The sequence below is a fragment of the Scleropages formosus genome, chromosome 4 (genome assembly GCF_900964775.1).
Source record: "Scleropages formosus chromosome 4, fSclFor1.1, whole genome shotgun sequence".
NCBI classification, from domain to species: Eukaryota; Metazoa; Chordata; class Actinopteri; order Osteoglossiformes; family Osteoglossidae; genus Scleropages; species Scleropages formosus.
In genome coordinates this window covers 9,739,290-9,883,468 of record NC_041809.1, presented here as the reverse complement: position 1 = coordinate 9,883,468, position 144,179 = coordinate 9,739,290, and the positions used below count along the sequence as shown (strand labels likewise).

The 144,179-nt window shown below is 42.6% G+C and overlaps 4 protein-coding genes across 23 annotated transcripts in view; 2 read left to right on the top strand and 2 right to left on the bottom strand.

The window, feature by feature from the left end:
• LOC108932824 (transcription factor COE3) overlaps positions 1-2,164 on the bottom strand; it is an 83,271-nt gene extending 81,107 nt beyond the window's left edge. For 11 of the 18 annotated variants that reach the window (XM_018749415.2, XM_018749430.2, XM_018749418.2 and 8 more), the window contains exons 1-3: positions 1,229-2,164; positions 737-893; positions 192-255 (exon numbers count right to left, since the gene is read on the bottom strand). In XM_018749415.2, coding sequence (XP_018604931.2) covers positions 192-255; positions 737-893; positions 1,229-1,362 — 355 coding nt within the window. In that variant the 5' untranslated portion in view covers positions 1,363-2,164. The remainder of the gene's footprint in view (positions 1-191; positions 256-736; positions 894-1,228) is intronic. The other 7 variants (XM_018749424.2, XM_018749425.2, XM_018749426.2 and 4 more) reach the window with 1 other exon arrangement.
• A 28,029-nt stretch (positions 2,165-30,193) lies between these two features.
• LOC108932698 (delta-1-pyrroline-5-carboxylate synthase-like) lies at positions 30,194-41,062 on the top strand. Of its 3 annotated transcripts, none has more exons than XM_018749256.2 (18): positions 30,194-30,263; positions 31,991-32,110; positions 32,224-32,375; positions 32,555-32,704; positions 33,065-33,169; positions 33,523-33,681; positions 34,427-34,517; positions 34,830-34,954; positions 35,520-35,664; positions 35,781-35,854; positions 36,026-36,125; positions 36,274-36,494; positions 36,935-37,072; positions 37,401-37,596; positions 37,818-37,939; positions 39,254-39,440; positions 39,814-39,909; positions 40,271-41,062. In XM_018749256.2, exons 2-18 carry the CDS (start codon positions 32,008-32,010, stop codon positions 40,474-40,476), a joined length of 2,370 nt encoding a protein of 789 aa, XP_018604772.1. In that variant the 5' UTR covers positions 30,194-30,263; positions 31,991-32,007; the 3' UTR covers positions 40,477-41,062. The 3 variants fall into 3 exon arrangements, with proteins under 3 accessions (XP_018604772.1, XP_018604773.1, XP_018604771.1); XM_018749257.2 differs by lacking the exon at positions 30,194-30,263 and adding an exon at positions 30,466-30,562; XM_018749255.2 differs by lacking the exon at positions 30,194-30,263 and adding an exon at positions 30,569-30,681.
• A 10,803-nt stretch (positions 41,063-51,865) lies between these two features.
• On the bottom strand, positions 51,866-61,585 carry LOC108932732 (transcription factor 7-like 2). The gene is made up of 11 exons (XM_018749299.2): positions 61,262-61,585; positions 61,048-61,078; positions 60,802-60,890; positions 59,384-59,476; positions 57,503-57,659; positions 57,300-57,405; positions 56,778-56,864; positions 54,053-54,181; positions 53,031-53,187; positions 52,624-52,731; positions 51,866-51,922 (listed from the first exon to the last, which is right to left on the bottom strand). The coding sequence occupies exons 1-11, from the start codon at positions 61,451-61,453 to the stop codon at positions 51,866-51,868; spliced, it is 1,206 nt and encodes a 401-aa protein (XP_018604815.2). The 5' UTR covers positions 61,454-61,585.
• A 27,992-nt stretch (positions 61,586-89,577) lies between these two features.
• sorbs1 (sorbin and SH3 domain containing 1) lies at positions 89,578-143,236 on the top strand. Its single transcript, XM_029251478.1, has 29 exons — positions 89,578-89,613; positions 94,524-94,566; positions 95,961-96,056; positions 97,082-97,210; positions 98,734-98,763; positions 98,866-98,975; positions 100,035-100,179; positions 101,969-101,998; positions 107,530-107,684; positions 110,253-110,313; positions 110,436-110,510; positions 111,866-111,901; positions 112,321-112,441; positions 115,982-116,096; positions 118,894-118,977; positions 124,205-124,254; positions 128,210-128,385; positions 130,770-132,158; positions 134,420-134,505; positions 134,706-134,873; positions 136,369-136,415; positions 136,636-136,750; positions 137,115-137,240; positions 138,084-138,278; positions 138,656-139,180; positions 140,159-140,257; positions 141,030-141,214; positions 141,415-141,521; positions 142,896-143,236. The coding sequence occupies exons 3-29, from the start codon at positions 96,023-96,025 to the stop codon at positions 142,961-142,963; spliced, it is 4,461 nt and encodes a 1,486-aa protein (XP_029107311.1). The 5' UTR covers positions 89,578-89,613; positions 94,524-94,566; positions 95,961-96,022; the 3' UTR covers positions 142,964-143,236.
• Positions 143,237-144,179: the final 943 nt, after the last annotated feature.

The following is a 144,179-nucleotide window of genomic DNA, read 5'->3' as shown; positions in this document are numbered from 1 at the left end:
CTCTGTTATTAACTTGATGTTTTTCTCTTTTCAAAATTATTCCTCTTGCTGCTGTTTCTTCTTCAATCACACCAGGGCTTCTGGTAGAAATTAATTTTGCGCAATTATTGACTTAACTTAACTACAGAATCCCCCCCCCCCCCCCAAAAAAAAAAAAAAATGTGAGATCTCTGTCGGTAAAGAGTACTTACCATTGCTGTACAATAACTGTAGTTTGTAATGAATCCCATTGTTAGTTTTTTCACCGTTTGGTTCCTGTAAATGATCAGAAAGGGCACATTGAGACCTTGTTCTTTTTCTCTTCACATCAAATCGTGCAAATCAAGTGCAGCCTGTCCATGTAATATAAATGACAGAATTATCAACTGAGAAGCACGTGACAAATTCTCTCTACTCATGTATATATGGAGGCAAATCCGTAATATCTGTGCGCCACAATGAAAGCTCTAATACGTAATGACCTGTGAAAATGTTAAAACCCTTAACGAATAAATGAAAATGTGAAATATTAACCACGTTTTCCTGTCCTCTGATCAGTGACGTTTGAACTCAAAATTTGCACGTGGCTTCAGCATCATAAAATCCCTGTGAATAAACTGCGTGCGTGTCTTTATTATTATTATTATTATTATTATTATTATTATTATTATTATTACTGTGATTTGAAAAGTGGGGAAAAAAATGTAATTGCTTTTCTGGACGGTTCATCCAAACTAAGTGACTCCCTCTCTCTTACTTTCTCCTTCTCCACAAAGTCCACAAAAGCGGTGCGCTCGATCTCCACGGGCTGCCCCTGCCTGTCGTACAGGGCCAGGACGAAGTGGAAAAAATTGGACTTTCTCAGGTTCGAGGGCGGCTGCTTCTCGTAGTGCGCGCGAGCCAAGCCCACGCCGCTGCGGGGGGGAAGAGGGAAGGAGAGAGACCACCTCGGCTTAAGTACCGCGTGCACACTGGAGATCAACAGACATGATGATGAAAAAACACGCACAGGCACACACACGCACACACACACACACACACACACACTCACTGGAGATGGGGATGGGGATGCACGTTTGGGAGATTTCTTGATTTGTCACTATAACAGTAATATGATGCAATGTTGAGGAGCGTGGGGAGTCTGTAATTGATACGGAGTATTGGGTGGGATCTGGGGGTCGATATGAGAAATGCACTGAAAAAAAAAAAAGAAAGAAATCAAAATGAGATGATTTGGCATGATGCATACCTTTGGGCGGCCGTGTTTGCATCCACCACGCCAGCTGTGTGCATCCACGACCGGACCGGGTTCATCCCACTGCCCAGGGGTTCCTCCTTCATGGTCGTCCCTCCTCGCGGTATACTGTCCTGGATCCCAAACATTAAAACAGTTTTTTTTGTGCGCAAAAACACCAGATCCTGCCCAACGGGGTGATGCTCGGGGACGCGGCCGGGCTGCTTTTTCTCCCTCTTCGGCGACGACGCAAGTGCAAGAGCCTGGACTTGTGAGCGATCAGCAAGACCAGCTCCTCAAGTGTTGCCTCCTTCTTGGGTTTGTCCCGTGTTGGCACGACATAAACACTTCACACACACACACACACGCGCGCGCCCGCGCGCGCGCACACACACATGCACACACACACACACGCGCACGCACACGCACACGCGCGCGCGCCGCACTTAGAAGGAGGTCCTTTCGCGGGAGAAGTAGTTCAGCTCGCGATGTGTCCTTATTCCTGTCCTTTTCCTCTTTTTTGTTTTCTCTTCTTGGTGTTGTTGTTAAAAACGCAAACGTCGCCCGGCGTGCTCAGGTGATGCTCTCAGTGTGGTGTCATCCTTCTTGTTCTTCTTCTTCTTTTTCAAGAGCAGCATCAAAATAACAATAATAATAATAATAATATTAATAATAATGGTAATAAATAATGAACCTCGAGGACACTGCTGAATGGACCACTTCTGGAAAAAAAGGCGGCTCTTCTGCATCAAAAAGACAAATAAACGAAAGAAATGATAATATTAAAAAGTATATATCGCCGCGGAGGTGTTCCTGGACACGAGAGAGCTTCTCGCGGAATGGACGGAGGCGTTCGAACCTGAGCCGTCTATCCCCGAGGACTGGAGCCTTTCCCGGGAGCCAAAAAAACTCCGAACCCGCGGGAGCGGCGCTGTCAGAACGTGACGCTAGTCGGAGGGGGCGTGGCTTTTACCATATATGGAACGTTGACAAATCCAGGGCCGGGGGACGCGGCTTGAGCCTCACGGACGCGGACCAATGGCGGCGACCTGCTCGCGCTGCCTACACTTTTCCTCCCCAACGTGGTGAGTTCACCGTTTTTTTTTCTTCAAATGAACTTCCAGTGAAGTTATTATTTCTCAACACAAAATCCATAAAGAAAAAAAAAAAAAAAAAACACTTGACCTATGAAACTATCCCTCTGCACAATAAGACACTGAAGTTTTGCGATATCACGTGTTTCTCTCGTGTTTTTATCGGATAAATGAATAATGTATTATATTCTTCATTTCGTGTTAATCAATCAGCAATCAAATTGCGATTACTGTACATAAAATGCATGTTCTGTTGAAAGATGGTAGTTTCGTTACGTGAACGATATTCATTTTGCAGGGTGTGGACGGATCATGCATGTTATAATTTACTTTATGAAACATCATCGTTTCGGGTAATTTTCATATTTAATTTTGAATGCACAGAGTTTAGGTAAACTACCACAGTACAAAATATAGGATTAAAACTGAAAAGTTTCCATTAGAAGATAAGAAAATAAAAAATGCAATGTGATACATTTTCAGAGAGTTGTCTTATTTATAGAGAAAAAAAAAATGATCGTACACGTTTTTCCTATAAAGAATTGAACGTTCGCTGTGCTTTCACATTTTCTCATCTCATCCTGGCTATTGCAGCGCATCATACTCATTGTCCTCGTTATTTTCAATGGGTTTCATAGCTAATATTTTATTTTAGGCTATAGAGATGCTCATCGTGTATGCACCTTTCACCCCCAGGGCTGTCCTTTAATAATTGAAAAAACTCTAGGATAGTCTTAACTCTTTATTATTATTATTATTATTATTATTATTATTATTATTATTATTATTATTACACTTGTCTTGGCAGGGTACACATTTAATTAATCCGCAAATTGAAATCCTGTTTGTCTTATTACTGACCTCCCCCCCGCACGGGGGGTGGACTGATGGCGCAGAAAGAAAGAGTGATGTGGTGGAGAGACTCATCTTTTTTGCTGCTGTTGTGGTTTCATGGCTATTGCCAATGATAAGTGAATTATCAAAAGCTGTTGCTCTTGCCTCCTCTCAGAAACGCCCCAACATTTACCTGATCGCCTAAACAAATCCGTGAGTATAATAGATCACATTTTTTAACATTTTTTTGCTGATTCTTTTTTTTTTCTGAAGAAAACGTCCTTATTATTGTATTTTACTAAAAACGCTGTTCTGTTAATAAATAATATCCTCTTCAAAACAAATATCACACTTGTATGCGTAGATTAGGAATCTTGTTGTTTTTGTAGAACAAATCTGATTGACCAGAGATAAATGTTAAAAAGCAATGCGTTTTAAATAAAAGCACCTCAGCATCAATTTACATGTATTTTTGTGGTTTTTGCAGCATTTTCTTTGAAGGCGCACCATCTCGATATGAATTAATTGATTAAAAACAATAAAAATGTTTGCATCTCTGTCGCATTAATTAAACTGGACTGGAACTGATTCTGCCCCTTCTCATTTTTAAGTTATTCCTCTAAGTCATTAAGTGTATCTTTAATTCAGATTCAATCTGATTATCATATCAGGGGGTTTTAAGACAAATCTCTTTAAAGCTGATGCTGTTGTTGACTCGAGAGATGGGGAAAGTTCGAACAAAAAAAAATCACATCACGTAGGTAACGACCCAGTGCTTGGAGAAAAAGGACTTTTAAACCTTATTTGACAACAAATGCAGCTGTCCCAGTATTTTGGAAGATATTTGGCGAAAATAAATGCAAATCTGTGTTCAGAAGCCATCTGGCCAGAAACAGAGGAGTCAGCTGCTCTTCACAACGGGCGCTGATCCTCCATCTATTCTACTCATTTTCTAAGATCATCTGGTCCAGGATCCAAAGCGTGGATAATGCGCCGTTATTTTATTCATCAACTTTTACCTTCAATGTACACCAAAAAAAGATCATGATTGCTCTCTATGATTTCATCATTTCCTACCTACTTGTACGCTTTAATTTTTTTCTAGTTTCACAGTTCCATACTGATTACCGAATAATGGAATATGATCGTGGTTTATAAATTAAAAAAAAAGTCAAAAACAATGAATTTGGCTTTGAATTGTCATTAAAGTCCTAAATCCTGGAGATTTTTTGTTGTTGCTGTTTGTTTCCTTCTTATTTAATCCGTCCCATTGAAACCGCGTGAAAGTGCGGCATAAAACTGCAAGACTTATTCTCGTGGCATAATAAGAGTACAAAACGTATATATTTGAAAGAATAACGTTTGAAGGAAATGCAGCAAACGGATTTGCGCGCAGCAGAAGTGGAGCGTTTTGCGCGCACGCAGCGCGCAGCCCGAGGTGCCGACATGTGGATCGCATTGTTGGCCACATTAGATCTCTTTTTGACAAGTGCGCTAATACTGGACGCGGGACAAAAGGGAAAGTTAGTCATGCAGAAGATGCGTGGGTTTCAATAAGATTGGCTCGGCACTGCCAGGACCTCCCGAAGAAACGACCCTCCTCCTTATTGTGTGTGAAGTGTTCCTTTTGTGTGAATTTACGGGGTGAGGCTCCAGTGATCCCCCCCACCCCACCCCCCCACACACACACACACCCCCATCGCAAATTTGCATTTAAATAGCGACATCAACCCCACTCGCGTGCCACACACCGGTGGGTTTCCCAGATGTCAGGGGGAAGTGAGTCAGATGGCCGCAGAGCAGCTGTCCGTGGATCATACCAGAGCATGGACAGAGCATGCACAGAGAATGCATAGATCACGCACAGGGCACGAGCACTCTTCGGACAGACTGGGCATACAACGAGCATGGAGAAGTCACAAGCAAAGAATGCGCAGATTACGCACAGATATTGGAGAGATGATGTAAAAAAAAAAAAACACGTGCAGGTTATCCACAGAGCATGGATGGAACATGGACACGGTACGGACGTGTACAGACCATATCCGCGCCATGGACATGATGATATTGACAGGAGTACAGACAGGGCTCAAGACGGACTCTCATTTCTTCAGTGTCCAGAGGTTCAGATATGATATGTAGAGTATTACACGGTACAGTACACCACTCTGAGAGAACGGGTTGGTCAACAGGGTTCAGGAACGATTTCACTTCTAGGGTACTTGACATGGGTGCTGGATGGGGGCTAGATGGGGGCGGTCCGTCCTTGCATCCCAATGTCAGGGTGCGAATTCTGAGCTCACTTTGCGCACAGGGGCTGGAAAGTGAGGCTACACCACTCCGCTGCTGCGGCACACATTTCCACACGCAGCCCCATTCGAAAGTATCACAATGTATTAAAAACGTTTAAAAGATACTGTTAAATATACCGTCGTGGTGTTGCGTTCTCCCATAAGCCCACGATTATTTAAAGTGAAGTTTACGCGCAAACAAACCGACGCAAATCCGTTTATCGCACTGAAAATAAGGCGTAAGAAAATGAGCGCTGGTGTCTGATGCTCTTCCCCTACGTCCTTCAACTAAAATAAAAACTGAAAAAAAAAGCCAGTTTATTATGAGTCAAACGTTTCATATCAGAAAAAAATTGCCCTCTGTATAAAAGTACACTGGGGTAACAAAAATTACGTTTCTCTGAAAATAAACAATATACCTCAAATGTTCATTATATTTTAGATATTACTCATGCAAATAAGTTTGTGCCGTCAATATGGACACAACGGCCCGGGTCAGGGTACACAAATAAAAATAAAACACCAAGTCATAATATTTTTTTTGGTTCCACAAAAGTCGTTCTTGGTTGTTAAGTCATTTTGAGTTTCTGTTTCAAAAGGTCAATATCTTTTAATAAATACTGAGCCGAGATCTGAGTCCCTGTAAAACCCAAACTGTCAATCAAATGAAATTTCAAGTTCAAATGTTCAAAACCAAACCATTAATGTCATTTTATTTGTCCTAAATCTTGTTTTAAAAGCTTCGATATACACATTATCACTTTACCAGAACAGATTTCGGAGGAAAAAAAAATGTAAATATTATTTTATTATATATTCTTGGCGCTGAACTGCGAGTTTTGTTCCGTTTTCGGGCAGAACAACAGCGCGGCTTCACCGCTCACGTGTTCAGAAATTGGTTAATTTAAAAAAATAATTAAAAAAAAAAAAAAAAAACCCACTCAGGATATTGTTTAAAGGCACATCGCGTTAGATGCGCGCTCTTACAGCACAAATGACACGTTTTGATATTTTCATTCCGATGTTAATTGACTCTCGCGGGTAAATGCCGTTACACCCGACGCGAACGCGAACGCGACACGTACTGGTGCGAACCCCGGGGCTGCGAACTGAATTCGGTGCGTCTGTCAGGCTGCGACTCTCTAAATAAACTATTTCATATGAATAAGTTCCATAAATATGCCCTTTTACACTCCTCAGCATTGGTTTGAAAAGACGGAGTAAAAGGAAATTAGAACTATGTTCAAGCGCCCGCCTCCAATAAATAAGTAAGTAAATAAATAATAAAAAACAACAACAGCACTTCCTCAGGACAGCGTTTCAAACTTCGCTCTTCATGTTTGGTCAACAGCGCCACCTTTTGACAGCTTTAATGCGCAATATTGAAATACTTATTTTTAAACTCTCATTGACTGTATATTTGATTCGATGCGAAGATTTTTTTTATTATGTCATTTTGAATATCTGGTCTAAATCACGCATCAAACTGTGATGTTTCCCAGTAATTACGATCGGTGGCTTTTTTTCAGCAAATGTGAGAAACGTTTAGCCTTATTTTAATGTTTCATAAATAACTGAGTCCAAAAAAAGTACAAAATATCTGCACATTTTTTGTCCAGTGTGCACCGAGCTGTTACTGCTGAACACAAAAGAGCAAAAACGATGTTATCATTATTATGTAAATATGTTTGTTTTATTATACACCATGCCGCTAATTATAGAGACGGGGATTAAAAATAAGAGTGAAGGCGCTGAAACCCAAATATAGTCTCCATCAGATTTTCAGATGAGCACGTGGTTTTTATTGTGATTTAAATTCTTTACTTGTGTTAAAATTTCCCCAGAGCTTTCCGATCCTTGTGTCGGTTAAGAAAAAAAAAATGCGGTGAAAAATGCCTTCATACAGTGTAATATGGCATCGATGAGCTCATTTACCACATTACAATTGGCTTTAATGCCTCGTGCTCCGTTCAAATTAATTCCCAAATTCCAGTAAGCACTGGGACGGTGGTGTCAGCATTTGTTTTATGAATATTGCTATTCCACGTGTCCTGCTACAATTCTGTTGCATATTAAACTTGCATTTTTGCTGTGACCACAAATACTGTAGCAATAAATTATTTATATATATACAAAATATACAAGCTAACCTGAATGTTAAAGATATTATATTAATTCAAAAGGGTTTTCTTGGCTAATTGCGATGAATTATGATAATTTTTACTTCTCCTTGACAGTTACTTTTATGGAAATAGTTCATCTCAGCAACAATTATTCGAATCCCAAACTATTGATGGAATAATTTAATGTTAGGGCGGTCGCTTTTAAGTGACATTGTAACGTTTCACATTTTTATTAAAACGATCCTCCAGTTATTCATAAGTCAGAAAGTGTGAGGAAAGACGAAATATATGTTGAGCAAAAATTTTTCTCTGGTATTTTGAAAGCTGCAGAAAAATAAACTCAGATAACAATGAAATTAAATAAGATCCTCTGAGTGTTTTTGTTTTTTTTTTTTTTTTTTTTTAATACATTTCAAGATATTTCGAAAGAATTGAATTTTGATATCAGTGTGAAGTCAAAAGGACCTGTTGCGAAGGCAGGTGGTGGTGGTTCCACACACACACACACACACACACACACACACACACACACACACGTAGCCCCTATTCTGCGGTCTTGCGCCCCATCTGCTGGAATGACGGCGACCGAGTGTCTAAAACACCCTAATAACACGGTAAACTGCACCCTTTACCATTTAATTGTAACTGATATTAATCAATAACTCTGATTTTATCTAAAAAATATTATAAAGAACCTACTTTCTTCTTCCTGCCAAAGGTCAAGTTTGCCACATTTTCGCTCATCTTTACATCATTCAGGTGTCTCCCTTTTCTCCTAAACCACTCACAGTTTCTGATCCATTTATACAACAGGGTAAGTATACTCTAGTAGTTCAAGGTAAGTTCCTTCATCAAGGGTACTGCAAAAGTAGTGTTCCTTCACCACTATCCACACAACACTGAAGATCATACTATTGCATCATATCATACTATATTCCACTGTTTAATATATCCTATAGAATTAAATATTTTATGAATACATTATTATTATTATTATTATTATTATTATTATTATTATTATTATTATTATTATTATGTACTTTCTGCTCCTGATGAATTATTTGTCCTTAAACATCCAGCTGAAAGGAACAAATTACTGTTTTACTTGTTTTAAACTTGTTCTAATGCTGTTTTTTAACTGACGGCTGCCTCGCATTTCAGGTTTGTGAAGGAGGCCTATCCAAGAAAGCTTCATGAAGGAAAGCTAAGGCAATACCAGGTTCGACTTCTTGGTAAAGTGTTTTTCCCAGACCTTTGCAGTATCTGCAGCCAGAAATTAGAAAGAAATATATATATTTGATTAAAAAGTTGTGAGTAGATTAATACCAGTCTTCTCTAGAAGAAGCCAGCTATTGACAGGTCCTATATATAGGTCATGTGCTCATGCTTCAGTCTCGCAGCAACCTTTCAATATAGGTCTTGCGTTCCAAAATAATTGTCATAAATTATTATCTTCAATTTTCTGTTAAAAAATGCCATCAATAAGAGAGAACATGAGCTACAGAATGGTAAATGAAATTGTGACCTAGTTCCACAGTCTCTTTGTGCTGCAACATTGACTTCCTCAGCTCTCATTGCTGCAAATCAGGCTACAAGGTGACAGTTAAGTACGGGGTGCCACCTTATCTTGGGCTAAGAGCAACTTTTTCTCATTAAGAACCAAGAAAATTAATTGCACACGCTCCCGTTATCATCTTATGCGTTGGCGATTTGACGTCCGCATTGTTATGCCGTTGCCCATTTAGTTTGTGGTACTTTGAGTAGAATGCTTTTTTAAAGCCAGCATGAGAAGTTTTTAAACAAGGCTGGCTAGTAATAAGACCACCCCTCGGGTCACATTTGTCCCATTAAATGTTGGACATCTGCCCGGCCTCTGCTGCGGGTCAGGGGCATCCAGAGCCAGTTCCCCAGCGGACAGGCCATGAACAAACTCCACCCGCTGTTTGGTGGGAACTGCTAAAAAGGGATGCTGGGATGTGACCCACACATGGAGCGTGAGCGCTGCCCGCTGGTCAACTTTGCTCAGAGGATGCTTATATACTGAGTGATCCAGCACTCTTATCTACAGTACTAAGCGTGAAGACTCACGTTAGGACTCAGAGGTACAGTTCATGAGCCTGTCCCCTCTTTTTCGATACATGGCATTGCTGCTAAAAATACTAAGTAATAGATGAACAGCAACAGCAACATGTTGGGCTATGAAGCATTTCTGGAGAAGTGTATCATCCATTGCGAAGATCATACCTAGAGTGTGCCAATAATAGACAGTAGTAAAATATCTATTTTACTTATTAGGACTTTGCTATATAGTATGATCAAAATTTCTGTACTTTACCGAATGAACTCTAATAATTTCTTCTATGAACTACAGAGGCTCGTTGTAATGATACACATGAGCAAGAAAACAAAGGAATCTTACAGATGGCTGCACAGAACTCCAGGTAAGTTGGTTAAAGGTACGTTTCAGCGTAAAAGACACCAAAAAATTTGTACTTAAAATCGAACTTCTATGATCTGTGTGCTGCTGATAAACAGAATGACACTGAGTGACTTACAATGTTAAAGTACCAGCAATTATTTTCTCATTTTTACAGGTTAGTAATTTTACCGGACCAATTTAAGGTAAGTACCTTCCTCAAGGGTACTACAGCAGTAGGTGAGATTTGAATCGGCAACCTTCAGTTTCGAAAGGAGCAGCTCGAACCACTACACTACCAGCAGTCCTCGCTAGAAACGTAAATCCCCTTCGTGCAGAAGCTCTGGACTTCGAGAGCACAGAAAGGGGCTGAAGGTTTGACTTCGATGCCCCCAGATACAGAGTCGGGGGGTTTCACAAGACTCGGACAGCACAGAGAGGAGTTTCCACAGATAAAAATATAAACTCAGGAGCCGTTAACAGAGAGAATACTGTACTTGGGCTAACAGTGTCATAATGAGCTGGATACTATTGCTGGTGCATATCCGGCCAAGTGAAACCATTATAAAGAAAATAAACTTCATAAATTAAGTAGAATAGCAAAAGTGAAGAAAACAATTTAGCCACATAAAGTAAAGAGTCAAATAACAATGAGGAGAGTGACAAATTCATTCCACTATCCAGATGCTCAGAGAAGTGTTCCAATAATAATAATAATAATAATAATAATAATAATAATAAATAATTTGTTTTTAGCTGACACCTTTGTCTAAGGCCACTGTACAGTGCTAGATGTACTGTACTAAGCATGTTACAGGTATCTTCAGTCTACATAACAGCTTGAGGAAGCCCACACGAACAGCAGGAGAACACAAACTAAACTTGGCTCAAACCCACGTCCAAACCCATTACCCCCTGTCCCGCATTAAAGAAAACTATTTTAGTAAAATATCAATGGTTTAAATGGAAAGATGTTTTATTTATTGTCTGATAGGTAATGCCATGAGGTTCCTCCATCTCATTCTTGAATAGCCTGTGCAACAAATTCTGGTGTATGGTATATATAATATATCTGTTAGTACATTCATAATGTCATAATATGGGTCATAATAGACTTAAAGAGCAAAGTGCGCCACGAACAAAACTGATTTCAGATGTGCGACTACCCTGTTTTCACATTAATTCTGCCAAACTGCTTGCAAACGTAAGTTAAACACAAAGTAATCATAATAGTCCTTCATTTGAATAATGCTTATTGGCAAGGGATGAGTTCTGGCAACAAAGCAGTTTAAAGAAGAAACGTGAAATTATACGGCAAGCGGTTCTTCATCATAGTTGTACAGTTTTGCTGTTATTTACTGCCTCTCCCATTTCCCCATGTTGGGCTGCGTACAGAGTGCATAATGCTGGACTGGGTTTATTAGTCGGGTTGCACATAAATAGCCATTCAAAGATCACAAAGTAGACCGCTAAACTGATTATCATTAATGAAAGACCCAGGAGTCGATTTGTCCTACTTTCCACAGCACCAATGGGTGGTGGGATGGAAAACAAGCTCGTGAGCATTTTGTAAGCATCACAAGGCAACGCAACTACACTCACTGTATAGTAGGGGCCACAAATGTATATTTTGCGTTAATCATGCCCTCCGAGGAAGCTTATGTAAAAGAACTTTAGTTGTCAGATCTTGGGATCACACACCCTTTGCACTCATTGCAGTGGCACTGGTGTAATATTGGCAATAAAATTTGTGGTCAGCTGAAGAGTGGATGCTTACTTTATTCGTCGGATGTTTCGTGTTCCGTGTTCCTTTTAAATAAAATAAATAAAATTAGACACTGAACAAAGCAAAGGTGTGATTCATTCTTGTGCTTCTGCATCCTTGTGATGGACTGGATCCTGACTACTACAGGCACTGAACTTACCATCTGTGCATCTATTTCTGAACATTGTTAAGAAAGACCATAATTAAACGTGGCATTGTTGTGAGGACTGAAGAAATTAAATTAAAACTAATATCAGGACATATTTAGTGATTTCTAAGTATAATTTGTACTTATTGGAATATAATTAGACACATATATGCATATGTATTCTGCAATAAAATTAATGATATATCCCAAAGCCATTTACATATTGTACAATAAAATTAATTACATATAGAAGGAAAAACTGGAAATATACAGGGAAAATGACATGACGAAGGAGTTTAACTTTGGAGTGATTAAACCGCTATTGGAAACACACTTGCAAAGGTGAGTCATAATGCTAATTAGTAGTGTGTGTCAGCTTTTGAAAAGGTCTGACAATGAGTACTTTTTGTATGTGGGTTTTCGGAGCAACCGGAATCAAGTCAAGTTCCAGGGGCAAAATATTCCAAATTGTAGGTGCTTCAGCCACAAGGACTGCACAATTATTTAATGTGTCGAATGGAACAGCGTCAAAAATAATGACAGCATATGACAAACATGGAAAAACTGCATCGGGAAAAGAGGAAGGGAGGTCACAAGTCGAAGGTCACCACTGGGATAGATGGACAGTTGCTAAATGCCACAAAAGTACAGCCTCAAAAATGACCACAGAACTGAACCAGTACCTCTGCGACCCAGTGTCAGACAAAACCGTACATCATGAGCTTCACAAAGCTGGAACGTACGGCAGCACTGCCATTCGGAAATCGTCTGTATCCAAGGCCGAAGGCACAAACACGCATAACGTAGTGTACGCAACAAATATGGACCTCTGAAACATGGAAAAAGTAATATGGCCTGATGAGTGATCTTTCGGGGGTATGGTGGCGCAGCGGGTTTGACTGGGTCCTGCTCTGGTGGGTCTGGGGTTCGAGTCCCATTTGGGGTGCCTTGTGACAGACTGGTGTCCCGTCCTGGGTGTGTCCCCTCCCCCTCTGGCCTTGTGCCCCGGGTTGGGTTCCGGCCCCCCATGATCCCACTTGGAACAAGTGGTTTCAGAAAGTAATCTTTCACCTTATTTTCTACATCCTGACAAGTTTACATTCGGAAAAAGCCAAAGAATACCTTTAACTGATGATGTCTGTTGCCAGCTGTTAAACATGGTACAGGCAGCTATTTCATGTGACCTGTGAGTCGTTAGGTCATTGTCCTGCACGGTCATACAACAGCTAAGGAACGTGAGACCATTTTACATTTATCTCACCACTTTTCTATAAACCAGCTTAAAACTATTTAACTGTTTATACAGCTGGGGAATTCTACTGGATTAATTTAGGGTAAGTACCTTGTTCAAAGGTACTACAGCTGGAAATCAAACCTGTAACCCTTGGGTCCAAAGGCTGCAGTTCTAACCACTACGCTACCAGCTGCTGTTTTTTGTTTGTATCCTGTGGTTCAAATACTGCCCCCTCATGATGTCCCCTTATTCTGGAATGATAGTGACCCTATGAATACCGCGATGAAACGAAACACCTTCCAAGGACTCCCCAGTTGCTATATCTAAACATCACCGAACCTTTATGAGAAGTTATTTTGTACAGAGTGCATAGTAGATTTCCACCTCTTTCATTCTTGAATGAACTGAAGGCTTTTCTACTTGATGAATGGTGATATATCCCTCTGCACACAGTTCAGCACTTGTATGACAGCATTCCAAGAAGGGTGACCCTGTGAAGTCCGTGATGTTCATACACTGCTGTGTTTTTGTTATTTTCTCCAAACCCATACATTGTTTCATGTCCACACAATTTTGAGATGAAGTAGGTAGTATCGTGGTTTGAGATGTTCTCTTTATAGCCAAAAGTCATATAACCCCAATTCCAAAAACCTTGAAGGCTCTTTATTACATCTGGAAGCATGTTGGCATAGCGAGTAGTGCTGTTGTCATACAGTGTCTGGGTGGTATCACAGGATGTGGGGTCGATACCCGCTCAGTCTGTGTTGAGTTTGGATGGTCTCCCAGTGTCTGCATGGGTTTCCTCTGGGTGCTCTGGTTTCCTCCCACAGTCCAAAGATATGCTGTTCACCCATAGTGTGTGAGTGACAGAGAGAGTGTGTTCCACTGATGTATGGATGTGTGACTCATTGTAAGTAGTGTATCTAGCAGTGTAAGTCACCTTGGTGAATAAGGTGTGTGACCTCATAACACTACATAGAGTTCATTGGGAGTCACTTTGGAGAAAAGCATCTGCTAAATGAATAAATGTACTGTAACACAACTAAACCATTTGTATTCATTCTGTTTCGGCTTTTGTTGACGCAAGTGAAAAGGAATTTCTAAAAAAATTTTAAGAGAGACACAAAAAAAGGTTGCAAGAATAGAATACCTTGGAGTTTCTAAGCCATTAAGATGCAATTAATGTAATTTAAAGAACAGAGAATGTTTCGTTTATATTAAGGCCAATCAAATGAACGTCTGCTTACAGTAAAATCTCTGTCACTTTTCAAACTGAGACTCCACCTTTAAATGGTAAGGACGAGATCCCCTAAACTGATTATTAATTTGTTTTCCAAGACCCAGTTTACTCAGACGGGCTATTTTACTGTAGCAATTCAGGTTATGCATGTATTTTTAGGGTACAACAGAAGGTCCCCATCAGGGACTTGAACTGGAAACCTTCAGGTTACAAATCTGTGCCTTTAGCTACTGTGTTACATACTGAACATATGACATATGGTTTGTGTCACACATCCAAAATGTCTCTAAACATCATTTTCAACACTCAGGAATTACATTCCTCACACCTGAACCTACCTGCACTTTTTTATTGCTCTTCTTGGAGATTTGTCAAATGGGTCATTTTTTATTTTGCTGCCAAGTTGAGTAACTCTCATGTCCAAATGTTGATACTGACAATAGCCAAGGACCTGTTGCCCTAATTTTAAGCGAATGCCCATGACAGCTAACCTGTTAACAGAAAAAGTAGTCACTGCAAACTGACAAGTTTCAGTCACGTCCTTGCAAAACTATGCCTCTAAAGTGAGATGTTTAGCATCAATAAATACTTGCAAAATAAAAAGAAATCAGAAATGTTCTGTAAAAGAGGTGGAAACTGCATTCACATTTTCAGAAAAGAAAAAAAGGCTCCCTTGGGAAAAAAAGTTTCAATCAGTAATAAAAGTTTCACCTTGCAGTCTATGGATATGACTTTCACACTGTTAAATTAAGGGGAAATACTGTAAGTGTATTCAAGTTCAGTAAAAGGAGTATTCATAAATGGTAAAGAGTAACAGACACACTGGCTGAAACCGCTTGTGCTAAGTGGGGGTCGCGGGGAGCCAGAGCCTAACCCGGCAACACAGGCTATAAGGCTGGAAGGGGAGGGGACACACCCAGGATGGGACGCCAGTCCATCACAAGGCACCCCAAGCAGGACTCAAACCCCAGACCAACCAGAGAGCAGGACCCGGCCAAACCAGCTGTGCCACCGCACCCCCTGGCAAAGAGTAATATTAACAAAATGTAGCAAAAGAAAGAAAGAAAAAGGCAAATTGTTTTAAATATCAGTTTTTAATATTCAACTCTTCAGTACTAAATGTCAGTGTGATAAGTGGTATTGGAAATAAATGCATTTAGTTTCTGTGCTCACATGCATTGTATTTAATGTTACAAATAAAATAGTTCTGTCAGATTTTTTTTTTTTTTTGGTTGGGTACAGGTTAAAGAGTTTCATTTTGTTTTATTAAAACACACCGTTTTATGTTACACGTGTCTCTGAAGTCACGAATAAACCTATACATTAAAAGCGTAACTGGCATTGTTTTCACTTTAGATCTTTCCAGGGTCCATTCTAATTTACCTGACAACAATATATCAGATTATTATCGTACTTGTTGCTGATATTCTGGCCTTCGTGGGTCATCTGTGGCCATTTATGTGAACAGTGGATTTCATTTGTCAGAACGTTTGTCCATGTATTCAAAGTCAAATCCTACTGGATAAGATAATTATGAAAAGCAAAGGGGAAAGTCAACATATGTAGGTCTTACTGTCATATACATAAAGCCCGAAGGAAATGAACGGAGGGCACATTAATACCTCGATCACCGGCAGACAGTTGTCAGGTTCAGTCAGAGCGAAAGTCCGACGTCTCCTTCGCGACCTGCCTCCTCGCTGTCATCTTTATGAAAAGTTCCCTTCAGAGACCTTCATCTCCAAATACACGCCTCTTTCCTTTTATTAGTTGCTAAGCTTTTTATACTTGTACCATATTGCGCCAGGTTACAAGCATGATCTCTGTTGTCTTACATTATTGAAAATCTAGATTCCCGCAGTCATTTCCCTGAGGTCAAGCGTTGCCCAGGTATAGGTTCTCATATCTCCATGTATTGAGGGCTATATTAAGAAGCGACACCAGACAGTCAGCTGCTAATACAATTACATTTATCTCACTTGACTTCCCACAGACTTCATCCTTTCCCAGTTGCCACTTTCTGCTGCCACCGATGCTTCTATAATTCAAAATGTGGCACCCATGACATGCATGATTAAAGGTGGTACCAAAGGCTTGGTGCACCTGCGATGTTACCGCGTTGTCTGTGAGCCAGCTTGATGGCTGTGGTTTCAGAATTAAGGCACGTGCGTTCGAATGAATCCGTCCAAATTTGGGTGCAGCGCCCGTGTCACCTGAGCTCATTTTAATGAAACATTGCGCTTTTGTGATCTCAGATGAACGGCCATAACACGCACTGTATATTAAATGTTGAAGTGCTTCCAGTGAAGCAATATTTACATGTATTCATTTAGCAGACGCTTTTCTCCAAAGCAACATACATCTCATAGAAAATACAATTTGTTTATTACATTAGCAGAAAGAGACATAGTTCTAGATTCTTAAGTGCAATTTCTTTCCACCATATGAACCAATGTTCAGACAAGTAGTTGCATAAAAATTTATCAGAACATCCACGATTTCTGATCACCTTCCTAGAAATTTTATTTTTTTGGCAACATTTACATTTATTTTTTAGCAGATGCTTTTCTCCAAAGCAACTTCCAATGAACTCTACGTTGTGTTATCAGCCCACATACCTTATTCACCAAAGTGACATACACCGCTAGATACACAACTTACACTGGGTCACTCATCCATATATCAGTGGAACACACTCTCGCTGTCACTCACACACTATGGATGAACCTGAACAGCATGTCTTTGGGAAGAAACCCATACAGACATAGGGAGACCATGCAAACTCCAAACCCACATCATCTTGCACCACCCAGGCACTGTGAGACACCAGCACCACTTGCTGTGCTACTGTGCCACTGATATACATAAAAAAAAACATTTACGTTACATTACTGAAGTAGCTGTGTAAAGGATTTATCCAGGCATTATCTTAATTCATGGATGTTTTGTGACACAACTAATCACAAATATATATGTTGTGATTAGTTGTGTCACACATCATCTATATATTAGAACAAGAGTAAAGAGAAGAAAACACAATACCAGAGAATAGGATCAAGACAAAAGAGGAGGGTCTCTGCCCCATGTCCTACCCTATTTTTAATATGTTCCTATCAATGAGTCGCCACATTCGTCTAGGGTGCCGTAAAACTTCACGTCTTTTACAGCACTAAAATTTTACCGAAACAATTCCGTTAAAGGCAGAGAAATACAGCTGGCATGGTGGCACAGTGAGTAGTGCTGCTGTCTTGCAGCAGCTGGGTGGTGTGAAAGGTTGTGGGTTCAATCCCTCCTTAGTCTGTGTAGAATTTGCATGTTCTCCCTGTGTCTGTGTGGGTTTCCTCCCACAGTCTAAAGATAGGCTGTTCAGTTTCCCCCATAGTGTGTGTGTGTGTGTGTGTGTGTGTGTGTGTGTGTGTGTGTGTGTGTGTGTGTGTGTGTGTTCCACTAATATATGGATGAGTGACCCATTGTAAGTAGTGTATCTAGCAGTGTAAGTCACCCTGGTGAATAAGGTATGTGGGCTGATAACACTACATAGAGTTCATTCTAAGCTGCTTTGGTAAAAAGCATCTGATAAATTAATGTGAATATGTGTAGTGTTCTCCTGGGATGTGGGACCAGACATGGGTTTGAATCCAGCTTTTCATGTTTCAAGCAAATTAGAAACTTTGAATTGCCTGCAGTGTGTGTGTGTATAGACAAGTGAATGAGTGTGTGTGAGTGCGTTGTTATGTACCGCTGTCCCATTCAGGGTATTCCCTGCCGCACACCCTATGCCTCGAGGATTGGCCCCGGACCACCAAGACCTTGAAACGTACGAGTGGTTTCTGATAATGAATAAACAAACAATCGATTTGTCTTGCCCGAATATCCAATAGCAAGGCCAAGTCTTTTGATATCATGGTCTTTATCATAGCTTTTTCATTGCACTTTGCAATATGTCAATCAAACTATGCCCATAACTTTAAAATAATAGTCACTCATGTCGCTCACGCTGTTCATTGTAGTGATCTGAACAGACTTTCAATGAATAAAACTTAGCTGTAGGCAGTGCAGTGGTTAAGGAGTGTAGTGCTGCAGGGGCCCTGCCATTGTGCGCTGCTTCACCCGACTTGCTCCAGTACATCCAGCTGTATTCGGCAGCCACGCGCAGCAGTAATAACAGGTTAGCACTGGCAGAAGAAGCGAAGGAGCATCTCAGGGCTGCCTGTTTGGAGTGAAAGCCCACCTGGTGTTAGAATCAAACACATAATTTGAGGTTTTACTCAGCTGTCTCAGGCAATTTAGCGTCAACCCCAGTCGAACAACTGGAGAGCCCTTTAGGTCTTGTTTTCCTCTCCGCTTGCAAAATAACGAACAGTCGGAATGGAGAGCGAGGCAACACAATGCCTGCTGAATAATTGATCGTGTTGTTTCTGCCATCGTCCTTGGAGCCGGCGCGACGGCTGACAGGCGGGATGGAGCGGTTTCCCTGGAGCAGACTGACAAGGTCCAAACCGCTCAGCTGTCCACGGTGCAATTGGGGGGGGGGCACCCCCGACCCTACCCCCCCGATCCTACCTCACCCTACCACCAGCGCCCAGAGGCCCAAAGGGGGAACATTAATGACCGCCTGAGAGGCTGCTCACCACCATCCTGTGCCTCCCTTGACCAGAGGGCCCCAGAAGAGCCGAGCTGCCGTAAACGTCCGGGGGGCAGCGGGGATGGGGATTCGGGGGGCTGTTAGGTGAAAGAAAGGAGGAATGGTGGAGCAGCGGGTTCCGGCCCCGGCACGTCCCAGCACACCAGGGTGCTAATGGCGCTCGCACACCAGTCCAGAGATGCCCGAAGCTAAACAGCCAAGGTATCAATTCTTATCAAACTTTTTGGTGTGAGAAAATCTGTTCAGCCATCAAGGATTAAATGAAGCTTCAGTATGTATTCTGATTGCGACAGTCCTGTTTTATTCTGGTAGCACAGTGGATCCAAAGGTTGCTGGATCAAATCTTTCCTACTGCTGTAATACCCTTGAGCAAGGTACTTTCCCACAATTACTCCAGTACAATTACCCAGCTGTTTAAATGGGTAGATTAATATTGTAGAAAAGCATCAGCTAAATGAATAAATGTAGATGCCATTTACACAGCTTCTTTTGAGGAATACACCACTACAGAGGGTTTTCCTTTGGTTACATTACATTTAGATTTTATACAGTATGATATTATTACAGATTGGTTGGCTTCTTTTTTTTTCTTGTAGGCAGCACCGAAACATTTATAAAGCATTTGGTACTGAAAGGAATAGTTATCCAACCTCAAAGATGTGAGGCAGTCTTTGTGCTGCGAAAAAAAATTTCAAATTTTACTTCTGTGCTTAGTACAGTGGAGTTAATTGTTTTATAATAGCAGTTATAGCATATAACATGACCGATGAACTTGCACCTTGCCCAGGGAGTACCCTGCATCACCTCCTGCACTGCCGGATTAGGGTCTGATCCATGAGATCATCTGTTTGACAAAAATGTATAATGTTATTGATAATAGATGGATATATAACAAGCATATAAAACCAGTCGAACGTTTCTAAAACATATAATGATAAATACAGGAGTAGGACCAAAGGGCAGGTCTGTCTCACACCTTCTGGAAAGTGAGCTTTACCCTAATTGCATCCGAACACCCCAGCGCTGGATTCTGTTGAGCGAAGCTTTGCAGCCACAGTGAAAACCGAGCCTGAAAAAAGGCCTTCGATGATTGCGAAGGGAGCCTTGCATCTCAGAAGGTAGGAAAGATCCATTAAGTTTTAATCGCACGATATAGCAACGGTTTTATTTTGGAATGTTTCTATAATGATATCTTTCCTTGGGAAATAAGCGGGGAGAGAAATTAGATTAGCGTTGCTTATCCTTAAGCGCAATGACTGCAGAATACGTTTCTGACCCTAAAAAAAAAAAGAAAAAAAAAACTCCCTCCAATCAATCTTTCTTGTCTTCTCAAAGTTGCCCAAAGCCAGAGAAAGCAGCTGGACTGCGTGTTTGCCTGGTATAATAGAAACAAGTTAATATATTGGCAACTGAATAACCATCAGCCAGCAGCCTCTAGCTGTTTTATAATGAATTCCCTGATGAATGGGGAACTATCAGAATCTGTATTTCACTGCAGGCTCTACATGAAGTTAACACTTCACCTTACTTTACAGAACTAAGCAAAAAAAAAAAGCGCATACACACATTTGGGAGCTACAGAACAGATATATAAATAAAACACATTTTACAGCAGAGAAGAAGAGGAGGCCGTGTAGGGGTTTATTTAACAATGAAACCCCAAAGCAAGCTTGTTTACCCCACGGACTCCAACGTACCGCTTAAGGTCCAGAGTAGGGAAGATCAAAGTTGAGTTCTTTTTCAGAATTTGCTTTAACATGAAAGCTGAGGTGCAGGGACACTGGCTGAGGGGGATATCTGGAGGACAAAGCACATCACGTATTTAAAAAGTCTTAATAAGAGCTTGTCGCTACTTGGCCAGAGACATAGTCCTTGATACGCAAAACAGAGCATAAACATCACAATATTACATAATTAGCGTTTCAGTCGTTTGTTTTCAATTTTCGAACATTTCTTGAAAGATAACACATACAGTGCAGCTTGAAAGCATGTGATCCCCTTATGTCTGTAAGTTTTATGACAAAATTGTTATTTTATCGGAACCAACCTTTCTCATCTGGCGTAATAGGTGTATAAACAGCTACGAAAATAGGTGACCCGCGAGTTGCACTGATTACACCAAGTAGGTAAGGACATCCAGGTGTAAATCATAATTGTTTATTAATTTTATAAGTTTATTTTGAGATATAAGATCTTGATTTTAGAAGTTTATTTTAATATTTTATACAAGAATAATGACTATCCCTATAGGGTTCACACACTTTCAAGCAGTAGCACTGTATATACTGCATGTCACTGTCAAAATAATTCATTTTTAAATTAAATAATCACTCTACACTTTTTATCATGTTCATTAGGTAATAGTACTATAGCCCTTTTATGCAAAAAAATAAAGAATTTATTTTGAAATGAGTACAGTTCTTTCTGGTTTGGTAAATCTGGTTAACTGAAAAAATATAGGCAAATATTTTAGATTGCATTGTTAATATAGCTTTCTTATTAACAGAGAGGCATTGATGAAAGCAACAGTTTAATATGTTACTCTTGCTGTTGCTTATTTTACTGATGGAGAGTTGTATTTAGAGCGTCTGATATCATTCTTCAACAGCTGACTCCCTGAAGTATGGAAAACTTGTATGTAAAATAACAAACTCAATAGTTTATAGAAGAGATGTTGAAAGGAGCAGATCTGATGTTACTGAACAAAGCAGCGCTGGATACAGAATGCATCAAATAATCTTTTGTTGTTATGAGTCCGATAATATGGTGCCGTCAGAAACAGAATGTGCGTGTGATGCCTACAGCCAGAATCGGACTTCAGTAAATTAGTTGTTCAAGGAAAAGTTGTGAAGAGCGTATGTTTTCTATGTAGAACATAACAATTGTGAACTATGAACAAGTTTATACTTTTAGTAACATTTTACTTATATTCTTAAATAATTACCAGATGCCCAGAAATAGCCCAGATACCAGACATAGCAGGATTCAGACTGGGACTAAGAACCTCACGCTTTCCGGTCACTTCCACTGGAATGCCAACTGCCGTTACAGAATGATGTGATGAGTTATTGATTATAATACTCTTGAATTCTAAAATCTTTCTTGGTCTCACAATCACAGCTCTCACAAATAGGCAGTAGGTGGTGTAATGGTGAACAAAGTGTGAAAAAGACCCAAAAGGCTTCAGGTTCACCTTCAAGAGGAATCCTCACTGGTGCAGGTGTTGAGGGAGATACTTCAGCTAACACAGTTACTTTAGAAATGTAATATCAAACATAGAATTACGTCATCATTAAGAACAACAATAATAAAAATAGTAATAATATCATAAATACACACTCTCACATTAAAGATAATTTATCACAAACTGTTCTTGAGTTGTATTTTAATTAGATAAAAATGTTGATGTTTTTTAGTTCATCATGAGAATACAACATCTACCAAAATGAGCTGTATTTTAGCAATGATTAGACCTCCCAGTAGTGCAATTATCTTTTAGTGGAACAGCCCAGCAAAATGAGAAAGAAGGATTTTTCATCTTGATGGTTTCATTAAAGAGAGCTCTTCAGAACCATCCTGAAGGGAAGCTGTTTCAGAAGCCTTGAGCCATCATATGTTGGCTGTCTCCGTTGGAACCCAACCAGCACACTTGTGGTGCTTTCCTCCACCTGTCTGCTTTCACACAACGGAGAGGGACCCCCTGTTGCAAAGAGGACGTGAGCCACTGAGCGAATATCAATCGCCCTGTCATTTGCACACCTTACATGAAAAAAAACATAAGATCAGCACTGCTGTTTTGATATAACCTCATTATTTGTTGGGGTATGAAGTCAGGGGTCTTTCTTCTGGGGTTTTCTTTGAGAACATATCATGAACCTTCAATGACATTTACTCATAGTACCATGTACCCAAAATGCTGTTTGTTATAGGTCAAATAAATAAGAAAACATGCACAATCTGACATCTGTCCATAACGAGGGCTTGTATTCCATGTGGTTAATTGATTCCTTGGCTAAAATATGGGAAGTACAATAGAGTTGAAGTCGACCGTTGACGATCACTGGTTTTCCATTGCCTTCTTCTGCACGACTTAGGACTGTTGAAGGAAACCAGTGTAAACATGTGGAGAACATGCCTACTTCACACAGAATGAGCAGCTTTCAAATCCAGATGTGAAACCAAAACTCAGAACCTCTGGTACCAGCATTACCTAGTGCACCACCATGTCATCCAAAAATTATTCTCAGCATAAATCAAGTGCCTTGGTGTTGACTGTTACACCACCTTACACTCAACACCAGGAAAATAAGGTCTCTAATAAGTTCACCCTGGGCATAATTCTTTTGGACCTATTCCTTAAAGTGCAAGTAACAGGCAGCCTCTTAAAGATACTGATTTTTCCATAGAATGAATTCTCATACTAACAATATAGCCTTAAAGCATGAAACAAAGCTGTACTGTCTTAATCAGTTTTTGGTTTAAGCTCCAACCATCCTCAGAGGAGTGGATTATACTCCCGATTGATGGCTTTGGATGTGTATGATGAGCCTTCAGAAAGAAGAGATGCTGGTCTATATTTCCAATGGCATGTTACCCCCATCAGGAATAAATGAGGTGTCAAACCTTGTCTACTCTTTCTACATTTGGTGTAACGTTTCAGAAAATGTGCAAGTCAAAGGAACCTAGGCTAACCAAGGCTACATAGAACTGGCACAAAAACTTTGGAGAAGTTATTTTCTTGTGATGCATACTTGCAGTGAATCTTATCTGAGTTATCTGAGATATTAAGGTATTGCAGGTATCAAGACTGACATTTTACAACATATAAACACAACAGAGTCCAAAAGTCTGGTTATAAGTCGTTTTCGTCATAATTCCAAAGTCACTTTATCTACTACTTCACAATAAGTAAAAGCTTAATAAAACAGATATTGCTTGAGTTACTTGTGTAACAGGTTCATTAAAGATCCAATATGGCTATAATAAAAATCCTCTTGACAACTTTTTTATTTCAATATTTTATCAACTTTGAATTGCATTATAAAGCTCTTTTAAAAACTCATAAAATAAAAACAAACATGCTCTACAAACTCCTACTGAAGGCCAGTTGTTTAACAATTCATCCCATAAACTTCTATAACATTTATCATTTTGTTATTTATCAGCCGCACTCAGAAAGACAAGGTGCAAACACTGAGGAGGTGAGTTGAGTTATGCCAGCACAACATTTCTCTTCTGTTTGGGATGTGCTTTTCTGAAATCTGTCACTTTCCCTGGAATACGGATAGAAATTTTTGAAAAAACAGATGAAAAAGCTATTAAAAATAGTGGGAAAAGCTGTTATCTTTGTAAATTGGTCACTCAGCTGTTTATAAGACAAGGAGTTAATGAACAAATTTTTTTCACTTTCTTTGTTACTCTCTCTCTCTCTTTCTCTTTCTTTCTGTCTCTCTCATTCACTCATTTACATTTACATTTACTTATTTAGCAGACACTTTTCACCAAAGCGACGTGCATCTCAGAGAACTCACTCACTTACTTTTCCAAACCATTTGCAGTGGTCAGGGTCCCAGTAGGCCAGAGTCTATCCTGGAAGCACTGCGCATAAGGCTGGTGGGGGTGAGGCATACACCCTGGACATGACACCAGTCCATTGCAGTCTTTGTAGCTATTTTTAGCTTAAATATCAAACTAGAGGCCTAACTCTAATGTAACAGGTTATGGGAAATCACAAAGACAGGGCCCCGAACGATGCAAACCCTTAAGGATACACCAACTTAGCAAAGATGTGCAACACTTTACAGTAAAGAAAAATCCCATTACTGTGTCACCGGTCAAATGATATACAAGCTTAAGATGAGCCCATTATAGCTCTTCATTAAATGCATTGTAATGTACAGTAAGATTCATGAAAAATGGATTACTCTTTTATTGGTTAACTGCAAGTCAAATAGAATGAATCAAATAAAAGTAAGATAATATGCAAATGACGACAGGTCTGCTGCTATTAATTTATATAATACAGGCGCTGCTTATCTGTTCCACAAGATATGGGATAAGTTGGTGTTATTTCTTTATTATAGAGTAGAAAGACATGCTGGCTTCCCTTTTTCTATTGATTTTTACTCCGTACAGATGAAAGAAATTTTAGCAGAAGTTTAAAGCTGTACCCATGTGTATTCTCCCTCCCAGTTCTTTTTTTATATATATGAATTTCTTAAACTGTCTTTCAAGCAATGGTTGGCTAAGGTGAATAACTAGTGTCTTTGATGGCAATAGGAAATGTAAGGTGTGACATAAAAGCTTGGTTCTGTGGTTTTCCAAGGGTCTCAAAACCCGCTGCTATTCTCTGTACGACTTCTGAACACCGTCAGCTGTGAACAGTGTTCTCACACTCCGAACGATGTGTGTTTGTCGTTCTTCGGCAGCGACGACTTTATTGCGAGGACAGGAAAATCCTCGCTGTAATTCTGCTATAAAGTCATTCTTCTGAAGTCTGCTTTGAAGGTGCACGTTTATCTTTTCTCAAAGTCGAGTTTTCTGTAATACTGCTTTAAGGAAATACTTAAATTATTTATGACCCTAAATTCATGGTTTACAGGTTTTGTGAATACTGAAAATGTATTACAACTTGCCAGTATCTCTGTAAGGGGGATTTAAAGATACTCGCTGAGTAAACTGTAACAGTAAAGGCAGCAGGTGGTGTGGTGGTTAGAGCTGCAGGCTTATGCTCAGATTACATAGGTTCAAAACCTACCTCCTGCTGTAGTACACCTGGGCAACTTACTTACCCTAAAGTAACATGTTAAAACCGCTTACCTCTGTAAATTATTGTATGTTGCTTTAGAAACCATCAGCCAAATTAAAAAGGTAAAAAGTTCCAACGCAATATTTAGAGTTGTGAGAAAAAGTTTGAGAACCTTTAGGAATTATCTCGATTTCTGCCTGAATAGTCAAAATCTGTGGTCTGATATTTATCTGTCGTAATATTGCTGGGAAAAAAAAAAAAGGATTTCTTATTTATCAAAGAACACACAATTTACATTTTAAAATCTTTTTGAGCAATTGGTTAAAAGTCATTGATAGAAAAAGTATGTGAACCCTAGTGGAACCTTCTCTATTAATACAATAACTTCTGCCAAATACTTTCTTTAGCTGCTCATTCAATCTCTGCAGTGGTTTGGAGGTATTTCGGCTCATTACTCCATATGAAACAGTTTTAGTAAAACTGTTTTCTCCCAAACTGGATTGTCTTGCTTCAACAGTATGCTGCAGTAGAACCCATAGGCCTTCAAGTACCCTTGAGTCAAACACTTACCTAAAAGCCTTCCAGTAAAAATTACCCAGTTGCCTAAACGGGTGTATTATTTTAAGCAGTTCAACATTACGAATTTCTTGAGTTAAACATATAAATGTAAGTAGATTTGTATAAAAGTAAAGTAGTTTGTTTCTTCAACATCATCAGAGATCAGTCTGCAGATCTTCATTATATGTCTGTCTCCTTCTGACCTTCCAGTGCTCCCCCCCGATACCACCCATTTTGCACTATACACTTATTTTTAAAAGAAGTCTTGATGAACTATCCATGTTCCACAGCCTGAGCCTTCGTCCGACTGTACTTCTCAGTGACTGTCTCTTGTAGCTGTCTTCCTTCTGTGTGGAGGGTCATCCAGATATCATACCACTGCAGAGCTCAGTTTTTACATTAATTCATTTAGCTGACACTTTTTTTATAAAACAACATGCAATGTTAAGCTACTCAAAATTATTTACCCATTTCTACAGCTGTTTTTTTTTTTTTTTTTTTCCACTGGAGCAATCCAGGGTAAGGACCTTACTCAAGGGTCCTACAGCTGGAGGTGGGACTTAAACCTGTAACATTTGGGTCCAATGGCAGCAGCTCTACTTCCACTGTACTCTTTCTGACAGGAGTGAAGAAGACATCTACGCTCTGTATGAAACACTGAGTGATTACAGGCAGTCTTGTCGCCAAGATATTCTTTTTCCTTCATACCAAGCGAACAGTAAGAGGTCACACCCTTCTAAAATGAGACACCTTTTTTTTGTTGTTGTAAGCCCTCTAGCCTGTAACTTTGAACCGTAGCTCAGGTGAGTGTTTGTACGCATTGAAAGTGGAATACTGAACCGTTCATGGAATGAAATGCTCGCAAAACAAACAACAGAAAAAAAAATCCCACAAAAATGTTCTTTGAATTAGTGTGATGTAGAGTATGCATGTTCGAGTTTGAAAGGGCCTATGGTTGGGACTGCTGGTAGCGCAGTGATTAGAGCTATTTCCTTCGGATCCAAAGGTCACAGGCGTGATTTTCACCTTTGGCTATTGTACCCCTGAGCAAGGTAACCTTCCGGGGGTGCGGTCAGTGGTGCAGTGGGTTGGACCGGGTCCTGCTCTCCAGTGGGTCTGGGGTTCGAGTCCTGCTTGGGGTGCCTTGTGACAGACTGGCATCCCGTCCTGGGTGTGTCCCCTCCTCCTCTGGCCTTATGCCCTGTGTTGCCGGGTTAGGCTCCAGCTTGCTGTGACCCCACTCAGGACAAGCAGCTTCAGTGTGTGTGAATTATACCCTTAATGTTGTAAGTTGCTTTTGAGAAAAGTCTCGGTTAAATGAATAAATGTAAATGAGATGTAGAAGGGGTCCCTGACGCAGTGAGCCCTTTACAAGCGATAGTGTGTAACGCCATATGCAGAGCTCCACTCATGGCTGCTTCAGAAAACAGAGTCCACACCCGTCAGAGTGCATTCTGCCACGTGCTTTCTCTCTAAAGGGCCTCCGTCGCCCCCACCCCTTTCGACAAATAAAGATGACCGAAGGGAAGGATGCTGAAGAAGAACCTTTTAGACTCAACAGGGACAATGCTGCTTATCCCCACAGCTGACTTCAAAACCCAGGTTCCCTCCAAAACTGAAGTTTGAAATGTTTTCAGCATCAAAAACTAGGATAAGAGCGACACCCAGTGGCTACTACTGGAGTCTCAAACAGGAGTTATTAGATTACAATGGATTATTTTGTTCAAATTTTTTGTTTTATAGTTTTCAACTGGATATTTAACTAAAGGATCCATCGATCCATTTGGTTTCAATAACTGCTTGCCCTGAGCAGGAATGCAGTGATTTGGAGCCTATCCCAAGGCTGAGGGGGGTACACTGTGGATGGGACACTAGTCCATCGCAGGGTAGCCACACTCACACACACACACTCACACTATGAGCAATTTAGAGTCTTAAAAGGTATAACCACAGTGCCCAGATGTGAACCTGCAACCTTTTGCTTGTAAGTATAGATTCCTACCCAGTTTGCAGCTTTCTTCAGCAAAATTCTGTGTTTCAGCTTGCACCTCAAAGCACTTTTCTTTAACCTTCAGGAAGGTGCATGCGTCACATCTGGCATGCAGTCCCCCTGTAGACAAACCACATGGTGACTACATGGTACTATGGGTAGCACACAGCACAGCAGGTCATGCTGATGTCTTATATTACCTGGACTGTGCCTCTAGACGTGGTTTATAATTCAGCTCAGTCTGTGTAAAGTTTGCATGTCCTCCATCCAATTGCTATGGTTTCTACCTACACTCTATGTGTTTCAGACGAACTGATGGCTCCAAAATTGCCTATAGTGTGTGTTTGTGTGTTTTACATTGCTGTGATGTATGGAAGGGTGAATGCTTGTAAAGACTTTAGTGTAGTTTACCTTCCATTGTAAGTCACCTTGAGTATAGGTGCCAGCTAATCATTATACTTTCTCTTGGAGAAAAGCTGCTCAATGAATAAACATAGGAGTCAGTGATTGAGCAGAGAAGGCACATACTGACCCTGTTCTCCTGTCAGGAGAGGTTTGGCTCCTCATGGTTCTCTTTGTACCTGAAGGAGGAGAGGTTCCATGTCACTTGAGTCATATGAGCTTCCAAAAGGAACCCTTTTTCTAGGACAGCTGGGTATGGGTCAGGCAGAGCAAGGTGTCGTAGGTGAGGATGATTGCCACTGGTTGTAGGACAGGAGACTGTCCTTTCTTGTATGGCCTATGTGAGGCTTGACTGAAGAGCTCCCATAGCTACCCCTAAGGTCTGACCATGACATCCATCATGAGGCTCAAACTAAGACACTGAGGGCAGAAGAAGGTGTCCTTCTCCGAGATCTCCACGTCCCACGTGGTGCTAACGCAGATCAACTATGAGTAGTGCTCACAGAGAACGGTTTCAAAATACATCCCATTGACACCCATCTTTCTCCAGATCTCTTAGAAGTTCCATAAATTTGTACCCCACTGCCTGTCACAATCACCTTTGTATTTCTTATCAGACTCAATTCTCCAGGCAGCTTCTTATATGCTGTGCCCAAGTAAAAGCAATGGTATTGGACTCACTGACTTCGCTTTGATAATCGTGCCTCAACATCTAGAGATGCGGTATTTGCCTGTTGTGAATGACTGACAGAATGACTGCGTAAAGTCCAAGCAAATTGGATGTTTCAGCATGTACACTGGACCCTGCTCTCCCTCCTCAGCTGTTGTACTTTTTACCGTGCAGGATGAATATTTCACTGTCCCTTTACAGCTCAGCGGGCAGTAAGTATGTCAACAAGGTCCGGTTGGCGATGTCATGTGAGCACATACAGTGATTCACACCTCTCCGACTATTAGGCCGTTACAGTGTTCCTTTTGCTAACATCAGCCACATCCCTGTTTCTTCACATCCATGAGACTGTAATAAACATTTGTTTTATGCTAGGCATGTGAGATAAAGTGTATGTACATTATAAAAAAAACCATAGAATTTCTATGTAACTGGTGTGGGTTCATAACCTGTTTATTTTTGTGCACTTGTGTGTAAGTCACTTTAAAAGTATTAGTAATACAGAAAAATGCAAATAAACTATTTTATTAAATTATTTAAAGTCCTTCCCATTTGAAAGGAAATATTGCCTATTGATCAAATAATTTCAAATGTATCTACCCAAAAATGTCCCACATACTGTATGGAGAAATAACTGATGAAAAAATACATGTATCCCATGCAATATAATCCACATTGCACTGTATCACAGAACATATGTCAATTTTGTGGGGGGATTTACACAAATTTCAGTTATATTTATCTTGCGAACGGCTCTACTTTGAGGTTAAACGCCACATCTCCAGAGCCACGTCGCTCAGTACTTCCGGCAAGCCGGTCGCGCGACTTCCGTTGAGCTTGCCAGCGAGTTGATGCAATGTAGTGCCGCCTGTACACGTAAGAGCAAGCAAAAAAGGTTTGTTTTATTTCACGCAATGGCGTGTATTAATTTCCGTGCTGCTCGCGTGCGATATTTGTTAAACGCATATCCTCAGCGCTGCCTACGGCGAAAGTATGCGCGTCATCGGAACGATAAATACGGCAAATGCGCAGCTCTATTCGCGCAAGCATTGCTGCACTTTTGGCGTACGCAGGAAGCGTATGTTACGTGAGTGTCGGAACGCGCGGTTGTTGAGCTGTGTAGCGGCGATTGAGGAATTCGCGTAGAAAGAGCTGTTGAATGAGGAAGCGGACCGGCGAGGCGCCCTGCGGAAAGTGCGTACGCGTCTAGTCGGCGGTGTACATGTGGCACGTTGCGCGCTGTTTGTTGCTGTTCAGCGCTTTCGGACTGGCCCGTGTCGAAGAGCCCGATTATTTCAGCCACTGACTGACTCGTGAGTCTAGAATTGCCGCAAAACTGCCACAATTATATTTTCTGGGTTTGTCCAGTGAACGCCAAGGAGGAAGTCGTGAGCTAGTTCACACTTAGTTCTGAGGAGGATTTATTTATTTTTATTATGAACGAAGTCTTTCGATTTAACTAGTAGTCTACTGTGTCCGATCAGGTGCTGGAATCAATGATGAATGAACGCGTGAGGTGAAGGCTGATTTCCCAGCATGCTTTTTGGTGGGACATTACATTTTGTGTTTTTGTGGTCCGATTAGTTGTGTGGTGTTTAAACCCAGCGGGTTTGCATGTTAGTTACTTTTCCTAAGTACTGTCGTCCTGATGTAATATACTGTACCTGTGCTGAGGTGGTAACCGTCATGGGGAAGTCTAGGTTAAATGACATTAATGTATGTGATATGGAAGTCCGTAATTTGATGTGTGTGTTATGTAATAGTGCTGGCTGGTGTTTTCTTCAGATAGAGATTTACAGACCGCTGGAAAAATGTTGACTTTTTGTATTGTTGGTATCTTTATTATTGTTTGTTAAATGATGGTTACACCATTACTTTTAATTACCTTGGCATTTTATAAAATACTGTAATACAATGTACCCTTTTACTCAAGGATGTAGCACTATAAGCTGTACTCCGTATGGTGACCCTTTGTTTGCGTGTGCTTGTTCAAGTTGTTTTTATTGTCATTCCTCTAGCTTGTATACAGTGGAACAAAATGTCGTTTCTCTGGAGAACAGGAGTGCAGAACAATAAATACACAGGACAAAACAAAAAAAAAAGCGCTGTACTGAAGGCAGTTTGTAGTGTATGGAGTCATGCTGGGTTAGCTGTTTGACTGTGCCAGGTGAGCATTGGGAGGCAGCAGGGTGTTGAGTAATCTGACTGCCTCAGGGAAGAAACTGTTGCAGAATCTGCTGGTGGTGGCACGGATGCTCCTGTACTTTCTGCCAGATGGCAAAAGGATGAAAAGTCCATGAGAGGGGTCGTACACAATGCTGGTGGCTTTGCAGATGCAGCGGTTGTTGTATGAGGTGTCGATGGTGGGTAGATGGACTCCAGTGATCTTTTCAGCTGTTCTCATAATTTGCTGTAATGTCTTGCGGTCAGAGCTGTGCTTATCAGTGCTTGTCCTTAACCGTTGTAGTATGCTCTATGTTTGCCCTTCTTTTAGTCAGCGTTGTTGTCTTTCCAAAATTGGACTTCTGTCTATAGTTGAAATAGATGGAATACTCAGAGGCTGATGCAATTGTTTGAAGGTGTTCAATTAAACATAATGTTGAACATCCATGTGTTCAACAGGCTCCACGCACTCTGCCATGCTGCAACGACTCCCTTTGTGCTCCCGCCTCTGGGGGGTGCCCTGGAGCTCTGGGGCCAAGATGCACCCACGCTTCACCAGAGCCGTGTCACAGGCCAAGTGTAAGTGTTTGCCCTGCGAGTCCCTTGCCTAGCTGTGGCAGTTTGGGATGACACCTGAGATTTTGTTGTGTGTTGAACTTGTGACTGAAATAGCTTCATCTCCTGTCCTGCAGTCCCTGTCACACGCTCACCAGGGAAGTCCTTCGCACACCGCAGCGAGCTGAGGCACGCCAAGCGCATCGTCGTCAAGCTGGGCAGCGCTGTAGTAACGCGTGGGGATGAGTGTGGCCTGGCGCTTGGGCGACTCGCATCCATCGTTGAACAGGTGGGCCTTACAGTTGTGCTTTAATCAGAAGGATTCCTGGGAATAGTCGCAAGTAGCTCTGACTTCTAGCACTCTGTCTGGAACTTTAGTTTCTTTGTGCTTTATTTTTTGGACGTTTCTGGGTGTAATGTAATTACAGTTACACGGAGAATGTTTTTTTTCCTGTATTTACATGTCAGGTGGCGATGCTGCAGAATCAGGGCAGGGAAATGCTGATTGTAACCAGCGGTGCAGTGGCGTTCGGGAAGCAGAGGCTAAGGCACGAGATCCTGCTCTCTCAAAGTGTGCGGCAGGCACTGCACTCCGGGCAGAACCAGCTGAAGGAGATGGTGAGCTCAGAGTGGGAGGATCCAGCTCTGCTGATGCTCGATAGAAATAAGTGGCTTTTAAAGATTCCTTCCCTGCTGCCACATTAACACCTTTTATTTTAGCTGATTCTTCAGTGTTTAAAAGTAAAATTACTGTAGCTCTGTTGTTCCTTCTCTCTCCTTTATTATTGCAACATGTTTTCAGTCTAGCAATTTGGAGTAGGTGCAATGATTAAAGGTCAGGGACTTGAACCAGTAGGTGTAGCATATTTGGCACTGAATGCATCTTTCAAAAAAGTTGTCAGGTAAATTCAAATGAATAAAAACACCCTTTCTGAGAAAGGAGTGTATGACTGCTTTGCCATCTGTTGCCCCTTGCAGTCGGTCCCTGTGTTGGAGGCGAGAGCCTGTGCAGCTGCAGGCCAGAGTGGTCTAATGGCTCTGTATGAGGCCATGTTCACCCAGTACAGCACCTGCACAGCCCAGGTAAAAACATGCAACACACAGCAGCCCTGCAGAGAAATCATTCAACTGCTTTGCCTTGTTGAATCATCCCCAGTGACTATAGCAGTGCTCACCTACCTTTGGCCTACCAGCCATACAAAGGGTATGTGGCCCTCGTTGGGTATTAAGTGGGACTTTCTCAGCATAATGACAGCGTAGTGCTTTTCACTTGTAACCGGCAGTGCTCGAGTTTTGTACTTTCACCTTTTGAATAAATCGATCGCCTTAATAATGTGCCATTGATTTCTTGCTGCGCTCTGCAACAAAAAGGTGCTCACCCATTCATTTTACCGTTCCGCTTCCCACTCAGCCGCTCATTCAACTCCCACTTACAGATCTTGGTTACAAACCTGGATTTCCACGATGAGCAGAAGCGGCGGAACTTGAGCAGCACGCTGCTCGAGCTGCTGCGCATGAACATTGTGCCCATCATCAACACCAATGACGCTGTGGTGCCCCCACCAGTGCCCAACAGCGACCTGCAGGGCGTCAATGTGAGTACAGGAGACGGAGCACCAGGGAGGACGTGCTTTGAAGGAGCACATTAGGGGTTCATATGTATCATTTGCACTGTTTTTTGTGTTTGCATACGTATGCAACACACATCTTTTTGCTTTCACATGGAGATTTTTGTCAGTCTTGTCTGATATTATGCACAGACTGCTGGTCAGATGCAATATGAAGGAGCTAGACTTAAAATCGATTTACGAAAAATATCTAGGGGCTAATGTACTGGATGCTTGTTCTGGTTTAAATGGAAAACCACTTTTTAGTCTGGTAAAAATGCCTGTGTCATATTTCTCTTTGATAAAGGATTTTTCCAAATGCAGTGCATCTCCTTACAGTGTGCAGTTAGCACCTGCGTGGCTGAATGTTTTATGAAACGAAGCCATTATCCAACGGGGTACATACCAATTTGTGTGGTCCGGGTACAAGCAGTGTGGTCCTTGTTTTGTGAACAGGCTACATTTAAAGTAGGCCATCCTAGAATAGTGTTCATCCACATGTGTATAGTACATGATATGGGAGACCCCAACACTGATTTGGTCTTGTTTAGGCAAATGAAATATGTTAAAATTTTTACACACACACGAGTACACATTTTAACACTGTTGTACCACTGATTAAGAAATACTTTTATTTGGAAGTATTGGGGGAATATCAGTGGTGCTTTTTCACTGGCACAGTAAAGCAGTGTGTAATGTTGCAAGAGGCATGATGTTTGTTGTCCCACCATAGGTGATCAGCATCAAGGACAATGACAGCTTGGCAGCACGTCTTGCTGTGGAGATGAAGGCGGACCTTCTGATCGCACTCTCCGACGTCCAGGGTACGACGGTTTGTGATTTGTGAAAGAGCTTGTGCGGTCTCGTAAGGCACGTGCTGAAGAGAACACCGCTGGTTGTTGTGTCGCCATGGAGACACATGGGGCAAGGGAATTTGAGAAGAGCTCTTTTCCTATCAGGGGTGCGGTGGGTTTGGCCAGTGCCTGCTGTGTGATGGGTCGGGGGTTTGAACCCTGCTTGGGGTGCCTTGCGATGGCCTTGCACCCTGTGTTGCTGGGTAGGCTCCGACTTGCCACGACTCCACTCGGGACAAGTAATTGTATACATTGGTTGGTTGGTCTTTTCCTATCATTCAGGCCTGTATGACAGCCCCCCGGGGACGGATGATGCCAAGCTTATCGATATTTTCTACCCTGGAGACCAGCAGTCCATCACCTTCGGAAGCAAGTCAAGGGTTGGAATCGGAGGCATGGAGGCAAAGGTTAGTTTAACATGGTATTTAGTAGGCTTGCCTTAGCATACTTACTTAATTCAGGAAGCTAAACACCTGATCACAGGTACAGTTCTAAGTAAAAAGTGCAGTGTGGTCAACCATGTGAAGCCGTCTGGATCAGAAAGGAAAGATCCAGCTATGGTCCTATGTTAAAAAGACTTTTTGCCTGTAGTGCTGCCAGTAGAGGGGACGCAGTGGCACAGCGGGTTTGGCCTGTGCCTGCTCTGGTGGGTCTGGGGTTCGAGTCCCGCTTGGGGTGCCCTGCGACGGACTGGCGTCCCGTCCTGGGTGTGTCCCCTTCCCCCTCCGGCCTTATGCCCTGTGTTACCGGGTTGGGCTCTGGCTCGTCGCGACCCTGCTTGGGACAAGTGGCTTCAGACTGTGTGTGTGTGTGTGTGTGTGTGTGTGTGCTGCCAGTATTTAACAGGAAAGGAATGTTGGTGCTGCTGTTCACGTGTTTGAATATTGTATTAATAATGTTGTAATGTAGTTTAGTTTATAGACTTCAGAAGGCAGATGGATGTCATGTGACCCCTTTGTCTTGTCCACCAAGGTGAAGGCCGCACTGTGGGCACTGCAGGGTGGCACGTCCGTCGTCATTGCTAACGGGACAGACCCCAAGGTCACAGGACATGTCATTACTGACATCGTTGATGGGAAGAAGGTGGGAACTTTCTTCTCAGAGGTTAAGCCTGCCGGTGAGTTCACGGTTTCAGAAACGGTGAAGGAGGATGAATTAGCGATGATATTTGGAGAGGAATATCCTAGTAAGAGGAATAATGTGGTTTTCTGTCTGTGTGCTGCTTGAATCCAGGACCCACTGTGGAGCAGCAGGCTGAAATGGCCAGACAAGGTGGCCGGACCTTGGCCTCTTTACTCCCAGAACAGGTCAGCCCCCACCGCACTCGGGATCCACTTTCATTGGTGGTTCATTCCTTACATTTATGATGTATGCCAGGTGAAATTTTCACATTTAGCTGTTGAACATCTGAATAAGAAAGGTGCCAACTTCTCAGTTCCTCTCGGTTGTAATAAAGATGATCTTTTCTGAGACCACAGAGGGCTGAAATTATTTGCCACCTGGCCGATCTTCTTACGGAGAAGAAGGACGACATCCTGGCTGCCAACAAGAAGGACATGGACCTGGCAGAGAGTTCAGGTAATGGGAAGGGTCCACAGAAACGATCTGGATCAGATAAACTGGGTAACATGCAAGCAGCTTGTCTTAAACTGATCAACGAAAATACCTGATTTGATCATCTTGACCTTTTGTTACCAAATTTCGATTTCTTTCCATCTGCTTTCAGGGCGTCTCTCCCAGCCCCTTTTGAAGAGACTCAGCCTGTCTTCAGCCAAACTCAACAGCCTGGCCATCGGGCTGCGGCAGATCAGTTCGTCGTCGCGCGACAGCGTGGGCCGAGTGCTGCGGCGAACTCGTGTGGCCAACAACCTGGAGCTGGAGCAGATCACGGTGCCCATCGGAGTACTGCTCGTCATCTTCGAGTCCCGCCCCGATTGCCTGCCTCAGGTGAGTAGCGGGAGCAAAGCAGTGAGCCCTGTGGGGGCAAATTAGCGAAGCCGATGCAGCTGGGTGAGCTCTGGCTTCATATCATATTACAACAGGTTCCAAACATTCGTGTTATGCTGGATTTCTGAATAAGAAGGTTGACTTATAACCAGATTCTCTTGATTAAAGTCCCAGGAGGAGCCCTGTATATAACACACATCGGGGCCTTGCGTGACTTTTTCCATTGCATGTCTACAACTATAAATTAGTAAAACTCTAAGCTGTGTTTTTGTGTACTTTGCAGATGCTTTAAATCAAAGTTTTAAAAAAAAAAAAAAAAAAATGCAATCGTTAACCTGTTAATATTTGCCTTACCAGAGACTGTGTGATTGCTCCTCCTCTATTAGCTTGGGCCAAGGCCATTTGACAGACATCGCATCTCTCTCCCCCTCCGGGCATAGGTCTCAGCCCTGGCCATTGCCAGTGGGAACGCACTGCTCTTAAAGGGGGGTAAGGAGGCAGCCAACACTAACCACATCCTTCACCAGTTGACCCAGGAAGCGTTGTCCATCCACGGGGTGAGGGACGCTGTGCAGCTGGTAAGTGGCAGAGGAGGTGCAAGACATTCTCCTTGTTACACATACATCTAGCAGTTAATGGCACATGCTTGGGATGAGAAATCACATCCCAGATTCTGCTGTACTACCCTAGACTGAGGTACTTTACCTAAATGGCACTGCTGACAGATTTAGCTAGTTAAGATTATATTCCTTTGGTTAACTGTTGACTAAGGAACAGCAAATAATGTGCTTACGGTGTTTGCTTAAGGGTGGAGATATGAAACTGTGTATGACCATGGTTGTGTGCGTGGGTGTATGAAGGAGTGAATAGACAAACATCCCGTATGTGTCTTACAATGTTCTGCAGGTGAGCACACGGGAGGAGGTGGAGGACCTGTGCAGGCTGGACAAGATGATAGACCTGATCATCCCCCGTGGCTCGTCCCAGTTGGTGAGGGACATCCAGCGAGCGGCCAAGGGGATCCCCGTGCTGGGCCACAGCGAGGGGATCTGTCACGTCTACATCGATGTAGATGCCAGCATCGACAAGGCCATCAACATCAGTGGGTGCACCGCAGCACGTGAACATGCTTGCCAGAATAAACCAGGCATCGTGTCAGAAATGCACATAATCTACCATAGCTGCGTTCCGAAATGGCCAGTGTTCGCACACACACTGTTTGATACTCTAATGCACATGCCAGAAGGAAGCACCAGTGTCAGTACAGTGACAGCTTGCACTGCTGATTGACGGCTGCATGTATGTGTGTGTGTGTGCTTTCAGTCCGGGACTCGAAATGCGATTACCCAGCAGCCTGCAATGCCATGGAGACCCTGCTGGTGCACAGAGACCTGCTGAGGACGCCGCTTTTCGACCAGATCATTGATATGCTGCGGGTGGAGAAGGTGAACGAAGTCTTTCTCAAAACCACCGAACTGTTTAAATAGCGTAATAATTATTTACAGCTGACAAAGGTTGTGCAATCGCTCTTTAGCTTAAAAACGTAGTTGGTGCTGACAGTTTGTTTCTCAGCGTTTGTAAGCCGAATGTGACGCAGAGGATGCGATGGGCTCTACATGCAGCAGCTTGTGTAAAGCGCGCCGGTTAAAACGGGTATCGGACTAAGTGACTGCACTCAGAATCGTGCGTCTGTATTTCCTCTTGAGTTGTACATTGCTTTGGAGTAACTCATCTGCTAAATGAGTAAAGGTAATGTAAATGTCAGCAACCTGACAGCAGCTGTGAGGGGTGGGATATCCCAGCACTGGGAGCTGTATTGGAGTGCTGCACCTGAGACCGTGTCCCTCATTAACCAAGCAGATACAGTCTGGAGGGAGGCAACAGCGGGGCTTTTCGGACGTGAACAAGATCGCCCCGCCTTCTTTTGAGCCAGGAAGGCTCGTGCACGTACCTGGATCAGCCAGAATGCAACATTGGGTGTGTTAGGGATGGAGTCACACTTTTTGTTTTTCACCATTCTGACTCCCCTGGCAGGAGGATTTCTAGCACAGTGCAATGTAGAAAGCCTGGTAAAGAACCTTCGACCAAGATTTGGTGCTCACCTGTGGCTCCATAGTCCCACGCAGCACACAAAATTCACTAATGTGCAATACAAGCATAAAATAAGAAGTAAAAGTATAATTGTAACAACTTAAACAGTGTAAGTTATTTACCTTGACGTGCAGGAAACAACAGTTTGAGCTCAGAGCTGAAGATATTACGTGAAGGTGGAGGGTAGCGGAGAGACGCCACTTCACTGATGAGCTGGTAGATGGAGGCAGAGGATCATCCACAATTTGTTCACCTTCCCTTTGCTTCTTCTGTCAAGTGGTGTTTGGATAACTGACCTTTTCTTCATAAAATCTTTTTTTTTTTTTTGTTTCCAACAAATACTTCTCAAAGCTCAAGTCGGTGAAAAGTTCATCGTTCAAACGTTCTTAAGTTGCAGAGCGACCATCCACCAAGTGAATTATTTTGCCTGTTGTTGAACATCTGCATTATCAGTTTGACTTTTTCCCTTTTTCGACCATTTATTTCTGCTTCTTTTTTCTTTGGCCATCCAGATTAATACATCCACCTATTATTAATAACCACTTGTTGGAAAAAGGCGTGAGGCAAACCTACACCATGGATGGGTCTCCAGTCCATCAGAGCAGAGCAATAAATCTGTTGGTTGATTAAATATCCGCAACAGCTGTTTTTCTACCCTTGTTCCACAGGTGAAGATCCATGCAGGTCCTAAGTTTGCTTCGTATCTGACCTTCAGCCCGTCCGAGGTCAAGTCCCTGCGCACGGAGTACGGCGACCTCGAGTGCTGCATGGAGGTGGTGGACGGCATGCAGGAGGCTGTGGACCACATCCACAAGTACGGCAGCGCGCACACCGACGTCATCGTCACGGAGAACGGTGAGTCGCTCCTTCGTCCGTCTCCGTGTGCACCGTCGGTCCTCCATACTCTCCGAATGCCTGAACTGCAACGTATTCCTCTCCCATCCACTAGACTACAGGAAGCCAGCTGACCTTCTCTACATTTCCTCTCTGACACTGACTGACAGAAGGCACTTGAGAGGAAATGACCTGTTTGTTTGTTTTTTTTTTTTTTTTTTTGGTCTTCAGTAATTACTGCCGGTTCTTGGAGGGTGCAAAGGACAGGTTCTTTTAGTTGGACACTGCATCCATTTGTTGCCATGTCTTAAGAGCCACTCGCATCAAATGCACTGAGTGATGACCTTGTAATAATGGTGTGGGTATTTTTTTTTTTTTTTTTATTTTTGTTCAGAGGAGACAGCTGAACAGTTCCTGCAGCAGCTGGACAGTGCCTGTGTGTTCTGGAACGCCAGCTCCCGATTCTCAGATGGATACCGCTTTGGTCTCGGTATGGCTCCGCTAGGTCAAGATGTCACTAGCGTGTTCTTCTGCAGCAAGGGGTGTTCAAACACTAACACTGCTGGCCTGTCACTGACCCTCTGCTAAGCCTTCACAGTTTTTCATGCTGCTGCCTTAATTGTGACTTGACGCTGCTCCCCCTGCCCTGACTGTGCACTGTCATCCGACACATAGCCTAGTGGTTAAGGAGCTGCAGCTGTGACTAGTTCTACAAGATGTTGTCCCTGGAGTAGGGCTGTATTACTACAAAAAAAGTTAAATTGAAAACCAAAGTAATCAAAGATGTTTATGGTGATTCAGATGAAGCCATGTACTAAATGAATATCAAATTGTGGACTTTACTACTCCAGGTGCGGAAGTGGGCATCAGCACGGCCAGGATCCACGCCCGGGGCCCAGTGGGTCTGGAGGGCCTGCTTACCACTAAGTGGGTGTTGCGTGGCGACGGGCAGACGGTGGCGGACTTCTCGGAACAGGGCAGCATGAAGTACCTCCATGAAAACATCCCTATTGCACAGAAACTCTTCAGCTCTCCTAGTTACAGCGCCTCCAGCTAAACATCTCCTTGGCAGAGAACTGTTCGTGAACCGCAACCTGCACCCAGACACCATTGCCTACAAGTCCTGCTATAGATGTCCTCTGGCTAAAGATCGAGTATTTAAACATCCGACTAGATCCCATCGTTGGGTAGAATGAGCCATGATGTCTCTGGTCCCTTTAGGTGGATGATTTTCCTTAAGGCTAAAGCCCAAGGATGCAAACATCATGTATGTGGATGTTTACAATCAGAATTACATCTCACTAGTGGTCAACAAGAGATACGCTAAATGTTACTGCCTGGTGTGAAAGTACGGTTCTTTTTTATGTTTCTGTACTTTTTCACCCCTCTGTTAGATTTTATGGCTCCTTTGAAAGATAGGTTCTGGTAGAGGTGTTGATTTACCATGTGTTCTTAAGCAGTGTTGGAGGGGAGGTCTGCGTTCTTCAGCTTTGCAGCAGATTCTCCCAATAAAGGAACTAACATTCCAGAAACGGGCTGCCTTCTGTCAGTCACGGCAGCTGGATCGCGATGCAGATATATATTTTTTGGTTTTATTGTTAAATAAAAATTCGGCTGAATGGTCCTGCCTTTGTAGCGCGTCTTTGTCGGAAATGAATAAAGGTGTGAAAGAAGCGTTCAGGGTTGCGAGTAGAAGAGAGCAGAAGAAGCACCGAGACCAGTTTCTTCCTGCTTTCCTTCTCTTTGCACGGAGTCATAATTCCAGCTGCAGGACACGCGGTCTTTTACTTGCTGGTTACTCGCAGACATAATCCACAACCCTGAAGAACTAATTGTTTTATACAGGTCGAAGCTAACGTGAAGTGCGAACTCTATGAACAAACCAGAAGTTTGCATGAAGATTCCAGGTTGGAATTATGGTCCTGAACTGATGCAGTAAGAATATCTAGTTGTACAAATGGCTAATTAATAGTTCCATAGCTAACCTTGTATGGTGTCTTTAACCAAGAACAATAATTTACAGTACCTTGCCCTGGTCAGGGCTGCAGTGGTCTGGAGCCTATGCTGGAATTACTAGGGGTTACACCTGGGATGGGATACCTGTCCATTGCAGGATAGTCGCACACAAGGGCCAGTTGAGAGTCTGCCATTCGCCAGGGGTCAGCAGGTGGTATAGTGGGTAGAACTGCCACCCTTGCGCTCAGCAGCTGCAGGTTTGAATCCCACCTCTTTCTGTAGTACCCCTGAGCAAGGTATTTACCCTAATTTGCTCCAGTATGTACACAGCTATTTAAATGGGTAAATAATTACACATAGCTTAACATTGTAAGTCACTGAGAAAAACATGAGCTAAATTAATAATAAAGTTAGACAAAGGTATCCAATAAATAAAGGTTAATAAAAATAATGATAATTCTGAGCAGCAGGTCAAGGCTCTTGCATTTCTTAGCACTGGAAGGGGATAATATGCTGTACTTGACTTACTTGTTCTTGAACACTGGGGGGTGCCCTAGTGTTGTGGTTGGCTGTACTCCTAGCTCACCCTCATTTAGCCCTAAAACTGGACAAAAAGACACCAAAGATTGAGTTCCAAAATTTCCATGCCAAAGCTGATCCAAGTGTTGTGTCCTGTCCGCCCCGTCGGCTCATCTACGCCTCTGAGAAAAAGTTACAGAAAAGCACCTGCAAGCGCTATTTATCCTGCTTTTCCGCATTTTCCTAAATTCCTAAAAACACTTTTCATCACAATAATCCCACATAATTAATTCCACTGCCTCATTTCATTCCTGAGAAAGGGGAAGTTTTTTATTATACCAATTATAAAGAAATCCCTCAGTAACACTGGTATTTCCCAGATATTTATTTTTTTCAGATAAGCCCCTAACCTGTTTGTTCACTGCACTGTTGACTGATACCATTTCTGTGGGCACCAGGGAGCATGCAGACTACTAATTTATTAATTTTTACAAATAATCAAACAATCAGATGGGCTAATTGTGCCTCCAAGGCTGTTGGGAATTACCAGCTGTGGTGCTGATTGAAACGAATGTAGGACCATATGAAGACATACTCACAATGCATTGTCTACCACTTGTTTAACCAAAAATGCTTTCATTAAGGTGCATCATATTCTAAATGATTTGAACCTTTCTGAATATTCACAAAGCAAGCTTGTCCGTCAGGAGAACTGGTAAGTTTGGGTGTTTTTGTGGTAAGCATATGCACAGTGAAAATGTTACAGCTGGATTTTACATCCTTGACCTGTTAAATCAGTGCTTGTTAAATGTCGTCCTGTCCCAACGAACATTGGAAAAGCGCTGGGCTAGTCTGCCAAACTGTGAAGTACAAGTTTCACACACAGACACGCACTGGTTGAAACAGCTTGTCAGCAAACTGGAGCCTCACTTGGCAACAGGGGTGCAGGGCTGGAGGGAGAGGAGACACGTGACTCTGTCGCAAGGCATCCTGACTGGGATTTGAACCCCTGGCCCAACCCACTGTGCCACTGCACCCTGAGGTATAAGTTTCACACACTGTCTGAAACCACTTGTCTCAAGTGGGGTTTGCAGCAAGCTAGAGCCTAACCTGGCAACACACAGGGTGCAGGACTGGAGGGGGAGGGGACACACCCAGGAAGGGACGCCAGTCCATTGCAAGGCACCCCAAGCGGGACTTGAACCCCAACCTCACCAGAGAGCAGGACCCTGTCAAACCCACTGTGCCACCTCACCCCCTGCTATAAGTTACCCACATTGAAAATATTTTTATTATTCTCCAATGCAGAATCAAGTGGCGAGCAAAGAGCATCTCCTGGGAGGTCAAGGGATTATCTGTCAAAGAGCTAGGGGCTTGAGTAAACTTAAGGTTATCATAACTCATTAAATCAACAAGTTTTTTTATTTATTTATTTATTTTTAAACTTTTATAAAGTAGTCCACACAGACATCTACAGGCAGTCCCTGAGTTACAAACATCTGACTTACATACAACCCCCTCCCCTGTAAACCCTATATTAAAAATTCGAGTTACGTACAATGATTCGTAATAACAAACAGGTGCTACTTTGTGACGCACATCAAAACATTGTGCGTGTACAGCGGTTCGTCGGCTCATGGGCGGGGCGAGTGAGCCCGAGGTAGGGCGAAGAGCTCGTTCTTTTCAACCGGACTGCGTTGCTGTTAACAGCGTCTCGTGTGTTACTGTATTTGGCTTAATTTTTTTTTTTTTTTGTTTTTACCTTCCTAACCATAGCACCAAGATGTGAATGTAATGGTGAGGCATCAAAGAAAAGGACAACGATCACTATTGAAACTAAATTCGAAATAACAAAGCAATCGGAAAAAAGTGACACGCCAACGAACATTGGAAAAGCGCTGGGCTAGTCTGTCAACGATCGGGACAATTTTAAAGGACGAAGCAAAAATAATGGTGCGTGTATAAGGCTCTGTCCTGACGAAATCTACAATTATCTGACTTGTGTACAAATATTACTTAAAGACAGACTTAGAAAAAACTAGTTCATAATCTGGCCCTGCCTGTACATAAAGAGAAGAGAAAAGGCCAGTCCTATAATAAAATTAATTATGGCAGGTCTGGGGTTTAATCCCTGCTTGGGATGCCATGCAACAGACTGGTGGGTGCGTTCCCTCCCCCTTTGGCCTTGCGTCTTATGGTTCCAGGATAGGCTCCGGACAATGTGGGGCACGAGGCTGGGGGGGGACATAACCAGGACGAGACGCCAATCTGTTGCAAGCCACCCCAAGCAGGGCTCGAACCCCAAACCTGCCAGAGAATGGGACCCATCCAAGCCTGCTGTGTCACTGCACCCCCCAGTAATAGTGGTAATAATCATTGTTATATAATGATATATTATTAATAATAATATTAGCCTTGAGCAAGGTACTTACCCTAAATTGCTACAGGAGAGTACGCACGAGCTTTCTTAAGGTTCACTTTTTAATTTGGACAACTTGGATGTGTTTTGGCAAGAGTTCCTCATCAGCATCCATGTATGTTATGTTTTGTTGGTATATATAACATGTCAGACATTATGACTCTTGGACCAACAATCAAAGTAAATCACAAAATAGCAGTGAGACAGGCTGGTAGTGGTAACACAAACGTGGCATGTTTGTCAAAGTGTGCACCTGATGGTAAACCGAACCTTTGGTCAAAAACGTAAAAATGAGTCAGTTGCATAAACTGGTAAATCACTGTAAGCAGCTTAACGCTGCCAGTCACTTGAGAGAAAAGCATCGGATAATGGAATGGTGTAAATCTTGTGGGGTAAAGACCGCTGTCCCTTCAGCACCACCTCCTCCAGGACTCTGGACAGCAGTCGGCACATGCGGTTCTCCCACACCTGTGAAGGGATCGGTGATCAGGAGAGCAGATCTGTGCGATCTTCTCTTGGTCCAAGAGTCAAGGTCACATCCGCCTTCGTTCTTCATACAGACACAGGTAGAACAGGTTCACAAGATTCTTGATGCGGATGGAAGAGGTCAAAGCCCTCAACGCGCATGTGGTTAAGGCATCGTCAACTGTCTGAGAGGCACTGCAGCACTGTGGGTAGATTTGGTGGCTCAGACATCCTGGGCTTTATGTTTGGAGGTGGGTTCTGATCCATCTCACTCTGTGTGAAGGGCACATGTTCTTCCCATGTTTACGTGGAATTCCTCCCTCAGTCCAAACGTGTGTCTCAAGTGGCTCGCTGACTCTAAATTACTAGTATGTGTGAGTGAAAGAGGGTGTGTGATTGCCCTGTGATGGAGTAGAATCCTGTCCACGGTGCACACTGTCTTCCACACTATTTCCGAGCTGAGCTCAAGAGCACCGCAACTCCCTACTGCATATATTATTGATTATAGATCGATTTTTTTTTTTTTTTTTCCATCCTCTTACCTAATATCACTTTCTGACATGACCCTGCGAACTGAGTGCTGCTTCTATTTCCCAATATAATTAAGGTGTGTATGTCCAGTGCTGCTCGAAAGTATGTGAACCCCTTGTGTCCCTTAGTTTTACCACGAAATTAACCTGAACCCGTCTCATCTGACATAATAGGTGTGTAATTGCCGGTGCTATATGTTGGTTTAACTTATTATAATTTCATTTTATTATTTTATACAAGAATAATGACAATCCCCATAGGGTTTGCATACTTTTAAACAGGACTATGCATCTATGTCCAAGAGGGCAGCTGGTAGTGTAGAGGTTAGCGCTACGGGCTTCAGACCCTAGGGTCACAGGTCTGAGCCTCACCTCCAGCTGTAGTACCCTTGAGCAAGATACTTACGTTAAACTGTAATAGTAAAATTACCCAGCTATATAAATGGGTAACTGTAAGTTGCTTTGGAAGAAAGCATCAGATAATTTAATAAATGCAAATAAAGCAGTTAAACAGAGTACGAGCCAGTTATTTCAACTCGCTTCAACAGGATTGACCAGGTATGAGCTGTAGACACTGTTGAAATGAGTTGATGGAACCTAACCCCAAAAGAAACCTCATATTTTTGATAGATTTAAAAAGATGAAGGTTACTAGAAGAAAAAAAAAAAACAGCTAGTTGTGGTTAGAGATGCTGTCTTTAGAACTAAAGGTCATGGGTTCGGATCCCATCTCCGGCTGTAGTAGCCTTGAGCAAGGTACTTACCCTGAATTGCTCCAGTAAAACTACCCGGCTGTATAAATGTGTCAATGATTGTACGTAGTTCAACATTGTAAGTTGCTTTGGAGAAAACCCTCATCTCAATGAATAGATGTAGACGTACACATATCATGAATTTTTCAACTTTGTGTGTGGGAAGGTATTTGTTAATAATAGGGCATCATCGTGTGTTGGTCCTGAGGTCACTTTAGTGAAATATTCGTGCGGAATAAGTGCCCAGAGGAAATTTATGCATAGTTTAACTACAATACGTATATAGCACTTAGACCATATATCAGTTTAAAAAATGTATCTTTTAAAAACATCTCGTGCAGTTTGAAGGGCCATTAGATATATCAGCAGTGGCTCCTTACCGAATAAGGCATAGCAAAATGTCCATGTAAAGATACCAAAGGTCTGTGTCCTTTTTTTTTTTTTTTTTTCTCTCCGGTTGCATTATGAAATGGCATAAAGGCGTTTTGTGTGACAAGAGCTTTCGGTTTTTTGCTATTTTAAACTCTGCATAGTGCTCACTTTCTCATTCACTAGAATAAGGACATCGAGGGAAACAATCGTTTCGGGAGCGTGGTTTTCGGAGTGCGTGCTGTAAAGCAACGTTTTGTAGAGCGAAAGCAATAATTTGAGGCGTGTGTGTGTGTGTGTGTTTTGAAACTCTCAATAGGCATTGTGATCTGCTCTGCGGGAAAGCGTTACACTACAGCGCATTGTTACATCGAGCTCAGCGCTGTCGACACAATTACCCTCAGGGCGGCGGTGCTTTCAGAAATCGGAAGAGTACACGGATGGTGCAGAACATCGAGAGGTTGAGCGGAGCGTAGTTTTCATAGTTTCAAATTTCTTTTCAGAAGTTTATTCACTTCTGATGCCAAGGTAAAAATTTATTTATTTTTTTTTTTACTCTTTACTGTCTTCCACATTCTAATGTGATATGTGACAGCCAATAAAAGCTCAATAATACCAATCAAGTTCAAGTTGTTTTTGTCATTCCTTTACAAAGCGTGTATGCAGTGGAATGAAATGTCGTTTCTTCGGAGACCATGGTGCGACACAGAACAGGAGTACGGGACAATAAATACACGGGACAAAAGGGTTGTAAACTGAAAGCAGTTTGTAGTGGATGGAGTCGTACCAATAAATCTAATTTTCTCTTACTAATAAACCATTTATTCTCATTTTGGGTTCATTTAAAATACTCTGATTCACTAATTTTCTCCATAAATACTTGTCCAGTGTGAGTTTAGAGTACACCCTGGACTCGGCACCTTTTTTTTTATTAACCTCAAACTAATAACAAATTTTTTAATTGTTTTATTTTTTTAAATTATTTCTTAAAAGTAAAAATTAGCACTCTCCATAAACTCCTGATCAATAGTCCTGACATCTGATCCTTCTACATATAAGCATGTGTGGAGTTCTTCAGGTTCTGACCGCTTCCAACTTTAACTACACAGCCACTCATTCCTGGTCCTGGTCAGCATCTTTTACATTTACTTACTTAACAGACACTTTTCTCCAAAGCAACTTCCAATGAACTCTACGTAGTGTTATCACCCCACACACCTTATTCATTGCGGTGATTTACACTGATAGATACACTACTTAAAAATGGGTCACTCATCCATACATAGTGGAATACACTCTCTCTGTCACTTACACACTATGGGTAAGCAGCATATCTTTGGACTGTGGGAGGAAACCAGAGCACCTGCAGGAAACCCACCCAGACAAGGGGAGAACATGCAAACTTCAGACTGTCAGATTCAAACCCGTATCTGAATAGCCAGGATGTTACGAGGCAGCGGCATCATTGTCCCCTGCACCAGCGTATCAATCATCTTCCACTTATTAAACTCTTGAGTTCTGTAAAAATCTTGGATGTAGCTATAATAAATGAAAATAGTTTGTACAATAAAATTTAATATTTATTTATATCCCATCAGACTCACTCCTACTTTGTTGGGGTGCATTTTACAGCCAACAAACAGCTGAGCCCAGAAACATTTGTTGCTTATGCTTTCAAAATTAAAAAAAAAAAAAAAAAAAAAAAAGTTGAAATAATAGACAGGTCACAGGAATCTAATAAAAATAAACCAATTGATTCAATTTATTTTTATAGAGCCCTCTTTTCACACATGGGGGTTTGACTGGGTCCTGCTCTCCGCTGGGTCTGGTGTTCGAGTCCCATTGCCTTGTGATGGACTGGCGTCCCGTCCTGGGTGTGTCCCCTCCCCCTCCAGCCTTACGTCCTCGGTTGCCGGGGTTAGGCTCCGGCTTGCCGCAACCCCGCTTGTGATGAGCAGCTTCAGGAAGTGTGTGTGTGTCTTCTCATGCGGTGACAAATTTTAATGGTCATTTTTAAATAAAAAATAAAAATAAGCAACTCAAATATTTCTGACATGAGGAGCTTCATTTGCATGCATCTTAAATATAACGAGACAAAAGGTGTTTTTTGAGAACGTTTCGACTCAGGATCCGCCAGCATACGCTTGCTCCGCATGCGTGCAGCACGTGTATGTGTGCGTGCACACTAGCGCACGTACCTCATAAAGGGTTTCAGACCGAAGCTTGCAGTAGATGCTTGGTGTGTCTCAATAGGAAATTCTTAACCAGTAAATACGTTCCCCTTAAATTTCACCGCATTCTTTGTGTGCGGTTCCCCAAAGGCCTTGACCGATTGTCGCAGAAGTTTCTGAAGAAAAGCATTGTATCTGCAGACCATTTCATTTATTTATTTTGTACTCTCATACCGTGTTGTTCCTATTCACCGGGAAAACATTTCTATCCATACTTGCTTTGCTCTGACTCCTCTGAGCGCATTGTTGTTTCACATTCCGTGTCTTAAATTGATTGTCCTTTAGAACTCGTAACAGCCTAAGCGACTACCCTCAATGTATTGTTGGGGTTTGAAGTAAGGCTGTTCTTACTGGTTTGAAGTACACTCCTTTGTGTCGCTGTGTGTGTAAGGCCTCTAACTTTTGGGGGTTACTCAAGTTGTTAATAGACACTGTGGATGTTACTTTTTCACTCGTAATGTCATCTGGAACTGGCCCGAAATCTCACATTCAGACCAACGGTTTAAGAATGATTCGTACTCAGATCATTAGAGTTTTATGGTGATCGCAAACATATGTTGTGGCATCATAATTCTTGGTTATTATTCTACATGTATGAAATGTTACTGCGAAAAAAAAAAAAAAACTTCTGATTTCTGATGTACGTTGTATGTCTGGTGGGGCAGCGAGTAGCTCTGCTGTCTCACAGCACCTGCGTGGTGCTGGTGGATGTGGGTTCGATCCCTGCTCAGTCTGTGTGGAGTTTGCATTTTCTCTCTGTGTCTGCGTTGGTTTCCTCCGGGTGCTCTGGTTTCCTCCCACACTCCAAAGACGCACTGTTCAGGTTGAGTGACAGGGAGAGTGTGTTCCACTGATGTATGGATGAAGGACCCAGTGTAAATAGTGTATCTAGCAGTGTAAGTCACCTTGGTGAATAAGGTGTGTGGGCTGATGATACTAAACAGAGTTCATTGGAAGTCACTTTGGAGAAAAAGTGTCTGCTAAATAAATAAGTGTAAGTCTGTATGTGGATATGGAACACACACACTGTCTGAAACTACTTGTCCTAGGTGGGGTTGCAGCAAGCCAGAGCCTACCTGACAACACAGGGTGCAGGGGACACACCCAGGATGGTATACCAGTCCATTGCAAGGCATGCCCCAGACCCACCAAAGAGTGGGGACCCGCCCAAGCCCGCTGCACCATCGTGCCACCGCACCCCCTGGGTATGGAATAACAATTAAGAAATCTCCACACAGCGCCAGAATCTTCTGTTTGTGGTTGGAATTTGGAAGGAAAGCAGTGCATCTCTAACCAAACCTATTCCTATCCTGGTTGCTGCATCAGAATTATTCTGCCAGATACTTTTTAATATCTGTCTCAGAAAGAAGCACAGAAATAAATTTATCCCTGCAACAATTCGACGGAGAGAATATAATGCAGTGACAAACATGGTGCATGGTTGTGAAAAGAAGTTTGAGAACTCTATGGAATTATCTAGATTTTTCCAGGAATGGCTTGTAAAATGTGATCTGATGTTTATCCAAGTCAATAATAAACAGAGTTCTATTTAACACAGATGCTTCACATTGACGCATCTTCGCTGAACAAATTATTTAAAGAATCAAGGTCACGGATGAAAAAATTACGTGAGCCTTTATCTTTAGCATGGGGGGTGTGGTGGCGCAGTGGGTTGGACTGGGTCCTGCTCTCCAGTGGGTCTGGGGTTCGAGTCCTGCTTGGGGTGCCTTGCGTCAGACTGGTGTCCTGTCTTAGGTGTGTCCCCCCCCCTCCAGCCTTATGCCCTGTGTTGGTGGGTTAGGCTCTGGCTCCCTGCAACCCTGTATGGGAGAAGCAGTTCAGACAGTGTATGTATGTATGTATGTATGTATGTGTATATTGGCGAAGCTGATGATGAGTTAGGAGGTGTTTTGGCCTGTTTCATTTCACATGTATTTCTGAGCCGTCTTCCGTCCAACAGCTTGTTTCACATCACATCAGGGCATTTCAATAGGATCAAGGTCAGGAACCTGATTTAGCCATTGTGAACAAACATAAAACATCGCAGAGGGCGATGATTCGATGTATTGTTTCTGATTCAGGGAAGCAGTGGAACTGATCAAGAGTCTGAATACATTGTAATATATACACACACACACACTTTCAGAACTGCCTGTCCCTTACGGGGTCACGGAGCCTACCCAGCAACACAGGGGGTAAGGCCAGAGGGGGAAGGGGACACACCCAGGACGGGACGCCAGTCCGCCACAAGGCACCCCAAGTGGGACTCGAACCCCAGACCCACCGGAGAGCAGGACTGCAGTCCAACCCACTGCGCCACCGCGCTCCCCTTGCAATATATAATTTGCTTAAAACTATATGTACAAAGATAAAATGCGATATATATGTGAAATGTATGAAAATGTAAATACAATATATGTACCATAGATATGTTAATATAATATTAAATATATTAATAAAAAAAGTACTGTACAGCACACCAACGGTCGGCACGTATTGATACAGTTTATTGGAAGTATTTACAAGACCAATAACATCACTAAAACAATTTTTAGATAGTTTAAGGAGATGGTAGGACACTGCATGTCTGAAAAGACGTCTATTTTGAAAGTATGGGGTTTCCGCCTCGCATAAAGCAATGCAAACGGTCGCGAGGAACCATTTCTCTGCTGAGAACCTTCAATTCTGCGGAGCAATTCCCGTATACATCGCCCTGTTTTCCGTTTAATTGCTCAAAGCGTTCGTGAGGAGAACGCACATGCGTCCAGAGTGCTGGCAGATGGACGAAAGGCTGTGTCTGTTATTGTTAGCGAGCTCATGATGGTTCCATTACCGAACAAGGAACGCGATGCGCTGTCGAGATAGTGACACAGCCCCAAAGACTCGATCTCTGAAAAATGTGGCGAAAAAACAGCAGTAGGGGGTTATTCGCCGGTCTCAATTTAGACAAGCTGTGGGTCACTGTATGTGTGTAGGGGGGTGTTGCTCGCATTCCATTGGAGGATCATACCTGCATGTGAATGTGAGGAAAATATAATCCCGGCATGGGCCTGCTTTCTGCACTGGTGAAGGTAAAGTACAGTACTTTGACCCTGATTTGAAATGTGTCACAAAGTGGTAAATCACAGTAAACAAGTCGTGTAAACGTGTTGCCATCCACACGTGCTTGGATGCCCGCTGTCCAGGCGAAGAAGCAGAATTTCCCATTACTTGACATGGTCCTCTCCTGGGAGTTTTTCCCTTTTCCTCTTTTTCTTTTTGCCCTGTTGGCGATGCATCGAGAGAGAATGGAACATAAAACAGAGGCACGATGAGAGATCTGTGCTATTGCTTGTGCTGCCAGTTCTGTCCAACGTTAAAACACACACACACACTGCCTGAAACTGCTTGTCCCAAGCAGAGTCATGGTGAACCGCAGCCTAAGCCAGCAAAACGGCGGACAAGGCTGGAGGGGGAGGGGACGCACCCAGGACGGGACACCAGCCCATCACAAGGCACCCCAAGCAGGATTCGAACCCCAGACCCGCAAGAGAGCAGGACCCGGTCAAGCCTGCTGCAGCACCGCATCCCCCACCTTAAAACACAGTTGTTCGTAAACAGCCGAGAAACAGGATGAGCTTTCAGGCTCAGTCAGGTGAGGATACAGTAATCAGAAGAACAGGTATAAAAGCAAAGCCGTTAATTCCGCAAAAAAAACCAAATGTGAATAAAATAGCGGAAAAACGGGTGCAACGAACTGCAGGACAAGAGAAGGTTTGGAATCACGCTCCTCATGGGCTACGTTGCGCGTTACCTGTTTATTCCAACCATGTGCAAAACCAAATGATGTAATTTCTCCGTAACACTCTCTTGTTTTGGAGGGGGGCGGTTCTGACGGCAAAGCCAGGTGGCCTTCTACACGACTGGAACAAGAACCTGGAAGGATGATGAGTGAGAGCCTGACCGAGAAGGTTCGAGAACTTACGTAGTTGTCCCGCGCTGACCATCCGGGGTACAGCTGCATGTGTCGCTGCCTTTCCTTCTTTGCCAGCTCATAATATCTCCCCTGCTCCTCTCTAGACAGCGCATGCCACTACAAAGCAGGATGCACTCGGTTACACTTGGGCGGAGGCGTGAGCCAAACATCGCGGCATGAACACTTGAGGATTTTTACTCCAACGCACCGGGAGAGCAGTAAAATTTACAGTCGCTCCAAAGTGAGACATTTAGGCGAAGTGCTGTCATATTCCCGGTACTGTATTAATGAACATTTTGGTATTCTCTACTACTGTTATGAGCAGATTAAAAATGCCATTAATTAAAGGAAACGACAAACCAATAAATAATCCATTTGTGTCTGAAATGATTTTACAGTGGATCCTTTCCATTTACCCTCCGTCCTAGAATTTGATTGATGGCCGCGCTCTCTTTCAGCATGCACTCGGACACCACTTTCGCACGCATCTCCTTCATGTACAGCATGAATGCGTTCAGGGGCTTTTTGATGTGGTTCTTCTTCTCGTCCTCATTTTTCAAATCGGAACGCTTTCTTCGGGAGATAAAAAGCAGAACAGTGTCAGTGTCAACTTTTCGAAGCCATTTACAGGAAATTACACTATAAATTCATCCTTTCATGTCGGAGAAGCCATTATAAGTATATAGAACAATATAAATATATACTTTTAAGATATAAAAGAGTGAGTTATGTTAATATTTTCTTATTGATTATGTTATTAAAATATGCAATGTTAAGTATAAATTATATCGAGTGCATGCATCCATATATGATCATTAAGCAAAAACTAACGTGTAAATAAGCCATTAAAATAGTGTAATGACCTGCATTACTGGTTTTGTGTAAATAGTTGCATTCTGGGAAATCTGTAAATAATGTCTGTAACCGTTGGGAGCACTTAGGGAGGAAAATGATGGGGTGACCGTGTTCCCCAGGGTTTGGGGGGGAGAGTGTCGGGGTTCTAAGCAGATTGGAAAAGCTGGTTGTAAGCACAGGTCCTAGAGGAAATGGGGTCCTTCCGCTGAGAACATTATCTCTTTTGTGCCGGTGTTCAAATAAATTGTTTATCGTGAACGCTGCCTCTGCGGCCGTCTTCCCGCCAACCAAGCCCACGGTTCTGTGTGCCATAATGGATAATTGTAGAGGGCGAAACCAGTAAAACTCAATGATGGGACAGAGTCGTTGCATTCTGGATGTTAATAAGTAGGTTATGTGACACAACGGGAATCATGTCACGTCCAAAGTGTGTAACACGACAGATAAGCGTTAGGGTTGCGGAGGCTGTGCTTTTTGGTTCTCAGCTGGGGTTGCGGAGGCCGTGCTTTTTGGTTCTCAGCTGCTCGGGCGCATGACGTGCTGCTGTCAGGTAGCGTGAAAGGTGAGGGTGAGAGGGGCTCACAGGCGGTTTGCTAGGTCGCTGCTGCCGTGTTCCTGTCCGAAGCGGGGGTTGGCGACATGCGGAATCGCGGCCACGTGAAAGCTGTAACGCGGGGAAACCCTCGGGGGGAGCAGCCTCGAAGGGACACCGCTGTGAAATGTCAGAGAGATGCAGACTATGAGACCTCTCCTGTGTCCAGCGACCACAAATTATTCTCCACCTACCCATGACGGTGCCTTCTAGAGCTCTTCCTCAGATGACCTTCCAACTTGTGGTTCGGAATAAACCTCTTCATCAGAAATAAACATTTTAAAAAAAAGCCAAACACATGAGAGAAGGAATTGTTTCAAGTGCACAAAGAGTGCAAGCCTGTGTGTATTCGTTCTCCATATATATCGATAATTTGGTAACGTACATACTGTGTGAGATCACTTCGTACGACTAGTTTAAGGGGTAGATCTCAGATTCTGTCTTCGGTGACTTGCGTTGCTGAGATCTGGCGGAGAGCTGATGGCAAACCTGGGATGCCGCACATCAGATATGCAATACGGTCATTCATAGTTTCGCGCACAATCTGCTCTTTCTTTTACAGTGCTGTTATTTCCCATTTATCAGTCAAAGGTACCCTCGCATGATACTTTTTTTTTTTTCTTTTCACTGGGGCATTCGGTAAACAAGCGCGAGCCGTAAATCGGACATCGCGTCTTCCCAGCTCTTCTGCAGCAGTTCCAAGAGGTGCAGGACAATTGTGGGTCGCTTTGCTTTTTTAACCATTCTGTCCAGTATGTGTCATCCAAGATCAGGTTACCCATGCATATTCAAAGTTTTGACTGGCTTAGCTGTTTTATTTAACAATGAATTGTTGAAATTGTATTATTACTATAAAATGTCGGATTTTTTTTTTTTTTTTACATTTATCTGCCTCTAACACTGAGGACACAAGTGAAGCACAATTTTTTGGAGACACTCTCTGTGGTCACCAAGGGTTGACATTAACTCAATGGGACTTACACACACACACACACACACACACACACACTGTCTGACCCACTTGTCCCATACGGGGTCGCGGGGAGCCGGAGCCTAACCCGGCAACACAGAACATAAAGCTGGAGAGGGAGGGGACACACCCAGGATAGGACGTCAGTCAGTCGCAAGGCACGCCAAGCGGGACCCGAACCCAAGACCCACCGGAGAGCAGGACCCGGTCAAACCCGCTGCACCACCGTACCCCCCATTTACCAACAACTACTGAAACTATTTAGAAATTAACTCCCCAAGAATCCAATAGACAGGAAATTGAGTTTTTTTTTTTCACGAAATATTGATTACATTTGAATTGCATTCTTTAAAAAAAAAATCTGAAAAAAGCGTATTCTCTATTTCAGTTCCCAAACATGCATTATTTACTTCTTGGAAGAGCACTATATGTTTTTTCCTCAAACTGGAGAGGAGATGAAAACCATCACGAAAACGAACTTTCAAACCATTCACTTTCAGTAGCTGTGCAGGAATGAATAATACAGGGTTTTCATTGAGAATGATTTCATCCCAAAACCAACACACAGATTCACAAAAACAGACAGGCATGTGGATAATTGTAAACTAATTAATGAAAAACCTTAGTATAGGCAGTATTTCCATGCACAATTCTGGTAACCAGTTTACACTGTAAATTCACCATAAGCCTCTTAGCCATATTGTTAGTGCTATGTTTACATTTATTCATTTAGCAGACAATTTTCTCAAAAGGGACGTACAACTCAAGGTAAACAAATTACATTTCACCAAAACATGTAGAGTTAGAGCTGCAAATACAAAAGTGATAGTGAGAGATGATTTAATGTAAAATTATGGAGTTGTTAACGAGAATGAAATGGGTCTGAAAGAGATGCATTTTGAGACCTTTCTTGTATGTCACAGGGATTCAGCAGTTCCGAGGGAGAGAGGGAACTCATTCCAAGAGAGCAGAGCAAAAACCTATTCTATATTTAATGTGAATTTACCATTGGCCACTTGTCTACACCGTCAGCAACACATCCTTGAAGGTCACTGTCGGTTACGTGAGCAACAGTAAATAGAGGCATTGAAACAGCTCAGTAATGATAGTATTTGGTTATATCACTCAGAAACATACACAAACTTCCTTTAAAGCACACATCACAACTATTCTTTTTCAGGCAGTGGTTAACATCGATTTACCACCCTTATAAGCTGCCTCATCAGGAGAGAAGTTCTCTACCAGCTTGGAGTCTAGGGGACTATGGCTGGTCCCTCACTGTTGGCCATCCTTGCTTAATTCATCATAAAGACATCTGTATAGTAGCTCTATCTATACAGTTAGTTACAACAAAACCTGGCTAATAAGTTATAATGCAGTTTTATTGTAAGCATAGTTTATTGCTTTTTCTCCATCAATCACCAGATGGTTCATGCGCGGAATGGTGGTCTGAAGTCGTCAAAAGAAATATTCGGCATCTTATAGAATAGCTAATTTGTGCCGTGTCCTACGGCGCAAGATTTTAATTATATGAACTCAGTATTTTCATTGAAAGGTTTTTTGGAATTTTTATAAACTGGAGTATTTTAACATGGTAGTATGGGCATAATTTCCTCTGCTGAGAGAAAACTGGACTGGGTGATGAGAACGATGACATTTCCATGTGTTTTTTCAAAGGTTAATGTCTGAGAGAGAGAGAGAGAGAGAGAGAGAGAGAGAGAGAGAGAGAGAGAGAGAACAACTCACTTTGACAGGGATGTTCTGATGGTGACAGCAGCTGGATATAGATGATTAAATCCTCCTTGGACAATTGGGTAAACTGACTGGTTTTGCCTAAAAAAAATACATTTAGCTAGTGAGAATGATAAAGACTTCTCTGATTTGAGTAAAACAAAGTAATGCAAAGTAATTAAGGCAGTAGTACAAGAATGGAAACAGCTATTTCAATTATGCACATCTAAAAAAGTGATAATTTCCTAGATGAAACAAAATCTGTCCATTAGGATAAATAAAAATAAAGTATTAGTTTGACCGATCATTCAGGTAATAGACACTCGCACCATTAGAAGAGAAACACAAACAAAAGCTTAATTTATATCATAACACAGAAGAATGTTGGGAAATTAATATTATATACCATACAGAGATTCAGCAGGTATGAGCATTTAGTTTCGTTTCTAAAGCAAATACAGACACCACTGCTCCAGCAGATCAGCTCAAAGCCAACAGCAAAGGAACAATTGCTTGAGCAGAATTAGAATTGCTTACTGTGAAATGAGCCACCCCACTGGATGGGGTATCTGGCTTGTGGCTTCCGGAGAAAATGGACAGTATGTGGGGATGGTGTGGGCCATGTGTGGCTGCCTTGGAATTCCTGTTGGGAGAAAACACAAATGTAGTTCCTTTAGTGACGAAACAGAGGATTCCGTTATTCTCAGGTAGGGTATGTACAGCGAATCGGAGGTGCTCACCTATTTCAGGCTCCGCACCGCCCGGCAGGTGCGATGGATGGATCAAACAAGGGAACTGATCCCTGCTGTAGGCGATTAGGGGTGTGAGTGGATGAATACAATGAGGCTGTTGTACCACAGCAACATCACTAGGCTGAAGTGTTGGTCCAGGACATCCCTACGTTTGTTTGGAGGCACGCAATGCAGACGCATGGGAAGATGTGAAGAGAGGGAACAGAGAAAAAAATTATGTTAAGCAATTAGCCTTTATTATAGGGGTCACAAATATAGACTAATAGCATGTGCAAAATCCAGATTTTCGTTACGTCATTGACCACTGCAGACATAATGTTAAATATTCTAGGTGCTAATTTAATTTTTTTTCAAATGTTTCTATATATACTGTATATACTAATTTAAAAAATTCCTGCAAATCTTCTGACGAGTTGAATCTTTACTAAAGGTACAAATGTCCATTCTTCTTATGTTGACATATTTTTTCTTTCTTAACAGCTTTGTTAAACCGCCTGTACAGAAACTCTGTAATCGGACACGTCTGCTTTTACGTTCTTCTTTAACTGATGAAAATGAACTGCATTCATCCAGTTATTAGATGATCTAGTAGCCCCCTGACACTGCAGGCACAGTTCACATCATGAATTATGACTCGCTCCCAATTGTTGACTCATTTGAGACTATTTTATTTCCTTTTGCTCGTGGACAAAAACGAAGGACCTGTTTTTTCCAGGATGCACAGATTTCAAGGCAGTCCTTATCCGGACTCTTGTCTTAAGTCTAGATAGCCGCAAAATATCCAACCAATGCCTAGAGCCACGTGTCTCAGCACTGCACCCAAAGTCTTGCTGTGAAGAGATACTGTGGGGTCAGCAAAACGTGAAAGTAATGTTGTTTATCCAACAAGTAATGTGGCAGAGGTCCAAATGTCATAATTTAGTAGTTTTGCACAGATGTATCCTGGAACTGAAAGTACGGCAGGATGGGGAGCACTAACATCTAAGTATTGTCTGTGTATGATTGTCTTTCACAATTCATTGGCCAGACGACACGGAATGTGCCCTCGCTCAAAAAATAAGATCAGAAATAATTGTTTCCAGTATTTGTTGTACGTTTTTAACATGAAAAGTGGTGAAAAGGCCGGAACCTGCCCCAAAAGAAACCTCACATTCTTGATCGATTTAAGAACCGGAAGCTTATTAGAAAAAATAAAACAGCTGATAGCGGTTAGAAATGCTGCCTTTAGACCTAAAGGTCGCAGGTTCGAATCCCACCTCCAGCTGTAGTGCTCTTGAGCCCGGTACTTACCCTGAATTTCTCCAATAAAAAGTGCCCAGTTGTATAAATAGGGAAATAATTGTACGTTGCTTAATGTTTTAAGGTGCTTTGGAGAAAAGTGTCATGAGTTTGTACCATTACTTTCAATATTTAATTAGTCACATATTCAAAGACAGTAAACTACTGTAAAACATAACACATTCACCAGTGTCCATTAACTGTACTCTGACTTTTGTCCTTTGAGTTTTATGAATTTTTGAGATTCATATAGAGAAGAGCCAAACTTCAGACACAACATGTGCCCTGTAACATGCGTGACTTTGAGATGATGTTCTATATATATGGATATTAATAAATGAACAATTTACAAACAGAGAAAATCTGTTATGCACCTGCAGCTCTAGCCAGGCACATAGACATTTGCTACTTCCTTTAGTCATAGAAGTCCCATGTCTGGTCTTGATTATGCCAATTAATATTTTTCATTAATTATTAATATTATTAATATTGATTTATAGTAAACTCAAAACAATTTTTAATTGACATTTCAAATAGAAAGCTTGTGGTGGCACAGCCGAACGTGTGAGCTGTTTGTGATGTGTGTCTTACAGCAGGGAAGGGGGACACGGTGTACTCAGGTGCCAGTCTACTCTGAAGGTTCGCCCGCTCGGTGTCCGCAACGGGCCATTTCACCTGCAAACACTGCCGAGGGATAAAATGCACAAAAGTGGTTGACGATATTGAAGTGTCCTTAAGTATTTCAAATATCTTAACAGAATTTTCTGACTGCCGAGGGATAAAATGCACAAAAGTGGTTGACGATATTGAAGTGTCCTTAAGTATTTCAAATATCTTAAGAGAATTTTCTGACTGCTGAGGGATAAAATGCACAAAAGTGGTTGACGATATTGAAGTGTCCTTAAGTATTTCAAATATCTTAACAGAATTTCCTGGAAAAAAAAAAAAAAAAGATTGTGCCCAAACTAAAGAAAAACGAATGAAGTGTAAATGAAAACATCTCATCATCATGGACATAATAAGAACATTTCCAGGCAGATAATATACCAATTCTAGTGCTGCAGCTGAACCTCTGACATCAGTATGTTGCAGTTCTGAGCTCTATTGGGGGGAGGGGGTGATTACTCTAGAAGATCCCATTTACAATAAAATAAATATTAATAAATTAATTAAAATGAACTTTTACAATTAAAATTGAAAATAAAATAAACTTGTGTACCAGTGAATAGCGGCTTAATCATGAGACAATTTTCTTGCAAAGGTCTCATTATTCTTCTGAAAATGTATAAAAATGTATATCCCATTATAAACTCATTTTTTCAGCCTTAGTTCTCTTCAAATGCATGGCACAAAAAACATGCATGAAGGATGTTCCACGCTGCCTTTAAATCCCCAGACGCACTGATCAGAAAAGTGTCAATATTTAGTGGCAGAAAACTGAGAAAAGTGTCAATATAGTTCAGCCAGAGAAGAGTCAACATTTAGTCAGTTTCACACAAAAAAACCTCACATATTCTCATCCTTCTACTCAACTGCCACAAAGGTGAACCAGATACCATAATTTTGCTATAAATTTCCATTTTGGGGGGGGGGGGGGGTGCTACTTGATCCAAAGTGCTACCCAAATGAACGTACAGTAATAAGAAGAAAAAGAAAATAATAATAATAATAATAATAATAATAATAATAATAATAATAATAATTTAATTATAGAATATTGAATTCTATAATATATAATTATATAATTAATTAAAGATAGAATTGTATATAACTTTATTATTATTATTATTATTATTATTATTATTATAATAAGAATGTTATTTAAAGTGTCCTCGCGCACTTGGAACGCAACTGTTGCACGCAGCGGACCGAAGGAGTGGGAAATTCTGCTGTAAAATTTCTGTCTAAACGGGTGAATTTGCATAATAAAAACAATAACGCACAATAAACTCTGTTTTAAAATCCATTTATACATAAATCTATATATATAAAAAAAAATTTAAGCGTACTGTTCGGGGTCCGACGGGCAGGGTGCCGATCTCGGGGATCGTAAACGGCTCGCCGCTGCGCGCTGCCAAGTTTCTCGTTCCTCTTACGTCTGAAAAAGCAGAAACTTTTAGTAGCTAAGTGAACTGTTATTCACGAACTGAGCACGCATCCGTCAGTTTGACTTCATATATGTGTGTGTGTGTGTGTGTGTGTGTGTGTGCTGTATGTGAAAGCACAGGAGAGCGCGCCGACGGAGCGAAACTCACCGCCACTTGGAGCTGCGCGTCTGCGCTCATCCTGTTCTTCCGCCGGGATTCGTCCCGCATTGAGTAAAGGGGAGATCTTATATTGTCATAAACATGTTTAATCAAAGTTTCTACATCCCCCCCCCCCTCCCTCCCCTTTTACTTCTGGCTGAGAAGGAAAAAAACATCCAGAGTAATCCACATGAGTGGAACAGTGGGGGTGGCCCCTACTCACCTGCTCCAACTCTTTCAGACTGGCTTCCTTGCAGTCTGACTGATTTGTGAGAGAATACGGGAGATCTGCCGCATCCCTTTCTGCTGGCAATATGTCTCGGTTTTCCCCGCCACGTTCCCGTCCGCCTGTGAAGGAGATGGTCTCCTGATCCGCAGCCAAGGGGTCCCTTCCGGTGCTGTCCAGCTGCGGCATGGTCACCGACAAAGTGGCAGGAGAAGGGAGCTGTCCCGCCTTTGCTCCGGGGTCTTCACGAAGTTGTTTTCGATCTGCGGGCGACAGACGCGGACACGAGGTTTTACAGGTATGAAGTTCAGCCAACGCAGAGGCGGCTCAAGCTGCTCCTGTGGCTTTCAGCTAGAGGATGGTCGTGATTGACAGATGCAGAGGGGTGGCCGGCGGGGGTGGGGAGGGGGTGGGGGGAGTCTGAACACTGGATGAGGGGGACTGGTGATGACAGATACATAGGAGCCAGGGGAAGTGTTGAGGAGAGCAGAAAAGACACTGGAGAAAGGGAACAATCAAATTCCAGCAATGGTTAGAAGATGTTCTCCCGGTTGGTCCACGTACTATATTTAATTGTTTCATAATGATGCTTATATTGCAGTAAAAGAGTCACTTGTAGTTGTGCACCTCTTGGAAACCTTGCATGCCTCATGGACATTTATGGGCATATAATTTGGGTATTTGATCAATTTCTGATTATAATTAGAATAAATTAGCAAGTGAAATTGACAAAAAAAAAAAAACAATGCGAAATGTAATTGTGAGTCAGCAGATTAAATTGTGCTTAAGCGTGGGTTATTAATTACGCAATGGACTCTTCTGTCCGCACTGGAGAGCCCCGCGAGCTCAAACGATGAAGCGCGAGATGAATCTGGACTCGTAATCAATCAAATATTTTGAAACGGTGCTTTGGTCTTGTCTAAATATGATGTCATTACATACGCGGGGCACAGCATTCACTACATTTCAGCGACGTTCTGCTAGTAAACTCCTGCAGATACTTCATGGCATTAAGAGTTGAACAAAAAAAAACAGTATTTTTTTTTCTTTTTCCTATTAAGTATTTCTGTGGAAACATAGTTTGAAGCCCATGATGAAACGAATAAATCAAGGGCTTCATTTTTATAGTAGTTCAGCAGACGAGCGACCGAGTGAGTTTTAAACATGCGCAAAAGATTACGGACAATCACAGTCTCAAAGTCACCCGGTTGGACTGCAGTATTACGAACGGTTTTAACAGCTTTTTCACGCATTTCGGAAGCATAATTTACATTCAGATGCGGGCAGGCATAATGGAAAGGAGGTGAAGTTGTACGGAATTGTGTTTTCTTGGCCTGCCTGCACTCTCCTCGCAGAGGCAGCATGATTTTTGTCCCTGCTGCCCAATAAGTCACAAAAACCGTGTCTTGAACATTGTGCAGAGGAGGGGGCCGTAGCTGATTGCCAGAGGAACGGACAGGGAAACAGACAGAGGATGAGCGAGGGGCGCTGCGATGCGTGACGATGAGAACTTCCAGGTTGCCAGACTGTGTCGCACAGGAGTCGGGGCTTTATGTATGAGATCAGCGGCGCCGGAGTCCATGAACCTGCCCCACAAGCCGGTCCTGCCCGCTGGGTGCTGACACGTGTGACCGACCATTAACAAGTACGACAGCATGTTTTTCCTTCCCCATTTCTTTTGAAACGGTTGCATTTATAATCCCGGAACGATGGTCATCGCACATTGAAACTCGCACCGTGGACGCATACTGACGCTTCTACCGGGTGTCAAAAATGTTAATATTCTGGGTACCCCTTCAGTGACGAGATAAACGAGAGAACTTGCAAAAATCATTCATTTCTTCTTAAAAACTCGAGGATGCGCCTTTGCCCAAAATTATAATTAGAAAAACAGATGATCTTACTGCGTCTTTTCAGAGCATTTTTGCATCAGTTCAGTCATCATCCTCATCATTAGTATTAGAATTAGAATTGTTATTCTTATTTCTTTTTTCTTCTTCTTCTTATTGTTATTGTTAAGTTTCAAGTTTATTGCCATTGGTACGAATACTGTGTACAAGTATCATGAAATTCTTTTCGACTGCTTCTCCACAGACTATGCACTAGAACAAAGACAATAGAAAAACTGCACAAAAAAAAAAAAAAAAAAATTGGTAAAATACCCCAAAAAATGTATTGCTATATTGTGCAATTCCCGTTGTAATGTTTTTCGTTGAACTAGTGAATTCGTCTTTTAATATTTTTGTTCCCGTTCAAACAGGTAAAGACCAATAAGGCAAACCCTGTACATTATGCTAATCTAAGCAACCAAGAAAAACTGAGCCCAGATAGTGCGGCTGTTTCATGTCCCGCTTTTCAAAAAAAAAAAGAAAAAGGTGATAGTTTTGGGGACTGAAAGCATGCCTGCCTTATTAATGTGAGGTACGCAAAGCGCCCGTGTTTTTCACTCGGCCTGTACCCTTCAAACGGATTCAGGCAGGCACCAGGTGGAAAAAGCGCTTTGACAGAATCCCTTCAAACTGTTGAGCTTCTTGTGTTTCTGTCAATCTCTCCCCTCTGAAGTCTGTTTAAAGTGGAGATGGATGCCTCAGTAGTTCTAAAAGGTAAAGGAGCTATATAATTAACTCTCTTAAAGCAGGGGAAGCTCAGGTGTTTGCTCAGCTGTGCCGAAGCGGACCTGACGGAGGAGAGCCGTCTCCCGACTCCCAATTCTGATGGAGAAATGGATCAGCAGTCCGAGCGGAATAAGACACGTTCGGCAAGATATTCAGTAATTCGATACGGAACAGCTCTGCTCTCACGTTTAGCAATAGCTGATTAATGCAGCATATTAACATTTCCTCTTATGTGCTTCGTCCAGTTGATGCTCACACTGCACCTTCTTTAAAAGTGTCCTCAAAACGTAACCAATAAAGAAAATATTTCATAAAGACTTGAAAATAACTATGCCGTGTTCCAGTTTGTTCCGAGAAAACACGGCATGCAGTCGGACCTAATGCTGCTGGGTTTTTATAGACATTTACATCAATTCAAGGAATGTAAACAAGTTAAAATCATGTCTATCCACTTCATCTGAGTAACCGCTTGTCCTGGTCAGGGTTGCAGGGAACTGGAGCCTATCCCAGAAGGCTGTGGGGGGTACACCCTGGGCAGGACACCAGTCCATCACAAGGTAGCTACACACATGCTTACACAGTTAAAATTGTTTGTTTAAATGTGGGTGGCATGGTGGCACAGCGAGTAGCGCTGTTGTCTCACGGTGCCTGGCGGGTGCGAGAGGACACGGGTTTGATCCCCCCTCAATCTGTGTGGAGTTTGCATTGTTCTTCCCCTGTCTGTCTGGGTTTCTGCCGGGTGCTCTGGTTTCCTCCCACAGTCCAAAGACATACTGTTTAGGTTCACCCATAGTGCGTGAGTGACAGAGAGAGTGTATTCCACTGATGTATGGATGAGTGCCCCATTGTAAGCAGTGTATCTAGCGGTGTAAGTCACCGCGGTGAATAAGGTGTGTGGGCTGATAACACTACATAGAGTTTACTGGAAGTTGCTTTGGAGAAAAGCATCTGCTAAATGAATAAATGTAAATAATTCCTATAATGAACATGTTATGCTATGAGACTGAAGGGCCTCTAAAAAAGTGATGTTGTTTTACACGAGACATTCAATTTGGATAAGAGGTTAAATTCGTTTTCCTCAAAGTGCAAAAATATCTGTCGTTGAAAACACCCTCTTTTATTCAGTGCTGCTCCGTGTGAGTCTTTCTCTCTCGTACGCTCAACGGCGTCAGTTTCTCGTTGAAACGTCGCCCTTTCTTCGCGACGTGTTCTTCCAGAGGCAACGAATGTGCAGCAGAATCACACGAAACCCATATTCAGAGAAGATTAAGAATTCCATCCCTTGGTGGTTACAATGGGCTGTGATGAGTGTTTTGATCAGCTCTCTCGGTCACATTGTCAGATGTCACCCTTGAAGGGCGTACTGTGCACTGTGTAACACGGTAGTCAACTTAATCGCTGAAGACAGTTGAAAAAAACAGAGATTTTCCTGTAAAATATCCAGAAGTAAAAAACTAGAATTATATCACTTTTAATTAAATTGCATTAATCAGACAGCACAGGAGGTGCAGGGCTATGTTTTTAAACATGGGTTTTACCCTTGTTCAGTGTGTGGAGTTTGGGTGCCTCTTATATTTGAGTGTGTTCCCTCCTGGTGCTCTGGTTTCCGCCCACAGTCCAAAATATCTTTCGGATGGATTGGCTGCTCTAAATTGTTCTTTGTGTGTGTGTATGTGTGTGTGTGAGAGAGAGATTGCCATCTAAATGGCTGGACTCCCATTAGGGGCGCTTCCTGCATCACGCCCTACGTATCCAGATTATGCTCTGAATCACCAAAACCCTGGTCACTGATGACAGGGTTGAATGGATAAATGATGCAGTTCATTAACACTGAATTACCTCATTTTGAATTACCTTCCCAATTTTATTCACTAAATTGGCCGACACACTAAAAAAATATATAAAGTGTATAGTTTAGGTTTAGCATGGATACTGGACAGGCACCCCTTTAGTGATACTTTCAAGAAGCGCACGCTCGGCGAGGAAATAATGAAGTCGGCGGATACAAAGTAAGCAATCATCATTATAGAGGCCAAATCTGAAACCATTTTTCTCTTCTCTAGTGAGACGGATAAACATGCATTTGCTGAACGCTGCTTTATGGTGGCTTTTGAGTTCCCTACAAAGACTGCTGCTTTATTACTGATGTTTTTTCACTAATATCTTTTGTTCTCTGGATAGGTCCAAATACAAGCCACACATATCAAATCCAGGAGCTCTTTGATTTTCAAGAGCAATGTCCTCCTTTTCTGTTGCGCAGCCTCAACCTTGGGCTTTGTTAAGTTCATTGCTGTGGTTCGGCGCGCCGTTGTGCCGCTTCCATTGTGCCGGCGCACTGAGACGCTCACGTTTGGCGCATTGTTGCGGCCCATTGCCGCTGCAGTGCACAGTCTCGCGGGAAGGAAATGCAATTTTTAACTAACCGAATTGCGCATTACTATTCACTTTCTCAGCTCTTCTAATGCGTTTCGCTAAGTAAGAAATGGAGAGGCATTTGCTGTGTGTCTGTGACCTAAACACGGTGCGATGTGGTGAAGTCTGAGATCCAGGGATCCACGGCAGGGAAATGAATGCAGAAGAACTCTTACATTAAAAATGAGCACGTGTTACTGGTATGAAATGATTATTGGGAATAATGAGGCACCGATTAGTGACCGTGAAAGCACATCGTTGCTGAACATTGACAGCGAGGTTTCCGGTGAAAATATCTTGAAATCAATTTAAATGCAAATTTTCAGAGCCTTCATTATGGAATCAGCAGTGTTACTTAAATCATTTATAGGGTCTATATTGTCTTAGGTCGTCTATATTGTCTTAGGTTCATATTCTTCACTCATTAGGTTCTCTCTAAGTTGATTTTTAACTCTGTGTTTTTGTGTCACTGTGCACCAAAGTGGCAAAGTGCTTTGAAATGCGGGCAATTTTTAAAAACGTTAAATAATAATAATAAAAAAATTGTAATACTGTGGTCAGTAGTAACACCTGTGGATGGTATTCAGGGGTTGGAAATGTTCCCATTAAGCATTTGTTGTTTTGTGTTTGTGTGTGTGTGTGTGTGTGTGTGTGTGAAGTTTTTCAATCCTAAATTAATGAATGTTATAGATCACAATCATGTTGTATTTCGGCATCACGATCATTTCAGGCTGAAATACAATATGATTGTGATCTATTACATTCATTCAAACATTTATTTTAAAGGCAATATTTTCATTATAACAAAAAAAATTGTTTCCTTCCTACTGTGCACAATAACGGTTTCTAATAACTATTGATTCTTAATTATTAAATTAATCTAGGACACTATGCCTTGCAGAGAGGGTGTGGTGATGCAGTGGGTTGGAGCGGGTCCAGCTCTCCGGTGGGTCTGGGGTTTGAGTCCCGCTTGGGGTGCCTTGCGACAGGCTGGCATCCTGTCCTTGATGTGTCCCCTCCCCCTCCAGCCTTTCGCCCTGTTTTGTTGGGTTACGCTCTGGCTCCCCGCGACCCCGGAGGGGACAAGCGGTTTCAGATGGTGTGTGTGTGTGTGTGTGTGTGTGTGAGTCTGTGCACTATGCCCCTTGATACAGAAAACTCAAGAAGCGGCCCCCAAAAGTCACCACCCTTCACACTATTGCAAAAAGGTTCCTGTTGGTGTCCCTTCTTGTAACAAAACACACACACACACATTTTCAGAACCGCTTGTCCCAGATGGGGTCACGGGGAGCCGGAGCCTACCCGGCAACACAGGGCGCAAGGCCGGAGGGGGAAGGGGACACACCCAGGACGGGACGCCAGTCCGCCGCAAGGCACCCCAAGCGGGGATCGAACCCCAGACCCACTGGAGAGCAGGACTGTGGTCCAACCCACTGCACCACCGCACCCCCCTGTAACAAAACAATTATAGAAAAATTGCAGCAGTTGTGGGTGAAAGGCCTGTTCGATATTACGCTCCAATAAAAGGAGAATAAATTCACTTGACTGTTCAACCTTTACTATCGAGCCTAGTGCAGTACTCTGCTCTATTTCCCTTACCTTTCTTTAACTATTTTGGTAAACCACTTATTCTTCTCAGGGTCTCAGTGATCCGGAATCTATCCTGGAATCGCTTAGCAGCAGACTAGGAGGGATACACCCTGGATGGGACACCAGTTCATTGCACACACACACACACACACACACACACACACACACACACACACACACACACACACACACACACACACACACACACACAGTTTAGAGCCGCCAGTTAACCTAAAGCATGTCTTGAGAGGAAACCCGTTCAAATATAGGCAGAACATGCTAACTCCACCTACATTTACATTTTACATTTCTTTATTTTGCAGACGCTTCTCTCCAAAGCAGCTTCCAATGAACTCTATGTAGTGTTATGATCCCACACACCTTATTCACCACGATGACTTACACTGCTAGATACACTACTTACACTGGGTCACTCATCCATACATCAGGGGAACACACTCTCTCTGTCACTCACACTCTATGGGGGAACCTGAACAGCAGGTCTTTGGACTGTGAGAGGAAACCAGAGCACCCAGAGGAAACCCATGGAAACACGGAGAGAACATTGAAACTCCACACAGACTGAGCTGGATTCGAACTGCTGCCCCTAGATGATAATCAGTGAAAAAATTTCTAGGTTACAGCATATCTAATTTTGGGGCAGTATAAAAGCGTGTACATTATTGCACAAAACCTGCAATAATTTAAGTTGACTGCCTTTCATTTCGGTTTCTACACCGCATTCTTCTGTTATGTGTGGTCTGGAACGGGATGGTAAGTTTAAGCGTGTGGTTTCGTGCTTTTGCGGGCTGATAATCACTCCAACTTTGCTGGAAAGAGCCGGATCCCTTGCAGCTACAGATTCTGCAGTGAATGAAATGAAGCTATGCGGGGGTGCCATAAAATTTATTTTATTGCCATTGAAAAGTGCTGTTAATACAAATTTAATACACATAATTATCAACTGCTCTCCATTTGAAGTATTTTTTTCTATTAAATTTACAAGTTATTCCGTATAATTAGTCAGGCCTCTCTCATATCACCACTGCTGTGTGTGTTTATGCAGAAAACACACATCCAGTGTTTCCCATACACTGGACAGAGGGGGGGGGGTGAAGATGCAGGTTCCAAGTCGATGCGTGAAAGAGGAGCACGGGGAGGCCGATTGAGCTTCGCATTTAACAGCATTGCTTCCGCGTGACTCGGCACCAATGCGGCTGGCAAGGAGCTCCAAGAATCCATTGAATATGTGGTCCCGACCCCAGCAGCCACCCACAAGGCCGGCTGAATTTCCCATCATCTTGAGGAGTTCCTTCTATTTTGTAGCGCAAGCACAGCATGACAACTATCATGAGGGTCCTCAAAAACAAGCAGCATCTGACAGACCACCCAGGGTCCTTGCATGTTTTTATGTTTACAAAACATAATATATACTGTAGGATCAAGTCAGATAATTCCTAAGGATGATAATCCCACTGCATCTATGATTTCATGTAAGATTCAGGATGAGTTGCATTTACTCATTTATCTGAAAGTTCTTCATGTAGCTTCTCCAAAGCAGCTTACATTATTAAGTTACTTACAATTATTTGCCCATTTATTCAGCTGGGCGACTGGAGCAATTTAGGGTCAGTACCTTTATCAAGGGTACTACAGCTGGAGATGGGATTCGAACCTGCAAATTTTGGTAGTGCCACAAACCAGCACACTGTAAGCTGCCTCCAGTAAGAAAATCCAGACCCAAGCTTAAAGCAGACTAATGGGTCATGTACTTCTTGCATGACTCCAGAGATGCTTTTTAGAGAGAGAGCAGGAGGACTACAGACCTGGATCTGCCTGCACTTCCTCATCTCACCACTAGGGTAAGATCTGCAAAGTTGAGCAGTCATGCAACTTGTGCAAATAGACAAATTGTTGACATAGGCCTGTGGGGAGGGGGTCACTCTCTGGGTGTGGGGTGACTGGCAGCACACAAGAGTCTTTAAGATGCATACTGGGGTAGAGCATAAAGGGTGGATTCATTGGGTGAGTTTCAGCCCTCAGCATGATGTCCTCATGCTAAAGCAAACGACACGCCGGCTTTTATATGAATGGAGGGAACAGGGTGGATGGAGTTATGGGCCAATGAGAAGAGACTTATGGGTCTGAGCAGTCATCACTTGGTCAGACAGGGAGGGTGACACTGTGTAACACTCAAAGGTGGATTTGGGGCTCCCTCTAGTGGTGTGGTGTGATTGCAGCAGCCCTGCTGGAAGAACTGACAAAAAGAGAAAAAGAAGGTGTGTGAGGCTCCAACCCCAGCCACACTGATCTTCATTATCTAATTCCTGCAGCTACTGATTGGTAAGAATCACCAGGGTGGACAAAGCAGTTAACCGTCCTGTCTCAATGCTGGCTGATGTATTTAAATACCTAGTGTGGGTCCTGTCCCCCATCGCACGGGTTTCCACAGGGGAAAAGTAATTCCACGCTGCCTAGCTGACAGGGATTAACAGTTGGCGTTTAGAAAATGATTCATGAAGTGCTGGGTGGTCTCGCTCCGAAATACGGACCCTCCCTTCTGGCTGCAGCGTTTTGTTCTAAATTGAGTGGGATGCTCAAGCCGGCAAACACCCGTTTGCTCTCTTTATAGCGCGTTCTCTTCCGGATTCACACCCGGTCGGGCTGGAGTCCACGACCCGGCACATGTAGTAGACTGCTTTTCATTATGCCAAACTCCCCCCGACACACACACATAACCACACACACCCCTGGCCATGAGTAGCTGATGCCCCTCCCTCCTCCCAGTTTGAGCACTTTGTATCATCTGTAAATCAGGCGTCCCTTGGATAGAGACACTCCCCCCCCCCTCCGCTGCAACAGATGGCATTTCTCAGGGTGGCCCATGGCAACACTTCAGGGACTGAAAAGGCTCTCAAAGGCCCCAATTGTCATTCAGGTGGAGAAGGCAGTAACTCGGCGGTGTGCTGGAGGGAACCTCGGTCAAGGCCAGTGGATGGGGGGGGGGGCAATACAGAGCTGAAGAAGTGTTGTCCTGCCCCCCCCCCAAGATTTTTCAAGTAGCGTGGAGTCATGGAGTCCAAGTAATAAGAGTCAGAAACCCATCTCTCGTGATGCAGAGCAGGTGTAAAAGGACCTCGCTCTTATTTTTTCTCCAAATTTCATTTAATTTCAATTAAGTTATTAAAAAAAACACCAAATACAGTTTAAAAATGCATAATCACAATCACATTAGCATCATATCGGCGTTAAAAAAGGACTTAACATCAATGCACAGCTGACTATTCAGTCATTAGAAGTTTGAAGCGAGAACCTATTACTCCATCAGAGAGTAAATCCTGGGAACTTTACCCCACACTTTTAAATGTGATCATGAGTAAAATTATTAAAAGTTATTGAGCAAAACGGGGGGGTGCAGTGGCGCAGTGGGTTGGACCAGGTCCTGCTCTCCAGTGGATCTGGGGTTTGAGTCCCGCTTGGGGTGCCTTGCGGCGGACTGGCGTCCCGTCCTGGGTGTGTCCCCTCCCCCTCCGGCCTTATGCCCTGTGTTACCGGATAGGCTCTGGTTCCCCGCGACCCCATATGGGACAAGCGCTTCGGAAAGTGTGTGTATCGAGCAAAACCCACAAAGGAGGGCTTATGATCATATTTGTGTCATGCTGTTTTTAGTGTGAGACCACAGAAAGAAGCTACATAAGGAGTGGATTTAACACACAATTGACAGCAGGGGGTGCAGTGATTGAGGTTGCTGCTCTGCAGTCTGAAGGTTCCTAGTTTCAATCCCGCTCCTGACCCTATCATACAGTAAATTACCCCATGTATGAATAAGAAAAAAGGTTCATTAACATGATTAATCGCCCTGTAAAAACGAGTGGGCACAATAATAAAGGCTGGTGAAAGTGCTAAAGCGTCCCCTGTATCTTTAGGGGACACAAGTGAAACCCGGCATCGGCCCGTTGCGTCGCGCTGGAAAGTGTCCATGCAGGACTTCGTGAGTCAGAGCCCCGCCCCCTTGCGCGTGCACGCGAGCGCAGCGGGTCCGAATGGGAAAGAAGAAAATCCCTGCGAACTGCCCGCTGCCAGGATAAGTTTTAGTCTCATTTCGCAGCCTTTCCGAGCGCGTGTCCGCCCCGGCTTGTGCCGGTCGCGCGCAAACCTCGCAGTCCCCCCCCCCCCACCCCAACGCAGGTCGTCTTTAAACGGGCGGAGCGGACTGTTCCAGATCTATTACAATGAGCTGGGAGCTAATAAGGAGGTAGGTGGTGACAGAGCCCGCTGGCACCGCAAAGCGCACCGCAAAACGGAGCACGCGCGCGCGCGCGCGCAGCGGCGGCGGCGGCGTCGTCACCGGAGCGCGAAGCTGGAGCGCTTTACCCGCAAGGTAAGGATCGCAACTGACTCTTCATAACGAGCTGTTCTCACGTGAACGTCCTTTATCATGTTGTCCGGCTTTCAGCGCGCGGCCGTTCCGAACCCCGTAGGAATAACAAACCACTGTTATTATTAGTATTATTATTATTAGTGTGGGTTCGGGGGGGGTCGCTGGTGCACATGTAAATAAGGCTGTTTTTTTTTTTTTTTTTTTGCGCAGTACTCCGAGATGAGCTCCCGCATTCCGAGCTGCGCTGCGAGTTATTTTGGAGAGAAGACGCGGAAAGGGGGTTAAAAAGGGGGGCAGGCTGGGGATGCGCTGCGGGAAAAACGTGGTGTTCCGGGAGTCGCACGCCGCGCTGGGTGGGAATGCTCGTGCTGCGGGCAAACTCGCCGAATTGCGGGAGTTTTTTCCTTTTTTTCCTACGTGCAGTCACGGGCGACGCGCTGTTCCGCGAGCGCGCTGCGGTGGCAGCACTTGCGCGCGCGCCGGACGTCGGGTGACTCGCGCCGAGCGCCTGGCTGTGCGGCTGCCGCCGCGCGCGAACACACGAGCTCAGCTTGACAGCTCGAAAGGCGTCGCATCCGCTCACACGGGTCCCGAACCGTGGCTGCGTCCACCGCGCGTTTCCTCTCTCCCCCTTTGGCGCAGGTCATTTTACCATCATTTACATGGTTGTGGGATTAACGGAATTTGCATAATGCTGATAGTGGCTCGCGAGTTTGACACGGACGGACAGGTACACACTGCTTTTTTTCCCTCCCACCCCCCCTTTAACAGAGCAGGACTATTACCCCACAAGGTCATGGGAGATCAGCAGTTTGTGTGGCCCTGAAGCATGAAGTACAGGTTGGGACAGGCAAACAGTTCGCACACATGGTCCAACAGTGGGACATGATGATGTGTTTCTGGGAGTGGACACTGGCGTTGGCTGATGCCTGAGATATTTCAGTGTATAATAAGTCTTTTAAAGAGTGAACACATCATGTACCTGCTAAGTTCAGCATGGTACTATGACAGGTTCATTGCAGTCTATACACATCACATTTTGTCTCTTAATAATAACTGTGAATTCTTGTATCCTGTTGCTGTCTCCTCTGGATAAATATTTTTGCATCGCTGTATTGTTTCTTACAGATATTTTAGCCGAGTAGCAGATAAATAATAAATACCCGAGTCATACTGTGCAAAAATGTCAGATTCTCAGAGCACTTTTCTAGTAACATCACATGCAGTTCCTACATTCCAGCCGCTCCACACCTTGTCTGTTATTCCATTTCGCTTTATTTTTATTATAGGAAAAAAAAATCACAGTACATGATGGATCCTAGACCGTAAATGTCACATTCGCAGTGTTAACGATTTTTGTGCAACAATGTTGAAAAACATTTTTTGTAGGAAGATTCAAGGTAAAATATGAAATTGTAATGTAACATTTCAACATATTAAAGTTAGACGGCAAACAACCTATTACTTATATTTATAGCTTATGTTTGTTTTCCCCACAGAGAAATATAATACAGTTTCTGTGCTGGCGAAATGTTTGATTAGTGGTTCCAAGTTTCATTATGTAGTCCAACCCCTTTAACAGTTTATGCAAGGAAGAGTGAGATAGTGTTACCCTTTATTTGAACTTGTATAGTATTTATACAGAGGTTACAAAAAATTCCACAGGGAATGTTATGTGATATGGATATTAGAAGGCAGTAAAATTGGGTTTCAGTGGCAGCCTTTTGCAGAAAAGTTTTGTGATGAGGTTATTAATATAGCATTGCACACATACATGACTTTACCATGGTAGACAGTATCGTAGTTGGTTTGAAACTTTTGATACCGACACAGTCCAGCTGTGAAATAGTAGAATTTATGGTTATTATTCTGCTGCTGAAAGGCAGTAATGTTCCATAGGCATAGACTTAATGCATGTGTAGCATGATATTTGTTTTAGGGGAGCAGGTGGATTATACATACATAGGTAGGAACCTGTATTTCAGGCGAAAGGAGCTCTGTGTGAAGATACCAGTTATATAGTAGAGTTATTTATCCAGCCTGGTGTGTTTACACACAGTGTACACATTCAGTCAGCAGTATTTGAATAACTTACACATTTGTTCCACTGCGGTGTAAAGCCAGAACCATGTTTTCCTTCACTTTGCAGAGTGAAGGTGTCCTGTGTCCAGAATGTGAGTTAAATGGTGAAATAAATTTTTACAAAAAAGGCTTCTGTGGAAGCAAATTGAATGTATGGCTGTGCCTGCAAATGCGGCAAAGAATTAGGCATGCAGCCCCCCCCCCCCCAACGCAACCCCCCACCCCTTCAATCACTCTCTGCTCAGCAGCGTGGGATTTCTGCTGAGGGTAACACCGCCTCTTGTACCGTCTGATCGACTTTGACAATCCGACGAAAGGCCCAACAGGAAGTGGACTTGTGGGCGGTGGTCGATGTGCCTCTTGCGCCCAAACGGCAGGATCCTGCCATTCCCTCAGAATGCCAGTCACCCTCCATTCGGCCGCTACTTAATCAGATGCGGCCCACTTACTGGGGTGGGGGGGGTTGGCAGAATTCAATTCCTCTAGACTCACACACATTAAAGCCTGCAGAAGGCCTGGTATAGATTACACACAATTTACCAATGAAGTCACCCGAGGTCAGTGTGAGATTTATATTTTCCATGTCACACACAATGAAATTGGTGTCGAATGATAATATTTCCTTGCTTCCGAGTTGATTAAAAAAAGAAATGTAATCCGGCTGTAACTTGTTATATTTCACGAAAAATAGTGTCAGAGAGGCACCGGTTTTATTTCTAACAAAAGATAGTTTTAAATGGTGAGCTTTAATGGCATCCAGAACCATGTGCACCATCTGCAATTTGCTGTGGTTGTTATGAGTCACGGGTCTTGGACTGAAAAAGCCCAGTTTTCTCTTCTAGTGTCACTTCTGAAATGGGGTTTCCGCAGGGTTACGATATGTTGGCGTATCGAGAGGGTGCGAATACGTGAAAAGTGTACATAGGAAAGCGGGAGTTTTACAGCTGATATGTACAGTTATTTTCTACATACTGTCTGTGCCTATGTTCTGTGGGCGGCATGGTGGCACAGTGAGTAGCGCTGTTGTCTCACAGTGCCTGGGTGGTGCAAGAGGGTATGGGTTCGGTTCCCACTCCCTGTGTCTGTGTGGGTTTCTTCTGGGTGCTCTGGTTTCCTCCCACAGTCCAAAGACATACTATCCAGGTTCACCCAGTGTGTGAGTGACACAGAGAAAGTGTGTTCCATTGATGTATGGATGAGTGACCCATTGTAAGTAGTGTATCTAGCAGTGTAAGTCACCTTGGTGAATAAGGTGTGTGAGCTGGTAACACTACATAGTGTTCATTGGAAGTCAGTATGGAGAAAAAGTGTTTGCTAACTATGTAAATGTATTTAAAACAAGGGGGTTCAATGAAAAAGGAGAGAATAGCATATGAGTAATGGTCTCATCTGACACCAAAAGCATGATATCAGACCATAAATGGTTTTTGTCCAAGTTACTAATTATAACATATTGCAAAAAAACATTTAAGATATGTATCTATACCCATTTCTCTCACTGTTACTTGCATTTAAATCACAGCAGAATGTAAGTTCCATCACAAAAAGAAATTCTACCCGAAATCCTTACAAGAAATGTGTATGCTCTAAAAGAGTAAATTGGGCTCAAGTGGCTGAGATTTTTGCGGGGCAACAATTGTTGTTGTAAAGATGGCAATAAAGTGCGGTTGCCCAAATGTGCGGTATACAGGGTAGGGCTACTGTGGAATTTGATACTGTCTTGGGGCTGTGCTGGGTCAGATTGAGTCTTTGTTTTATTTATTTACCTGCATTGTGTTTTGAATGCGGTCTCATTGGGTCTTGCTTGGATCGAATATGGAATTTTGGACTGTTCCATATGTCTGGGAATGACATATCCTTATCATAACAAGACCCAAAAAGGCAGTTCTGTTATTTTTAGGGGATTCCTAATAAGTTCAGTAATATGTGGGTGTTGCACTACTTCCGAAAGTATGATTCCTGAGAAATCAAGGATAATCTCTCAGAACTTTAATTCAAATCATTGGTGTTTGCTGTTGAACGTTCAATAAAAAAATCAAATGCAGAGAATAAAGAAGCCACACAAGACAGATCTTGAGATAGCAGACATGAGTTCTTGTGATGGCCTTGATGTTGCCCAATCTCTTACTGTGTATCCAGGTTATATTTTTATCCTTTTTTCCTTGTCTAAATGCGGGAGAAGCTCCGAAAGAAATGACAAGTAAACTGGGGTCTCGTAACTGTGCAAATACTTGGATATAGAAATTTTGTCATGTCAAAGTGAATTTAAAGCCTTTAAGAGAAAACAAATTGGAGACTTTGGTTTGTGGTCTGTGTAAATGTAAAAGTTTGATCGAATTAGGTTTTTGCGTTAGGTGGCGATTGCATTAATTGATATTGATTCAGAGCCGGAGGTCTGCAGTCTGAAGGTGCTTTCACTGAAATTGTTCAGTAGAAATATTCTGATTTATAAATACATGAATCCCTTAATTGGCAAACCTAACATTGTAAGTTGCCATAGGCAAAGGTGTCAGCTTCACAGTGGTAAATAATAATACAAACATTATTTATCAATGTTTTAGTTTATAGTGAAGGTGAAACAAAGGGTAGTGATGGTTTAGTATGTAATTTTTCATCTTGGTGTCTGGACTTTATAGATGACTTTTGACATTGGACGCATACAATTAGAAATAGGAGCGAGTGGTTTTTTTTACAGCATTTTCATGAATGAAAACATTGTCCATTCACTCTACATTTGTTTATATTGCCATTTAAAGACAAGATCTGTTTAAAGTTAAAAATAGAAAACATATCCTGTCATCTGTTGACAATGCATCATATCAGCACCCCAAATATACATTTCACTCCCTATAATTGCATATTTTCCTTTTCTATAGTGTGCCATAAGCAATGGCTTTAATTATGGGTCATATAATTTCATGCCATGTAAACAGCACCAGGTCATAAGGCATTTTTCCCTTATTTAGTTTTTCATATATCTTAATTTTTCAGATTTTTGTTGCCTTTAACATTTCTGCAATACAATCCTGTCCACAATTTCATCAGTTCATTAATCTCTTAAGCATTAATCGAAGTAATCTCTCGCTTTCTCAATATTTGTGTGTCAATACAATATTATACTGTGACACGTCATTATTTCTGTCTGTGGTATTATTAAAAAAAATCTTCTGAAGCACTTCCTGCCATAGCTTTGCCAGAGGCAAGTCAAGGATATGATGTAGTTTTATAAAGCAGTGGTTGGAGCACACGGGCCCAGTTTACCTTCAGTGAACCTTCGAAGGTTATGCATGTCACGTGCACCGTTTCTGTACAGAAACTTAATTTTTATGTTTTCTTTTAGAAAGGATGTAAACAGAAACAGCATTTTTTTTACAGCAGCTTTGAAGCAGTGTTTCAGTTTAAGTCGTCTTGTTTCATCCTTACCCATGGTCAATGTTAAAAAGAAGGAGTTCGTCCGTTTCGTGACATTTAAACTACTGAGATTGTGAGACCTTGTGCAGTTTATATTATTCATTGCATCATTCAGATGGCTTCCAGCACTGGGGCTGTTGGAGGCATATTTTATTATTAAAAGGAGAAACAATTAAGCAGCAGATACACAGCCATTAGATGGAATCCTCAGCACTAGGAAGAAGCAGTGACCTTTGGATGAGTATAAAGCCATGCTGGTGCACACAGACAAGCAAAATAGTTCCAAAGTGCATTAGCTGGCGAACCACTATGCTGTTGGACTGAATCCCAAACAGTGTTCTGTTTACAGTATGTGGCTCACTCTGGCTATAGAGTCCTGGCTGTCCGGCTCCCCGGATTCCTTCGTTTGTATTTTGCAAAAGGAGACCTGGCTAAATATGGCTATATCTTGCTGGTCAGCAAACTCTCATAATCTGCATTCTCTGGTCATGCTGAAATGGCATGAAGGGAAAGAAGGAAGGTATTCTGTTTAATTGTAAACCAAGAAAATCTAAGGTAGTTATAAAACAAATGGGCTTTAATGCTGAGACTCACTGTGACTGAGTGAGGTGGTAACACATCATGGTATAAGATGGGGTTAAGGGACTGCTGGTAGTGTAGTGGTTAGCGCTACTGCCTCTGAACCCAAAGGGTGCAGGTTTGATTCCTCCCTTCTGGCTGTAGTACCCTTGAGCAAGGCTTTTACTTTAAAATTGCTCCAGTAAATTACCCAGCTGTATAAATAAGTAAAATGATTGTAAGCATGTAATAATTGGGACCTTAACATTGTAAGTTGCTTTGGAGAAAAACGTTAGCTAAATGTAAGTTAAAATAAAAGGTTACAGGTTGATGTAAGACTTCTCCACTAGCTAATACCTTTTTACTTAATTGGCGCATTCAAATTAGCTCACTTGTACCATCCATCCTGTGTAGCGTACTGATGACTAAGGCACTGGGCATGATCAGGATGTAGCCTGATAAGGGCCATAAAGCGAATTATTAAATCCTCCTTGAAAAGACCATCATCTGCAGAAGTAAGTAATTTCTCTGTTGTTCGGAATGTGAGGTTTACAGGTTTGTGCTCTCTGGGTTAACCATGGAACGAAGTGGGACGTTTGGAGTGGAGGCGCCGTAAAGTGACCGGGGCCCACAGGAGACGGAGTGTGATATAGTGTAAGATTTATTTTCTGGTTCTTGCCAAGACTGGGTTGTTTACATGGATGTGATCAGTGGAGGAAGAAAAACCATTGGCACTCTTGAGGATTCGGGCCAGAGGAGACGTGGTCTATAGGCGGACAGCATTGTTACGCATCAGCCGTTGACAGGTAGCTCAGTTGAGCACCAGGGACTGAACGAGGAGCTGAGCTGAATAAAGTGGAGATTTGGTGGAGTCATGGACAAGCAGCAGGTTGAGCACCGCATCGGCAAAGGACCTTGGAAGGAACCCTGGTGAACGCTCAAGGTACCAATTGGTAATTATTTCAGTAAAAATATCCAGCTATGTAAATAATTCCACATTTGTGTCCTAAGGAAGTCATGTAGGATAAAGAGGCTGCTTACAGTCGCAGGACATAATAATTTGATTTTCACAGCATTAATTTTTTGAGTGCTACATAATGATTTCTTAAGTCTTTGAAAAAATTAATCTGTTTTGTTACATAATTTATATGCTTAACCATGCTCTAGCCAAGTATGGTGGAATAAAAATCTTTGTTATTAATTTCTGTGTTCAGTCTGGTTTATGAATACTCAGAAGTGATCAGTGGCACAAGTTTAAATGATGCCTGAGCATTTAATTAGAAAATGTTAATTTTGAGTTCATTTATCACTACGTCTTTATTGATATACGCATTGAATGAAAGATATACAGTTCTTTGTGTTCTTAGAAAAAGAATTATTATAATTATTATTAATAAAAACTAGGATGTGTGAAGTTTTTGTGTTCTTGTTGCAAAGTCCTCCTGGAATTAGAACTAGAGGCAGCCGATTGTGGCTCCTTGCGAATCAGCTGCAGCTCTAAGGCAGGTTGTCTAAACACGGACGTGTGCGGCAGCTGATGAATAATTTCTGAGGACTGGTAAATATTTTAAAACTTTTTTGTAGTGTCATGTTGCATGTCCCTTGAAGACTCAAGCAACAGTTTCAGAACTCAAAAATAGCCGTCAATGATTTTTCTCCCGTTGTGTTCTGACATAATTATAATGATCAAGTGATGATTCAGTTTTTAAGCTTTCTTTAAAATTGATGGTCGTGTCCCAGGACAGCAAAGTCGTGCACTGAAAAACTTGTTAATGTATGCCGTTTGATGTTCCAGGTTCTGAGGCTTCCAGGGCTTGCTCGTAAGAAAATAGATTTTCGGGCTGTTTTCTAGGTCGAATTTTTCAAATATTCTGAAAACTTGTTGGAAATGGGGAAAAATATATGATGCAATACGAATGCGGTAGAACATTTTTGTTATTCATGTGCTGAATGCTGTGGCTGGTTTCTCATTCCTGAGGAGAAAATATCACTGATACCACATCAGACACTAATTTCTCTTACTTACAATGTATTATACAGCCATAAACAGATAAGTGAATCATAAATTATAATCCGCAATATCTTCATCATGATTAGACCCATCATTTGACTTATAAATTATATTCATTGATAATTTCATATCTGTTATATTGCATACACAACTGTAAAATATACTTGCTCTGCTGTCATAGCTTCTTAATAAAATATGAAATGGAAAGACTTCTTATGTAAGCGATTTTCCGGAAACGCTACACTTTTTTAAAAATGTTTAAAGACTGGTGAATTGTGTAGAACAGTCAGAACTGTGTGCAGACTGGCTTGAGCACTCGAGAAATAACAGGAAAAGCATCGTGAACTTACATTGTTTTCTGTGAATAGCTGGGAAGGGGCTGCAGTTTATGATCTTGTGTTGTTTTGATAAGTGGCTTTAGATACAGATATATAAACATGTGACTAAATGGTATGTGTATGTACTGCATATATCTCTGTTCCCCATGTTACATCCATGATGTCACACTGATAAATAAAGCATGAAACAGCATGTACACGCTGAAGAAGCTTTGTTATTCTTGAGGAGTTCTTTCAATTCCTGACCACCTCCAACAGCAAATCATCAGGGAATGCAGGGAGCTGTGGCCAGGAATATTGTGACCCCCTTGGTAGCATCCATCTCCTTGCCTGTTCAGAAACTCAGTTTTTATGTGCCATACTCCTTCTTTGAAAAGCAAAGTGTCACAAATCGAAACCTTTTTTGCTCAAAGAGCCCAGTTTATTATAAAGAAAAGAAACGTATGTATATGTCCATCTAGAGCTCCCCGTTGTGAAATGCACTTTTATACAAGATGAATTGTACATTACTTTGGAATAAAGGATCTGCTGACGAACACATGTAAATTTATATGTACTTTATATGCCGACTTCTTATTATTCTGTTTTAAGAGAAAAAGCTTGAGCTTTTGCTCTGATAAAACACATTGAGTTGCACTGATTTGTTGAAATCTGTCACATAGATTATTATACCTACTTCTCTTGTTATTATTGTCACTCCAAAAAATATTTTCTTTAATGCAGCTACTCATGTGATGTACATTGGTTCATATGGTGGAATGTGACAAATTAATTCTGCTTTAGAATCACGTGTCTGCAGCCAAGTCTTTCCTTCTGTTGATATAATTCACTGTATTTTTCTGAGTGTCCGTCACTTTGCAGAAAAGTGTCTGTTAAATGAATAAATGTAAATGTATTGAGTAACTGCAGCATTTGTATTAAGTCTGACCCCAGGAAATGGGACACTGCTGTTTTCTGTCACAGCAACACGGGAGTAAGCAGACTGATGTACAGTGTACTCGCTCAGTATTACTACCCTTACATCACGAGGTACATGGTTTCTGTCAAAGTCAATGAGAATCATGCTGCTCTGAAAGCCCCACAGATGCCCGCTTATATGATTAAAGTTTAGATCTGATGCATCCCTTTATTGTATTAGCGTATCGACCAGAGTTATTATTCAAAATAAGTGATACTAATGCAAACTATATTTACTGTGCCTCTGAATAGCATCTTAATTTAAAACATGACGTCCAGCTCAAGCATTTTGCGCAGAGCCATGGTGCCAGATAAGATGAACCATGTGAGAAGATAATGGTTGTCCCTCACATTGTTTTGCCAGTGCTGATCATTTTAGGAGACCTTTCGGAGGCCGACTGTCCAGCGATAGTGTCCCTGCTGGAGGTGTCAAGTATGTGATACAAGTAATACGCAGGTTTCAGCAGCGGTGTAAATTGTGCACTTGTTACTCATCTTCTCACTATGCAAGTTAATTTTACAGTCGATGTGCAGTTACAGGGGGTTTTGCACTGTTGTTCTGATGAAGAATAAAAAGGGCTGCCATAATCTTTCTTTATCCTGTTTAACTTACACTTTTCACTGAATAATTGATTTTAGTAATATGGTTGCACTGCATATGTACATTTACATTCACCTTTCTATTAAATGTATCTATTACTTATTGTAATGAATTTTCAAATATTTAATCCTGCTCTGTAGGATGACAGAAATGGGACTTTCCGATGGGTTTTCAAATATGCTGAATGTTTGGTTTTGAATCTAAATAAAATACGAAAATGGCTATTTCGTCGGGACATTCAGCAGCATAGTGGTTACAGCTGTTGGCTTCAGTTCTCATGTTATGGGTTCAGATCCCTGTTCTTGCTTTAGAACCCGAGTAATATACCCTGAACTGATGTAGGAAAAATAACCCTGCTGTATAAATGGGTAAATCATTAACAGGTCAGGCCAAGTGAATCAGTAGTTACCCTCTGCTGGCAAATCATTTTTTTTCTATTGGAGAACTATATTTCCCTCTAGGATCGGTAGCAGTTTTGCTTCTCTGGGCTACAAGCCTTGGATCTCCAGTTATCCAGGATACTTTACCTGCGTGGGTTGACCTGCAGCCTTGTTTTTAATGTGTAACATCAACAGAGCCCAGATCTTCAGTCAAGATAGATCATGCATCACACCTGATTGGGAACCAAGTTCAGTGCAACGTGTGGTGATGCTGAGCTTTCCCATCCCACTCTGTTGAATATGCGTTACAGCAACTGCGGTAGCAAATGTGCCTGGAGTGTGAGGTAAACATCCGTCATTTATAGTTCCTTTCGTCCTCACCACGCCGCGTCGCGCTGTGCCTACAATCTGTTCATTTATCACTACTGTGTCGAAGAGGATGCTGTGAAATAAACAGGGACCTGGATGGTGCACAAGGCAGAAGCTCCGGATTCCTTGCGTTACCATCTTTTCAGCTTCACTCTGGAGGGTTTGGCGGGCACTTTAAATAGCCGGAGTGACCGCGCTGCTTTTTTTGGAGGTGGACGAGATCTTTAACCCGTGACAAAATAATCAGGCTGTTGTCACATGTCTTCCTGAGCGAATCGGTACTGTTGGAAAGGAACACCTGCTTTGCATTTTAGCTGTCCATGCTGGAGCATAAAGGGTATTCAGAAATGTCCAAAAAAAGTAAAATCCTTCCTTACTTGATGAAATTAACTCACTCAAAGAGGACTCAGCTCTCGCAGAGTGAATTTTGCTGATTTTCCTTTGAAACAGGCCTAACATTTGCATTCAGCTGGGCATGGGTCGAATCCCATTCATGCTGTCTCATTGTTTACTTGTAGTGCATTCAGCAATAATGGGTTACAATGACTTAGTTGTGCTTGTGTAGTTTCTCTTGTCACAACTATTCATATGGGAAATAGAGAAGCTGGCGTGATACCAGCTTTTTTCCATTATTTATTGATTTGCATTTTATTCAAACCATCAACACAGCAGCAGCTAATGTGGAGAGTGTCTTTTTGCGGAGGGGGCTTCCTGGTATGGATGGTGGGATTAGCCAGGGTTCAAACTGCAGCTGTCAAAAAATTACAGGGAACAAGGCTGCTCTGTCTTCTGCCAGTTACTGTCTTCCCAGTACAGAGCCAGCATATCTTCTCAGCATAGCCGTTTGTGTCAAACAGGGTTTATCTGTGAATATAATAAACTGGGGCTTTGAGCAGGAAAAGACATGGTCTACGCAGAACTGACTCACGTGACAATATCGGAGCACTTACTGGAAAAACTGAGCTCTTTGTAAATAGCTTCCAGTTTACAGTATGTGCAAAGACAGTCGTGTTGGTATTTTGTGAACCATCCATCATCAATAGCCACTTGTTCAGTGCAGAGCCACGGTGATCCAGAGTCTATCCTGGAAGCAGGGCACACCCTGAATTGGACAGTACTTCATTACAGGGTTTTAATAAACCTATTCCAATATTTCATTCCTGAATCGCATGTCCCATTTGGGCGTAAGGCTAGAGGGGGAGGGAACACACCCAGGACAGGATACCAGTCTGTTGCAAGGCACCCCAAGCAGGACTCGAACCCCAGATCCACTAAAGAGCAGGACCCGGTCCAACCCACTGCACCACCTCGCCCCCTTCCTATTCTAACACACACACTTTCAGAACCGGTTGTCCCATACAGGGTAGTAGGGAACCAGAGCCTACCCGGTAACACAGGGCGTAAGGCCAGAGGGGGAGGGGACACACCCAGGACGGGACGCCAGTCTGTCGCAAGGCACCCCAAGCGGGACTCAAACCCAGACCCACTGGAGAGCAGGACCCGGTCCAACCCACTGCGCCACCGCACCCCCTTCCTATTCTCATATATAAGCAAGAATTTCTCTAACTGATTGTGATGAACCAAAAATGCCGATAATGAAACCCACTTAATATCCTAGATTATTTATAGTTATATTAATATTGTGTTATAACAGCCTAGTTGCTGGCATACTTTGGCATCAGCAAACTAACACTGAGTGATCAAACTGGATTATGTCCAATTAGCCTCTAACAAGGCTGTTATCGGTTATTTATTTATTTTTAAAATCTCTAATATGGAACAACAGATGACTGCTCAAGAGGGGAGGGTGTATGCCTTCTGTCACTGTCGCGTTCAGATGGAGTCCTGCTGAGACACGTACCAGAGCCGCAGCCCTGACGCATCGCTCACAAATGCACAGCATACCGGCTCAACTGCCGCAGCTGTCAGCATACCTCTCCGTCCACCTACCCAGCACCCGCCGCCCCCCCCCACCATCCCCAGTTTATCTCGTGTAATTAACTGGTGGTAAATTGTTGGCGCCTCCGCATAGCGCGAGTTCCTCGCCATGCCGACATGCGTAGGTTCCTCCTGTTCACGGTCCATAGATCCTACGCTTCTATACGCTGTACCTGGAAACCACAAACTGGTAGTAGGAGGGGGTCAAGACCGTTTCATTGCACCTAAACATTTCAACGGTGGGTGTGAAGTTAAATAATTACAGCCTCCTTAGATTAGTGCAGTAGCCTCCTTTTCTGTCTTCTCATCATTCTGTTTACTCTGGTATCCTTTGCTACATCCATTCCTCTCTACACTCTGATATCTGGTGTCCTTCTATATACCCTTATATCCTAGTCTTGCTTCCTTTTCTTGTCCTTGTTCAGCAGGTGGTCTACTAGATAAAGGCGTTGCACTCCTCTAAAAGGACCCGTATTAGAATCTCTGCTCCTGCTCTAGTACCCTTAATTCACATACCTGAATTAATACCGTAAAAATCACCCACTTGTATATGTGGGTTAACCTTTAGTGTAAAACCCTAACGTTTTAAGTTTCTTGGGAGAAAAGATAAGTGAGTGAAGAATAATAAATTATAAGGAGGTCTCTAAATCAGTGTGTAACGCAGTGTATATTTCTCTGTGTTCTAGTAACTCAACATTCTGAACCTCTAATTGTAATCCCTTCATTTTGTCTATAAATGCTGATATCAAGTATAGCATCTTCTAGCAAAGGAAACTCTATCATCCTGGAATTTGGGTATTGTCTGGTACAGTAACAGAGATCTGGGATATTAGCATGTGGGTTTGAGAGCATATGTTACTTCATTTAGCCAACACTTTTCTCCAAAGCATCTTCCAATGAACTCTATGTAGTGTTATCAACCCACACACCTTATTTACCAAGGTGACTTACACTGCTAGATACACTACTTACAATGGGTCACTCATCCATGCATCAGTGGAACACACTCTGTCACTCACACACTATGGGTGAACCTGAACAGCGTGCCTTTGGACTGTGGGAGGAAACCAGAGCACCCAGAGGAAACCCGCACAGACACAGGGAGAACATGCAAACTCCCCACAGACTGAGCGGGGATGGAACCCATGTCCTCTCGGACCACCCGCGCACAGTAAGAGAGTAGAGCCACTCACTGTGCCACCACTGGTTGTGTACTGAGTGTGTGTGCGTACTGAATGGTGTTGAAAGAATACACACAACTGTCTGCCGTGATTGGATTGTGCTTTTTTATAAAAATGAACTTTGGATCCATGAACATTGTCCGTGCCTTTTCGGTGAGCATTACGAGAGCAAAGGATTTTCCAATCGGGGTTGAAATTGTTTTCCCCGTCGCTGTTTACGCCGCTTTGTTTCTGAAATCTCCAGTATTAATTTCAGACGCAATCAATACATTCTGTTGGGGTTTATCTCAAGCAAACAGAGGAAGAAATCTGAGGCCCGAACTCTGAGTCCCTGGTGGATTGTTAGCAAACTCTCTCCCATCAGCTGTTACGTAAGTCCCGGGCCTCCTGTAAATGTCCACGTGAAACTTCTCGCATTCCCCTGCCAAGCCAGGATTTTTTTTTTTCTGCATCTGCACATTATCACAATTTGTATCTGTCAAACTTCTGGAAGCTCAGGATGCCAGACCCTGTCCCTGGCCCACGCTTAAAGGTTCTCCTCCGCTGCCATTTTTGGAGTCCTCTGCTGGGAAGTGAAGGACATTTTTATTTTCAGACTCTTTCTCCTCTTGATGATACCTTAGTGGACTTTTCTTCCAATTATTATCATTAAATGCGGGTGGAGAAATGATACCTTCACCTTTCAGTGCTGTGTTACATTATTTTTGTGCCGTTTCAGCGTCCCAGTAAGTTAAAATTGGTGGTAGCTGTCAGAAGCCCCCCCCCCCCCCCCCCCGGCAGGGGTTGCCTTCACCAGTTTATCTTAAAGGGCAAAGAATTGCCTTTTTTCTGCAGTTTTTTTCAAGTTTATCATTTCAGTGCATTCAGTGAATTCCCCTGTTTTTATAAGCCAGCACTGATTTTAGTTTCACTTCTGCCATATTGAAAATTATGTCCCTTATACTTTACTAATTAAATCACTGAACTCAGCCAAGACATTTCTCCTCTAAGACCTTGATTTGCATTGAACTTAAAAGTACTCAAGGGACTTTGCTTTTTCGTTTAATATTTTTTTTTTAATTTACTGCCATTTGTTGTTGCCATGCAGTGATATAATATTAGATAACAGTAGAAGAAATGAACATAGAGTGCGCTTAAAGAACGTTCCAGCATTCTACATTAAATCATTCTGAAATAGATTGGCTTCTATAGTCTCTCCAAATAATTGGAGTTTGAAACAGCGGCCCATATTTCATACCACGTTTATCGTTTTCTGGGAATAAAAAATGAAGATGTGACAACAGTAACGGCTCCGCTGGACTGAAAACAGACCTGATAGCTCTGAACTTTGCTGGCTGTAGAAGCGGTTCAGTTTTTGAGAACAGGTAAATCCAAGTGAAGGGGTTTCTGGGAGGAGGGAATAAGGAGTCGTTGCCTTAAAACACATACAGGCGATGAAGCAAAAACTGAAAGGCTAATTTTTAATAACAAGTCAGCCTTAACCTACTTACTTGGGATCTTGGATTTTACACCTTTCATTAAAACATGGGTATATTTCCCCTGGTGCAATTGCTGTGAAATTACATTCTTGAAGAGTTGTTAAGATACTGTCTAACACACTTCCACTGTGACTAAGAAGGCTTCATCTGAAGCTTTGCGGTTCCTGACCTCATTGTTATATATATATCTTATTTATTTCTTTAAAATCTGGGTTGGAGACTCATTAAAAGTATGACGTGCCTCCGGGGACATGCATTGTGCTAGAAACTATGCTGCACATCAAACCAAAAAAATCAACATAAATAAAGGCAAATGAGAATTTAGCTACAGAATGATGTTGAAAAACCTGGGTGATTCAATGGCTTCGGAAGCCCTTTGGCTCGGGCCACTGTTTCGTGCATCGCTGGGATTCGCTGAAGTCATCTCCGCGGTGCAGTTTTGAGACTGCTCGAAACTGGAATCGCGCAGCAGCTCCAGCATTTCGGAAGATTTAAACGCTGCGAGTGCTTAGATGTCGGAGATCACCTGGGCCGGACTGCCAGGGAGCAGTGATAACAGACCCCAGTCGTGCAGGACTGCAGTCCATTCAGGGTTTACAGAAGACACCTCAGTTAGCTCCTCAGAACACCAGTTGATGTGACTCGCTGTCTAAATACACACACACACACACATTTTCAGAACCGCTTGTCCCTTACGGGGTCACGGGGAACCGGAGCCTACCCGGTAACACAGGGCGTAAGGCCGGAGGGGGAAGGGAACACACCCAGGACGGGACGCCAGTCCGCCGCAAGGCACCCCAAGCGGGACTTGAACCCCAGACCCACTGGAGAGCAGGACTGCGGTCCAACCCACTGCGCCACCGCACCCCCCTGCTGTCTAAATAATTACTTAATATTTCAATTAAGAGGGGGCGCAGTGGCGCCGCGGGTTTGACCGGGTCCTGCTCTCCGGTGGGTCTGGGGTTCGAGTCCTGCTTGGGGTGTCTTGCGACAGGCTGGCGTCCCATTCTGGGTGTGTCCCCTCCAGCCTCACTCCCTATGTTGCTGGGTTAGGCTCCGGCTCCCCGTGATCCTGTTTGGAACAAGCGGTTTCAGATGATGTGTGTATTTCAATTAAGGGCGGAGCACAAATCTCAGTCCTTGGCTCTCGAGAACCAGGGTTGGCCAGCTCCGGTGAAGAGTGTGTATCTCCTCCGTGGATCCGCCGTCCTCGCATACAATTCCTTTTACGTCTCAAAGGTGTAAACACTAGTGGGTGCGAGCACCAAATAAATCTCTCGGCGGACGTGCGCACCATCCCTGGGCCCTCATCCAGTGTCTCTGGGTGACGGTGTTTATGGAAGGAGGGCGTCTTCCCCACGAGGAGAGCTTGATCTCCCGCCTCCGGAGAACACTGCTCGTCTTCGTGCCTTGTATGGGGTGCTCCTCTGCAGCCCACGCCAAGCCTGCAGAGCTCTGAGGGACATTGGCTAGGGGCATGCCGACAGCGTACCTCCTTTCGGTGGCCTATAAGGCAGTGCAGTGTTTCTCTAATGCGGCAGTTGTAGTGGTTCAGCTGCTCCACGATTTATTACCAGAATGAAACCCCCACAAGCGGTTTATCTTTTTTTGGGCAATTGTTAGGTCAAATTATGGTTGGGATTCTTAAGACTCAATTAAGGGCTGTTAATCACGGTTACATAAGCGCAGAGCTGGGGAACCTCGCTGATGTCAGCCCGCAGGAATGCACTGAGCATTGACAATTGACGGTTTGTGTAATTGTGATAGTTTATGACCTCCTACAAAGGAGAAAGTTTTAGTCAGAACAAACCGTGTGTCTGTGTGGCGAGATCGCTGTAATTCTGTAACCCTTGTAGGAAAGTTTTGGAAGGAGGAAACCCGGTGTATTTGACTGTCTAGACGAATGAGAAGATTTTTCAGTAGTCTAAATATGGTAAATTGTAGCTTTGAGAACGCATTCATCGCTTGTTAAAGTGTTTACGTGACTGTGGCAGAAGACTTCTCTTCACTGGAAGTGTTTTCTTGGCTTCAGCCACTTACCCACCTGGTAAGGTTTCGGGTAATTCTATGGCTATAGTTTAATAGGGACTGCCCCCCCCCCGATATCCGTGTAGTTGTTTTATATGTTTCTGTGTATTCTTCAGCTACATTTGTCTTGCAGTTCCCCTTTTTGATTCTCTGAAGTTGCATAATGAAGACGTAAGTGTACTGTGTGAAACTGTTTGGTGCCATAGCATGAAGTGCTGTAATTACTGCATCATGTAAGACAAGGTTTCATTGACTTATTTGCGTTGAGTGTACTTTGTACTAGCTTAGAATGTAAAGTTGTCGGGACACGCCTTCGTTGAGAGTCGTTGTAAAACGACGTGAAGTATTTCTGAATTGCGCTTTCCTTTCTGTTTTTGGTGTTATTATTTGAAAATTTATTTGAAATGATGACTTTGTTTGACCTGGCCCAGAGCCCAGTCTTCCTAATCAAATCAGCACATTTCATTATAATTTTCAGACAACTTGGAAGTGGTGATTCCCCATTTAAGCCTGTATTTGAACTTTTATGTGCTAAGCCTGTCTGTGGTCAGGTGTTGAAAATGAGTCAAGGGACAGTCCTTCACAGTCATAACAGAGTTACCTGCGTGTGTGTCGGTGTGTGAGTGTGCGCAAATATATAATATAAATATATATTATACTCTTAATTGTAGCTATTTATTTATATGTATCACTTAATCTTGCATATCAAGTTCAAAACAGGTGCTAATTAAATTGTAAGAGTGAATATTTGTAGGACTAAGGTTGCCCACCTGCCTTTATTGTTTCCTTCATCACTTGAAGGCCAGATCTCCTTCCAGTGAGGCTTTGACATTGCTTTGCCTGAACTGTCCCTGATACAGTATTAAATATGATGGTCACTGGCGCTCAGTATGAGGTCAGCCGTCTTGCTTTAGGAAGTTATGCACACCTTTTATTCACCCCGCGGAAAGACGGCATCGCAGTCATACTTTTCGCAGGGCGGTGAAGGCAAGCCTCAGCCAGGCGCTTATTGGGTGCGCTGAGGCCTCGAGGTGAGGGTTGAGGTCATTGTCCAGGCAATATGTGGAGGAGAGGAGAACAGGCGCCCGAGGCATTGCTAACCCGCCGTTGTCGAGTGGGTGCTACATTTTCCTGTGACAGTTGCTGACAGACCCGCTTGGGGACGTCTGGTTGCCGAAAGCAGCCAGATCCCCTCAGAGGGGGGTCTGGTCAAGGTCAACACCAACTGGTATTACTGCATGTCCAGGGGTTTAAACGGAAGGCCTTTAGGTCTGGTGCTCTTAGTGTGGTCCTGCTCTTCAAAGTGGCGTGCCCCCTTTGGTGTCCCTTGAGCAGGCGGTCTGGGGAAGGGTACGATGCCGTGCTCATGCGCTTAAAGAATACAGATAAGGACGCTAATGCACAGCTCAAGGCCTCACTTTACATACTGTATCTCCCTGTAGTCTGGAACGTTCCTATTATTTAACTGTAAGAGCATTTGCATGAAACATCTGTGTTATTTCTTAAATAATTGAATTACATTAACGAAACTCGATTTGGTGGGTGTGGTGGCGTGGCACGTTTGGCCAGTGCCTGCTGTGTGACGGGTCTGGGGTTCGAGCCCTGCTTGGGATGCCTTGCAGCGGCCTGGCGTCCCGTCCAGGATGTGCTCCCTCCCCCTTTGTCCTTGTACCCTGTGTTACCGGGGTAGGCTTCGGCTTGCCTCGACCCCGCTCGGGACGAGCGGTTGTTGACATTGGTTGGTTGGTAACTTGATTCAAAAAGCATAGAATCAAATATTTAGGTTAAAATTGGTTGAACTGAGATGGCTTGACGTGAAATGGAAAATATATCCTTGTTAGTAGGTTTCGAGGAAAATGTAGCTGTTTTAGTAGACTATTTGTAAGAGCTCTCTGTCTTCATCTGGTGCTGGTGCCAGACAGAGGAATCCAGCCACCAACTTTTTGAACCCCCTCCTGTACGTAAATTTATAATGATGTTTTCACTTACAGCAGTGCACCTGTATCATTGTGGGAGAATTTTTTTTATCACCTCTTTTGTGCATCCCAACCATAAATAAGAAGGAACTCATGCTTCTATTCAGTGTCCTGATGGGCTAGGAAAATACTGTAGGGTACAGTTGAATTCGATGTTTAGGAGATACCATTTCTGATTAAACAGCTCTGGATTCCACACTACTGAATGAACTTGTCAGGCCACACTTGGCTGTGTGGTAAGTGTGAGATACGATTTCCTAGTCAGCTTGTGTCAGCATGGCGTTTTTCTTTTTTTTTCTCCTTAAAGAAAGTCCCACTGGAACTTTTCCAAAGCACTTCCTTTGTATTTTGAAAGTATCTAAAAAAAGGCCAAGAAAAAGGCTCTCAGAAATTTTTTGGCATTTATATTGTGTGGCTTCTTAAAATGGAATCGTGCGGGTCTGTTACATAACTACACTGGAAAGTATCTTGAAACCCTGATACGAGTACAAACTGCACAGCTGTAGCACCCCATGAAAAATGCTTAAAATTTATGAAACACGTATTTCAAAACGGATTGCAGTATATTACGAAGGGTTCAAAAATTAATAATCTGCAATTAAACAGTATTTCTACGCATCATTTGTGACTGAGCTCTAGACTTCTTCTGACAGTGTACAGTCCCCCAGGTTTTATACTGTAATTTGTTCTCTTAATATTATTTCAATAAGTGGCTTATTTTATGATAAAGTACCTGCAATACATTGCCATATGTCACAGGGATTAAGAGTTTGTTTTTTATTTGGGTTGCAAAGCACCTTAATGATTATAAATGTCCTGTGGCATTTAGTGCACCTGCTGCAGAACTTTATACTTATTAATTAATCACGTCTAAAGGGAGCAGTGCTTTATCGCTGAAATTCTGCTACCTTGTTTTAATCATAATTTTATAGCTAAACATGCAGAATCATTTGGGATTAGAGTTTTTCCTCAAGTTATTTGGTGAACAAGTTTTGATTGGGAAATGGGGTGTCATGTCTGCCCAGCTCTTCTGCAGCAGTTCCTAGCGATGTAGGACACTTGTGACTTGCTTTGCTTTCTCTTTTCCGTCCAGTTTGTTTCATACAAGCCTTGGCCAGATTGCCTGGGTGTACTCAAACTTTTGACTGGTATTGTACTTTTTTTTTTCTTTGTTGTTACTGGTGATTTTTTAGAAGATTTTGGTAGTATCCAAGTTATCACAACTCTTACCACTGCAAAAATTAGCAGATGGTTTGTCAAGAAACTGAGCTTGAGTCATTGCGCCAAACATCTAGTCCATGGAGTCCCAGTAAAAAGTTGTATTTGTGTCATGCCACATCTATTTTGACGGACTTAACGCCGCTAAGGTTACGTTTCACTGACAGCTGCTCAGCAGAACGTCTCTAATTAAATTCCGTGTGTTTTCCCCCCCATGTTCGGAATGAGTCAGTCCGAAACGGGTCGCTCTGTCCCGGCTCGGTGATCTTAGAAGGAACCCTGGCAGTCAAGGAAAAACCTGAACATATCATGAATCATGCCGTTTCCTTACTAAACCTTTTATCGAAGAAAAAGCATTGTTTGTATTCATTTCCTGCTGAGGTCAAAGCGACGGTGGTGACGTCCTGTAAGGAAGCGTCCCGGTTCCTGACCGTCATTGTCTGTTCATCTGTCATCAGGTTACAGCTGTTTTACGGCCTCAGTTTCTGTGTGCTGAACAGCCACATATTGTGTTGGCGGCGCGGGCAGGAAGTGCCGTTGCCAGGCAGCGGCCTCCAGGCCTACGGTAATAAGCTAATTACCCAGAAAAGCGTGCTCATTATAAAACAGAGCACCACTTACGGCCCGCCCAGTGCATGATTGCAAATGGGAAGCGTGGCCATTCTCGTGACTTCAAAATGCAGGCGTTTCTGACGACCGTATTTCTATTCTGAGCTCCTGCTCTGTTCTGAACGCTAGCATGCGCTACTGATTTAGCCGCCCGCCAGGGAGGGATCAGGACATGGAAGGGGAAGGTTTATCTACAAGTCCGCCTGTTGCTTTAGACAACAATGGAAGGCAGAGGAAGTCCATGTTCAGGGAAGGAAGGAAACCCAGGGGGTTTATATTTGACACGTATAGCATTAGCGGGTCTCTGCCGAATGTTGGCGGTGTCTGCCCTGAGTGTTTGTTTGGAGTCAACTCTTTTTTTTTTTTTTTCAGTTGAAGTCATGCGAATTTCGATTTACCTGCGAAGCATAAGGTTTCTTATTATATAGGCGCCCCTCTTCAAAGGAAGTTCCCTTATGAAAGGAAACCAGTCAGCATATCTCGTCTCCAGGATGCTGTTAGAAACTGCATTTACCGATTGGCCTTAGTGAACGTTTTCATCGGAACTTGAATGTTTTCAAAACCTCTTTTCTTGTTAATTTATACGTTTTTCAGTAGTCTCGCAGTACAGCGCTTACCTGGGTATGAAGGACTGTCAATCATTGTAATATTAAGAGCGCTCATAGCTATTGAGGCTTAATGGAGACTCCACAAGGGGGCAGTAATTGCTGGTATTGCTGACCATTTTACAGCTGTTTCTGGGCTTTATCTAGTCGGGGGTGGGGGGGAGGCTCCCTGCCAAGTCTCTGGGGGAGGATGGTGGGGGGGACCACTGGAAATTTCTGAGCAGTTCCCTTTAAGGTCCTCTCAGCACAATACTCACATGCTCCACTGGTGCGGCTCGGATCACAGATGGCGTGTTCTTTCCAAATCCTTGCAATGACACATCGTGCCCCCTCTCTCCTCTAACCCAGTCCTTGCCATGCTGGATTTGCTTGTCACCTTGAGCTTACCGCAGGCATCTTGAGCGCGACTCAAAGTCACCGCGCAACTCAGAAGGAAACGTCGCTAAAAGAGCAACCTGAATGCATTTCTTGCTGGGAATATTCCTGTCCCTAAGCTCCACGTTTCCTTTTTTCATCCACAGGGTTTTCCAGTGGAGAACTTCGAGGGGCCTGGCAGACCCCCTCGTAAGTCCAACTTCTCCCCGTCTGACTAAACACGCAGTTCAGAGCTGCAGCTTGTGTTCAGCTTGGCTCTTCATCATGCACTGAGCCTGGTTCTTACCTCTGTCATGCTGAAACTGTGTAATGGATTTTGAAAAATATGCAACAGAAAAATATAAATGGCTGTAATCCATAAAGCATGAGCAACTCAGCTCTAGCGGCCGAGGCCAAGACCTCAATGTGGGCGCAGACAGCTGCTATATAGACAACCAGGCCGCTGATAGTGTGGGTGTACAGAGACATATTGTGCACAGCATATTGTTCCTCGGATATTACTCATTAAAATGGCAAATAAAAAACAGCATGTGATATTTCATGGAGCTTCCCGTAAGTTTGTTTTTGAAGACTGCGGTCAGAGACTCCAAATCTTTCCAGGCAGAAGATTGATGTTCATTTTTTATTACTCAGGTAGAGGCAAGGAACTCATGTCACGAGAACACTGAAGCAGTCAGAAACTATCCCACATAACATTTTGTGGGCTTTGTGAGGACTATATGGAAATAAAACCTTTTGGGTATTATGAGTATATTGTATGTGTTTGCCTTTCACATGTAGTAACTTTCTCCTGCGCATTTATACAGCTTAGATAAGATAACTCATTTATATACTTAAGATAACTTGGTGGCCTAATACAGATGTCCTTGCCGGGTCCTTCGTAATCTTGAGTGTTTTCAGTTACGAATCACATTCCTCGTCTCAGAGCATCTACTTTGTTACCTTATTCAATTCATTCAGACCAGAAATGCGCAAAACATTATGGAATGTTATTCGTCAGGCTTCCCAAATTCTTCACAAAGACTTAAGGAAGCTGGCAAGTATAGCGTTACGACCATGTCCTTGTGCCGCACAGTGGCTAGATTCCTCTAATCAGTGCTCTCCTGTAATAAACTTTTTATTTCCTCTCCCCCACCCAGCCCATCTTACAGCTGACTCCACACAAATCCCTGCTTAGAGTTTTTCCAAACAACTTCTACTTATACATTTCATGTTATGTAACCTTGTTGCTCTTAATGCATAATTTTAACGTGTTGTTGGACATATATTTTTATATTTCTATTAATAATTGCATTAATGATAAAATAATTAGAACAGACCATTAATTAAATTAATACCTCTTTATGCTATGTTTCTTTTTTTTCTTGAAATTTCAACCTGGTACTATCCTGATAGCAAAGTTAACCGAGAAGGCTGTTCTATATGATGTTTATGTAGTTGAGAGGCAATTGCCCACAAGGGTTTGATCCAGGCATGCTTTATTAGGGACCAGTTTCCTATTTACTTAAAACACATAAGCCATCCTGATGTTCTTGTCAATATGTTGTGAACGTTTGTACCGTCCCGGTGTTCCTGTTTTGCAGCCCTTCAAGTTCCCGCAGGACCTCGAACTGTCTCTGCTGTGAAAATAACTCCCCTGAAGACGATGAAAAGTTCACCTGACTTACTGCCTGCAACAGGTGGGAGCAAATGGCAGCCGCCCTTTGCACTCCATATGCTATTTTATGTAGGAGGACAGGACAGACTGTCTTTGCCCCGCAAGTACTTTTTTTATGTTGTTGCTTTGCAGATGATTTGTCGATTTGACCTATTTGTACTGCTAGGTTCCTACTGTAGTAATTCAGGGTAAAGTATTTCTGACAGGCCCTTTCTGGGTCCATATCATAATCTGCTAGCGTCACCCTAACGTCGCTAGCCGATGACTTAGAAAGGTGGTTAGCAAAAATCTCCTGTAGGCAACCACTGAATCAGTGCCAGCAACACCATTTATGTTTCTTACCTAAAGTGCCGGGCACATTTATGTTCCATCAAAAAATCTTTTCACTTGAGCTGAAGTTGAACAAAAATCGGCCCACCACGTGGCCCCGTGGACCCAGAGCTCGATACCGCAGATTTAACGCGCACCTGGATCCCTGTCAAGTACAAGGAAGATGTAACTACAGCCGTGGCTTTTGAACATCAAGACAGAACATTTACCGAAGATTCCTCTCTGCCCAGCTGGGTGCCTCGTAGACAAAATCTGACAAAAGCAGCACTTACCGAACCCTCAGTATGACTTGCTTGGGAATGAAACAATCCAACGACACGAGGCAAACGAAAAACTTGACCCACCTCTCAAAAAATGACTACTTTCGGTGTTGTCGCCTCTGTCATGTCCTACGGTGGCTTTGATGCACGTTGCCTGTCTTTGCGTCAGTCATGGCCTCCTAATGTCAGAACCAGTCCTGTCCGCAAACACATTTACATTTACACATTTAGCTGTTGCTTTTCTCCAAAGCGAATTACACTGTTAAGCTACTTAGAGTGAGCTACACATTTATAAGGGTGGGTAATTTTACTGGGGTAGTTTAGAGTACGGACCTTGCTCAAGGGTACTGTAGCAAGGGTTGAGATTCAAACCAGTGACCTTCGGATCTGAAAGCAGCAGCTCCGACTGCTACACTTTCAGTTACCCCTGTTCCTGTCCCCTTTTATCTTGTGGCAGACATGGACCCCGCCAAAGTGTGCAAAGGGAAGGGCTCGGTAACACTGCGGGCTACGCTCGTTCACATTGACGACGATGACGACTGCATCGACTCGCTGCCCGGGGGGGACACACAGAGGGCTACTCGCAGTGAGTTTTCACACGTGGTGGGCAGGTTCACCCGTGAACTCTGAAACGACCAAGACATGTGCATGCTTAACTGTCACACTCCAGAGGGATTTATTTATTTAGTTAGGCTGGCTAACATTTCCGCTGTGTTTGGTCAAGGTGGGAGCAGTATTTGTGAACCACAAATTAACTGATCTACCAGGCAGCTTCATGTGGCTAAATAATGTAAACAAACACAGAACGACAGCAAGCAGAAACAATATGATTCAAATATTTATAAAAATCATAACAATAATAATAATAATAATATGGATTATATAATGGAATTAATATTACAATACTTATCCTGCTAAACTACTTATAACAAGTAATATATATTTGTTAATACTGGTGATTTGCATTATTAGAAAGGTTTATAAAACTCTATTGGATAGTTTGTGGAATTGTGGGTGTCGGATCATGAATGTTTAAAATGAGTGGTATTAAAGGATGTTATTTTTTTTAAACCTATATCATAGTTATTGAAGTTAATTTACAGAGGTTTGAAATTATTTTAATTGTTTATTTAATTTGATATTTTAATTTGTGGTGTTAACCCTCTCTGGGCCAAAGTAATGCTGGCAGTCGGAAAAATAATTACCAGCTGATGCTAATTTGCAGCATCTGTCTGGAAAGGGTTAAAGAAAAATGGCAGCTAATGACTACATGCAGAGTATAAAGATGCAGCTGTCTGCCAAAGGGCAGGGCTTAAGAAATGGTTTAATCAGTGTGACGTCATCTTCATGTTGGAAAATATTACAGTGAAACAGCTCAGTACCCATGTACAGTTTTCTATTGTCCGGCGATCTAAGCGTGATGGTTGTTTGGGGCGGAGGAAGGAGGGGGCCGCCGTAATCGGGAGCCAAATACCAGAGAGCCGTAGAGCAGCAGTGTACCAAAGCAAGTGATTAACACTGCTTTTTTCCAAATAGGGTTGACCGCCCGCCCGAAAGTCAGTTTTAATAGCTTCACAGTCCGAGACGCACCATTTCCGGTCAAGTGCTGTTTCTGCAAAAATCACCAGCTATGTGTTTGTGCTTTCATCTTTATTTGGTTAGCCGGACTCCTGAATTGTTTACTATGAGCTCTCATATTTTAATGGGTTGCTGAAAGGTTGCTCTTGTTGCGAACAGCCCACGGGGCGCTTTTGGGAGCCAGGCCTTGAGCGTGGACTTATTTGCGGCATTTCAAACATTAGCAGAAAGCTGGAGGACGGCCAAGGCTTTTTGGGGAGATGCCTTAATTGTTGTTGTGCCTGAATATAAAAGGGCTAGAGGAACAAACGCCCCTTTGCAGTCGTCTGAATAGAGGCCTTGTTTTGATTACAAAGTTCACAGATTGGGAGAGAATCTTGTTTCTTGGGAAATGAGCAAGCCTTGTCCACATAAACCTTTATAGCAGGCGTTTTGTCTGTACGGAACTGACTGCTGATTTATTACATTGGGCTCTAATAATTTTTTTTTCTTCTTTTTTGTTCTAATCCACTGATCGGTTTGGAAAACAAGCAGGTCCATTGCCAGGGGACCCAGTGGAAGGTATTCTTCTTGTTTACTCCGGGCTTTGGACTACTTGCTTGTCCAAAGAGGGTCTGTACATCCGCAGGCAATCTTTGTACACGTTTCTTTGGCTCATTATAGATGGCTGGACTGTTGACACTAATGGGGATGGAACAGGGAAAACTTTGGCAGCGAGGGGTCCTGAGAGTTTAAGACCTATTCATCCCAAGGACGAGAAAATCCAGTCACAGGTATGTTAACTAAGCCCCTTTGCACTGTTAATGATGACAGTTTCTGTTTTGAAAAAGAAATCCAAAAAGTGGTTGATGTGTGTTTTTGTTTTGTTTTAAAACCTTTCCAAGAGAACTGGAGAAAAAAAAAACCTTGAAATGTAAATGTGTATTTGCAGAAAAGTGCATTGGAAAAGTGTTTTCAAAGAATTCTGAATTTTAATTATATTATCTCAAAATAAGAAAGCCTTTGAGTAAAGCATTATTTTAAAAGGAAGGAAATTTAGAACCGAAAGGGTCTTCATCACTGAAACTTGCTACCCTGTATTCATCTTTTGCTTTTCAGGAATCCTTATTGGATGTAAATAAGACTTTTATTTCAATCTTTGCCAGTTTTAATAGTTATAACATCTCTCATTGTGTTTAATATACAAAAAATAACAATAAAGGTAAAGTAATAATCATGGACAGCTATGTAACTGTTATTACATGATGCATGTCATGACACAGTGTTGCAGTTTGTCTTCATGAAACATCAAAGTTATCTCTCATATTCTACTGCATAATTGCTGAAAAATTATAATTATACAAACTGGGCTAAAAACAGTAGATGGATCCAAATACTCACAGTAGCTACAGTATAATGTAGGGAAAACATGGACTGTATGTAAAAATTTGGAAAACAATTTGAGAGCATCAAATTTGACCCGTGTTTGGTGTGCATGTTTCAGTAATAAATATTTAAAATGACCTCCAATATTATTATTCATTTATATAGTTTTCATTAATTAATATAAACATAAACTCATTTTTTAAGCTTTGTGACTCTATACCTTGTCCTTAGGCTCAGAATAAATTGCATTAATTGAAAACATGATGCAAAGCAAAGCAATAAAGACGGAGTTCTGTTATAGTTCCTTTAGATGACTGTTTTTTAAAAATAATTTTAAAAGTGTTCTCTTTAGCATATATTAATGTTCTGCACAGCTTTCTGTGGTTGGAGTACGGATGGGCTTGTCTTGATACAGACTACAGCTGAGAATTCCGGCGACTTGAGAGAATTTCCTGTCAAATCTGCAGGTTGGGTCTTCACTGAGTGCAGAATCACTGTCTTCTTCCTCCTCGGAGCCACAAAGTCTTTCTGGATCCTCCAGAAAGACCTCATCTGCCTACCCATCAACCACCATCGTCAATCCAACTATTGTACTTCTGCAGCACAACAGAGGTGAGCAGAGATGCTGTTGTGCTTGTCAAGTCATAACAGGGTAGGGTGAAGAATTTCTGTTCTGTAAAACTCTTATTATAACATTTATTCATAAGGGGTACAAAGGTCCACATAGCTGTAATAACGTATATCAGGTGCAAACACTGTAAAAAAAACGTGCATTATAATCTTTAAAAAGACATGAATTAGATGTCTTTTCTGATGTGTTGGAAGCAAAATGTATGGAAGTGCATCCACGTCAGCCATAGAAATTGATCAGGTGATGACTGAATGAGCTGTTTTTTATTCTTTTATTTTTTTTTAACAGATTTTGTATGTATGTACGCAGTATACATGTGTTTTGGATTTCTCCTAAATTTAGGTGATAGAGGTTATTTTGCAGTTGTTTAATCCCATCTGTTTAACTCCTAACTGTCTTCAATTTCTAGTTAATAAGATTCTAGTGCTGGAATTTTATTTAGCCACATCCGTGATGGAATCAATGAATGAAGCTTCAGCATGATAACAAAAAAATTACTTTGGAGAACATGGAAGGCATTGCCGCTACATGACCTAATGGTCAGCTGTGTTAATAGTACAAATTCTAGTGCACTAATAAAAGGTAGGACCTGATTATTTAACATCATAATGGAAAACTGACATGCGACACAAAGGCAGTGCATTGTGTAGTTCACCATTTCAATCCTGTGTCATATCTCAGGTGTCTTGTTATATACATGTTGTCCCCATGCATTGAACCTGTGGTTACGTATGGACACGTCTGCCTATGGGGACCTCAGTGATACTGCGAAAGATTTCTTGGTTGGGTTTTTGGCAGAACAACATCATTTTAAAGTAGCTTTGGGGGTGGTGGCATACTTTAAACTCACAATGAGTGGAGCGATTGGCTGAAATGGGATGATGACGGTTGACGTGTGTGCAGAGCTCGGTTTGACTCATGTCCTGTTTCAGAATGATCAGAACATGAGTGGAAATCATACAGTGGTGCTTGGAAGTATGTGACATTTGTAGAGATTGTCATTATTCTTGTAGAAAATATTAAACATACAATGTAAATTTTAAAATTAACTTATAAAAAGCTGACTGTGATTTACACACCTGATTCTACTTACCTCCTTGGTGTAACCAATGCAACTTGGGGTTTGCTTATTTTTGCACCTTCAATGCTTCTGTTTTTTCTACTACACACATTATTTCCTCTGAACCAACATATGGAATTGATAAGTGATGATGAGATGAGAAATTATGGTTCTGACTGAGATGAGAAAGACTGATTCTGAAGAAACAAAGAAGGTCGGTTGTGATTAGATAATGTTGTGGTAAAAGAGCGGGACACAAGGGGTTCACATACATATGTTCAAGCAGCACTGTAGCTGGGTTGCTGACCATAATCAGCTCACACCTCCTGCCTTTGAACCTGGAGTACAGCAGTACGTTTGTAACAGTTGGACTTCCACACATGTGACAACCCAAGAAAATTCAGAGCGCAGGGTTCGAACAGCAAAAGAGTTAAGATCAACTCAGTGGTTTGGCATGGCTTCGGTCCATGCAAATTGCTTTCGATTCCTGGACTACGAATGGAAGTTACGCCACGTGGGTAATTCAGCGTTGCATGAGAACCATGCTAAAACACCTCGGTACTACATTTAAAGGCACTTGGTGAAGAAAACGCAACGCAAGTTTTGCCATTACATGCGCTTTGCCGGCCGATGTTGTATGTCAGTCGTCTTGACTTGTCTTTATTTTGCCGTTTTTGTCCTGTCTGACTTTTGTTCTTCTCTCACCACAGAACAACAAAAGCGTCTAAATAGTTTGGAAGGTATGCAGCGAAGGTCTGGTAAACAGTGCTGCAAGAAATTTACCTGCCTGAACATTGAACTTCCTTTCTTAACCTTTATTTCTGGGCCCATCAGCAAACACATCCAGTTTTCCCTCCAACGAGAGCAAAATTTGACACAACTCAACACTAAATAGAATCAAAGGCGTTCAGATAGCGGCTCTGCAAGATGTTTAAAGAATTGAGTCGCAAAGATGTGCTCTTAACAATTAGCCACAAGTTCAACGCTTTCACATTATGTTTATAGCAACACTGATGTTTTACTGTGTTCTTACTGCTTTAACGATGTACTGTGGCCTCTGCAGTCTGGGTCATACATTAGATAAAGCCGAGAAATACAGGTGTTCCCTTTCCAGTCCAGTGCTACTGCATACATTTGCTATTACTATGCTGTACTGTTTTTTCATATGTTCAGGTATTCATAAAAACATGTAAACATCCAGGTTCATGCAGGTGAATATACAGGTGGTCACCGACTTATGATGGTTCAGCTTATGATTTTTTTCGACTTTACGATGGTGAGCTGGCGATAGACATTCAGTAGAAACCGTACTTCGAATTTTGAATTTTTATTTTTTTCCCGGGCAAGCGATATGTGGAGCGATACTCTCTCGTGATGCTGGGCAGCGGCAGCGATCTGCATCTCCCAGTCTGTCACGCAGAGGTGTTTATTAGATGTCTTAAATGCATTTTAGACTTACAATATTTTTGACTTACGATGGGTTTCACTGAACATAACCCCATCATAAGTCGGGGACCACCTGTAGTGAAATCCAAAATATTTAAATGTTTAACGTCAAAGATATGGATTTCGCTCTGAAAGGGAGTATGCTGACAGTGTTTTGAATTAGATAAATTTCAGCCACCGTTATGTGATACTAACCGATATACATGTAGTTATGGTTCATGAATAAAGTGTACTCTTTAAAGTAATATATTTGACTAAATTTAAACTGTGTTGGGTAGATTTGGATTGGAAGTAGACAGGGTTTTCACTCTAAAAGGGAGCGTGTGTAGTAAGAGTGTGTGAAATAACAAATTTCAGCCGTTACATAATGCAAGGAGATATACATACAATAAAGGCCTCTTAAGGTGAAAAAAGTGAATTCACGAATTTGACTTAACGTAAATCTTAAAGAGCAGAACGGAATTGGGAGCAGATGTCAGTTTCACTCTGAAAGGGAGTAGAATAATATCGTAATAGTGTGTTGAATAAGAAATTTCAGCCGCTGTAATATAGTGCATTACGATACATATAATGAAGGTTTGCGAAGGTGGAAAAAATGAAATCCAAAATATTCAAGTCGTAAATCTGACCAAGTTTAAACTTTTTACAGCGCATTTCATTTGGGAGTAGGTACAGGTTCCGTTCTTAAAGGGATTTAGGGTAAGAGTGCATTACACAAGATAAATTTCAACTACCGTTACATAATATATCGAGATAAGATGGATAACTGCATGCAGACACAACGGTGTTTGTTTATATCCCTGACAGGAAGAGGGAAAACAAAAGACGGACTGCTTTTCAGTGATAGAGTATGTTCCCTGCCAACCATTTCCTCCCCTGGCTGGAACAAAGAGTAATTTCTACAAATTTAGACAATACTCCCAGATGCGGATAAACAAAGCACATTGTTCTGCTTACTTAACGGAAAATGTGCTGCATTATGCCATATTCTTTGTTTTTATCGGAGGTGTTACTGTCTGATGGCTTACTGTTCATGACTGTTAATAGCACAAATGAAAAGGTCGAAAATAGGATCCCGTTCATGAAACGTGGCAATGATGAACCAAAGAAGGTCAGCTTCCCGTTATATTTAACTTTTCTGTATCAGAGAAATTGAATTTCTGAGCTCATTTCCAATGCATTGCGGAGAGAAAGAGGATGGAAATATTGTATGCAAGAGGAATAGGAAACTCTCACACGTGACATGCTGTAGGGTCAGGGTTGGAAATACAAATGCTTTTTCTCCAGTCAGACGCTCGACTCGACCTGCTCAGGCCTCGCTAAAAAGTGCCCCGGCATGTTTTAATGACCCCTACTTTACGGTAACGCATAATCAAATGGAAAATCATTTATGCCTCCCCTGTCTCCAACATTAGGTACATTTGGAAATAGAAAGAGCAAAGAGGCCCTCTGCAGGACAGTCTCATTTCCTTTTGGGCCAGTTTGCTGCTGTTCAAACCTAGGTCTTGCTAGATGTGCAGGTGTGTATATACACACATTTACATTGTATTTATATTTATATTGATTTATTTAGCAGATGCTTTTCTCCAAAGCAACTTCCAATGAACTCTATGTAGTGTTAGGAATTTGTCTTGGTGACAGGAACTTCCACAGCACAGACAGAACGACAGTGACAAGACAGATGAGAAGATAGAGTATGTGAATAAGGGATAAAAAATATATAAAAATATGAAGTACCCAATATACAAAAATAGTCACTAGATACAAATGCAAGGGAGTGTGAGTAGGAGATATGATGTGATAAATAGTTATAAATGCAAATATAAATAGCGTTGTGTATTGCACTGGTTTATTCTCTAGGGGGGGGATTTAGCTGTTCATGAGGTAGATGGCCTGAGGAAAGAAACTTTTCTTGTGCCTGGCTGTCCTGGTGCTCAGTGCTCTGTAGCGCCGGCCAGATGGCAAAGGTTCGAAGAGGAAGTGGCCCTTCACCGTGGTGACTTACACTGCTGGATACATTACTTACAATGGGTCACTCTTCCATACATCAGTGGAACACACTCTCTCTGTCACTCACACTCTATGGGTGAACCTGAACAGCATGTCTTTGGACTGTGGGAGGAAACCAGAGCACCCACGGACTTACACTGCTAGATACATTACTTACAATGGATCACTCATCCATACATCAGTGGAACACACTCTCTCTCTGTGTCACTCACACACTATGGGTGAACCTGAACAGCATGTCTTTGGACACACACACTCTTTCGCTACAGTATACACTGTTTTCTGTGCTTCCAATTTGCGGAACTGCTTTCTTTTCCTGTATAAATGTCCAAAATGTGCCTTACATTTTTAGAAATGGTTATGGATGTGTTTGCTCTGGGCACTGTTTTCCAGTCAGTCATAATTGCGCTTAGCATGATTTGCATGCATCTCTGCATGGATCCAATTTCTATGGTGAAATTGTGGTGTTTTTTTTTTTTTTTTTTAAATATGTGTGCTAGGTTTAAGGACAGTTTTTGGAGACTGCAGACAAACATAGTTTGTGTATCGTAAGGGGTTTTCTGCAACAAATTTACAGAATTCCTGGACAATAGAGAACATGATAAATTAAATTATGTTTAGATTGCAAAGTTGGGTTCAGTGCAGATGAGGACAATTTCACAGTAAAAAGCAAGTAACTTGTACAGAAGAACAATACTCATACATTTTGCAAGTCTTATTCATTTGTTTTTTATTTACTATTTTTATTGGTTTTTGCGCTGCTCAAAGAGGAACTTCAGGAGAGGTTCAACGTCCCTTATCACTTTTCTAAATATTTATTGTCACGTCTGTGACGCTTCTAACAGTACGAAAAATCTTTGTATTACAGAGTGGCAGAAAATATATTTATTGGTGAAAAATCTTGCATTCCACTTTGTGACAGATGATGTGTCTGTGTGTGAGCTATATGTATATATACACATTACATTTATTTAGCTGGCATTGGTTTTTCATGTGCTTTTGTAAATGAGTGCTGTAAAAAATATTACCTCATCAAACATTTTAACAAAAGTGGTCTTCATTTACTTGCTCAAGTAGGGAAATGAAAAAAAGAAGAGAGGAAAATATGTCATTTATAAGAATGTTACATGAACTGTAAATGCAAATTGTTAAAGGTCCAGATTGATTACAGACAGGAATTGAATTTCATCCTGCTAAAGCACAAAATTAGTAAAATTAATAACTAAATACTGACAGGAAAGCCTTATTTGTTGTTGGTCTGCTTGCATTTTGTCTTGTGTTACTCACACACACACATATGTATTGTATACATGTACAGCATATGTATTTTGTAAACATTTTTTGTTCAAGTTACAATGTTTCTTATAGCGTGTAAAGCCATACCCTGCTTGCCATCACCTCTGCACTGAACATTGTAACACATTCCTGATGCTTTGTTTGCTTGCAGGAAGTTAATATTTGAAATCCCAATAAGAAATAGTTCTCCCAATAAATGTATTATTTATAATACCCTTCAATGAGGGAAAAACAGATGGTCCCATGTCTCACATTCAGACCTGCAATATAGCTGTGATCAATAGGGAGAGACATACCCAACCTATGTGGAACCGTCATAAAAATGAAAAGGAAATCCATCTTCCACACAAAATGTAATATTCTGGGCTGTTTGGGGCCTCATATGATATTCTTTGCAGCATTTGTACCTAGTTTTACTGCAGTCAGTTGCCAGTGGGTCATAACATAGATACAGGTTCTAATTATGTGCTATGCTTTAAAATATAAATCATGTTTAGTGGAAAAAAAAAATGATTTGGACAGTTACTTGTTCAGAGATTTAGCTTCACATATATGGGTATGACATTATTGTGACTTTTTAAATGACATTTATTTTAATATTGACAAATAATGTCAGGAGCTACATCTGGCTGCTGGAAAAAGAAAAGGAAGCATGATGGACTCGCCTGTCTGTGATTTTTTTTCCTTTCTGCTTCCCTTTTAGAGAGTCATCCTGGTTTTATTCAGTGCAAACAAGCCCGGTTTAGGAACTTTAAAGCACCTCTAAGAGTTGAAGCAAAGATACAGTTCAGAATATAATCAAAATATTATTAATTATTATATATAATTTATATAATATACATAGGTCGACGTGACATTTCTGAATAATAACTCTATAAATAAACAGAACATGTAGAAGCAAGAGTACAAGCAAGAGTCAACACTAATTTGAAATTTCTGCAATGATTCAGGGGATAAATCGTTTTGTCAGTGAAGACATGCTGGAAATGTAAAAATACATTGAAGCGCATCACATAAGTCACATATGGAAAGTCAGTTGTTAAGCTTTTAATGTTAAGTGTGTCAGCCAAAGGAAATGGGATCCTGTTCTATTAGCTTTGTGTTTTGTTTGTTCATAAAAGTACTTTATTTTCTATTTTACTAACATTCATTTCCCTTTCCTGAAATTTATCCAGTTTATCTAATGAGAAACAAATTATTTTAAATAATATTTTCCACTGATATCTACCTAACTGAAAGAGGGAGACAAATATTGATGTTATAATTTAGAAATATACACAGCTTTGCTATATATAATCACCATTGATCCAGATGTTCAATCTTAATTGAGCCAAACTTCTCAGAAAGCAGTTTCCCACAGCTGAAATTCTGAAACTTAACTATGAATCTCTACTGAAGCTGCGCATCTTTATGAAATATCAATAAATCTGAAAATTTTGTAAAGAGTATATACACAGTACAAGTAGGATTTGTTGGCTTGCATGCAAGTGCAGTGATGGTGTTCTGGTTCACTTCCCAGACCCGACACCAGAGGGTGAGACCAGGAAGGCCAGTGCCAACGCACCGGGCCCCACTAAGGGCCCTCCGGGTGCTCACATGGATGGAAAGAGGATGAGGCTTTCTCTGCCGATGCAAAGCACCAACCCCGTGCACGACATCAGCGCTCCCATTCGAGTAAGAGTCCACCGGCTGCAGTACTGAGTGCGTTGCCCCGATGCACACGCATGTGTCTTCTGGATAAAACTGCACTAAAATAAAGGCAAAAACATAATACAACAATGCATAGGCTGTGTGAGGTGTAGCATACAGTACAATTTTTTATTAATCGTAAAAGGCCCTGGAGTCCAACGAAAAATTTTCGTTTTCATAAAGTGCGTCTTTCTGTGTTTTGTTTCCTGTGTCTGGATGAAAGGGCGATATAGATCCTACGTTTGATCGTCGGAAAAGTTGCGTAGAAGTTAAAATCAGCACAACTGCGGAATTCCTCATCATCTTCCAGTTTACAGACTCTGTCTCACCTCTATAGCATTAAATACTGTGGAAAAATGGTGACCGTTTGGATTATGCTGCATGTTTTGGGTTGATTGCTTCATTAATATCATTGCCGTTGCCCTTGGATATTTTGGGGGGAGCGCAAGGAATTTTGCCGTGGGAGAAGTGAGGTTTATGTCGTGAAATAAATCAGCCTCCTGGAGGAAGCTGTATCAAAGAAGTCGTCATCTCAGAAATTAATCATGAATATTCCAGACGTCCATGAGTCATAAGGTTTTTCTGTGTTTCTGAACCCATAAAAACTTTCTTTTTAATGTTTTCCAAAGCAGGTGGTTTCAATTTTGCTTCAAAGAGCAGATTTGACAGTAACAGTATTTTTGACCCGTTAGTACTGAAATGCATGACACTGTGTATCGGACACCTCGTGTTTGCATGGTTTGGCGTGGAGCGAAGTGGACTGCCGGGCGGCAGAGCAAAGCAACCGAAGATCCTCTACTTGGTTACCACTTTAAGACAAGGGCAGCAGATATAGTGGTTAGGGCTGATGTCTTCCAGTATCAAAGTCAAAGTGGCTTTCCTTAACAATACAGTTCCTCCAGGATCATGGTGCTACATAAAAGAAAAATATGCTACAACGATATATATTATAATATCCCACACACTGTCTGAAGCCACTTGTGGTGAACCGGAGCCTAACCTGGTAACACAGGGCGCAAGGCTGGAGGGGATACACCCAGGACAGGATGCCAGTCCATCACAAGGCACCCCAAACAGGACTCAAACCCCAGACCAACCAGAGAGCAGAACCCAGCCAAGCCTGCTCTGCCACTGCACTCCCCTGTATTATAATCACACACACACACGCACACACACACACATTATCTGTAACAGCTTGTCTTGAGCAGGGTCACGGGGAGCCAGAGCCTAACCTGGCAGCACAGGGCACACCCAGGACGGGACACCAGTCCATCACAAGGCACCCCAGGCGGGACTCGAACCCCAGACCCACTGGAGAGCAGGCACAGGCCAAACCTGCTGCACCACCCCAACCCCTCCTCTATATTATAAGATAAAATAAAAAACAATATATCACAATATAATAATAAATGCTGTCAAAAATGTAAACATAATTGCAAAAAAAATGCAAAGGGAATGTAATGGTGTTCAGTTAAGTACAGATGTGTGTGTGTGTGTGTGTGTGTGTGTGTGTGTGTGTGTGTGTGGGTTGGTGTCAGTCCAGTCCCTGACTATTGAGGAGTCTGATGGCTTTGGGGAAGAAACTGTTACGCAGTCTGGCCGTGAGGGCCCGAATGCTTCGGTACCTTTTGCCAGATGGCAGGAGGGTGAACAGTTTGCGTGAGGGGTGCGTAGGGTCATCCGCAATACTGGTGGCTTTGCGGATGCAGCGTGCGGCGTAAATGTCTGTGATGGAGGGAAGAGGAACCCTGATGATCTTCTCAATCGAGGTTGCTGGTTTGAATCCCACCTATTTCTGTAGTGCCTTTGGAGGGTTTGCTGCAAGGTGCCTACCCTAAATTGCTTTGTAAGTAGGTTAACGCTCTGAGTCAACGTGGAGGGAAGCTTCAGCTAGATGAGTAAATGTGAGGTGCAAGTGTGTGGTTGTTGCTTCTCGTCTATAGCCTCCTGGAACTGAGCAAAAACCGTTTGATATGGTTCCGAAATTTCAAGGAAGTTCAATCCTCACCCCAGAACGTGGTATTATTTAAAAGTACTGAATGTCCTCTATGGGTTGCGTTAGGACATTGTAGCATGTACAGTGTGGAGGTTTGGGAGATGTGTGTAAAAAACAGGTATCCTCCAGGGTGGACAAAAAGGAATGTTTGTATTTCTTCTGCTCTTCTTCTTCAATAGTCTGCTGAACCTTATTCACCAAGGTGACTTACACTGCTAGATACACTACTTACAATGGGTCACTCATCCATACATGAGTGGAACACACACACACACTCTCTGTCACTCACACACTATGGGGGAACCTGAACAGCATGTCTTTGAACTGTGGGAGGAAACCAGAGCACCCAAAGGAAACCCCCGTAGACACAGGGAGAACATGCAAACTCCACACAGACTTGAGTGGGGACTGAACCCATGTCCCTTCACACCACCCAGGCACCGTGAGACAGCAGCACTACTCGCTGTGTCACTATGCCACCCTATGTTGGCATTCTGTGACTTGATGATTGCATGCGGCGTCCGTGTTTTTCAGAAAGTGTCACTGCTGTTTTCCAGAACACGGAGAGGTCCAAGGACTGGTACAAGAACATGTTTAAGCAGATCCACAAAGTCCCAGGTAATGTCCCACCTCCTCCGGGGTGGAGTGAGCTGTCCCCAGGTTTCACTGTGTTCATTGCGCTCTCCTTGTGTGTTTGATCCCTTCTTCACTGTCCTCTGTCTGTTGATCATCTCGCTCAGAGCCCACTGAGGAAAACCCTTACCGTCCCACCTACATTTTTCCCGAAAACTATGACAGGCCAAAGAAAACACGAGGTACCGACTGACAGTGATTTGCTTCTGTTTTTTCGTTCGGCTGAAGAAAAAACACATTTAAGGCTCTCTGCTTTGGAGCTCCTGTAGTTGTGTTTAACCCTTTATTGTGGTGCTCGTACATTAATAGTGGCTGTTAGTAAATGTAGATTTCTTTCGATTTACAGCTGTATCCCAGTCGAGGTCTGGTTATGGGATTAGTTGCAATAACTTTGAAAGTCACTAGATGTCCTTATATGCTGTATAATATAATGTCCATAATAAAGCAGATCTTTTGATTTCTTTAGAGAAATCATCCCCATAACCAGTGCTTTATTTTTTTAATCGTATGCTTATTAATTATTGCTACTTATTCATCTAGCTAAATAATGCATTTAATTCTTTATGTACAACAAATTTCTTATTGTACTTATAAATCAAGCTAATTATAGTACTCAGCTTTCGGTAGTGTCCTTCTTGTCTTTCCTTCCTATCATTTATGCGTTTTGTCCTCTTTTTGCATGCCCATATGTGTGGTTTTGTCTCTAACCTTAGCATATAATGCCATTGTTTGTTCGGTCAGTCAATTCTCAGTGTTTCACATAGACATCATCTTGTTAATGGTTGCTCTTCGTTGTCTTGACTTCCTGCGTCTGTCTTAATGTTTCATAACAGTGAAATATGTTTGCTCTAGGGAGTAATCAGATTTGTCAGCTCACCAAATATATCACTGTCTTGTTCCATGGGCTAACAGCAATGATTTAAAACAGGCATTAAAATCAGATCAGAGGTGCACTTAACCGTAGAAATGCTTAGAGCACATTTTCTTGTGAGAATGCCAGTAGTTGCTCTAGAAAATAGTTTTTGAGTACTAGAGTGAATATATAGGCAGCCTCCTTTTTTTTAAAATTATTATGTAAAATGTCACTTTCGTGTTCATGTAAGTGCTTTAAGAATTATCGTTTTGCATGATTGTGTAATTTGCATTTATACTTTATTTATTTGGCAAGTGATGTTTTTGTGTTCAATTAGAATAATACCTCCAATCTTAAGAAAAAAAAAAACTTCAAGGTCTGTTTTGAAGAAGGCGCTCACATCTGGGAAATCTGAAGCCATGACTCTGGCTCCATATTTCTGGAAGGTGTCTTAAATGTCAAAATTGGGCCTTTCTTAAATATGGAGATTCCATGTCTTATTAGCTTCCGTTTAGTAATATCTCAATGTCCTAAGTTAAATCGCTATAATCCGCTTTAGTCTAGAATGTTGTGGTTTTTTGAGCAGGAACACCATGTGAAGTTACAGGTTGCTTCCTCAAATATCAATGACGTCTGCAGTTCTCATTGATATATTATGTTTACTGAAGAAAATCTTTGTTGCAGATGATGGCTTTGCTGTCCATGTGAATGCAGTCGATGGTAAGACCTTCACTGCTGGTTGCCTTTACGCTTTTTTCTGTATTTGTACCGCTGATGTCGTCACCGGTTCAAAGTAAATATTCTACTCCTGGTATCTCGAGTAGGACTCTGTGTGATCCTGATAAAAATTCCACATTTTTATAACATGCGCATTCTCGTTTTAAATACCCTTGACTGTACCAAGAATGTGATTATATCCAGACATCTCTTGGCTCCATTGGAGCCATCTATCCCAGGATATGGGATGTGTGTTAGATTCCTTGTTGCCGGGTCCAAGGACAGAACAGGAAACTTCTGGATTTTTCATTTTCTCAAGTCTGACGTCTAACAAGAGCCTTTGAAAGAACACATTGAGCTCCCTTTTGTAAAAAGGTTTGCATTTGGCTCATTGAAATCCCTTTTATACATGCTTTTCGCAGCGATGGGGGTTCCTCGTTCCAGAAGTGCTGTGGACGTGGTCAGCTGTGACCCCCGAGAGAGCAGGCTGTCCAAACTTCCTGTTCCAGCTCGGTCATCCTCGCTCAAACCCTCATCCGAAAGGTCAGTCCCCAGCATCTGTATAGGCAGTCGTATTTTGACAAGATAAAGCTGGGTGCCTCTCCTCTGGAACTTCGGAGTTCAGCGCATACATTTGCATTTACTTGTACTCATTTAGCAGATGCTTTTCTCCAAAACGATGTACATCTCAAAGAAAATACGATGTGTGCATTACTTTAGCAGGAAGAAACACTTAGATGCATGATTCTTAAGTATAGTTAGTTTCTTACTGGTATATGAACCAAGGTATCAATCAATTAACCAACGTAAAATTATTTACCCACTTATACAGCCAAGTAATTCTACTGGAGCAATTTAGGGTAAGTACGTTGCTCCAGGGTACCACAGCTGGATGTGAACTTGTGACCTTCAGTTTTTGAAGGCAGGAGCTTTAACCACTACGCTACCAGCGGCCTTGTAATAGGGGGTAGTTTCAGTAGTTCAGCACTTGGCTGATATAATTACATTATTTAATTATAAGCACTCAGGCCGAAACACATATTACATAGTGCAGTGAAATGGCCACCAAAAAAACGCGGTTATCTCCAAGGCTGTGTGGATCTGTTGACAGCAACGAAAAAATAAAGAAATAAAATTGCTTTCTCTGTCAGTGCTCTCTGGAAACGTATGGTTTTCATATCGCCCTATCAAATAAAAAGTAAAAACAGACATAGGATATTTTTGTATGAAGGATGCATGTTCTGAATGTGATGCAATTTCCTCTACACACACACACACATTTTCAGAACCGCTTGTCCCGTATGGGGTCACGGGGAACCGGAGCCTACCCGGCAACACAGGGCGTAAGGCCGGAGAGGGAAGGGGACACACCCAGGACGGGACGCCAGTCCATCACAAGGCACCCCAAGCAGGACTTGAACCCCAGACCCACCGGAGAGTAGGACTGCGGTCCAACCCGCTGCGCCACCGCACCCCCCAACCCTCTACATACATTTAATGTAAATTATATTTTGAGCGTTCCCTTAGACGGCCGCCCAGCTGCGGAAAGCGCCGTTTCAGAATCCCGTTCTGGGTTTTTCTTAGACAAGCGCGCTCACGGCCATCCGTTTAAAGTTGAGAAGTCGTGGGTGTTTGTGAAAAATGCCGTGACGAATGCCAGGTTCCTTATAATTCACACATATTGTACTGTGAATTGCTCAGTTTTTTTCACCGCGTTTTCTGGAAAACTGTTTAAGAATAACTGGAATTCAGATATTGCATTTATCCACCGTGTATTAGACAGCCTTCACGAAGCCATTTATTGCATTTATTATTAACAGGCGTTCAATTTATGGATTAATGTCTACTTAGATTCTCTTTGGACAGGCTCACAGATTACTGTATTATTAAACGCCCCGACAGAGGAACTGCGATAAAGTCATCCAGCCTGCACTTTTTTAAATAGGCTTTTTTCGCTCATCTAAGAAGGCAATCTGCAGACATTTACTTTTGCCCACAGTTTGCTACCGTTTACCCTGGTAATGCTTGCAGGCTCCATCCTGCACGAAAAAAAAAAAAAAAACGCTTGCTTACTTTTTCAGTAACCGTAGACCACTTTGACTAATGGGTGTAATTTGAAACTGTCGGTGGGTCAGATGCAAACACAGTTGGTTACTTTTAGAGCTGTGGATATGGAGGTCTAGTATCTGGGATTAAGAAGGCGTAACTGAACAATTGCTCCATTTGATTACATCCCCTGTTCTCTAATGAAAGTGGGAACGCTGCTCTTAGACTTACAAAAGAACATCGTCACCCCCAGCTTTTCATTTTCATTAAATTGCACGTCTCAGAAACGTAGGTGTCATGGTAAAAAGCCAGTTGTCACCTCACGCAACACGCATTTAATAATAATCCTGAAATAGCGGAATAAAAATGCAGAAATTGCTGGAATTAACTGGAAGGAAATGCAGCAGGGGTGAAGATGGTGTTCATTGAGCCTGTTGCTGCGCACTTCCGTGTTGTGCGGAATGGAGAAAGTGGCCCGTGAGATGATGTCAGCACGTGTTGCAGTAAGGGGGAAAAGGAGGAAACAACGAGATTAGTGAACACCCACCTCTGTATGACCACTTCACCAATGGCCATCTGTTCGTATCACTTATTAATGACTTTCTCGCCATTTAAGGTGCCAGAGAGCAATTCTATTATTAACACTGCTTGTTTCCTTTGGAGAGCTCTGCATTCAGGGAAACCTGCTTCCTTTTCAGCTGATTAAGAGGAAATGCGATACGAACGTATCCCAGAATTTTCTTTTTTTTTTTTTCGGGTGCCCTAATCTAGTTGAAGCACACGGCTCCCCGCTTGCTGGGTCATTGCACCTCTGGAGCTCAGTTTTGAGAACCCGAGGAGAACTCCGAAGTGAAGCTGAAGAAGGCAGGGAAAAGCAGAATAACTGGGCCAGCGATGTGTGCGAAGGGGCAAGTAGAGCTGTGGGGGGGTTTGCAGGGGGTTATCTACGGTACCAGTCAAAAGTTTGAGTACACCTTGGCAACAAGGGCGGCGCTTGTGTGGGACAAATCGGACGGAAGGGTGAAAGCAAAGCAAAGCGTCCTGCAGAAGTGCTGAAGTTTTGTTGGCATGGCAGCCGGAGCTGAAAGAGATAATTGTGATGATCTGTCATTTCATTGGGGGTAACAGGAAATCCAGTTATATCAAATATTGTTCAAATGCACTTTCTTATATGTTCATTCACTTATCTGATGCTTTTTTCCAAAGCCACTTACAATGTTAAGGTATTTGTAACTATTTACCCACTTATACAGTTGGGTAATTTCACTGGCACAATTTAGGGTAACTACTTGGCACCAGGCTACTATAGCTAGAGGTGAGAATCAAACCTACAACCTTTCGGTCCCACTGCAGTCTCACTAACCACTATGCTACCAGCTGCCCCGTAGTAAGCACTAGTACTGCCCCTTATGTGTAAATGTTTTACCGCAGCTTGCTGGCACAACCACTCCTCCTGGGCCTTGGAACGACAAACTGTTCTATCTGAAGTACACAGTTTCACAGCCGCGCCGCTCGCTGCCCACATCTGCAGCTCTCGGTGATCCCGATTTCTGGAATGTTCTAACGACTGCTACTCACGGTGGAATTTGCCTTTCGTTCGCGTTTATTCGCAGTGCTAAAAAAGCAACAAAACCATATACTGTATATGTAATGTTAATACATAATCTCAGGTTGCTTTTTCTCAATATTCATGCACATCCACAGCATCCAATTAGCATTTACAGGGACTACGGGGGAGGCAGACACGGAAGTAATCAACCTAGTCCATCACGCAAAGCAATAAACAAATAATTCTTCTACGGTTTTAGAGAATAATCACAGTCACAGATGGAAGCTCGAGGAAACATATGAAAAAATGATATTTTCCGCTCTGTTGTATTTTAAACGGAGATCAGCTGCACAGCAGGAGGGGCACGCCCATGGAAGAGAGGAGCAGTTGGTTGAGATGTTATCCAAAAACTGCTATGGAGGGTTGCCATGGAAACAGTGCTCAGTAGTGATTTGTGTCCCCCTCCCCACACACACACACCCATCCAGGAATGACTGGGAGCCCCCAGATAAGAAGGTGGACACCAGGAAATACCGTGCCGAGCCCAGGAGCATCTTCGAGTACGAGCCAGGAAAATCCTCGGTGCTGAAGCTGGAGAGAACGGTACGGTGTTCCTTCTCGTGCTTCCTGTCTGCTCCGAGCACTTGTGCGTGGCTGCGCTCTTCGCCCTTCAGGGCATACTGTCTGCGTGTCTCCAAGGAAACGATGCCAAGCAGGATCCGTTGTGCGGTTTGCAATACCACCGCGTTAGGAGTTATCGATACGACTCAGTTCAGTGTCATATTTGGGGTGTTTCTGCTACCTGTAATGTCATCGCCCCGGCTGATGTCACCCCCAGCCGAGCAGGTCTTTGCAAATCTTAACAAGTTTACTAGTGATGAGGTTTGCATTTGGCTCTCTTAATTCTGCGTGTTAATTGAGGATGTGTCCATTCCTGTGTCCCGTTGAAGACGCTCCTCTAAAATACAGTTGTTGGTATTATGGTGTGTTTGGCTCATCTTTCCCCATGCAAGGCAAGTTTGTCTTGTTGTCATGGCGATACTATCTTGCTCACCAAGGCTTGTAGATGTTCTGGCCGTGGAAGCTCAGCTTAGGAATTTCGGTTCCCGAACAACTGTGCCGTAGAAACCGTGCAGAGCCGAAGATCCCTTTTCTTTTGACTTGTTTTATTCTTATTTTCATTATCTCTTCACTTCCTCTTCCACGAAATAATATGAGCAATCGCTTTCGTTCAGTTCTTCTTTTCTCTTTTGTTTTCTTCTGCTGTCTTGCGCTCATCTTTCCATGTTATTTGCGTTAAAAACATGAACATTTGTTTTGCTTGCTGTGTTCCCCCACTATGAAATTATGGACTGAATGTTGAAAGATTTATAGTTGTGCTATAAATGTTTCAACATGACTTTGTATTGTAGTTTGACCTTGTCTTTGTGCTGTAGTCTTATATGTGTGGCCTTTTTCGGGAATTTCCCTGCGATTCATAATCAGAGTGTAAAACGCAACTTCTTTTCGCCAGACGTCACTTCATCTTGGTTTTGCCGGCCTCTTTTTGAACGCACCATTACTTGTTACTTGTAATACCATCTGAATTGTTTTATTTATGTTTGTTTAGCTCATAGACGCTCACACAAAGTGAATGAAATGCTTTTCTATTGTATCAGCCAAATAAACATTATTTTCATTAGACAAGTACTATGATTTGAACAAATGACATGCTGATGATTGTTTTCATGGCAATACATGTATCATTTGTATATTTACCGTTTTTATAGCAGCTCCACTTTTCAGTTTTATTTCATATTTTATTATATCATACTGGGCTTTTTTTGATTTGCAGGAGGCTGAGCTTTTTGGTTTTTATCTCATTTGATTTTCTCATTTATTCTCATCCCAATGTATCCCTATGGCTAAACTTCACATGAAATACTTTCTGTGATTGTTAGCAATAGAGTTATAGTTCCACTGTTTTTTTTTTTTCCCCCCAATATATAAGTTCCCAAAACATATAATGCTAAAAGCATCCCATCAAATGTAAGTATGTATACACAAGGTTCAGTTTCTTCGTTTTCTTTCTTCAATTTTGCATGCCTGGTGAGCAGCGTAAGGATGGGGACTTAGCCTGGTTCATACATTTTTATGAAGGAATATCATACTGGGTAGATTGGAGCGCGGTGGGATTGTAAGGGATCGTATGATTGCCATCGTTCATCTTTTATGATTATCCTGCATAGCTACAAGTAATCTCATGTGAAAGCCACATTTAGTATGCAATTACCGTATGTAAAGTATTACAGCTGTGTTCCTTGAAATAGAGATTTAATTTAAAGAGTATGTAAATGTAAAGAGGATTGTTAAATCATGTCCTATGACAGGCACGTTCATAGTGTTTTATCTTATTTGTAATTCACCTTTAACTTCACTTCCATGCAAAATTTATAAGCCTTCAAATTTTATGAACATGACTGCAGTGTATTGTGGGATTTAAGGTACTTGAGGACTGGGAATTTCTTTTTAGGCTGCAATCTAAATATGCTCTTTCAGATCATCAAATTATGTATTAGGCACTTAACTCTGTCAAGGTGCATTGAAATTCATAATACTGTCATGGAATGAAGGGAAAAAGCTTTTACGGAAAGTTACGATGAGCGTTGATATGCTGAATTCAATGCAATGCTGAAGTGCTATATCAAGGTTGTTACACAATTTTCTGAGATTTGGAGGATTCGAAAGGAAAAGGCAATTTGTGTTACGAAGAACAAACTATATAAAATAATTTCTTAAAAACATAACAGGAGGATACAGTTCAGTAACTGAAACTGCATACCGTCTTTCTGTCTATATATGCAGAAAACAGCCGAACAATGATCAATACTTTATTAAGCTGTACAAAAGATGTTTTTCACCACCCAACAGTTTTTAATGCTGTTTTATGTTATGTTTTATGTTATGTTGTGTTTTATGTTATGTTATGAGCTATATAGCCAGGTGCTTCGTGTGACTCCCTGATGTCCTTGTCATCGCCCCAGGGGTACTTTATCAAACTGCTGCCACTAGGAGACAGATGAGCCAGCAGAGCTGAACCTAGATATGAAACATGGATTATCGTTTGTGCATCACATTGAGACTTGCAGTATTGATTAGTCCAGAAGCACTAATGACTAAATAATCACATTGAAGCACAAAAATCCAATTCTGCAGCGACCTTTCTTTCTCCGATGAGCCAGTCTCTTATGGTGCCAACTGTATACTGTCTGAAATGTTTTTCAAATCATTCCAAGAAATGTAAGCAAGGTGCGACACTGAATCTGTGTGTGTGTGTGTGTGTGTATGTCTTTATATCTTGTGCTCAACTATCTTCTCTTCTCTCTTTGTCCTCCTTTTCTTTGTTGCCATACCCTTGTAGACTCAGGATTTAAGTCCAGAAGATATAGATTTAGAGAATGAACCTTGGTATAAATTCTTTTCAGAGATGGAGTTTGGAAAACAGGTAAGTCTCCCAGTTGAAATATGATTTATACTCTCAGCATTTTAAAACATGTATTTAAACTATGCATGTCATAATACTTTCAGTACCTTATGTGCCATCTAATTTTATGTTACTGGAACAGAAATGTTCCAGACTATTCCATAACATATCCTCTTTCAGATCTGCTTTCTATGTTTCCTTTGCTGTCCTGTGTATATAAAGAGTACTTTGAGTTCAGGGGAATAAAAAACTAATCACAGCATGGATATATTTCATATTCTGCACATGACAATTCAGAAGTTACCTAAATTGCCTTTTGGGAACATTAAATGTTTTTGTGAAAGATTAATTCAAGACCTTTTTTTAATTCAAGACATTTTAAGGCTGAGTGTGTAGGTATTTATACCTGTACTCTTTATTTCCATTTGGTGAAATATTTAAAAATTTCTACATATTACATATTAAATTATTAAACATATTAAACATATTGTTACATATTAAATATTACATATGACATTTCTGAGAATCATGTGTCTGCATCCAGGCCTCTCTTTCTGTTGATGTTCTGTAAGATGTACGTCGCTTTGGAGAGAAGTGCCTGTTAAATGAACAAATGTAAATGTAAATATTATTTCTACGTATTTTCATGCTGTTGTCACGCGAAACATAGGGGCCTGGGACGGCTGGACCCAAGTGCAGCGTCGTTCGTCCGGAGACGAGGGATGAGGCGAGTTCTCGGTGTCGGGGGACAGGCGAAGGGTCGGTCGATTGGCAGTCAGGGTCAGAGCGAAGATCCATGGACGAGGTCAGGGGACTTAGCGAAGGGTCGGTCGAATGGCGAACAGGACAGGAACGAGGATCCGTGGACGTGGTCTGGAAACGAAGCGAAGAGTCAACTACCGGAGGACGTGAACGAAGAGCTAGCGATGCTTGTGAACGAAGTGTCACGGGAAAGGGCGGTTGTCCCTGACGAGATTCCGCAAAGGTCTGGGAGTTGCGGAGTGTCTTTTAAAGGGTAGGTGCTGAACTGGAGTCAGGTGCTGTCGATTGAGTTGTGGGCGCGGACGTGACAGCTGTATGTGTGTATGTGAAGGGCTTGGATTAAATTGTCCAGTAAGATGAAAAGAAACCTTCATTGAAGAGCAGAGTTTTTTTAAGCAATTTATGTTGTTACATTTACATTTTGCACATTCTTTTAAGATAATAATTTATTATTTGTGCTGCTGGGTCATTTTTACTGGAGCAATTTGGGGTCGGTACCTTGCTCAAGGGTACCAGAGCAGAAGGTGTGATTCAAACACAGGGCTTATGAAGTCAAGGCTTTAACCACTGCACCACCTGCTGGCCCCGTATTCCCATTCCACAATGACTTAGGTCAATGCCAAATGCACAAAACTGGATTGTATTGCAGACAATCAAGTAGCTGAAACCAGTTGGCGAACTCAACAGACAGACTTATTTTTTCTGTTTGGATTTTAATGAATCCAGACTCTTCCAGACATTCTACAGTGTAATTTTATAACATTGCACTGTATTTTAGGGTAAAGCTATAGAAACAGACGATCGACAGCATAAACACACACTCCATGTTTATACTGTATAAAGCATGTTCTTTCCTAAGTTGCCGGGAAGTTTATGTATGTGTACGTACCACAGATTTTGCTGTTTGGATTTCTGCTATTTCCGTTGGACTGTGAGAACTCTTTTTCCCTTTGGCGTTGCTTCATGTTTATCAGAGGAGTTAGAGAAGGGCCTTTTATTCTCGCACAAGGAGTGGCGTTTCAGGAGCCCGACCGCGCAGATTGCTAACGCCTTGTTGAAGTGCAACATCTGGGACGGTGGGATTGAAGCGGAGGACTTGCAACAGGGACTTGGATGTTTTTGTTGTCAGAACAATTTCATCCAAGCTCTAGATGCCAACTAGAACTAAAGAGGTTTGGCAGGACCAGGCTGGAGATAACCATAAGAATGCCTTTAAGATTCACTTGATTTATCGTGTTGTTGCTCCAGGATTGCACATCGTGGCAAGATGACATTTAAATGAATTTACAGAAACATTATTTCCATGTTGGCAGCATTCTGCAGCAGAACATTTCCACACTTCTTCAGCTGAAAATGATGTGGCAAGGAAACAGACATGCAACTTTTTTCTTCCTTAGCTGACACTTTAATACCATTTGCTCAAGGCTACTATGGTCACACTGGGCCTTGATCCAGCAATGTTCCGGTTATAAGGTCATGTTCATAACTCCTACCCTACCTATCATCTCACTGCTGTTTGTTAGTTTGTCCAAGAAAAGGGGTCACTTTCAGAAGTGGTGGATGCCATCACAGTGATCTATTTGCGATTCCAATGGACCTATTTATGAAATGGAAAAAAGCTCACAACAACATTGGGCCCAGTTATGCTGCCCTATTTATAGGGCAGCAAACCAGTAAATTGTTCATTGACGCCATCACACCTGTTTGGATACACAGCTATTTCGTGAATTTGATCGGGGAAAAAAGGAAAACATTGTTCAGTTTGAACCACACAGCAAAATACAACATTCCTTTAGTTGTTTGGTTTCTATCTTTGTTGCATGGGTCACTTATTTCTGTATCTCCCCTCTTGTTAGTAACCCAGTAGGTGGTTCTTCCCACTTTTGTTCACCATTTTTTAGAGACATCAGTCTTCCCACAGAATGCTAATGATGTGTTTCACTCGATTTGGATAACTTTGTTTATTGTTTACTAGTTCCATTATACTCATGATGTCGTGTGGTTTGACTATATTATTCAGACTATATTATACAGTGGGTCCATATATATTAATATATAATTATACAGTGTTTTAAATATACAGTGGGTTTATTATCCAGTATATTATACTATATTATAGCATATATTATACAGGGGGTTAAATATTTCTATTGTTTTTAATCATAGCAGTTGCTCCTTTTTGAGATTTGACAATAAAGTAAAGCATTAACTTAGTGTTTAACAGAAAAGTATTTCTAAAAGTTGCTTTAAGGAAAGATGGTCATTTCAGTTCTCTAAACATTAAAGATATATTCAGTTCAGTTTAGTTAAGTTCATTCCATTCGCTTCACACCATTCCAAGCAGTGAGTGTATAGTGGGAAATGCAAAATTCCATAAAATAAGCATTTTTTTATAGCAATGATACACAGATAAACAAGAATGGGAAAAATCCAGTAGGAAACAAAGGAGAGGAAGCAAAACTCCTGTGTCTGGTTCAGGAGAAGAAACCTCTGGGGGGCCAAAGCCAGCTGGCTGTTCAGTGCTGCTCTGTGTTATTTTTATTCTTTATACACATCATGGGGGGGGGGGAACTATTCAAAGATTTTTGAGTGTCCTAGTTGTTCCCTGCAGTATACTGTATATCCTAAGCGACACAATAAATTGTTTAACATGTGTACCTTATACATTACCAGTCACTTTGAGTACACTTGGTGAAAAGTAGCTGTTTTATTTTTTTTTCCTCTCTCGCAAGGCATTTGCTTAACAAGTTTGACGAGGAAACGAGCTGGCATGCCTCGCCAGCTCATCTGCGGCGGTTCCTCGACACGCTTTGTGTGGCTCTGCTTTCATTCTTCCGTCCAGTTTGTCCCTCGCAAGTACAGCCCAGGTCGCCCATGTGTACTCAAACTTTTGACCGCGACTCTACTTCGAAAATGATGGACGCAGTCCGTCCGTAGAAAGCGTGTTTGATAATGCGTTTGTTGAAGCGTACTCTTTGTATACATGTTTTTTAATGTTCGTTGCGCTTGAACACATAGACTAGACTTCGTAACGTTAACACTGAGCTTGACTGATGATACTAATAATTTTCTTTATAGCAGCATAAGGACTTGTGTCTTGCTGTAATGTGCAGGAGTTTTGAACTAGATATCTGTTCCCCTTCCTTCCCTTTTGCTGTCCCATTCCTGCTTGCTTTTAAAAGTGCAGTGTAGCTGACCTCCAGCAACACCCCAGAGTGCGTATGAGTCCTCTGCATATTTTCGGCGCAAAACTAGGAGCGTGACCAACATTAATGAAAAAAAAGCGACACAAAGAGTGTGTTCAGTATGAAAAATACTGCTGACATATTCATGTGCCCTGAATTGGTCCTGGGGGGAATAAGGTGTTCGACACGGAGCGACATAAATAGATTTTCTCCAAAACCAGCCAGACAGATGCCTTTTATTTGAAGCAAAACGTTCTCTTTATTTGCCAAAGATTAATAGTTATTTTTCTTCCCCTAGCAACCCCTCACCCAAAAAAAAACCCTGCTTTGGAGGACCGAGCTGTGGGTTTCTCTCTCTGGGGGTGGTGGGGGAAGGTGCGTGGTTGTGGTGCCACTCAAAGTGACCGAGTGGCGCGGGGATTGTGTAATATTATTTGCAAACACCACTTGCTGTCATGCGTGCTATTTTTGCAGCGCGTGACGTCAGCGAGGAAGAAAACGAATAGAAACAGTACCTAAATTTAGGTGCGGCCAAACCTCTGCAAACGCTTCAAAGTGTGTCGTGGATGGCAGTGCGTTTATTCCCGCACCTTTATCCCCGCATATTTATGAGCTTGTGCACTTGGCTTTTAGTTTTTTGCTTTTGCGGAACATCTGGGTAGAAAAGGTCGAATTTTTATACATACGTGGCCTCACCCAAGATTTTTATACCGGGTTCGCTGACATGCCGTTTAGAGGAAACAGCGTGTTTTCAGGACGTGTGTGTGTGTGTGTGTGTGTGTGTGTGAGACGCGAGCGTATGCAGGTATGCGTTCGTCGGCTTGACCGCGCGTGTGTTTGCGCGTGTGTGAGTGTGTCGGTAACGCAGCCCGCTCCGCACACCAGCTGGCCAATGTTCCGCGGTCTGGTTTTGTGGTAATGAGCGTGACTCACCCCCAGACAAAAGAACGGGGCACAGTGGATGACCGCGGCACCATTGGCCGAGCATCCGCTAGGCCCCTCCCCTGGAGCGCCCCTCGCGGACACACCCCCCAGCCCCCCGCAGCCCCCCCGCTCCCTGCACCCCACCTCCCGCCTCCTCACCGTCTCCTGTTTTCTCCAAGTTGCATGCGGGCCAAAACACACAGCTAGCCCTTCATGTGAAGCCTTGTCCATCAGAGCAGAAGATCCAGGGCTTGGGGAAGCAGAGAGGGAGAAGAGACTGGACGGACCCTTTACCAACTAATGCTCCACTTCTTTTTGTTGCTGGAAAAGATCCTCGGGTGGATGTATCAATGACTTCTTTGTTTGGTTTGTTGCAGACTGCCCCCTCTTTCAGTCCCCTGGAAACACCTTCCGACCTCCATCAATAGTAAGTCCATCACTGTTGTTTTTTTTTTGATCAGGGCTGTAATCCCGGGCTGCTCTTACCCTACCCCGTCTCCTTCCTTTCTGCTTAACCTTTGTGCTTTTTCTTCTCGGGAAGACCGACACCACATTGTAGTTTTATAGGGGAACACCCTGGACGCTGGAGATTTCCCCGCACGGGTTCTCCCGCTTCCTGAACGGGGTTGCGTGAGCCAGCGCAGAAGAGTCTAGCACAGCCCGCTTCTTTCAGCCGGAGCGCCCAGCGCGATGATTTATTTAAAGCCGTAGTAAATAGCCCAGAATAAAAACCTGGATGTGTTTCACTGGGAGCTGGTAGGCAGCCCCCCCCCCAACTTCCCCTGACACTCCTGTCGTTCGAGAAAGGGTGGGAAACGAACCGTTATCTGGCATACGGAGGAGATAAGGGGAAACCCTTGTTTTTATAACGGAGCAGCGTTGATGGCTAGATGGGCTTTAGCTTTTCGCCATCGACTCAGTAATGAGCTATTTGGCTGTCTTTGTGAGCGTCGCGGCTCGTTTATTTCCACTGTTTATGTTGCTCGGCAGGAATGCCAGGAATCCCGAGTTGAAATATGACGGCTTTTCGTGGCCCAGGGGCTAAAGTGTCTGGGGACATGTGCGGAGGGTCGCTTCCCATCCCATCCCTTTTTATCAAACATTTTTAATTCATTTGCCTGTTCTGATGTGCTGCGCGTGAGTGGAGTGCCGCGGTTGCGTTGTGCGTGTGTGTTTAACCCATAATTCCCAGTCTAAAGTTACATGCTAGGAGTAAAAAATAGCAGTGAAAACTTCACCCATGATCATGGAAAGCTTGTAAATATTAAGGGAATGTAGAATTTATACCAGGCGGAGAAGCACTTTGAGGCAGTTTCCTATGATGCAATTTGTGTGTATTCACTGCTTTACTATGTCAAGTATTTTTAGTTGCCTAGGGATATAAAAGATAGGGGAAGAAAAATTGCTGTTTATAGTAATTCCTCTGTACAAAATTGTATACAGATGAGAGGTTGTGGTTATGCAAGAAGGAGGAGACGGGTGATCTCACATAGCGCATTTCAGTGATTTCATGTAATGTTCACACAGTGTTTTGTACATTCAGTTCAGTCAGGAATGTGCGAAATAAGCGTCACATGCAACAGTGACACATGTAAACAATTTTTTTCGAATGAGGGTCGCGCATTTTTTTCTGATTATGATGTACTTGCTCCATACCTGCCTCCGGGGAATGATTTAACAGAGCTGTCATTTTTAGGATGCATAATGTTCTTAGTCCCCCATGTAATCATCAAAAACACATTTTGAATAAACGTCTTAGCTAGGCTTAGCAAAAAAAAAAAAAAGATGAAATGAGGTCTTGGATTAAATGGAGATTATTCTGTAGCAGAGCTGTTGTATTGTACTGTACTCAGGTTTAGCTCTGTTTATATTCATGGTAAAAGGCTCTGGGTTCTAGGTTGGCGAAAGTGACATCTCTCAATACGATTCCTCGGGCTCAGGCTCACCTGCGGAGCCCAACTGTTGTCCAAACCCTGAAATGAAACCGCACCGGTAGGGTCTCATCCCCAACAAAGTCATCGCAGTCACAGTAAACACGGTACATCTCGTTTCTACCGCCGTTCTGCTCCACATAAAACGAACCGAGACTGCGAGCCACCGTTGTGGCGAAGTTCATTTGAATCTCTATTGTCCGTCACCCTGCTGCAAAATGGATTAAAATGTCTTAAATTCCAGAAATGTTTACATTGTTAAATTTCATCCAGATAATTCGAGCGTCAAACAGACAAACGATCGTTTTTGTTCATTTAGGCCATTCTGGTTATTGCCATGGAGAGTTTTACGATATTGGAATTCCATAAACATATTCAGGTATTTCTAAAAGTGTAGAAATTAAGTAAATGTGCCCTGTTGTGTTGTGTCACAAAGGAAGGTTAGGACTGAAAGCAAATAAACATTAACCACATTTTAATCCATGAAAATACCGTGAGTTAAATCTACGAGCGATGTTAATATACCCGTAATTCCGCCAGTATTGCTTACACTTTACCCGTTGCAGCAGTGTGTCTGAAACTGGTCCATAGCAACAAAGAGGACAGTTTGAGACTGGGGAGTGTGAACATTAACTAGACAATAACATCACAGAGGAAGTGACAGGAACATTGCACCCACAGCGGCATGCGAGAATGTTCAGCCATATTTTTAGAGCACTGGCGTGCTGGTCCCTTAGGAATGCACACATAAAAGGTATACTATTGGGCTTATTAAGGCTCTACTCTGCCTGCTGTAGGGAGGCGTGGTGGCACAGTGGGTTTGGCCTGGTCCTGCTCTCGTGTGGGTCTGGGGTCGATTCCGTTTGGGGTGCCTTGCAATGGAGTGACGTCCTCTCCTGGGTGTGTCACCTCCCCCTCCAGCCTTACGCTCTGTGTTGCCAGGTTAGGCTCCGGCTCCCCCGCGACTCCACATGGGACAAGCTGTTTCAGACAATCCGTGCGTGCCTGCTTTGTTCAGACCCTTCTTAACATGTGTTTCTTAATGGGAAAAAGGATCTGTCATTTACATTTTTCGAGGACATAATTAAAAAGCCGCCTTAAACTTTTTAAAAAATGATGTAATTGCTTCTTTGCACCCCTGGCAACTCGGCGACATCTGCTTTTCCAGACGACTTGTTAGCAGGGTTGTTGAGTCACGACTCTGTTCAGCCTGCCCTTCGGCGCCTGTTCCGTCTCTTCCTCAGCAGCCAATCGTGACTGTTCCACTCCCCCGTTCATGCCTGTGATAAACTTGAAGTGACACTTAAGTGATTCGCGGAGTTCCTAGAAGCTGCGTTAACGTGACAGACGCCGCTTTGATGTGATCTAAATAGAGACACAGATGCTGTTCTGCTCTTAATTGGTGCCCCATGGTTAGTGGAGTGGGCAGAAGGACGTCACCGCGGCTTTCCGGAAACCAGTCGTCGGCTGGTTCCCCTGATGATCAGAAATACAGGAATTGTTTGAAAATCTGGCGTATGAGCAGCTCTGTTTTTCATCATTAATAAATTCATTCTGATCAATTTTACCCTCGACCATTAGGCTCTATAATGAGTTCTTGTGCTTTCGAGGCACTACTGACCTCTTGTTGTCCAAGTGGCACTGAGCTGACAGTATAGTCTTATATATGACTTAATATATCAAATTAACAGAGGTAATATGTTGCTGAAAAACCCTTTGTAAGGTGAATCCTCGTAAGACGTTAATTACCGTTAGTTTCAATTGTAAAAAATTTTATCCATCGTCGAGTCGCGAAATCGATACCCCTTTTATGCTAGTTTTTCACCAAATTCTATCAACAAAATTATTAATAGCGAACATTAGTTATTGCAGCACAGCAAGGCAGTTTCCCTTCGCTGATGTGATGACTCGATAGTCCTGCATGGCTGTTTGCCTGTGCTCTTTCAGCTCTTTCGTAGCTGTGAGGAATAGTGCACTTAAAAAAACAGACAGAGAAGATACACATACATGTGATACTCAGTGCTAAAGTAGTGATTCAACCTTTAATGCAAACAAGTAGCAGAGCAGTAAGGACAAGAATCAATAAAAGGAATGGAAATGAATTCACACGACAGAACCAGCCGACATTGTTCGGACGCTCCAAACGGGGACCGTGATTATGGATTATTGATTATGGTAATGGAGGCTGAGCGCTTAAGGCACTGGGAGGCGAAGTATAACTGCAAAGAGGACTGCATGGTGGTACTGATCTTGTCTGTGTGGAGGCCTGCAGAATCCAAATCCGGTCTTCATAAAAGTGAAGAAATGCCTTGTAAGTCAAATTCAGGGTATTAATTACATAAAAGGCAGTGTACAGTCAAATCCATCCATCCATCCATCCATCCATCCATCCATCCATCCATCCATCCGTCTCTGTGTTGAGATTAATCTCTAACTTTCACTCCCTTCCAGTTCTACATGCAAGCCCCACCACAATGAAGCGGGCAAAGGTGACTCGGCTGCTGACGAGCCTGGGGCGCCCGACAGTGACCGACATGTTTACAAGAGTGTCCTGGAGGGCGGCGACATCCCACTGCAAGGCCTCCGGGCGCTGAACAAGCGCCAGCCCAGCACCTCCTCCTCAAAAGGTAAGAGTCACGCGTCGCGACACGCTGGTCCCCACGCACAGGGGAAACAGCTGTTTGCTGGCGTGAAACCCTGCCGTGTCATTCCTGTGATGGTCGGAGCTCATCGGGTGACACTGTCCTTGTGTCATCAGCTTCTCATATGGTCCTTTTAAGCATCAACTTCTCTGCCCCATTGAATCATGGTTCTTTTTATTTATTTATTTATTTATTTATTTTTTGTGATTTCTGTTGCAGCATCAAAGCCATTTTTCTTTGTTTTATTTCTCGGTTTTTTTTGTACGTATGTAGCTACGAATCAGTAGTTTATGCACTGCGCGATAAGCCCATCGTGTTCGCACGTCACACTTACGGGATGTGGTCACGAGAACGATAAGTGCCGGCATTCTGTCTAAGAGTCTCCACAAACTGTTTTAATATCACCGATTTACAACACCATGCTAAAATATTCATAATGCGATTGATTTTTTTTGATTTACTTAGCTATCGCAGAGCTGCAGCTATTTAATGAATAGGCGTTTATCTGTTGCGCTTGTGGCTCAGCTACCCCGGAGATCTCCGTAGCGTGTAAAGGTGAGGATGGTCACGTAAAACCCAGATTCGGGCAGCTCTTCCGCATTTTTGTCCAACCCTGTTTTGCACCACCTCGACATCAGAAGTTTTAAGCGCTGAGATCACAGTTGGAACGTGTATTTATGATGGCAGGGGGTCAAAGGGTGCCGAGCAGGGGCCCACAGAGCGGGAAGGAAGGGAAGGGAAGGGAAGGGACGGGACAGGGCACTGCGCTATGTGCAGGAGTCCGAGGCCTTGCAGGCATGAGGAAGTCAGCTGTCAGTGTGAGGTCAGCACATGGAATTCCAGCGCACATGAACGTCGGGAGTGGGGGTTCGAGCGGGTGGCGGGGTGGGATTGGGTTGGGGCAGGAGAGCGGGCCGTGGAAAGGCAGACTGTAACCACCGAAGTTAAATTCCTACCCGGCAACGACATTCATGGGGGCGGAGAGGCGATCGTTGGGAGTCACTGCTTCCACGTTGACGTCACTGGCAGTCGCGTTGGAAAGCATGTAGACCGCGGCGACGACAGCTGATCCGCTGGTTCAACTTCGGAAGGAATTGCTTTTCTACCATTTATATTTTTGCACCAGAGCTTAATAGGAAGCATCGCTGAAATAGCGACCCACTAAACAGTCTATTACTGAGGGGAGTTTTGGATGTGTCATTTGCCAGATTAGAACAGATAGCGGTGCTATCGTGTCACTGACGGTAAATTAATGGGCGTATCTTAACGTGTCACCTGGCTAAGTGTTTGTGTTTGGTTACAGTCAGCTTGTCACATGCTAAAGAAACGAGGAGCTGAGCCGGTCCCGAGGTATGTTTAGCATCGTTAGCTAAATTTGATATGTGGCTCACTTCTGCCCCCTACAGGTGGAAAATGAAAGATGACGCACATTTTGCGTTTGGAGCGGTTTACTGTCAGGACTTTTTTCCCTGCTTCCTTTGTAATAACACCTGTATTAATATAATATCTGAACCTTGCACGAAAAAAAGTTTTTTAAATAACGGGATAGGGTAATAGCTAGATAGAATACCGCAGCGCCTTAAGAAATGTGTGTTGTAAAATTTAATTCGTACGTTTACATTTATTCATTTAGCAAAGTGACACAATAATTACTGTGTGGTATTTAGCTGACACCTTTACTCTGTTGGCTCTGGAAACAGATAAATATCCTTGAAAAACGAACAGCCGGACAACCGGGATGCAACAGTTTAACTAAACCCTAAGGCAGATTTCATTGATCTGTCATTTCAGCTCGTTTTTCAACTAGGTTGAGGCATCGTTTGTGTTCCCAGGAAACCATATTTTCTGTGGATATTCAATTGTTTCATTTTGGTTTTGCTTCAGTACAGTTTTATCATTTCACCGTATTTATTAATTTGATTTAGAAGTACTGGTTAAGTAAGATGCCAAACATACGGCTTCATTATTCAATATTAACATGATGGATATAATATTTTAATTGCTCTTGATTAGTTTGTAATTTATGTTTTATATATCTTTTTCTGTTCTATTCCCATTAATTTAACTGTTCTGTATTGAACATTGCATACATGTTGTGTCAGTCCTGTGAAGGAATTTCGATTTTTCTTTTGACTCTGAATCTGCATCTTCAGATGTTCAACATAAGTCTTTCAAAACATCTGCCATCTGGAAAAACTTATTGTCCTTCTTCACCTTCTTTTGCTTTATTGGACTTCGAGTGTTGTCATTTCCCATCAGTGTGACGTCACTGAACTAAAGACAGTACACCTTAGTGTGTTGGTGTGTGTCAGCCTGTGATTCATGTCAGCTAATATTCTGTTTATTCTGTTGTCCTGCATGCTTGCCAGTGGATCATAAAGGTGGGAATGGCTACATAATTTCACCTTCCTCTTCCGTAAATAGCCGATCAGTTCTTGCCAGTAATGCCGTAGGTTCCCAGTGTAAGAGTAAGAAGTCCTTGTCTGCTGCCAAAGCCTGCATTCCCGAAATACTCCCCTCCAAATTCAAGCCCAAGCTGCTTGCTTCGAGCGAGGAGCCGCAGGAGAAGAGTGTGTCGACCGCGAGGCCCCCCAAAGCCCACAGCTACGAAGACCTGCGGGACAGCCGCCCCAGGACCAGGGGAGAGGCTGCGGATGAAGGAGGCCCTAAGGCGGGGCCCGGGAAAGAGGATCGCACGAGGAGTAACAATGGCATCCTGGAACATGGTAATTCCACTAGCGGGGCCAGCCCCTCCCGGAGGAGCACGCCGGAGTTCGCCTCAATGTACCGGGACATGCATCTCATCCGGAGGCCAGGCTCAGAGGGCTCCAGCCCCGTGGGCAGCGTGCGCAGCCTGGCCTCGCTCTTCGAGAGAGAATGCAATGGCCGAGGCCGGGGCGAGGCAGAGGGGCCCAGCGGGCCACCGCGGCACACCGTGTCCTTACGAGTGACTGACTTTGAGCAGATCATCCAGCGCTCCAGCTCCCTGCCTGTGCTCGCCGGTGGCTCCGCGCGCGCAGCCGGCCCCCGCATGGCCACGGCAGTCTCTGCTGAATCCCTGCTGGTGGCAAACCCCGCAACTGGGAGCGGGAAGGCCCCGTCGGAGCGGGAGGAGGACGAGTCCTCGGAGACGTGCGACGCTGCCTCAGCCGATCCGTCGCCCTCGGACGCCGACTGCGAGGTGGACCGCTGCTCCGAGACGTCAATGGAGAGCGCAGCGGAGTGCGCGCGGGCCCCTGCCACTCCCCGCGTGCACCCTCACGTGCATCCCCACGTGCACAAACCCAGCAAATGCAAGGGGACCTGCGCGGCCTCCTACACTCGCTTCACCACCATCCGCCGGCACGAAAAGCAGCAGGCTATTGCACAACAGGACAAGCAGGGCTCCCTGGACAGGAAGAATGCTTTCCCTGGGAACCTGTTCCTCATGGGCCCCGTGCCGTTCCGACTCAAAAAAATGCATCAGGGCCAGCAAGGGAAAAGGTCGACGGCCTTCTCGGCAACACGCACGACCGCCTTCAAGCTGGACCCGTGTGAGAGCGGCACCCCCGGTGGCCCTTCGGGGGATTCCAGGCCACTCATTCCGCAGCGTATGTCTTCCCTGGAGGTGTTGGAGAGGCTGAATAGTGGCGAGGGCTCCCCAACGCCACAAGGTGGCGACAGCGAGGGCCTCCTCAATGGCAACCATAATGTTTTGGGTGTGGAGAGCTTGGACTCCAACAGAAATCCCCTGCAGCCGAAGGCAGCGCCCCCCCGAGGTGGCTATTTCCTACTTTTGCCAGTGTCACTTCCCCATCTCTGTGGCCACTCATTTCCCTTTCTGACCCTTTTATTTCGCCCCCCTCCCAACCCTCCCGCTTTCGCTCCTCTTCCTTCGTCCTGCCAAAAGTGACTCCCCCACCCCCCCAGTCCTCATTCCAGTTTGTCTGGTGTTTGGTGGTGTCACATCTCACCATCACATGGACCCGTTAGGCCAGTAGGACGCATACAGCAGACGTTTGCGGTCAACTGCTACGGTTTGTTTCTGAGAGACCTCAGCCTTTGTGTCATATTTGAGTCTAAACAAAATGGAAATCGCTGTTTATGTCTCGGTTTTTATGCCTTCATGTTTTTTTTGTCTGTACGTCAGCCGGTTCATAATTTTATCTGTTGTGCGGGAGATTTGGTCTTTGGTCAAGGGTATGGGACGTGGGGGTTCCTTTGTGAAAGGGAACAGGTGCTTTTCACTCTCAAACTTTTTCTTTTTTTTTTTGTCTTTAATCTGAATCTGTATCTGGATCTCATAAATCTCTGAGATTTGGCTCTCGTAGTTATAGCACGTTCACCAGTGTTCTCAGAGATTGCGGTGGAGACAGGTGGGAGATTTTTCAGTTAAGGAACGGAGTCAAAGGTCTTGTTTTTTTTTTTCTCCCACATCAGTCTTCCCAACCAGCCTACACATTCTTGTGTTTCAAACTAAAAGTTTTATTAAAGACACAACCAGACCACATATACTTTAAGTGTACTGGGTCATAGAGAGATGTATACAGTATTAACATAATACATTCAAAAAGCCAAAGTATCTTCAAGGCAAGAGATAAAAATAAAATGATATTATTGCAGTAACATTAATAAAGCATGATTGTTTCAAAAAATGTTAAAAGCCTAAACTGAGAAGTGAAATCCAACATGTGCATTGTTTGTGTACAGTTGCCTGTTGCCCTCTTAAAATTTGTTGAAGGGCCTTGAAGTTGTTTAATAATTTATTTATAATGTAGAAATTAAATAGAATGCATGTATCATTTTTGTAATATTTACTGGATGGAGTAAAATCAATAATGAAACATTCATGATATATTAGGAGTTGTTTAAATATTTAAGTTATGCAGTTATATAAATGGCATAATAAATATTTATCATTTTCTAATAGTAAATTAATTCTGTTTTCAAGTTAAAATCTATTTGCATTAGTAATCAACAACTAAATGAACTTATAAAAATATAAATGAGACATCAGTATATTCAGTTTGCCCATAACTTGCTTAATGGTATCCAATGAACCAAGTACAGGGGGCATTTAAAGTGTTTTCTCTTGAAATGTCTGGCTGTAAAACTTTTCTGGCTTTTTTATATACACATTTCCCAGAAGCAGAGAAATGTGGTCTTCTGCACAATATCCTTCTGGCACCATAATCATCATTATCATCATCGTCGTATCCATGGAGATACTCTGAATTAGACTAAATCCCTAGTCTGGGTCTATATCTATGTACTCTGCATCTCTGGTAGGCAATTTAACATTCATGATTAGACAGAGCAAAGAAAAAGTCGAGCATCGTGAGAGCAGGATTACGAGTAGTGGTGGTACGGTGAAAAGCCCAGTGACTGTCTGAAGTTTTAGCTCACCCTGAATCTTCCATTTCCATATTTATATTGATCTGTACATTCTCAACAGCTGCGTGACTGTGTGCTGTGGAACATTTGCATCATATACATGATGTACACATCAACCCATATGTATTAACCTCTGTGTCTGATATACATATGTGTACATACATATATAAAATTCATGCATATAAGGATATGTACAAGCACATATGTATTTGTATATGTTTTGTATGTGTAGACATACATGTTTGTGTATATATATATATATATACACATATATGCCTGCGTATGAATCGACTGCACATACGTACCTGGTTCTGCATGCGTGGTAGTGTGTGTTTCTGTGCATGTACTCACATGCGCAGCGGTTTCTCAGCACAGAACAAACCTTCCTGTTTTTTTTTGCGTTGTGTCAAGTGCATTCTACCTCTCCATATGCCTTAAATCAGAGCTATCCCATCCAGTGTACACACAGCCCTCCCGCAGGAGCTGCAAAACAATTTCGCATTACACGGCACCTGGATCTGTGTCTGCACTGCAAATTAATGCTTTCATTGCACGTAAGAAGTACATTGGAAATGTTGAGTGCACTATTAATGTCTTATCGTAGTACTGAGGGACTGAGCACCAACTGTAACTATTTTCCGAGCAGATTCTGACTCCCCACGCCATTTTGCCCATGGGGAGTACGGAGAAACCCCGGAGGAGATGGCGCGAAGACGCTCCGGTGACAAAGAAGTAATTTTCCAATAATTTCTATAATTATGATATAGTAAGAATTAATAATTATATATTATTTTCTTATAAATTGTAGAAAAACCATTTTGGTCATTGATTTAATTAGTCATTAATTTGCTTCATTTATGAAGTCCTTAATTGACCTTAATAAGTTAAAGTGCATTTTGTGGCACATTTTTAATGAAACGTCACCCCATCAGAAAATGCTGGAAGAGCAGAGGAGGTTAAAGCGAGAGCAGGAGGAGGCGGATGCTGCCGCCCGTCGGCACACGGGCCTCATTCCCGTCCACCACCAGTTCATCACCAACGAGCGCTTTGGAGACCTGCTCAACATCAGCGAGACGGAGAAGCGCAAATCCGGCTCTGAGGTCAGTTAGCGTCACTGCGTTACTCCTGCCTTTACCAGCTTGATAGCTGGAGCATCCATGTAAATGCAAAAAAAAAAGTTAAATAATATTTAAATATTATAAAATATATTTTTTAAAAAATAGAAAAATATCTTACAGCATCATTTTTTGTTAATATGACATTATATTTGTGAACAGCTGGAAGAACAACAGTGTGGTTTTCCTTAGGGTAAAAAGCATGGTATATGCTTGTTATTATATTTTCCTGGGGGATTAATTGTGTGCTGTGGTTAACAATTTGCTGTGGCTTATTAGTTTGCCCAGGCACGTGAGATGACTGCCAGCGGCATTACCTTCATGGATCAAACTTGTGACCGTAAACTCATTGCAAACCGGAGCAGTGATAAAGTACCTTTCAGCAAATCTCTTAATCTTACCATAAAGACAACCGTAGCGTGCGTTAAGCTGTCCAGTGTTGCATGGTCATACAGAGGGACCGAGGCAGTGAGGTTCAGCTTTCTCATTGCTTAGAAAGTGCTCAGCTTGCTAGCTTTGAATGGTAATTATAAGATGCACTGACAAAACAATAAAAAACCATCGACATAATCACTGACCTCTGGAATAGAGTACATTACCACAATACATCGCCACTGTAATTAAAATTCTAGCAGACTAGGCACCGAAACATACGAGGGACAGTACTACAAGCTGCAGTGTAATTTTGTGATTAACACTTCAAGCAAGTGGAAGAACACCCGTCAAAAACATCCAGCAAAGGTGTTTTTTAAGGACGTTTTCTACCCCGAAACATGTGGTATTATTTAAAATTGCAGTGTCCTCCCTGAGATGCATTAGCCGTTATCGCTGTCGCATGAACAGTTTGGGAGATATAGTTAAAAATATATGCCCTCTGGAGTGGACAAAAAATTAATTGATGGGTCTGAAAAGAATATAGAATTTCTGAGTTTGAACGGTTATATAGTGTTATTAATAAACATTTAACAGTATGAGTCTGGTGGAAGTTCTGAAAGTTAACTTTGATTAAGGGACAGCTGGTAGCACAGTGGTTAGTGCTACTCCCTTTAGACCCAAAGGTCATAGGTTTGAGCCTCACCTCTGGCTATAGTACCCTTGAGCAAGGTACTTAACCTAAATTGCTCCAGTAAAGTTATCCTCCTCTATAAATGGGTGAATAAGAGTAACCTCAACACTATAAGTTGCTTTAGAGAAAAGTGTCAGCTAAATGAAGAAATGTAAATGGTGAAGGTTTGTGAAATTAATCAAGTTCTTGAAGAAAAAAACATATGCTTTATGGATATTGAAGGTAGAGAGACATGCTGGTTGTAAATATACCGGTATCAGTACTACTGCAGATGTTTGTACATTTGGATTTGTGTCTGAATTGATCGCAACTGTAAAATAAGCAGCTGTAGTAAAACGATACCATCCGATGAAATGTGTAACTGTTTTTGTTGTATTCCATATATTCTTTTATTTTTTTGCTTTTCTTCTACAGAGGACTCCTGCTTTAGCCAAATATGACTTCAGAGCAGAGACTTTAAAGTAAGTCGTACTTAAATAAATCACTGAAATAATAAATACACTTTCATAATCTAATTTGTCATTAAATGTGTGGATTTACCATATTTAATCATTTGATGATTTTTGAAGAACACTGGAAAACAGATGACCACTATTCCCAGTGCTCTATCATTTTTAATGAGCTCATCTATACCTCCAGTTTTGTTCAAAGAAATAATCGTTTCTGATCTTGTCTTGTAAGGGAGTTACCTTTCCAGAAGGGAGACATTGTGTACATCTGTCGACAGATTGATCAGAACTGGTATGAAGGAGAGCATCACGGCAGAGTGGGAATTTTCCCTAGAAGTTATGTTGAGGTAATTAAAATTTACATCTGGAATTTAAATGTATTACATATGAGATCATATGTGAGGCCAGATCACAGTACAAGTTTATTGCAATGTGGGATTTTAACATGTGTGTTTCAAAGCCTTGTTCATCTGAAGACTAAGCGTTGGCATTACGCTGTGATCCAAGTCGCCGTGTGTGGGTTTAGTTTGCGGGAGTTTGGGTTCACTACGGTACATTGAACAACACTGTGTTCCTTATGTGGCATCTTGAGAGGAAATGCCACCTGGAAGGAAATTTTGCATTATTTGCATCAGTTGAGTTCATTGAGGAATCACATTAATGTACTAATATATGTGTTAAATGCATTCACTCCTGTGGGGGATGTTCCAGCTTCTACCGCCAACGGAGAAGGCCCAGCCAAAGAAGCATGCCCCCGTCCAAGTGCTCGAGTATGGAGAGGCCCTGGCCAGGTTTAATTTTAACGGAGACACACCTGTGGAGATGTCCTTCAGAAAGGTACGACGGGACTCTGTTGCATATTTAAATGAGATAACAATAATAATAATAATAACCTCTCATTATGAACACAGACATGCTCTATTAAATTTCTTTGGTAATCGATTAGTATTTCTTTAATACAGAATAGTATTAGTAGCTAATCATATAAATTATTAAACTATTTCGTAATTTATAGAAGGCAATATCCAAATTTCCTTTACATGCCGTAAATAATACGGTACACTGGCTCTTTGTATTAGGATGAAAAGAAGATTCATAAATTCATAAAAAGTTACGAATTTCCGAAGACACGTTTGTCCACTTTGATTAATTCTAATTGGTGTCTTTGTTATCTGAAACTGTTGTTCGCTACAGACAAAAGCAAAGTGTATTTATGCGTCCATCCAGTAGTAAAGAGCAGTAAAGAGCACTCAAACAATTCACATCACTTCCACAGCTTTGAAGGCTTATGTTTGATATCCCACAATTTTATCGAACCTTAACAGGTGAATAAATCAAGGAACATCAGTTCTATTAACTATTGATTGTGACTTAATGGTAAAATAGTGTTTGGATTTGTGAATAAATTGACTAAGAAACAGACTTCCGATTCTGATTTAGTTCATAAGCTGAGTAGCCGGTGTATATTTTCACTTTCACGTCTGCAGCTATGTCTCTTAACGTCATGCATAAGTTGTACTTTTGCTGAGATGTATGTCGCTTTGGACAAAAGCGTCTGCTAAATGAATAAATGTAAATGTAATTGTAATATTGGGTAGCATGTTGCCTTTACTTTTGTCCATGAGTATTATCAGTGTATTCTCTCTGCCCGCTGAACGCTCCCACTGTGCTCACCCACAGGGTGAGAGGATCACGTTGATCCGCAGGGTCGATGAAAACTGGTACGAGGGAAAGATCTCTGGCACCAACCGTCAGGGCATCTTCCCCGTCACCTACGTCGAGGTTCAAAAGCGGCCGCGGGTCAAGAACGGAGTGGACTATCCTGACCCGCCTGTGAGCCAGTCGCCCAGTCGCAGCAGCAACGCCTCACCGCTGGTAAGGAAGTCATGGGAGACGGGAGTCATCCGAGTCATCTTCCAAATAATTTCATATTTTATTTCAGGAAATCGCACAAAGATGTTAACTTTTCTGTTGCTTTATTACTTCTCGCTCTGTGCATTCTTCGATTGCTTTTGAATATTCATCTTGTTTAATTTTTCCACAAAATAGTTTCCCTTTATTATCTCTTAATATTAGTAGACCGAAATATTTCAGATTTTTAATTGGCTTTTAAGACTTCTTTCGTGTTGTTTATCTATGAACCACTTTTATCTTTTTTATTATTTGGTTCTCTTTTTTTTCCTCAAGTAAAAGATCTCTCCTCTCCTTTCACTGTTCAACTTCCCTTTCCATGTGGACCGCTCCTCTCCAAGCCCGCTCGCACCCGGCTCACTACTTCCCCTCTCCCTCTTCCCCGCTCCAACCGCCGTTCGGTCTCCCCTGAGGTCCATGCCGTCTCCTCTGAGTGGATTTCGTTGACCGTGGGTGGTGGCTGTAGCCCGCCGGCCGCTCCAACACCGCCCCTGCCCCCTCCCCCTAGCGTCTCCTACCGCTGGGGCGAGTACCTGCCTCCCTCCCTCTCTGCCAGCCCAATCCCTCCAGCCGGCAGCAGCCCGTACTGCGCCTCCCCGGCAGCCTCTCCCTTACCCCCTCCGTACCCACCTCGCCCCAGCTCTGCTACCCCCTACCTGACATTCACCCCACCCCAGGGGGAGGACTTTCTGCTGAACCCGCCCTCTCCCCGCCTCTCTCGGAGCCTCAGTCCCTGCGGGGGGGCGGGTCTCGAGGGTTGGCTAGGGGAGGGCGGCCCCCTGAGGAGCCGTGAGCTGCAGGATGGGGAGGGGGCGGAGCTAGACAGAGGGAGCGCTCGCGAGGGCTGGAGGAATAGCCCAGGAGAGGTATCAACTGCACGGCGTGCCATGCTGCATGCCATATGGCTTGGGTGACTCACACATGAGTCCGTAGAAACCCCGTGCAGTCAGACTGGTGGATCACCACAGGTTTTTTTTTTTTTTTGTTGTGTTTTCACTGCTTTGCCTGATTTTCTCACGCAGTTTAAATTCTGTATTTTTTCCTTCCACCAGAATGAATATAACTAATGTTTTCAGATATCATTTTAAAAATCTGTCCTACGAAAGCATTTATCTTTGGCCTTCTCCAGCATCTGCAGGATTATTTTTATAAACTGGAAATACAAAAGTTTTCATAATTATGATTTTTTTTTTTTTTTGCTCTAGGAATGATTAACCCATGACTCTACATTGATCAGTAGTAGACATTGACAGTAGAAATCATTAATATGCAGCAATTTACTGTACTCTGTATTACATATAGGGGGGCGCGGTTGCGCAGTGGGTTGGACCGGGTCCTGCTCTCCGGTGGGTCTGGGGTTCAAGTCCTGCTTGGGGTGCCTTGTGATGGAGTGGCGTCCCGTCCTGGGTGTGTCCCCTCCCCCTCCAGCCTTATGCCCTGTGCTGCCGGGTTAGGCTCCGGCTCCCCGCGACCCTGTATGGGACAAGCGGTTCAGATGGTGTGTGTGTGTGTATTACATATATCTGTTTTTGTGCCCGAAGTACTACTTAGATATTTGTATGTTTAAAGTAATATTGTTGTTAAGGCTGAATGTAATCAGTTTAGTTTTCAAGAATATCAGATGGTATTTTCTGAGTTATGTTCCTTTGCAGATGTATTATGTTTTTTGATGGCAAATGTATACTAACAGCATCCAGCCTGCTTGTTTGTGTGGATTTGTGTGAAATGTACACCTAACTCTGGTCAGCACTTTAATTGACATCCCACTTCCATCACTCGATAAGAAGAACGTCCTTTCACCACTATCAGGGATACAGTCTAAACTCTGATTTTTTTCTTATTAGCTCATGAAGAGTGAAGCTGATTACCATGGAAGATCATCAAGAAGTCCCGTTTTGCTGTTTGACATCCAGGACAATGTTATGAATGCCAACTCGTTTGCGGTAAGCACTTACGCTTTGGTACAGTGTTATTATTTCAGACCATATGAATGCCAGTTTTAACACCAAACCACCAAACATTATATTGTTTCATAGGCTTCTTAGAATTTTTTTTTAAAATATGACTGCGTTTGACCAATTCGGGGCAGATGGTGCATCTTTCTTTCTCTCCAATAATGCCCTGTAAACTCCTATAATCAAATTTTAAAGTGCAAATGCAGTGAAAAGTTTTGACATATCAATTTCTGATTCTCATTCAGAGCCAATGTGATGTTGTTCATTCTGGATGGAAAGTTCCAATTTACTGAACTAAAATGCATCCGTCATCTGGGAATTTGTTGGGTGTCAAATTTCAAATCTGGAAGCAAAATGTCCCGAGATTCTGTTCAGTTTTAGCTCAAACTTTATAGTGCATTCAGTTTTTAATCACTTTTTGCACTTTAAACTGTTCTGGAAAGGGCAACTAATGTTTCTTTTCTCCAGTATTAGTAAACATTATACATGCACTTACTTTAGTGTCTTGCTTTTCCATGCTTACCTCTGGATACCACCTCCATCCCTCCTCGTTTCCCTGGCTTTAACATGGACTCCTTTCTGCCCTTTTACTTACTGGAACCACCTTCTACTTGTGATCTTCACCCTTCCTTCTAACCCACCGCCAACACTCATCTCCTCCCTGTGCCTGGCTGTCACCTTGCGTCCGACTGGGACGGGGATGGGGGGAATCTCGGGGACGGGGATGCCGACACCTGCACCTTTTCGGGTGCTCTGGTAGGAGGCGGTCTGCAACGAGATCATGAACATTGCCGAGACATCGGTGCGCTACTGTAGTGCCATCTCCCGCCCCCATGACAAGTTGCATAGACTGCCCCCCCATGCAAGTAAACAATCTTTCATCGTTTCCCAGCAACCCCAACCACAGAGCAACAGCCCGGACCCAGGTCGCACCAACTACGGAGTGTGAGTATGCAGTACCGTGCTGTTTCGTACGTACTGTACCTTTAAAAAGAAAGGGCACCTGTCAAATGTATATAGAATGTAAGGTAACTAATAATTATATTTTATGGTGCGTATATGCAAAGTATTCTCGTCCTATAGTTTGATGATGAGTGTATCGAGCAGACTGGTAGCGAGGTGTGTGAGCACATTTTCTGCTGCAGGTTCCAGGCCCTGTACAGTTACGTGCCACAGAACGAAGACGAGCTGGAGCTCCGCGAGGGAGACCTCGTCAACGTCATGGAGAAGTGCGATGACGGCTGGTTCGTCGGTGTGTATCTGTAGCATTCGGCAAGGTCTCTCCTGTGTGCGTCTTTGTATGCTGCTTTTTGGATAACTCCAAAGTCTATTGTACCCCTAAGATCATATCAATGAAAGCTTAATATACATACATTGCTTTATTTACTTTCCTAAATTCACACACACACACACACATTTTCAGAACCGCTTGTCCCCCACGGGGTCACGGGAAACCGGAGCCTACCCGGCAACACAGGGCGTAAGGCCGGAGGGGGAAGGGGACACACCCAGGACGGGACGCCAGTCCGTCGCAAGGCACCCCAAGCGGGACTCGAACCCCAGACCCACCAAAGAGCAGGACTGCGGTCCAACCCACTGCACCACCGCATCCCCTCTTCCTAAATTCAAATAAATTAAATTTAAATATTTACATATTTGAATTTTAGAAATAGCTGCATTAACAAAAAAAACACTAAAACTTTCTATTGTAATATTTTATTAACTTTGAGCTGCATCACAATTGGGTTCACGTTGTGGTGCGGCTGGTAGTATCGATGCCTTACAGCACTTGGGATTCACGATTGGACATAGGCTCGAACCCTGCTCGCTCTGTATGGAGTTTGAATGTGTTTGAGTCAGTTTCTTCTGGGCACTGTGGTTTCCTCCTGCTTTTCAGGTGGATTCTAACTGCCTTCAGGTGACTATAAACTGCCTTATAAACTCCATCAAATCAAATTCAGTGCCAGCGATTGGCCGTTTCATCCCATAAACATGTATAACATTTGTCATATTTTTATCGATCACCAACAGTCAGGAGCAACAGACACGACCGTTAAACACTGTGGATACAAGTTGAACTAGTCTAGTTTCGCCGTCCCGTTCAGGTGCTTTTTACTTTTAACTCGCAGCTCAGGGAATAAAAACAGGTTCCGTTTGTCCCGCTACAAACAGAAATGTTCGACAGTAGAAAGCAAAGAAAACGTAATTTAAAATGAAGAAACTGGAAGACGTTTTTACTTGCAAAAAATGCGTCACTCGACCGTTCGTAACACGAGGAACCCGTGCACTTCTGTGCGGTTTCATAGTTCGATCCACTTCGAAATCGGAGTAAAGGTCATCATTTTATTTCTGAGTTCAAACTGCAGGGCACAAACTTTAGGTCCAGCTCTCCAGCCAATGGTTGTGTTTTTACCATAGTAATAATAAAAAACTACAGGTGGACTATTAACTTGAGTCTTTTCAAGCAGATTTTAAAAGTTGAGCATTCAGTGAGTGCTTGCCTTATGCATTGTCTCATCCTACACATATTAGCCTGAAACTAAAACCAAATTGCAGGAAGGGTTTTGGTCAAGCTGCTGAGTCCGTTTTGGTTAACTTCTCTTTTTCTCTGCCCTTGCATCTACAGGTACGTCCAGAAGAACAAAGCAGTTTGGCACTTTTCCGGGGAATTACGTGAAACCCGCTAACTTGTGAACACTGCAAAATGTACAGTATCTCTGAACAGATGTTAGCTGCCTGCTGAGTCTGGAAACAAACCTGTACTAACGTGCATGAGGTCGTTTTGGGGGTCTGTCTCTTAGCCAAGTGAAAGCAGTTGTTTGGGTATGTGATGAAAGGGTTCTCGTTTTTTTTTTTTTTTTTTTTTCGTGAAGCACAAGTAGACGTCAGTTACGTAGTTTCAGATGGAGGATGGAGAGGAAGGGAGGCTCCCATAGATTCACCGCAAAACCTACCTGGTAGTTTCACCACCTGTCGACACACATTGTTTCTGAGGTTTTGACTGATTTCCGGCGGTTGACTATGTCAAACTGTCCCATGATAAACCCTTTGGTTACAAAATATACAAACTGAAGTCATAACCCACATTTCGCATTGTCAGTAATACTGCTGGTGTTTGTTTTTTTTTTTTTCTTTGTAAAGCACACTTTGCTTGCCTTTTACCTTGTTGGACACCCTGGGTCAGTGTCAGCCTAATCCAGCTAACAGAAAAGAGCATATATCATAAGAATAAGAGCAATATAGTTTGAGGAAAGCTGGAATGTTCACCAGTACACTAAAACAGTGTTTTCTCTTCTCTGAATACTTAGTTTGATGAAAGAATATGATTCCTTTCTTTTTGGAGTTGGTTTTCGAATGTGTTGAATGCCATTAGAAATATAAGTATAAATGAAAAATACTGCGTTTTTAATTTTCAGGGTATGCCCAAATCAACTGCGTTCCTGGCTTTGATTGTGAAGCACCCATTGATCTTTCAAAGCTACTCCCCAGATTCAAAATCCAGAGAAATTACGATGTCATTGGACTTGTATGTCTTCTGTGGAATTTCATAGCATCAGAATGCCTATAATGTTACTATACAAATGTTAATAGTTAACATAGTGTTAATTAGGAAAAATCTATTTTTCACATGTGTGTACCTCCTCACAGTCCAGCTTACCTCAGCAAGTTTCAGTAGGTTCCTTTGTAAATAACCGCATCTTCTCACCTTGGCTTTAACGCTGCTTTTTGGACGGAGTACCGTACTAAGGAACTGCCGTTTAAACGGCAAAAAGCTTTGACTGATGTTGGAAAAGTGGCGAGTCAGAATGGGATTTTATTTTCGATTAATACAACGAATGCCTTGACTATGACCGACCGTGCTGTCCAGTTGCGGCTGAAGCTGGCGTGCGTGTCCGTGTGTGCGCGCGTG

Bases quoted from the DNA above. Each gene is read 5' to 3' on its own strand.
- LOC108932698 (XM_018749256.2), top strand. From the start codon at position 32,008: ATGCTGCAACGACTCCCTTTGTGCTCCCGCCTCTGGGGGGTGCCCTGG. The intron at 35,665-35,780 runs GTGAGTTCACGG...GCTTGAATCCAG, and splicing joins CTCAGAGGTTAAGCCTGCCG to GACCCACTGTGGAGCAGCAG. The intron at 37,073-37,400 runs GTAAGTGGCAGA...AATGTTCTGCAG, and splicing joins TGAGGGACGCTGTGCAGCTG to GTGAGCACACGGGAGGAGGT.
- LOC108932732 (XM_018749299.2), bottom strand. From the start codon at position 61,453: ATGCCGCAGCTGGACAGCACCGGAAGGGACCCCTTGGCTGCGGATCAG. The intron at 59,477-60,801 runs GTACGCTTAAAT...ATCCCTCGGCAG, and splicing joins TGCCCGTCGGACCCCGAACA to TGTTTGCAGGTGAAATGGCC. The intron at 56,865-57,299 runs GTAAGCAATTCT...TATTTTTTTTAG, and splicing joins GTGGGGTGGCTCATTTCACA to GCAAAACCAGTCAGTTTACC.
- sorbs1 (XM_029251478.1), top strand. From the start codon at position 96,023: ATGAAAAGTTCACCTGACTTACTGCCTGCAACAG. The intron at 116,097-118,893 runs GTACGGTGTTCC...ATACCCTTGTAG, and splicing joins TGCTGAAGCTGGAGAGAACG to ACTCAGGATTTAAGTCCAGA. The intron at 141,215-141,414 runs GTGAGTATGCAG...TTTCTGCTGCAG, and splicing joins GGTCGCACCAACTACGGAGT to GTTCCAGGCCCTGTACAGTT.